Here is a 144,179-nt window from a genome sequence, read left to right as displayed (position 1 = left end):
TTCACGCTTTCCTTTAAAATACATCATTGCTCACGCTCTAAACACGTTTTGCTTCATCAGGCGTCTGGGTAACTTGTTTAGAGTACAAAGGGACGACGTGAAATTCGCGCGCCCCTTAAATTGATTTCGACACCATTTACTCCACCAGATACTGAATAGTTCTTCACGTCTTAAAATTGCGCCATTCTAAACTTAAGCAACCTCTCGAACAACTTGCCCTGATCTGTTCCAACTTTCTCGCGAGTCTGGCTTTCTCGTGTTTTATTAGCGTAGAGTGCGATCACTCGTCACTTATTCTCTTTGTCGGTGGTCCGTCTGAAAGCGGGAACTTTTTGGCCTCCGGCGTTGCACACGGACATTCGTGCCTCCCTTTCTGGAAAAATATGGCGCATTTCACAATACTCAATTATCATTACGCCCTCCCTCTTCCCAACGGTCCGCAACTCGCAATATCCATCTTCATTTTAGGCCCAACACTAATGATGGCACCGGGCACGCGGGCGGCGCACCCATAAGAAGGGTTCGAACGAAAGAGGAGAGAGAAAAAAAAAAGGGGGGGGGGGGGCGGGCTGCGCGAGAGAGGAATTAACGGTTAACTCGTTCCTCCGGGATAGGCGAGTTGACTTTGGCTTCGGGAGAGCGTGGTCCGTTTTCCGCTGTCAGCCTAACAAATGACCCGGTTAGACGCCGGTCTCCCGGAGAAGCCTGGTACTTCGGCCAGGTGAACGACTAGGCCACGGAGAGGGTTTGCATTGCTCTGAACGAACGCGTAGCTTTGAAACCCTTATTTTCATAGGTATTAGAAAACCTTTTTCTTATTTTTTAGTTCTATATACTAACATCTATAAGGTTAGTTACTATTGAAATTATTTACGTGACCAAAAAAAAGCTAGCTTGACACTAACGAAACTAAAATATATACACACTTAAAGAGAAATCAAACAAAGAAATGGCGCAATTGTGAGTCCAAAATGTGTTCCTTCGATGGGGACGTGACTTCTTAAATGTCAATACGGGGATATAAATAAATCCGAAGGACAAACGACCAATCGCCTATACCCAGGATTAGAACGTATCTTCAACTTATCTGGAATTTAAAAGGCCGAGTTATGGCTTTGAATTTGGATGTAATAAAATAAATTCAGATGAAATCACTCTCAACAAAATCTCACAGAAATAAGAGTAAAAAGTGCTCATGTGAGTTTTTTTTTTTTTTTTAGTTATTTGGAGGGACAGTCACCCAAGCAGCTCGCCGCCAAACCGTCGCCGTTTTTGTTTTTTCTGGTGTTAGGATGGTCAACGTTTTAGCCCCTTTGAATTCATAAAAATCTTTAGACTTCAGCAAATATCTATACAGGATTTGGGGTTCGCTGCGAGTGAGCTGAGGGACAAAATAAAATAAATAATGCGAATCGAGGTATAGTTTATTACAGACAGGTCATTCTGAGATCCGGCATTTAGAGGAGTATTTTTTTCAAAATCCGGAGCGTGTGAGCTCATCCAATATTTTATACAAATGTAGTTCTAGATCTTGTGCCGCGAATTAAAATTAATGATTTTCACTAGCAACGTTAACGTGCAGCAAACAGTGTTATCGGTTACCTAGTTGTACCTTCGGCGCTCTGCGCTCAAGTGTGCAGAAGGCCTGGTGAAAGCTTGCAATGCGGGGAATGACCCATAAATTAGATTAAATTTTACTAACTTTAATAGGGACGGCCGAGCATTGTTGCGCATTAACTAACCAGCACGAACACGCTAATCTGATAGTGATGAGCAAGTATGAAAAAAGTTCCAGGCCGGGCGTTCTTCGCTTCTTGGTGCAGTGTACGTTAAGACTGCGTGCTGTGTTGGTTGGTTTTGATTCATACTGAGGTTTTACTCAAAAAAAGAAGCTAAGTTGTTGTGTCACGGTTCTAATGGAGACGCTGCGAGTGCGCTTAGGCAAGGCCGAAAACGAATAATTTGGAACCCATTATATTTACAAAAGGAAGGTGAAGATGTAAGGGAAAGCAAGTAAGTATGTACACAGTAAAAAAGTAAGCAATACATAAACGCTAAAGAGCATTTACAGTTGAAAAAAAAGGCTGTTTGGAGCAGGCCTTACAGTTTGAGTTGGTTCCGTCCACGAACCAAAGTGACTTCCCCAAGGCAGCGAAGGCCCTTGACTCCTAGGCGTCTGAAAGGAAGTGTGGAACTCTCGCCGCGACAGGTTGGTCATAGCAAGGGTCCGGCGCATTTTGGAGCGTAGCCATGGACCGCATCCGTCACTTCCTGCCGCCCTCACTCTTCGACTATCCCTGCGTGACTGTCTTTTTTTTTTCTTTTTCTTCGATGTCTTACATCGTTCTTCCTTCTTGGCCCTACAGCTTTATTTTATCTCAATTTGTAGAATCATGACAGGGAGACATATCACAGTACGAGGCGTGCTTTGAACAGAAATTTTCATAAAAAAGATTGCACCGAGGAAAGCCACTCAGAGGAAGATACAAATTACGCGTCAGAGTCAAACATTACCAACGGATAACCGAGGCCTTGCTGCTATTGTCTTACTCCTTACCAGAGGGGGCTACAGAATGAACGCTTACATAAATGCCATCCCCGTGTTTCTCTATCATAAAAGCTTCACAAAGTTTGCGCTTTAATATATATATATATATATATATATATATATATTCCCACAAACTTAACATTATCATAGTTAGTAATTAGGGTTACAGTCAGACCTGCCGCAGTGTTCATCATGGTGGACAGATGGGTTTGCCTCATTGCAGCAAAGTGCTTTCCAAGTTTGTCATTGATGGATTTCCCAGTCTGGCCCGCCTACACCCTCCCGCACAACGTAGTGACTTCGTAAGTGACACCAGTTACGCACTCTCGGAACTTTGTTTCGTGACGATTTTGACAACATACGCTTGTGTTATGACCACATAATTCCGAATAATTAGATTTGAATAGCAAAAAACAATTCCAGAGAAAACATCGAGAATGCGAGACCAACCATCACATCTCGACGTTTGTGGGATACGTAAAGGCGATAGTTAAGGACCGCCGTGTATATTATACGCGCTTCAGGTTAGCCCGAAGGAATATCCCAAAATCGAGAAGTTCCCTTTCATATTTCTAGCAGCGAAGAACCCGAATATCAGGGAGAATTCGGCCCCTTCAGGAAAGGAAGAAATAAATATGGCATGGCCTGGCAAAGGCCGACACCACAGTTCCAACGTCACTTGGTGTTTTCGCAGTCATCTCAAAAAGGACGTTCGGGCGTTGTCACAGCGGATCAGAAACCGAACGTTGCGGAGTCAGCCCCCAATTCGCACGTCAAACTACAAACTTGAAGAAAACATTGCTGATTCTAACCATCCCTTTCTTCTTCTCGCGCTTTAGTTCTCTCTTTTTTTTTCTTTCTGGAGTATTTTGGTTTTTGACACTTCTGCTGAAGAAATGCTCCTTTGTTCAGAGGAGGTCTTTAAAATTCCCATCTCGAACCAGCTTGCACCTAGTGCTCTGTTGTTTCTTTGTATTTGAGTACATGGGCTTTGGGCTGCTTTTGCCCTCTCCTTGCGCCGCATTTTCTCTGATATGTCGCCCATCGAGAGTCGCGTTTTTTTTCTGTTCTCTGTTTTTGTTCCTGCGGAAACTTCAATCTGCCTGTTTCTTCGTGTAAGTTTGCAAGACTTACGCCTCCTCTCTGCTAGCAATTTCAAGCAGCATTTTCGGAGTACATTGAAAAATAACGAAATAGGAAGAACAAAAGACGACAAGCTGAAAAAACCCAGCCAAAAAATAAATAAAACGATAGGGGTAGAGAGACAGAGGGTGTGTGAAGGAAAGACGAGAATGGTATTGGAGGCTGCCGGCTTTACTCACTGAGAAAGGAGCGAGAGAAAACTCGATGAAGCGTGAGTTAAATAAAGCGAAAAGAAAGCTTCTCTTAAAAGCAAACAAAGCAAGTGTAATCTGATCTCAGCATGAAAGAAGTTTCCAAGGATCGCAGGAAAGGAAAGAACCAACAGGATCTTTCATTGCTTTTCCATTTGTGATGTGGTGAAAATTGTGGGTAAAAAATCAAACCGAGTTCTTTGCAGCCCGAAAATGAACCATATGCCACTGAATGCTAGCTTCTCTCGTACCTAACGCTGGTCGTCGAATAAGATAAAAATGTTAAGAACTTAATGACTGCCGAGTGGTTAAGTTCACAGCAATTGACCCCATGAGTAAGAGGGCACCCCTAGTGCAGCGCACAGAAACTATGACCGGCTGTCATGTTAAGGTCACATGAACAGACGACACATGTCGCAACGCTTTCGCTGCCCCGCATTTAGCGCTGGCCGATATGTAGTGTCGGCTTGCCACGACTGATGGCCAGAACAAGCTAAGTGTGCAGAGTCAGGGCACGAGAAAGCATGACGGCTCTCTCTAGACTCGAATGAAACAAGAAACCGCAATGCTTATGTACATCAGTGTGATGCCACAATATATGGCGTCAGAAGTAGAGGAGTTAGGAGTATTCCCCGCGTACGAGGAGCTAACGTATGCTGCCTACAACACAGCAAAGTGAGCACTGCAGAAACTGAAGGCGGCGCCGCTCATGACGGGGCAGGGGACTACGTGTGGTAAAATATCAGGACGTTTCGATGCAGCAACTCGAAATGGCGGCACCTTATCGGGGAGGAAGCTGACCGAAACATGTCAGTTTGCTATCACATAATTCTGTGCAAATGGAAACTGACAAGACCCAACCCTGGGAAGGCGCATTTGTGAAAGGGTTTAGTTTTAGAAACATTTAATGGGAAAATACCGCACAGAGGAAAATACCTCAATTCAAAAATGACAGTATTTTCATCATTAAACATTCGAAAAATTCTTCGGCATTGTGAATGAGATAACAAACGTAAATATTCTAAACTGCCATCTTATCAAAAAAGAGTTTTTTTAGTTTCACTATTCCCTGTCGCAATAATAAAAAAGTAAAACGCAAGAAAGCCGTGGATAACATTAGACCCATCGCAAAGAATTAAGGCACGAAACGAACTACATCATGCATTTACATTTAGCAAAGACTTATATATTTAGCAAGACTTCAAAAAAATTAGAAACAAATTAGGTGCTGATATTAAGAAATCTCGCATTCGCTACTATACTCATAAGTTCGCAGAAATTTGCTGATACTCAAAAAACTTAGCACATTGCGAAAGGCTTATTGCAGCGAATACAGAACAGTGTACCAACCAAAATAAAAATAGGTGAAGCTACTTTAAGTAGAAAGGCTCTTGCTAACTAGTTTAATCAATATTTTTTCACCGTTGGAGCCTCCGATCAAACGACCACTGAAACTTTTGAAAAGTACATAAAGTACAACCTCACGCATTCTATGTTTCTTCACCCTACTACCCCCGAGAAATCGTCAGTCTAATAAGTGGCCTTAAAATAGTTGTTCCATTGGTTATGATGAAATAAAAGCGTGCCAATTAAATATGTTTCAGATTTAATATCTGACGTAGTCTGCCACATAACAAACTTGGTCTTATCTACGGAAATCTTTCTCGAAAAAATTAAAATAGCTTGTATTTCCGTTTGGCACAAAGGTACGTGGTGCTGTTGATAGTATCACCAATTACAGGGCAATATAAATACTCGCACTTTTTTAAAGAAATAGTAGAAAAAGTAACAATCTCCAGAATAATTAATCGTCTTCATAAATAGCAACTAATCTCTGCAGACCAATATGGTTTTCATAGAGGTAAATCGACTGAGTCAGCTTTACTTAACATCCCAGAAAAACTTATCAGCAATATAGAAAATCAATCCTACACTACAGGCATCTGAGTACATTTTAACAAAGCTTTTGGGAGTCTATCAAACATAATATTATATTTGATAAACTGTTATACTACGGAATTAGAGGCCTTTCGGTTAATTTGTTGCGCAGTTATCAGTCAAATCGTATTCATTTTGTGGTAGCTAAGAGTACAGGATCAGACTCTGAATATATAAATTTTGATGTTTCACAAAGATCCATGATAAGACCTGTACCATTTCTTCTTTATATTAATGACATTGTTGCTAACCCCCGTACTCCAGACATAGTACTTTAGGCGCGATGACACTAGTACTTTTTTTTTATCCAGGGAGCTATCATATCTTAGTCCTGTCACAACGCATGGCTAAAAAACTTATCGAAGTGGCTTGATGCGATTCAACGGCTTCTAAATATTAACAATACAAAATATATTGTTTTCTTCAATTATTAGACCAGTAAACCTTAGTACCGAAATAGCATTTAAGACACGGTCACTAGAAACGGAAAACAAATACGAATTCTTTTGCATAAATTTTCATGAAAACATTCACTGGACATGTCATGTGAATTTTGTGAAGCGTAACATTGCGCAGTCTATTGGTATGCTGAATAGATTTTGTGCATTACTACAAATATGGCAAAAGCGTCAGCTCTACTTCAGTACTATTCATTCGCGACTGCACTATTGTTTACTTGTCTTTAAGTACAAATATCACTAATTTGTACTTAAAGCAGAAACAAAGTATACGGTTTATTCAAAACCTAGTAAGCCGCGGTCATACATCCCAATACTTGGAACAACATCGTATACGGAATATAGAGGCACTGTATAATCAACGATTGTCCGAGGTAATAATCTCCCAAGCTAAAACTGATCGTGAACTATTCCTTTCTACATATACGGATACTGATGCACACTACAATTTTCAAGCATAAACTTTATAAAAATCAGTTCTAGAACAAATTACGGTGCGCAATTACTATATTGGCAGATTCCTAACCTTCTTAACCTCTATCCTGATTTAATCGATGTCATCGATCATAATTTAAACCTCTTGACGTTCAGGAAACAATCAAAGATATATTTCCTACTTTCCGCAAAATACTGTTTTCCTGTAAATTATGTGTACAGATGTCATTGTGGCAATCTATGTAATTTATATTCTTTTATATTGCTGCTTGTTTATATTTTTATTGCAAGAGAATATGCAGTGTATTGATCTAGTTACTTTCTGTGTATTCTTGTCTTTGTTTATAGTTAACTGTAGTACTGTACCACACGTCTGCCTGCTGCACCCGCTGCAAATGTAGTCTGGTGCTAGGGCCTGGTCAGGCGACTTATTGTCACCTTTCGCCTCAGCACCGTAACAATCCTGTCTTGTCAAAAGTTCCAATAAACAAACAATAGAAGATACAAGTTTTTGGTGAAAAGAGAGAACCTTCCAGCTTTTTTATCAGAGCGAAACGATTGCTTCACACTTACCGAAATTTTTTTTTAAGATGTCGATTCCAGCGAAAAAATCTGTGTTATAAAACGGCCAAATATTCCGGGGGTTTCAAAGAAAGTCACTTTTAATATTTCTATTCTCAAGTGATGTATTGTGTCCGTTCTTCTATATTAGAATAAAATCCGGTCACCTGGGAGTTAGTCACCCAGATAATAAAGTTCCGCCTTGTTCAGTAAATGTTTTGTAAAGAGAATAACCTTTTTGAAATAACAGAGTTTTTAAATACAGTGACGTCCGAGAACTTGTCAGCCTTTTAACATCAGATTTTACAGCTGGCTCTGAAGAAAGTGCTGAATGATTTGAAGTTAAACAAATAGGCGTCTGTTTCGCTTAGAGCTACAGCACTCCCTTTTGTTGCCCAGCTTCGATTTTAATTTATTTAGTGCTCTATATTGCAGGGAATTTTTTCGCATATTGTTCAGAATATGCTAATCATTTTTGTCTTAAGCCATTGCACTCTTGACTTTTCTCCTCAAGAACCTTACATGGTCGAACTATGTCTTTAGCTCTGGGGTAATAAAAAATTGCTAGAACACTGAAAATTAAAAACAGTCGCCCAGTAATATTGTATTCTAGGATGAAATAATAATGTAAAGCTTCATGTTGTGCCTTCTCGTATCCGGATTTTCTCTTGTTATTTTTCTAATGATATCAGCTCTTCAACTCCTCTCACACTACCACCTCTACAAAAGGACCCCAAGCTCCGTTCAAGTTGAGCAGCCCTCGTACCGGGAAAGGCGGTTCCTATTAACCACACGCATGTGAGAACGAGAATTGCGTTTTGCACTGCACACTGTGATACAGATTGCTCAGGCCTGCGACAACAATGAATAGCCATTGCCTGTCACATTGTAGTTTACACGAAAGTTCCTATTCCTCCAGAGGGTTGCAAAGCAACTCTTTGTCGCCCTGTTCAAACAATACTCCTGTGGTGTGCTCGTTGTATTGTGATTTAATTCGCCAGAAAGCAAAGCACACGAGCTCTTAAATGAAGTCATAGGCCTGTTCTAGACGCGTCATAAAGTTGGCACGATTTGGCTATCTTGAGAAGGCTAGATCGCAAGGATCGTTCCCCGTTCAAAAATTATCATGGCGGATATATTCCCGTTGACTTCGCGAATTGATGTTTGATAGGAGCAAAGGAACACAGACACATTGTTGTTCCAGTCCTCCTGATCGCTGCTGACAATCACCGTGAAATGCTGAAGTACCGCGTTTACGAGAAGTTCGGACGTTGTATCCAGAGGAGTCTTTGTTGTTTTTGTAATGTTGAATTGCCAACAGATATCTAAGATATCGCTCAAATTCCTTTTCCGCCTCTGACTGGGGGGACAATGTCCACTGCACAGTGCTACCCAGTGGGTCCCAAGAGCGTTAGCTATAAAATATGGAGTATGGTCAGAAATGGCAATGCTTTGGGCGATATCTTAAAGCGAATGGAGATAGTGGTATGAGCTTCACTTTTTTCTTCTTTCATAAAACACGTTTTACGAAAATACCATGACAAGCGGAACCTTGTTGCCAGTTTGTGATATGGGTAGCAGGACTAGAACGTATATGGCGACCCGCTCTAATGAATCTCCATTCACATTTTCTTGCTATGTCACATGTGATTGTCTGTGTCGGCCCTCACGTGAACCGCACAGGTTAAAATAACGGCACCACAATTTAACATCCAGTTGTCACTGCATCCAGTAGATTCGCTCACGTACCTTCTGAATGGTACTACTGACAACAAAAGTGCCTCCTTAAGGGCCGCAATGAAGCTATTCCAATATTTTTGCACAGTATTTTGAAGGTTCCGCCCGTAGCCAAACAATTCGGTAACTATTAGGTGATTCGTGGTAGCAATAAAACACTGTCCCGTAGCTCTGATGTGTCCCACTTGGCCCAATAAATCAATGCTGCTATATATGGGTGCAGAATAAATCTTGGTGCGTGGTGGTCTACGTCGTTTTTGTTTCCACTGGATAGAAAAGTCCTGTGACCCAAAGTCTTCAGTCGCGCACGAGTCACATAGCTGTGTTTGGAGTTTTTTTTTTGTCCTTTATCCCGTTTATTTCCATTCCCTAAGGATTGTTATTGTTACTGTCGTCCAGCTCGCTTGCAACTTTACAATAATTGAATTATCTTGATGACAATAAAATGCAGGCCCTTCACCCTTGCTGGTATTAGACTGGTTTCGGTTCTTAAAATCCATTTGCTTTGTTCGCGTCTAACTGTTGGTTAGTTCAGTTGGTAGACCGCTTTATTGGAAATTGAGAGTTTCCTGGTTCGACACCAGGACGTGGGGAATTTTTTCAGTCACGAACCAATGACCTCCCTATTAAAAAAATCCCGCGAAAACTTCCAGTGACATTCGGTGGAAGCGGGTTAATTTCCACTCATTTTCACCAGAAACCAGCGTAGTTTACCAGTTTTTTGGGGGAAATATTACCGGCTGTCAATTCCAGTAACCAGATTTCGCTGGACCTTTTACCGGAGACACTTACGGTTAAAATCCGGCAAACACTTCCCGTGACATTCGGCGGAAACGGGTTAATTTCCACTCATTTTCACCAGAAACCAGCGTAGCAACTTCTGCTGGGAGTTATACCGGAACCACTTTCGATTACCCGCCACTGGAATCCTACCGGAAGCCACTATCGTTTGCCGGACACCGGACATCACTGGAAGCCGACGCAATGTGAACGACGCAAGGTGAACGAAGGAAGCCAAGACGAGCAGGGGGACTGTGTATGTAATGGCGGCCGACAATGCAGCGGCATTCTCGTGAGTGCGTGTTTTAGCTCGAAATGACGTTGCAATTCTGCAAGAAGTACGTTCAGCGAACTCTTTTGACGATCCAAAGAGGTGGGCAGCGATCACAGGCAACTTGGTATTTGCGACAGGCAAAAGTCTGGGCCAGCGCAGGTACGAGACCACTCGAGGGGCATTCTCGTGAGTGCGAGTTTTAGCTCGGGACGACATTGCAATCCTCAAGAAGTGAGTGCAGTGAACTGTTTTGACGATCCAAAAAGGAGGGCACTTTCACCTCTTTTCATCCGAAACCAGTTTACCAGTCCTTGGTAATTATTTGCCGGCGAACATATTTCAATGGAATGTCACGGGCAGCCCCTTTCGTATACCATGCAGACGAAGCGGTTTTCCTAGAATTCTTACCCGAAACGGGTGACTCGCTTCCCTCTTTACCGACCTTCACTCGAAGCTGACGGGAGGGGAGGGGGAAGCCGAGACGAGTCGGGGACTCGGCGTGTAATTATGGCGCCTCGCACCAAGGACGAGTCCCCACGCACCCTTTCTCCCTCGCATTGGGTTCGTGGGGAAAATGCAAGAGGGTCGTTTTTCTGACATATTTTTTTTTTTAAAGAAAACCGGTTTCCTTGTCCGTCAACGAGAAGCGGTCGGCCAGGAGCGAACGCTCAGTCTCGGCTTCTCGTTCATTGTATGTGAGCTGTATCTTCCAACGCAGCTGGGTGTGCAGATGAAAATAATATATTTTTCAGTGACCTTTTTAGAAACCACTTTTTAGTGGTTTCTAATTTGCAACGAATCGGAGCGCAATGAACATAGTAACTTAATGATTCTTCTCTTTTCTCGAAATTCGCTTTGTTTTAAAAGTTATAGGCAAATTAAAATTACAAAACAAGCAAAAAAATTTATTCCCTCATGACGTTCTTGGTTGCTTGACTGGCCGTGAACTAGAGGAGGGGTAGTGAGCTCATCGAGCGCTCACGGCTGCTTTAGTCCGTGTCGATGGCGCGAGAGGGCGCCACTAAATCATGTTCTGGATAGGCTGTATGCAGCCGGCGGCTAGAGGGGCTCTCATTTCATTTGCTGTGCGATTAAACACTAATTCGGCATGACATTTCATTCGCCACAAACGACAGCAAACACGGGGTAAAAATCACTTGAGAATGGGAGCCACTTCGCGCTGCCATACCGCGAAACGGCCAAACCGCAAGACAAACCTTCTCGCCGAAGGCCTTCGGAACGCTCGGAGCCGGTCGGATTCTCCTGTCCGTACGACTGCAGCGCCGCCGCGTACATCCGGGACCTTTCCGTGTCGGTGAATTACGCCATTACTCCTTTCTAGTAAGCGCCGCCTTTTCCACCGCTTGGTAGCAGATATGTCGACAGGTCATTTCCTGTTTCCGTACTTTATAAAGTGCATTCGTTTCTTTTCTGCTCTAAACAACGGAACAAAAACTAGTTTTATAAATAATTAAAACAGTTCGATTCAACTTATATTTTGTATTTCGACTCAAAAGAAGCTTCTAGCGGCTCTGACCAGTAGTAAGCCCAGGACCAAAGACGTCACATTTTGCGCGCTTTCGGTACCCCTGGTCTCCCTCGTCGGTGGAGGAGGTTTCCGCGTCGTCCGGTTAAAATAGGACGCACTGATATTTAGTTACTCTCTCTGTGACCGCTGGCTTGCCCAAACCACAAGAGTCCTGGAAACCGCAAAAAAAAGGTAGACGCTTAAATACGATTGCAGGACCCCTTCAAGACTGAACAACCCAAGTAAAATCTATAACGGGAAAACACATCATAAAAAAAGAAGAAAAAATAAGTTGATCGGTGAATAATAAATTACTGATCTTTAAATCAACCCAACGAGATCAAGAACTGCCACTAATAATCTTGTTAATATATACACTGGAAATAACGCTGAATTCTTTTTGTCTCAACAACCATATGTTTTCGATAACCACATTACAAGTATTCTAAACTCGGAACCGTTTTTTCGCTGCCCCAAAGACGCCAAATGCGTCATTATAGTTAGAGACAAATCTTGTTCAATTTTTCCGAAAATACTCGAAAAATATCATATAGTCTTACAATGTATATACTCAAACGAAACAGTATCAACAATAGAAGAAAACATATCTCCCTCAACCTCATTTAATACATTTCTCGCACGTCTTGAGTCAATAATAAAAATAGATAAAAACGACATAGTAATAGTCGGAGATTTCAATGCAAGACACACCGATTGGGGGGACAATAGATGATGACCGAGGGGATTAATTAAATAATTTTGTGGCAAGACATGATCTTATCATATTAAGCGACCAACGCTCTATTCCTACATTCTCTACAGTAAATAGAGAAGGTTTGACATACCTTTCAATCATAACCCCTTTTCTAGCCCATGACGTGACACATTGGAAAGTATTAGAAACTGGTAGCTTACGTGACCAAACTTATTGCCTTTGGATTTTTCAGTCAAAAACAAACCATACTAATAGACTAACATTAAAAAGCTACTCAAAAATAGAATTACTAATAAAACAAGATTATCGGTTAAAGACCTGGGTACCTAAACACTACCCACCAGAATGGATAGATCACATGTTAGATATACTATACAAAAGATTCTTAAATTGAATAAGAAGGTATGAACGCAATGTTCGTTCCGGAAATCGCACGGTTCCATGGTAGCCAGTTTGTCTACAAATCATGAGATCTAAATCTATTCCACTAAGAAGAAGGTACCAACCGAGGTAGCACCCCAGATAAATACCCAACTTGGGCAAAGGACTGGCAACCGTAATGGCCCAACCTTGGCCCAGTTACGTTTTGCGCCATGGCGTTCATCAGTGCCAAAGTACGCGGTCTAACTATAGCCCAAGTTGGGCGATACTAGGGCATACCAAAGTTTGGTTCTTTTCTGGTCTGCCACAGGAGTGCCGAAGTAGTGCTATACTTGATACTTGAGCCAAAACTGCTAGAGCAACTCCTAATTTGGATGCTTCGGACATGGCTTTTCTCTGGTCCACCACAAAAATTCCAAAGTGCCATACTGGAGCCGTAACTGTTAAAGTAACGCCTAATTTGGGTATCTTGGAACACGTCAAAGTTTGATTTTTCCCTGGTCCGCCACAAGAGCGCCGAAGTAAGTGCCATACTGAAGCCTTAACTCCCAAAGCAACGCCAAATCTGGATATTCCGGATAAGCCAAAGTTTGGCTTTTCTCTGGTCCGCCAAAGCTGGGTGTTTTCAGATAAGGACGGTCATGTTGGTGGCATGCCTATTTTTTGTTTTTAATTAAATTTTTATATGAGGTAGCGAAACCTGTCCACACAACGGGACAGAGCTTACTTTCGGAAGATACTTCCTTGCATTCGCGAGAAAAATCGAATTCGACAGAAGGCTGTAATTTTGAAATATGAAGTAATAAAGAATACAGCTTGCTACACAGTCAAACGTTCCCTGCAGGGAAGCCTGGACAGAGCCAGGCTTCCCTGCAGCCTGGCTCTGTCCAGGCTGCAGGGAAGCTAAATTTCAACGTAACCGGCTTCAGCACGGTGACCAGCAGCGCAACCGGCTCCGTCCCGGGACCAAGGCACCCGTACGCGAAATAACCAGCCCCCTCCCGACATCGCGGCCCGCTCTACTTCACCAACGATCAAGGGGGTGAACAATCAAGGCACCAGCGGCCCGGGCTACGACCCCAGGGGTGACTATACTGCCTGCCGAACGTGCTTGGACGGTCGAATGGTTTCTTTTCTTTTGCCTTTCTAACGTTGCCTCTTTTTTTTTTATTTTTACTTCCTGACTTGAATATATATATATTTGTTTTTCTTCATGCATTTGTCTCAATCTCCCGATCCTTCCTCTCACAACCCCGGACGAACCTGACAATTTGGCGAGCCTGCCAGGATAGCTGGCCCATTAAATCATAGTCACATCTTTTTCCGGAGGGTGAGAAGGGTGAGGGAGATTTGGGTGGTATTTCAACGATGGAAACTGACAAGTTAATCGCGGTAGCGAAAGAATTAGGCTATTCCGGGGCAGATTTGAGGAATTGGGTGGATGAGGAGAAAGTCCGGATAAGAGCAGAAAGGGTTGAGGAGCGCGAGCACTCGAGGTTAGAACGGGAGGCTGGTGACAGAACTTTAGCGGCGGAGTGCGCGAAACTGGACAAGGAGCGGGAGGTGCTTCAACTACGAATAGCAGCGCGCGATAATACACGCAACAGTTCAGAAGATGTGGAAGGCGCGCGTGAGGAACCACCAGGCTCCAGGAGCTTTGGGAGCCCACATAAGTTCATCCCGCAATTTAATGAGCGCCGAGACGACCTAGACGCATACTTGCAGCGCTTCGAGCGCACTGCAACAGGCTTAGGATGGCCTCAGCAAAGGTGGGCCACTAATTTGGGGCTTTGCTTAACCGGGGAGGCACTCACGGTTGTCGGTCGGATGACATCGGCAGATGCGTTGGACTATGCCAAGGTGAAGCTAGCACTCTTCCAGCGGTTTCGTTATACCAAAGAGGGATACCGCGACAGGTTCCGAGAATCCAAGCCGGAAGACGGCGAGACAAGAAGACAGTTTGCGGCCCGATTGACAGGGTACTTTGATAGGTGGATTGAGATAGCAGGGATTGATAAGACTTTTGAAGCATTGCGAGACAATGTCTTGGTGGAGCAGTTCTTGCTGACTTGCTCAAGCAAGCTGGCAATATTCCTAAGAGAGCGGGACTGTCAAGGTTTGGATGACGTGTCAGCTAAGGCTGACCTGTTTCTGGAGGCTCAGGGACAACCTAGCACAAGTAAACAAAGAGGAGATGAGATCGGAAATAAGCAAAGTGCCTTAAGCGAGGGGGATCGTAGAAAAGGTGAGGCTCAAAAAGGCATCCGCTGCTTTTTGTGTGGAAAGTCTGGGCACAGAGCAGAAAACTGCAAGAGTAGTGCACAAGGAAGGAGGGTTCTGCTGTGTTGGAACTGTGGTCGCAGTGGTCACAAGGCTGACGCGTGTAGAGAAAAGCCGAACGATAGACACCAAGCTTCATGCCTCTGGACGATGTCTCCAGGCAACTGCGACAAGTCAGATGACTGTTGCGTCACCTTGAGTAATGGCGATAAGATTCCAGTTGTTAACGCTGCCATGGGGAAGGCCCCGAAGTTCTTAGTAGAGAACATGCCCGTCGTGGAAGGTCGTCTCGGGGACCATAAGATATCGGTATTAAGAGACACCGGATGTAATACCGTTGTAGTTCGCGAGGAGCTGATTCCTCAAGAGAACCTAACTGGCAAGTCGAATCCAGTGTTTCTGTTGGATCGAACGGTCCGGTATTTACCTGAGGCGGAGATCTTTGTGCAAACGCCTTACTACACAGGGAAGGTGTTGGCAAAGTGCGTCAGCAATCCACTATATGACCTGGTGTTGGGAAATATACCGGGAATACAAGACGCTAATAACCCGAACCCAGCTTGGGTAAAAGTAGATGAGTTGGCGGGTCAGAGATTGAATGATGAGCTAGAGGTGAATCTGCGTACTGGTAAGGAGGCAGATGCCAGCAAAAATACCGATTTCAGTGACAACAAAAGGGACTTGTTACATCAGGTGGAACCAGCAAAGGTCACTGCAGCCCGGGAAACAGGCGCCGCACGAAATGAGGCGAAAAGTGAGACGCCTCTGACTGTACCTCAAGTGGCGATAATTAATACCACAGCGGAAGAACTCGCTAGAGAACAGAGAGCAGACGGAACTCTAACTCGGTGCTTCGACGATATTGGAACGGTCACAAGAAGGCACAAGTGCAGGACTAAGTTCCAGTTCTTCATGAAGAACAATCTTCTGTACAGGACGGCGGAATACTCTTCGGGACGAAAGACAGAACAGCTGGTGCTCCCGAAAAAGTTCAGGGCCGCCGTTGTCGCTCTCGCACATGACAGCATCATGTCAGGACATCAGGGCATGAAGAATACGCTCAACCTGGTGGCTGAAAAATTCTTTTGGCCAAGTATGCAGAGCGAGATTAAGAGGTATGTTCGATCATGTGATATATGCCAACGTACAATACCCAAAGGCAAGGTTGGTAGGGCACCTCTAGGAAGAATGCCGACTATTGAGACACGTTTCCAGAGAGTGGCGGTAGACTTAATTGGCCCCATCGCTCCGAGGGCAGGCTCAGGCAACAAATACATCCTGACAATGGTAGATATGGCGACGCGGTATCCGGATGCAGTAGCGATGAAGAGCATCGGGACGCGGGAAGTAGCCGAAGCTCTGGTGGAGATGTTCACAAGATATGGAGTGCCGACAGAAATTCTTAGCGATCGGGGATCGTGCTTTACATCAGAACTAATGAAAGAGGTCAGCCGACTTCTATCAATGAAACATCTCATGACCACTCCCTATCACCCTATGGGGAACGGGCTAGTAGAGACTCAACGGCACGATCAAGCAGATGTTAAAGCGGATGTGCCAGGAAAGGCCTCGTGACTGGGACAGATACCTACCATCCCTCCTGTTCGCGTTCAGAGAAGTACCACAGTCGAGTCTCAAGTTCTCACCGTTTGAACTACTCTACGGAAGAAGAGTGACAGGTCCTCTGGCCATTCTGAAAGAGGTCTGGTCGAACGAAACCCTCAAAGAAGTGAAGACATCCCACGGGTACATGTTGGAGTTGAGAGAGAAGCTAGAAGAGACGTGCAAGCTAGCTCACAGTTGCTTGAATTAAGCAAGAGCAAAGTACAAGGGGTACTACGACAGAAAGAGTTCCAACCGGAAGTTAAAGCAAGGTGACTTGGCGTTGATCCTTCTCCCTACAGATAAAAACAAGATGATAATGCAGTGGAAAGGACCATTCCTTGTGTTGACAAGAAGGAATGAAGTTGACTACGAGTTAGACATGGGAGGAAGGACGAAGACTTTTCACATCAACATGCTGAAGAAGTATGAAGAGAGGGAAGGAAGTCGACAGGAGCAGGCACTTTGCAATGCTGCAGCAAGCACTCACGAAATGAACGACTCCAAACACGACACTGAAGAAGACGGTCATATTCCAATGTTGAGTTTGACAAAGCAACTAGGGTGGCAGGATGTCGTCATAAACGGGAAGTTAGAAAGAGACAAGTCTTGCGAGGCACGCGAGTTAATAAAGGACTTCAGCGATATCTTTTCTGATCTTCCTGGTAGGACAAACCTCATGACATGTGACCTTCAGCTCACCGCTCCACAACCGATACATGTGAGACAGTATCCACTACCTTTGGCTGTTCAAGATGTAGTCGAGAACGAAATCACAGAGATGCTCAAGTTGGACGTAATAGAGAGGTGTACGTCATCGTACAATGCCCCAGTGGTCATTGTGAAGAAGAAAGACGAGTCGAACAGATTTTGTATCGATTACAGACGGCTGAATGACGTCATACATCCTTACGCAGAGCCAATACCAAGAATCGACATGACGTTGGTCAAGGCGGGACAAAAGCGTTTCTTCTCAAAACTTGACGTAGCCAAAGGCTACTGGCAGATTCCGATGGATGACCACGCCAAGGAAAAGACGGCTTTTTCGTCGACGAGCGGGCATTATCAGTTCAAGTTTATGCCGTTCGGTCTGAAGACCGCCTCCGCTACGTTTACGAAGCTGATGCGTAAGCTCCTAGATGGGGTGCGAGACGCGCATCACTACATTGATGATATCCTAGTTGCAACAAGTTCATGGAAGGACCATGTAGAGACGCTCAGGACGATTTTTGAACGTCTACGAGCAGCGAAAATCACAGTAAAACCTAAGAAATGTCAGATAGGGTTCGAAGAAATTAGTTTCCTTGGACATGAAATTGGAATGAGTAATATAGCTCCGCATGCACAAATCATCGAAAAAGTCCGAGATGCACCACGACCGTAAATGAAACGCCAAGTTCGTTCGTTTCTCGGACTAACAGGATTCTACAGGCAGTTTGTGCCGAACTACGCAGAAGTTGCAGCGCCGTTGGTAGACCTGACTAAAAAGGGAGCACCTAATGCTGTCAAGTGGGGCGCGAGGCAAGAGGAGGCTTTTACAGAGCTAAAAAGACGGTTGGACCAGCCACCGATTTTGCTGTCACCAAATCCTGAGAAGGAATTTGTGTTACGCACTGATGCGTCAGAAGCAAGTTTGGGGGCAGTGTTACTGCAGGAGAAGGAAGGGATGCTGCACCCGTAACATAAGCCAGTCGGAAACTGACTAACTCTGAAAAGAACTTCGCCACCGTGGAAAAGGAATGTCTAGCGCTGGTTTGGGCAGTTGGCCGGTTTAAGCTCCTTTTGTATGGGAGGACATTTCGCGTCCAGACTGACCATCAGCCGCTGGAATTTCTCAACAAGGCGAGACTCACGAATAGTCGGGTAATGAGATGGAGCATGGCGTTGCAAGATCACAGTTTCAACGTAGAGTATCTTAAAGGTAGGGATAACGTGGGCGCAGACGTTTTAAGACGGCTCTAGGGTGCCTTTCAAGAGGGAGATGGTTCACTGACCGGAGCTGATTGAGAGGTGCGTGCCACAAATCCGTGTATACGTCAGCGGTATCGAGGAACCAGAGTCAGTATCGACTTAGGTTCTAACAGGTACCAACCTTGGCAGCTGGTCGGTGTCGTAGGTTCTTATAAGGTCTTTGTTGTTTTTTTTGTGTTTTTTTTGTGTGTGTTTAATGGTTGTACGCTTATCGAATAAATTTTTCCTGAATAAGAATAAGTTCGACCTACGACGAGGTGCTTTAGTGTATGGTTGAAGAACGAATCAGAGATTCTTCGTTTGTAAACCTTTTTTTTGTTTGATAAAAGTGTGAAATGGTGTGACATTTCGGCAACGGTGGAGTGATGGCGTTATCGTTCGTGGCGGGTGTTGTGAAAGTGTCGTGACAAAAGCTTGTATCTCGCGGTTGCGATCAGCGATGTTGTGACGGCACCTGGAAGAGAAGAAACGGACACTATAGAAGTTTCTTACAAACTTCTCGTGTTTGTGGGGTGATGTCATGATTTTGAAAAAGAAAAGAAAGAAAGAGAAGGGAGAAAAAAATGAAAGCCGTTTACAACTCCCTGTAACGCCGAATTAGAGCGCAGCTCTTGAGGAAGAGGGAAGGGTACTGGGGGGGGTGGGTCAAGTGACCTCGGGGGGCGGGAAGTCACGTGACCTTGGGGGTCACGTGACCTTGTGGAAGTCACGTGACCTTGGGGCGTCACGTGACGTCGGGGAGTCACGTGCCCTGGGGCCACGTGACGATGCCGATGACGTCATCAGTGACGTCACTGATGACGCCATCAGTGATGATGACGATGCGGATGCCGGTGACGTCATCAGTGACGTCACTGATGACGTCATCAGTGATGATTACGATGACGATGCGGATGCCGGTGACGTCATCAGTGACGTCACTGATGACGTCATCAGTGGCTATGACGTCAACGGAGGGTCACGTGACCTCGGGGGGTATCCCCAGGTCACGTGACCCTCCCAGGGGTCACGTGACCTGGGTAACCATCGCGACCCTCGTGAGGGTAACCATCGTGACCCTCGTGAGGGTAACCCTAGTAACCCTTGTGAGGGCAACTCTCGTGACCCTCGTGAGGGTAACTCTCGTGACCCTGGTGAGGGTAACTCGTGACCCTCGTGAGGGTAACTCTCGTGACCCTCGTGAGGGTAACTCTCATAACCCTCGTGACCCTCGTGAGGGTAACCCTCGTGAAGGTAACCCTTTTGAAGGTAACTAACCCTCAAAAGAGTTACCTTTTGAGGGTTAGTTACCCTCGTAACCCTCGTGAGGGTTACGAGGGTAAGTAACCCTCGTGGAGGGTAACCCTCGTGAAGGTTACCCTTTTGAGGGTAACTAACCCTCGTAACCCTCGTGAGGGTTACGAGGGTAAGTAACCCTCGTGAGGGTAACCCTCGTGAAGGTAACCCTTTTGAGGGCAACTAACCCTCGTAACCCTCATGAGGGTTACGAGGGTAAGTAACCCTCGTGGCCCTCATGAGGGTAACCCTCATGAGATTAACCCTCGTAATCCTCGTAACCCTCACGAGGGTTACGAGAGTTGCGGTTACGCCGACGCCGACGGCGACGCCGACGCCGACGCCGACGCCGACGCCGACGCCGACGCCGCTCAAGCCGGGAACGGGCCCCTAAGAGCTGCGCTCTAAAAGAAGAGCGGTATCGCGGGTGCGAAGGGATTCGAAGCAGGACCAAGAGCCGCGACGGTTGGCTGCTCGAACGGTGCGCTGCCCGGCTCCGTCCCGGCGTCAGTGTGCTGCGCTACCCGGCTCCGTCCCGGCCCCAACGCGCTGAGAATCAACGAGCCTGGCTCTGTCCAGGCTGCAGGGAAGCTAAATTTCAACGTAACCAGCTTCAGCACGGTGACGAGCAGCGCAACCGGCTCCGTCCCGGGATCAAGGCACCCGCACCCGAGATAACCAGCCCCCTCCCGACATCGCGGCCCGCTCTACTTCACCAACGATCAAGGGGGTGAACCATCAAGGCACCAGCGGCCCGGGCTACGACCCCAGGGGTGACTATACTGCCTGCCGAACGTGCTTGGACGGTCGAATGGTTTCTTTTCTTTTGCCTTTCTAACGTTGCCTCTTTTTTTTATTTTTACTTCCTGACTTGAATATATATATATTTGTTTTTCTTCATGCATTTGTCTCAATCTCCCGATCCTTCCTCTCACCACCCCGGACGAACCTGACACCTGGAATACCGACGTGGCTTAAGGCCCAGCAGAAAATTATCCCAATCTGCCTGTACGAGGCAGCGATAACTTTATTTTGTAATTCTAGAACAAGTGGATTTCGAATGCGCTTCAGTGATGTAAGTGTTCTTAATGAGCTCAAGGAATCTGTGTAAACAATTGAGTGGCAGAGCCCTTTTTCGTTGCATAATCAACAGCTAATACCAGGCCATAGAGCTCAGCTGTCAGTATGGTGGCTGCGTTGTGGATTCTCTTGATCTGTTTCACAGATGGCCCTATCATAGCACAGCCAACCAGAGAGTCTGTTTTAGTCCCATCTGTATACAGATCTACGTACTGTTCATATTGATTTTGTAGCTGAAAGAATTTCTGCCTCATGACTTCATTTGGTGTATCTTTTTTGGATTGTTTAGTCAGCTTAAGATCACAATTAATGATAAGATAATCCCACGGGGCTATAGTGGTTAAGCATTGAACTACTGGAGGCCTGGGATCTAGTTCTACAGACGCAGCATAATTCCTAGTCCTAATTGAAAAAGGAGGAACAACGATTGGTTTATTTTCAAACGTTCTCTGGAACCTGATGTTTTCGAGGTAATCGCGGGTAGGGTGCAGAGGGACAGAGCGAACGCGAATAGAATACATAAACCCTATAGCAAACCTCCTAATTTCAAGGGATGGCTCATCAGCTTCTGCATACAGACTAAGTACCGCGGAGGTGCGAAATGCTCCAGTAGCCAATCGCAGTTACTGGGGTTGAATGGGGTCCAACGTTTTTGGGACTGATGCTCGGGCAGACCCATAGACAATGCTCCCATAATCAAGCCTGGAGCGAACAACCGCCCGGTATATGCGTAACAGACATAGTCTATAGGAGCCCCATGATACATATGATAAAACCTTAGGTATATTCAGCAATATTAAAACACACAAAAAATAACACCAGGATGGAGAGGAAAGCAGAACTTCTATCAGAAGCATGCTTGCAGTGTACTTAATTTAAAAAACGATATCATGTAATCTTTGATTGATGCATAATCCGACTTGGGCAGCCCGAAAGCGCAGTCGTGAAAGTAGATTGCCCACATTCAACTGACATTTTGTTGTCGGCGAGGAGCCGTTTTTGTCGAAGCGCGTCCAACAAACACAGAACAAGATTTCCATGGGCTGTGGCGTAAACATTGGCCATTACGGGAAAATTGGCGTGGACGCATTCCGACCTTTTATAACCAAAAAGCACGGCCTCGTCTGCAACGCACGAAAGCAACAGAACACTGAAGAGCGCATTTTGGAAACCGGACCTACGTGGCCCGCCTATTTCTATAACTTGGAAACGGCGCCAACAACAGCCCCAAAGATCCCATCAGCGCGAAGAGAGAGTCACGTGTCAAATGTTTGTCCAAGCGTTTTTGTACTACGCGTCCTACGGAGTTAGGTCACGCGTTTCGCTTTACCCTTCTGTTTTGCTTAATGCGGCCGTCGCCCTCGCTGACAGCCACACAAAGACACAACAGCAGGTGAGGCTTAGCAAAAGGCGAGCTCGAAGGGACACAAACAATCTAGCTTAACTCCTGCATTTTAGAGTAAAAGTGAAGACATTCCATATCTTGTACTCGAGGCTTGGAATATCACTTTTTGTAAGGGGGGGGGGGGGGAGGGGAAGGAAGGGGGGGGGGGGGGAGGAGTGAAAGACTGTGAGGGAAAGGAGTGTCTGAGACGATGCTGTCAAATGCTTCAAATTAGCTTTAAAAAAGCCCCGCCAGGATTTCAGCTTAGTTCCCCCAACGTGAAGCAAGCGCAATATCACACAGTCACTGTCGGTCTCGCTTTTTGTTATCGCTAGGATTTGACAGCGCTGAATCGCAACGCAAGACACGCAAAGAGCTAGGCTCGTTTTTACAATGCTCCGCCCGATAATGATATCTGTTGAGGAGACATGCGCACATCAGTCTCGCGCAGCGGTTGCTCGATGGTAGCAGTTTCTGCAACGTCCAAGCATTCTCACTGCGCGTCCCGATATTGGCGGGTGTACATATACGTGTCATCACAACAATCCCGCGAAGCCTGCGTTTGCAAAACCTGGTGTAGCCGTGGCAAAACACTCAGCCCACCTTCGGCCTGGATAAATCAAGAAACACCCAAATTCAAAACAAAACTTGCGAGAAGAATAAAGCTTGATTTCTATTTAAGTTGCAGACCACCCGCGTACATCCAATACCTCATCAGCCGAATTGCAAGGCAGTAAGCCTAGTTCTGGCACTTGTTTGGCGACTTCGGCCCATAGCTCTCAGATGACAGCCGAACTATCCTGAAGCGAAGCCTAACTTTGGCACTCGTTTCGCGAGTTGGACCCAAAGATGCCAATTGTTAGCCGAACTTCAAGGCAGTAAGCCTAACTCTGGCACATCTGAGGCGATTTTGGCCCGAAGGTGCCAAATGACAGCCGAACTATCAAAAAGTTAAGCCTAAGTTTGGTATTTGTTTGGCGATTTTGGGCCAAATATGCCAGATATCAGAAGCTTCGACGCGTGAAACATTTTAAACTCGAATTAGCCAACACGGTTCTTGAATTTACCAGAACATCACATTAGACAACAAAAATCCGTACCCGCGGCCAGGTATCGAGCCCTGACTTTCGGCGTGGAAGGATGAGCGCGATAACCGTTCGGCCACGAGCGCGCTGCCTGCTTGGTCAGCTGCGCTCGCGGCCTTATTCCGGACTTTAAAAAAGTGCATCGTCCCGATGCAGCACAAAGCGAAAACACAGATCCACAGCAAAAAGGTAACAGAGACGCCAGCCACAGTCCACAGTTCACTCTTTGACGAGAGTCCAAAGTTCTATCGTTCGTAACACGGCTTGAGCCGTACGACGTGCACCACCTCGGGTCGTGGCTGGCGTCTTGCAGATCGGCGCGTTCCGTCGGGTAAAACTTCGAAGTTCAGGTCGCCGAGGCGTCGGATGATTTTGTAGGGTTCGAAATAGCGTTTGAGAACTATCTCGCTGAGTCCGCGGCGCCGTATCGGTGTCCACACCCATACCCGGTCTCCGGGTTGAAAGTGGACGTCCCGGCGACGAAGGTTATACCGGCGAGCGTCGACTCGCTGTTGATTGTGGATTCGAAGGCGAGCTAGTTGGCGAGCCTCTTCTGCTCTCTGACTGACCGCATGGGCATCGTCGTGTCCGTCATCCACTGGCCCATGGGGCAGCATCGCATCCAGCCTGGTCGTCACTTTTTTGCCATGCACCAGCTCGAATGCTGTAAACCCGGTTGTTTCTTGAGCTGCGGTGTTGTAGGCGAACGTGACGTATGGTAACACCTCGTCCCACGTCTTGTGCTCTACGTCGACGTACATGGAGATCATGTCGGCGATCGTCTTGATGAGCCGCTCCGTTAGGCCGTTGGTCTGTGGATGGTACGCGGTGGTCCGACGATGTCTGGTGTGGTTGAGCCGAAGGATCTCTTACGTGAGCTGATCCAAGAACAATTACCCTCGATCTGTTATCATCAAGAATTCGGGGGCGCCATGTTGAAGGAGAATCGATTCGACGAAAAACTTGGCGACTTCCACCGCTGTTCCCGATGGAAGGGTTTTCGGCTCGGCGTCTCGTGTAAGATAATCGGTCGCGACGATAATCCAAAGGTTTCCTTGCGTCGATGTTGGGCGCGGCCCAAGTAAATCCATTCTGACGTGCTGGAAGGGAGTAGTCGGGGCAGATATCGGCTGCTGGAGTCTTGCTGGCTTCGTCGGAAGCATCTTACGTCGTTGGCACTCATGGCACGGCCGTGTATACTAATGGACGGTTTTCGGGAGTCTCGGCCAATAGTACTTGTCACGAATCCGGGTGAGCGTCCTGCTGTAGCGGAGGTGTCCAGCCGCCGGGTCGTCGTGGCATCCTTGAAAGAATTCTTCTCGCAGGCTGGCAGGAACAACCAGCAAGGAACAACCAGCAGCCAGGCAGGGTTGCTGCTTCCGAAGTTCTTTCTGAAGAGCACGCCTCGCCGCAGAACGAAGCTTTACAAGTCTCGGGCCAACAATCGCGGAACGGAACTTCCTTGACCTTTGAGGTGGTCGATCACGCTGCACAGTTGGGGGTCGCCTTGTTGAAGTGGTCCCATGTCGGTATCTGTAATTGCTCCGAGAAAACGGGCGCCATCGTCGTCGTCAGTGCTGTCGGGAAGGGCTTCGACTAGGGCCCTAGACAAACAATCGGCGTCAATATGCTTGTGGCCAGACTTGTACTCAATGGTCCCGTCCAATTCTTGCAGTAAAAGGCTCCAGCGAGCGAGGCGTCCTCAGAGGTAGATGAGTTTGGCGAGCCAAAAGAGAGCGTGGTCGTCCGTGGCTACGCAGAACGGGATCCCGTAGAGGTACGGACAGAACTTCGTTAACGCCCAGACGACAGAGAGACATTCCTTGTCGGCTGTTGAGTAATTTTTCTCTGCCTTGGACAGTGCCCGGCACGCGTAAGCAATCACACTCTCTGCTCCGTCTTGTCTTTGGACGAGCACCGCGCCTAGCCCGGTGTTGCTGGCGTCTGTGTGAACTGCCGTTTCCGCCGATGGATCAAAGTGTCTGAGAATAAGGGGCGACTGGTGTCTTTTCTTCAGTTCGTTGAACGCTTGTTCTTGCTCCTCCCCCCACTGGAAGTTCACGTCGTCCTTCGTCAGATGCGTGAGCGGTGCAGCAATCCTGGCAAAATCGCGAACAAATAAGCGCACAGCCCAAGAAATGTTCGTACGGCTTTCTTGTCTAACGGCTACGGAAAATCGGCGACAGCGGATGTCTTTGCAAGGTCAGGACTTGCATATTGAGCGCTCGAGACATGGCCCAGTAATTTGAGCTCGCATTAAGCGAACCGACATTTTGCCGGCTTTAGTGACAGTCCGGCATTATGGATAAACCGGTAGCACGGCTCGCAAACGTCTCAGGTGCTCGTAAAAGTCACTTGCGAATACCGCGACGTTGTCGGAATAGACGAGACAACTTTGCCATTTCAAGCCGGAAAGAGTGGTGCCCATTACGCACTGAAACGTCGCCGATGGTTGCACAGTCCGAACGGCATCACTTTAAATTCGTACAACCCGTCCTGCGTGACAAAGGCAGCCTTTTCACGATCTCGTTCGTCAACCTCTATCTGCCAGTACCCACTCTTCAGGTCCATCGACGAAAAGTATCGGTGTGGCAACGCTGGCCGAGAGCGGCGTTGATGCGTGGGGGCGGGTAGACGTCCTTTTTTTGTTATGGTGTTCTGTCGGCTACAGTGCATGCAGAACCGAAGAGTCCAGTCTTTCTTTTTCACCAGGACTACCGGTGAAGCTCATGGACTGCTTGAGGGCTGGACAATATCGTCGTTGAGCATTTCTTGGACCTGCTTCTGGATGACTTCTCCCTCTTTCACAGAGACACGGTACGGCGACCGATGAACAGGAAGGGCGTTGTCTTCGGTGACAATTCGGTGTTTCCCAACGGTCGTTGGGCGCACGTTTGACGACGTGAATGAGCACTCATTGAACTCGCCGAGAAGGTCACTGAGTTTTCGTCGTTGTGGGGTAGGCAAGATTGGGTCGATGTCAAACTGCGAAAGCGGCGTTGATAACGTCCCTCGAACAGTCTTGGAGAACGACGAAGTTCACAGGGCACGTCTCACCTTGAGTTTCGGCTGGAGCAGTGAACCCCCGACAGCCGTAATGAGGTGTCCTCCAGCAGTCCGTATCTGCGGCCCCTCCCACGGCGCGTCGTCGCTTTTCGAAGGCAGCGAGAGAGCCTCCCACTCAAGGCTGAGTAGTCTGCTCCGGTGTCCACGAGTGCCGATGCGTCGTGGCCGTTGATAATAACGTTTAGGTTATTGGACACCGATACAGGTGCGTCGTTGTGATGCGGGGCGTCGGGAGAGCAGGAGCGCTCCGTCGTTCTTGGAGGCCCTTTGCTTCGGTCTTCTTCGGCAACGCCACCTCCAGGCGTTGCCGCACTTAGTTTTCTCGACGAGATAGAGGCGACAGGCTTTCCCGACGAGAGCGGCGGAAGGGCGAAAGCGCACGTCGAGGCGAAGGCGAACGGGATCCTCGGGTTGGAGTCGGCACCGTGGACAGGGGTCGTCGAAGGTACTCCTCGATTTCCCTTGGTTTCTGCCCAAGGCGGGGTCGCGGGTCGCTCGGCGCAAAACCTCGCAGGCCCATTTGTCGGTACGGGCACCTCGGTAGACGTGATCCACCTCGCCGCAGTGATAACACAACGGTCGTTGATCGGCCGTGCGCCACACATCCGTCTTCCTTGGCGCCGGTTGTTCAGTACGGACCAACTGGGGTTGCCCTTCCCGACGTCGGAAAGTCTGTGGCTTTGGTAGGACACGTCGAGGTGGCGTCGAATACTGCTGGGCAGCTGGCGCCGGTCTCTGAGCTACCGCGGCGTAGGTCAAAGCATCGGGTGCTGCTACGCTGGCAGGAGCCTCAGCCTCGAACGCCCGCTACCGAAGCCAGCTGGCGGGTAGCAGGCGGGAGTTTCTTGATTTCCGCCTGGACAATGTTTCGGATCATCTTGCGTATGTCCGGGCTGTTTCTGCTGTGCGGCAAGAGGGTAGCGAAGCCAGGAAGTCTCTGATAGTGGGAGTCGCGTGCTTGAAGGGCACGTTTGTTGTTTGTTGCCTTGGTGATGAAGTCTTGGACGGTGATAGGCGGGTTCCGCACGAGGCCTCCGAAGATGGTTTCTTTCACTCCCCGGATCAGGAACAGCATCTTCTTCTCTTCAGGAGTGTTTCGGTTGACGCGGTTCATGAGGCGGAGAACGTCCTAGACGAAACTCGCGACGCTCTCGTTTGGCCGTTGGTTTCTTGCTTGAAAAAGTTCTTTGGCCCGCTGACGTCACTGCTGGCTCGCCAAAGTGCATCGAAGTTTCGCCTGGCAGTCTTGTCTCGACGAAATTGACGCTGCGTGGTTCTCGAACCAGGTGCGTGCAGTGCCTTCCAGAGCGAAGTAAACATTTCGCAGGCTCTGCTCAAGACTCCATCCGTTGAACCGTGCGAGGCGTTCCTAGTGGCCTAAACAGTCGTCCACGTCTTCATGAAGATTGCCACTGAAATTCGGTGGCGTCCTTGATGGGGCCTGTACTTAGACAATGGACATCGGTGGCGTCCCGTCTGGCTGCGACGTGGTGTTCATCGTCGGGTTCAATATCTTCTTTGTCCTGTCGGGCAGTGATCCAAGTTCCTGGGGTAGGCCGAGGTTGCGGTGACTTGATCGGGTCTCGGTCCTCTGTTTTTCGGGTCCTCGGGAGCTTGGGGTCGGACTTGCACTGCGGGCCCTCGTAGGGGTGCGCTGAACGGACATGCATATCCAGTACCTCCAGAAAAATTTCACCAATGACATTTGATGAGGCACTTATAAGTGAAGAAACTAAAAGTTTAATGGGGCGGACTTGTGCCCAAAACAGAGAGGGAACAGTGGAAAACAACAGAGCGTCGCGGGCGTCAATGTTGGCGAAACCGCACGATCGAGCGCTGGGGCGAGACTGACTATTTCGCCATGCGAAGCCCCTTATGTACACGCGTGGGCTTCTGGAATGGTCGGCGTAGAAGGTTCGACGCGTAGAACATTCGGACCTCGAATGAGTAACACGGTTCTCGAATTTATATGAACATCACATTAGGCACAACAAGAATGTGTACCCGCGGCCAGGAATTAAAGCCTGGCTTTCTGCGTGGAAGGGGAGCGCGATAGTCGTTAGGCCACGAGCGCGCTGCCTGGTTGGTCAGCTGCACTCGCGGCAGTATACTCAAAAATTGGGGTATTACATGAAGCCAACCACCGGAAATATACATACGCAGCATACAAAGTTATATAATGTATGGTTCATTAGCGTGGTAGAGACCATCAAGCAATTCACACATGTTAAGGCATCTGCAATTTATACAAAGTTTACCATCACTCAAAATAGCAAAAGCGTTCCGCACAGTTTCTAATATAAGTCTATCTATACTACGTAATAGCATACCAATCAATATCACTTTTGCCGTAGAATCATTTATGTTTAATGTTTTCCAACTTAAAATACTGCCCAATTCTATCGACTTAGTGTTTACCACACAGAAGTATCATAAGCCATATATTTTTGGAAAACTCATCCAACAAAAAGATTCAATACATAATTCCCGAAAATGAATTCCGTTACTCTAATTAAATAACCAACGTCATATCACTCTATACAGATGGTTCAGTGTACTTAGAAAAGGTGGTAGCAGCATTTATTAATCTGAAAAACAATGGAGGAATTAAAAAAGTGCGGAAATATTGCTTACCAAAACACACTACAATATTCGATGGTGTGGTTATTAACATATAGAAAGCCCTTTAATATATTCTTGCAACAAGATATGAAAACATTTGTAACATATAGACGGACAGCTTATCAGTCCTACAAGAATTGGCGAACCCAAATAATAAAATTACTTTAATCAACGAAATAAAACGTATAATCCAATTAGTCAATACACTTAATACAACGTATTTTTTCAAACCATTTTAATATATAAGGGAACGATCAAGCCGACCAATTTGCAAACTCGTCACGTTATCATGGCCGGTATATACACCTGCCAAAATCAAACCAAAATATAAAGCTTACAATAATGGTACCAGCACGTAGGAGACGGAATCACTCTTGGCAGAACGATGTCAAAGCAGAAAATTGTTTAAATGGATACCATCAACAAATCCTATACCCATTAGCTTCCCTCCTAGAAACTTGACACAAATGATTACTTCACGCGGCAATTTCCTTTTTATTTATATAGATTTAATATTCACAACCACACTAATTGTCCCTGTGGACCAACTTGTACTAATATAGATCATTACTTTATTACATGCCATCTAACAAAGCCACATATTCAAAAACTTTTAATTTCACACATAAACTTGAATATTCGTCAAAAGCTACTCAACTCTAAAACTGATATAAATACTCTGGAGGCATTAGCTATACATATTTCAGACAACGTTCCATAGTCTATATATATATATATATATATATATATATATATATATATATATATATATATATATATATATATATATATATATATATATATGCATATATATATATATATATGCATATATATATATGCATATAGGTCGGGCACGGTGGCGGGAGGCCGAAGGCGTGGGTATATAACAGCACGGGTCAAAACAGCATAGCCTCAAAACAGCACGGCGACAAAACAGCACCCGTCAAAATAGCACGCGACAAAGCAGCACAATGTAAAAAGAGCACAGCGACAAAACAGCACAGCGTCAAAACAGGACATTGACAATATAGGTGTAGTCTGGCGTTTTCGGTTTTTATTATTTTGGATTTCGGCGTACTTTTTTCGGTTTTTATTCCGAATAGAAGTTTTCGGTTTATTGCGGTTAATATTTGTAGACTCATAAAGTTCTTGGTTCTTTTCGGTTTATTTACCAAAAGCAGTATAGTGACGAAAATGCAATATTTAAAAGCGTTTGTTTAAAATGTATAGTGAGCAAACCAGGTACTTGTTTCCTGTTTTGTTGCTGTCTGTGGCAGCCGAAGCGACCAGTTCTGCAAGACGCACTGGGGCCTGTCGTCATCCGACATTATCGTCGTGTGCTCGTATTTGTACACAAGAAGAACATGAGCTTCACTACCACTTGGCTCGGAGAGGCAAATATCAAAATTCAGAAATTCGCAAGTATTGTACCGAGTGCGTTTTTCCCCCCTTTATATGACTGCGAGAGGTGGCTAATTCGCGCCGACCAAAGAAACGACAATAAAACCATCGTATAGATGCCCTCTTCTAGTAGACGGAAGCTATAGCGTGTTAAATATGTGCGGCACTTACGGACCTCCTTGATTTTCATTGTTCAGTTCACGATTAAACTCTTTTCTTTGAACAAAGAATTCGGCACACAAATCCCTGTCAGGTGGGAAACCCAGATTTCGTCCTGAATACCCGTGCGCCCAAGGAGATTTTCTCAACAGATTAACCGATCTCGGACACAAGCTGAAAACTGCGGAACGAAATGGTCATACGGTCAGTAATAAGTCACGCCCCCCACCCCTGCAAACGCACCCGAAAATACTGGCCTTCTTCAGTTAAAACCGAATTTGGACAATCATATACGGAGCACTTTTACCGGTTTTATTCGGTTTAAGCCGAAAACGATGAAACCTAAATATAGCGCACGCAGTTAAAAAATGCATGTCTCGTAGTAGGCACTCTAAAAGAATGGAGGGTCTAGGCCAATTCGTCGAAAGCCAACTCCTCGACAGCCAATTTATCGAATCCATTTTTGTTGGAGCAAGTTCAGAGTGGGGAGGGCACATGCAGGCTCCCTGGGCCGTTCCGAAACCCCCCCCCCCCTCCCTCCCCTCCCCCCCTGGTGCGCTATCAGGCTATTTTTCGAGCAATTTTGCTAATTTTGACGCATATGTTTGCTGGTGACGTCTTCAAAAATAAATGAACTAAATGCACGGCAATGTATTGTCGCAAGTTGCTAAAAAAAAAAAAAAAACAGAAAGCGTGTGCGGCAACGGTGTGCTCAGTGTATGCTGTACGGGAACAACATTGAGGCTGTGGCGCGTTTCTGCTTCACTGGTTTCCACTCGATCGAAGCCTTCGTCGGCAATAATCTGGGAATTTAATTCAAAACAACTTCTCGCCTGCAAGCTGCAGCCGCTTCTCTACGGGACATCTTATGCACCGCGGAGGAACCCCGCGGAATTGGTGCCCATGGTACACTCTCAAGAAAAAATGGTGTCAAAAGGTGTATTCTTACACCCTTTGTCCCATATAATGCACCCCCGAATTTCAATTCGACGTACAGTGCCCTACAGTCGAACAGATGGCCCGAAACTTTACAAGGGGCTTGATAGCCGTGTGGTACAACATTTTAAATTGCTAAAGTACGTATCAAAGACCACATAATGAAAACACCGAGTTTTTACAGTAGGGCCAAGAAAACCCCGATTATATTTTTTGTTGTCAGTAAAACGTACATTAGCTATTTTAATAAGTTGTACCACACGGCTATCAAGCCCCTCGTAAAAGTTCGGGCCGTCTGTTCGAATGTATGGCGCTGTATGTCGAATTGAAGTTTGGGGGTGTATTATATGGGACAAAGGGTGTAAGAATACACCTTTCGACACCCTTTTTTCTTGAGAGTGTACACCTAAATTGCGCCCGACAATAAAGTCACCTTAACCTATAGGTTTTATCAATGCATATGTTATCCACGCATCTCCCGCTTTCCTTTTTTTGTGAGGGGAGGGACGTTTTACGCTTAGGTGGTAATTACGAAACTACGAGTACTACGGAACCTCAACCGACCGCCACAAACCACATGGTTCGTACCTTGAACTTATGGATTTCTATTTCCTAATAACGTTTCCTCTCTCGCTGGTTTACGATAAAGACCAGACAACGAAGCCGGCATCGACACGAAGATATCACCTCTAACTACTGAATCTTGTTAGAGATCTTCGTAGTTACGTAGAAGCTTTCCGCGTGTAACCTTACGGGAATGCTTTACGCTGGATGCCAATCGGTAACCCCTGTTGTGTTAGAAATTGTGCTTCACTGCCAACTTCCGTGCCTTCGAATATATGGGAACGACACATCCAGCAGAAGGTCGCAAATCAATTGCTTCTATCAGTTTTTTTTTCTATGAATTTCAGTTTAGCTCTAGCTTCAGCACACATTTTATTATGTGGAGCGCTACTAGTATTCATCACTGAAACTGACTCTCGTAGCCTCGTGACGCAATATATACCTATATAATCTTTTTCTTTGGCTTGGGGGGGGGGGGGGGGGGGGGTCTTTGGGTTGCGGAGTTTGGTAAACACTGAAATAGGCAAAAAGCACCTTAATAGCCTAGCGAGAATAAATGAAAGGGTCAAGCAGGTTCGAAATTATTCACGCAGAGAGAAGTGACGAGCGCGTTCGAAGTTGCTACATGCATGCTGTTTTGTCGCTGTGCTGTTTTGACGCCATGCTGTTTTGGCACGTGCTCTTCTGTCGGTGTGTCGCTTTGACACTGTGCTATTTTTGCGCGTGCTATTTTGACGCGTGCTGTTTTGTCGCCGTGCTGTTTTGACGCTGTGCTCTTTTGAAGTGTGCTGTTTTGACCGTGCTGTTTTGTCGCGTGCTGCTTTGTCGTGTGCTGTTCTGTCACGTTCCCATATACATATATACGTAGTTATAACAGACTTGAGAATGAAAGATATCAATCTCAAGAGAAAAACAAAAACTACTGTAAAAAACATTTCTTACAAACTGACTTTTACCTCATGAAGGAACAGAATCCAAGAAAGAAGACAGCGAATAGTTATCTTTAAACACAAAACTGCAACTATTCACACTGTCGAAGGCCTTGGAAGACTCAATAGAAATACATGATACGAATACAGGACGCAAGCAGAACGTTTTAGTAGTGTGATCCTTCTCCTTTGGCAAAAAATGTGAATATGAAGATATGTAACTACCAGGGTATGTATAGCTATAAAAATAATAATATATCGCTGTAAGAATAATCATTAAAACAATTCAAAACGAATAAATAAATGATCTCTGCTCCCTCTCCCCCCCGCCAAATAAAAATAACACTACAGGAAACGAAACATAAACTTAAGGAAAAAGACCTATCATAAATAAAATGAAAACATAGATGAGAACACCAAGATACGCAGATATACATAATTAATATTAAAAAGAAAATCTTTAAAAGAGAATAAGATTTTTAAATTGTTTCCAATTCATTTTCTTATATATTCCAGTAAGACAATTTTAAGCAAGAACAAGACAACTTCATCGCCGTCAAGAACTCCGATGAAAAGAGGCAGTTCCAAGCGGAACAACAATTATTAAGTTAATACTAAAGGAATAAAAACAATCATAAAAGACCCGCAAGATTCTCCAAGTTCTTTCCAATGCCAAGGCTCAGCCGCCTCCCTGCTTTTCTTTTTAATTGGTTAGAAAAGCTAAATAAACTTTTGGCGAATTAGGGCCCTAATTTTTTATATTGTATTAGATTAAACCTGCTATACTGTCATGTGGTGCAGGTAAAGTGAAACAGTTTATTTCCTTTCTGTGCTCTCACATAGAAATTGAGGAATTGAGTCAATGAGCGTCTACCTGCTCCACAGTCAGGTGGTGCAGATCGAGACCAAACAGTTTATTTCCCTGATTTTTAAGTCTCACTTGAAAAATTGAATAATGTAGTTTATGAGCGCTGGCAACTTCTCTGGATCAGCGGAGGCGCTATTGGCTGCAAAAAGCTTCCTGAAATATCGAGCTTCAAGAGCAAAGAAGCTTCATTTTAAGGGGTCCACTTCAGGTTTGCGTTCTAAAGCCTTTAAATACCCAACTCAAAATTAGTCAGATGTTTTGTGAACTTGGTCCCAAGGATAATATTGCAGTCTAAATAAAAGGCAAGCGAACAAGGTCTGTCCATCAATTTCTTTTTTTCATTATACGTTGGAATCTTGCGGGTGCGTTGCATAACCCGATCGACATGACCGTGAAATGATGGAGTGCATTGCCGGTTGAGGGCTCTTTTTTCGCAGTCTGATGGATGTATGGGAACTTGCCATTAGCCCTATTGAAGTCAAAGGGTTAGAGTCAGGTAGAACGCGTGAGTATGTTCCGTACGCTATCTCTCCGGGGCTATGGACAGCAATATTTCTTTTGTGATGGCATTTATCTTCCTCTATTCAACGCAAAATCAATTCGATTAATCGTCTATTTCACAAGGTTGATCGACAAGGTTGATCGTCGAGCACCTGTGATCATAGGCTAGCTCAATGACACCTAGACTAAGAATTTTGGAGTCAGGTCAACCTCCTGTGAACTCTTCGCCTGCGGCACTCTGCAAAGGTTATGCCGAATAGACTCAAAATTACCGGTTAAAATGCCACGTGTAGAGAAATGTTTTTTTTTTTTTTTCAAATCAGTGTCACTTGTACTCAACACTGCCAAACAACGTGATGGTGAATTCCGTAATACCCCGTTCTTCAGGACGCGCAAGCTCAACCTCATGTAGTTGAGGAGGGTCCAGGCTTCCCCGAAGACGATGCACTGAGCGAAGCTCCAATTTTTACACCATTTGTCACACTTTATTTAAAACGTTCTCTGACCCTGGTGTTCAATTTTTGTCTTTACAATCACCCTTCGTTTTCTACTCCTATCACAATATGATCGCCACTGCAGTGAAACTATATGTTGATGGGACTCGCTTAACTATCAGTTTCGATTTCGCCAGTACATGCTTTATGGGTTGTATACGGCACTCATTGAGCGTTTTGTATATGGTTTGTTCGGCTGCTTACATTGACGAGTTTGCATGTTATTTGTATTATGGTATAAAAGCCCATTCAGATTATAAGGTATTAAACCAAGATGCTCAACGTAACAAATATTGTATGAACATACTGGAACGAAAAAGCTGGATCTCTGGTGACAATCGAGTTTTTAAATATCGCTAGCCTTTCCGTAGACGAGGATCAGATAAATTATGCGTCATTTATTGTGTAGAACGTATGCACTAGCTCATACTGGGGCAGAAACGGAAGCGGACACAGGATGGGGACGCTGCGACAAAAGCGACCATTGTATGTGATGGCGTTTTTTCAGCAGCACTTTTACAACCAACCGCCAGAATAACACTGTCCCACTGCACGACAGACCAGCTCCTTTGACAACATTTTTTACCACTGCTGGTGCAGGTTTGATGCATAAGTGACTAATATTGCCACGCCTGTCTATGGCTGCATATTCTTTGTGTTGTAAAACATCGGAAAACCGTAGCGTAATTTGCTCCCGTCAAGAAACAACTCCGTGTGCATTCCTGGTCAGGCGATGCCGTTTTTCGTGTTTTTTTTTCGCTATGACGCTTACTGCGGAAACCATTTTATTTTAGCTGAGTTCCTAGTTTTCCGATAACTGTAAAACTCTATTCGTAGTTGTCTCCAATATATTTAATTTAGGTAATAAATATAAAAAAACAACCGAACATATTCAAAGTTTCTCACTATAGGTCACAGCATGAGATCGAAAAGGAACACGAGAAAAATATCATTTGGGGACAATATGGCGTACACGAAAGACGCCTCCGCTCTAGAAGGTCTTTGATGTTTTATTCAATTTATTAATACGCCCTATGACACCTGCCTTACTGAAGCTTTCGATGCAGTAAAACTACTTAGATTCACTGTCGGCAATACTAAACCCTTAAAGTTGCAATGGCGAATTTCCTAAGAAGCCTGCACAGGCACATTGACTCAAGGAGATCTTGGAATAACTATTTTAACTCTATTTAAAGTTACGTTAATCGTACAAGACATGTAGAGACGCCAAATAAAGATCTCGCAAAATCAAAAACCAAAACAAATTATTCTACGTTTCTTTTTTTGTTATGAAGAAAACAAAATGAAAAAAAAAGTATGAACAGTACATGAGTACTGCATATAATTTTGTTAAATGCGTGCTTGAGAAATTACTAGCTTATGAATTCCCAGGTGTGGTTGATTTACTAAAACTGGCATAGAACTATTCTTATATTTCTAAATTTGAGGATTCTTTTTAAATTTTTTGTACTTCACGTTTTATGTTTATATTTGTGCCATTTACTAAAGTGAGCGGAAGTATGCGTCAGGGGTAATCCAGTCCCATTGGCAAACAATATGTCAGTCTCATTAGGAGTGAACTGATACGAATATTGCAGGGAAAGAAACGTGCCTTTTTTACTTGCAATAGGGACTACAAACCAGATATTTATTTTCACATTGCCCACCGGGGCAGATACTTGCGTGCGTTTTGCGGAGAGTACTTCTCTATACAAAGCAGAGATCTGTAATAAGGTACGTTACAACGCCACCTTATACAGCAAGCCAATCAATATGTTTTTTCAAAGGATATGCCAAGTGTGCAAAAATTGGTTGCAGGAATGATTCTACTTAGTATAAGATTTGTCCCAATGCCTTTTATTTTACACTGCAAGCCTAAATTTGTTCTACATATAATTGCATTATTTACTTTAATTGCGGTTCGCAGCCTGGCAATATATAATATTGCACAAGTTTTGTAAGCTGGAAAAGTTATATTGCTAGGCTAAAAAGATTGTAAAAAAGCAGGATGTAAAGTCTACAAGTTTCAATATTTTTTTAACTTTCTTCTACTTATATCCGCATAACAATCTGACACCAGATGAGATGAAGTGACACCGGAGTACGTGAAAGTGAAAGTGAGACTAAGGCAAAACATTGGTAGGACGTTTATCATGGGGGGGGGGGGGGGGGGGTGTCAGCATCGTTATTTATAGAAGAATTCAACCAATAACGAACACTTGAACAAACACTTTATCAACCCTTTCAGCTACGATAGGTGCATACAGAAAAAAAAAAAAAAAAACTGCCCAGACACGCATGGCTGTGGCAAAAAACGACAAAAAAAACGAAGGCGTTTGAGAGAAACATGGATACACTTACTGAGAAACGACAGAAAACAAAATAGATCCACCAGGGACCATACATCCCCCCTAAAAGGCCTTCTTTGAAACTACCGGGCTGCGCTGTGGTGGATTCCGCACGAACATTTGCAACCCCAGAAAAATAACTACTTTCTTGTGTTGCAGCATTTTTCGAGTCAAGCAGGTGCAAGCGAAATATTTTTAAACAACAACTACAAACCAACAAGTAGAACAAATCTGAAAGCAACTTGGCAGCTGACCAAAAAGAGAATCAAGAAAAAATGAATATTTCTAAGGCAATTCTCCGGGTGACCCTGTGGTCACCCGGGGAATCGCGAGGTAGAGCAGACACTAGAGCTGCGATTTCAGAGAAAGGCAAGGAACCACAGAAAAATGCGTTTCCTGCTTGATCTGCGAAGGTTTGTGTGCTGATTCCTTTCATTTCTTTTTTTTTTTTTTAAGTTGGCCAGGGGAAGTGTCGTTGAACACACGAAACCAACACAACAGATCCGGTAAACAGTTAAGAGACGCAATAAATAACACCCCTCTTTCCGAGGCAGATGGGAGGCTAGGAATTGCCTAAATCATGTGCCCATATAAAAGGAAGCCGACTTTGTAGATGCCTACGGACATATAATTTTAATAGATTCATTTTTCTTGTGCAGCGTTGTAGATCTTAGAGTCAGGGTGATATTTTACGGAAGCCTAACTGAGACCAGCAGTGATTTCATGGGCCTCGAACGAGTAGCAGTCATAAGAAAATAAAATTAAAGCCTAGCGAAGACAGAGTTGGAAAAAATACAATGGATAGATTGTGTAGTTCATAAGATAGCTCTGGTAAATCGTTGCTCCACTTAATCAAATACTGTGACGGAATAGGATAATTAAAGTACGCCTATTCCTAAACAAATCGCATTAAGAGTGGAATAATCAAGGTTATAAATAAATCCATACCAAAATTATACTCAGGCTTAAATGTTCCTTCGTTGTTCAACTGAATCAGTTTTTCATATTCTCAATATAAATGACAATGTAGTGGAATATGTTGAATTTACAAAAAAACATATGTATTTCGTTTATTTGCACGAGGGAACATTTTACACGAGCGAACGATTTTGGTGAGGGCCCGTTGGTTCTTCGTTTCGAAAGCGAAACTTTCACACTGTTTACACACACTTCCGTGCCCCCCGGTGGCATAAAAAGAAAAAACTGGTTGCGAACCGCCGGAAATAAAACCGAAACGGACCGCGTTTAGTGTCCACAAGCTCTCTGGGATGTATCTTTTCAAAACCGTAATACGTATTTACTTCTTCATGGTTCAGAAGTACTGAGAGTGCAAATATAAGTTAAGCCTGTTTGCCCTCATATAGAACAAGGTTCGTATACTTATTGAAATATTTCGCGAAGAATAACCTATCCATTAAGCTAACATGCTAAATCATATTTGGTTTTCGCGCCGCGGAGACGTGGGACTTCGAGATGAAAAGAAAGTCAACATAATCTTAGCTGTTCATTTGATTCGTTCTGTGCTCAAGATCTGGGACATAATATACCACTGGGAAATCGACCCGGTCAGGGATGGACAGAATTAATATAGGAAAAGAAACTCTTGACATATTCTTTACACACTACCAGAAATCTGATACATCGACTCTTAGTATATGTTTTAGCTATTGTTCTCCGAAAACAATTTTGGCCCAGAATTTAGGCATCGTTCGGTTTCAAAAAGAGCGGAGTTAGTTTGCCACAATTTTGTTTTGTCTGCCAGTTTATGGCCTTGGAATCCACCCCCCCCCCCCCCCCTAAAAAAAAAAAAAAAAAAAAAAAAAAACAAAGGTGAAATTAAACTTTTTATACTCTATAGCCAAAGTTTCGATATCTTGCCCCTAAATTAACAAGCAAGTGTCGGAGTTACGCTTTAGTGCCCGGAAGTTCGATTGCTACCTGGCCCGTTTTCTCCCTCGGTTCTTCAGGAAATACCGAGGAAATCCACTTCTCGTTGTTCGGTTGATACGCGGCATCTTTGCCTTATGTCCGGCCTTTTGGCAATCATTCAGTAAACCAAAGAAAGCTTTAGCAATGTGAAAGAAAATTAATTTGCAGGTAACTAACACCTTGGAGCCAAAACTTATTAAGTTAAAATTAAGCAGCTAGGATCGCCAAACTTGGGAAAAGTTAAGCGTTTCTCTGGCGTGCTGCCTGAAATTTTACAAATGCAAAGTTTCAAAACGTTTATTCTCTAACTAAAGTTGTAACATCTTGAAAGTAGGTTGACATAACGAATATAGAACGCAATTGTTTAACTATAATGGTGTTAAGCCAGTAGAAAAAAGACATATAAATCACCCTTGAAAAACGACAGGCTGGTATAAAAAGGGCCTACGTTGCTAACGGAATGCTCATCCCGCAGCTCTGCGCGGTGTGCTAATGAAGTTGCAACTAAGCAACTGGCAGCCGTTTAATCAACGTCTGCCCGCCCTGCAGCCGGCTCGACAGCGCACGTATTCAAGTGAACGTTCCACCTGGCTTTCGTAGCCCGGAAATTTCGCGAAGCATTTTTTTTCCTTGGGCAGCGAGCAATTTACGCGCGCGAGATCCCGAGATGTAAACACATCAAAGATGCTTCTGCGATGTGAAACTCAGAAATGAGCGGCTTGTGTAAGATCTGTTTTAGCCGAGCCTTTGTCGAAAGCGACCTTTCTAACATGCCGACGTTTTGAAAGTTATAACTAACTAGGAAACATTAAACAATTTAAAGCAATTGAACCTGCTCACTTTAATAGTTCCCTAACCAATAGCAAGCTAGGCCTGTGTCGTATTTTTGAAACCGAAAATGTCTATATATAGGCCCTGCTGAAGCAACTACTTACACAGGATAGATGTACTGACAACGCAAAAACCACAGCGCACGACTTCCTACGTTCACTCTTCTTGCTTCATGGTTCGTTCTTAGGTGTTTATATTGATGAGCACCGCTATCTAATTGGTTGTTGTGTGATATTAAGGTTATCGAAATACGCCACGCGCCACGTTTAATAATCTGTCAGCTAATATAAAGGCACATATCAGGTTTCAATGCAACTAAAAGAATATACAGCGTTTATATAGCAAATACGTATTCATTTAGTTCACTTTGAATATGTGGTATTTTTTTTTTTACTTTGGACAAGCCTAGCGAGGGAAGGGGAACATTAATTAGTACTTGTGAACAACGTTGACTGTGCTCAAAAATTAGCCCATGTTGTGATTTTTGGGAAGCACATAAGAGTGTTGGTTTCCTAATTATCAGGATCCTTCTAAAGGCAATGGCAGATTCTCTTTATATTCTGGGACTTCCTTTAGACTGTGTTTTTTCTTGAGGGATACGTGCTGATGCTTCATTGAACCATCAAATTTGCGATACAGTCTGGTCTTCAATACGAATTTTCTAACGAGCTATTTTTTTCATCTGTAAATGAGAAGTTGAATAACTTGACCTATCGGAGGAGACCAGAGGAAAATGCATTTAGAAAATATTTGCATTCAAATTAGTGAGCTGATCGAAATTACCGAGAAAGATATTTTCGAGCTCAGGCTTTTACCTGAGATTGCTGTTTTGTATTGAGTGTATGTCCTTAAGCATCATAGGAAACAGCGCGAAAAACAGACGTGGGCGAGGAAGAAACACACTTCACTTTTCATGCATGCCAAGGTGACCAATACCTGCTCTGGGGAGAAAATGCGCCAGTGCTTTATTATATCTAGGAGTTTCATGTATTGCAACGCGCGTCTGAAAGCAGGCGAGCCCGTGCGGAAATGATTATCGCTCTTTGCTCCCACGCTAAAGGCTACACGTTCGTGCCTAGCCGCGGTTTGGCCTTTTTTTTCTTGTTTCTGCAAATGTCGTGTTCCGGTAAATTCGCCAACTTTGTTGCCTGTTCACGGTCTTAATGTTCTGCGCGGCGAAAATTCTACGCCAATTGTTCCAGAAGCCCACGCGTGTTCGTAAGGGGTTTCGGCTGGGGAGCCGCAGTCAACCTCTTTCAGACTTGTACCGTACGCATTACATGTAATCAAATTACTTGTAATCGATTACTTTTTGAAGTAATTTTGTAATCAATTGATTACTTTTATTAGGCAGTAATCACAAGAGTAATCTGATTACTTTTTGAAGTAATAAAATTACTTGTAACCGTTACAATTTGTCTACAGGACCCCCCCCCCCCCCCCCCCCCCCCGGCACACGCCTTTTTTTTTTTCATAAAATGACAAAAATATCTTTTTTTTTTTTCTTTTTTCGAGCGCTAAAGAAGAAAGATTTTTGCGGAGCTGTAGGAAACGAGGTCCATCTTTTTCTATGTACAGTTTCCGTGGAATGTCCATTTTTTGTTGTTTTTTTTCGAGCTGGGACTGGGAGTGGCAAGCCCCATGGAAGCCACAGTGCGTGACAAAGGCCATTCAGGGTGAAGTTTGAGGAAGCAGAATGTAGCTTTGTGAGTCCTTCGCTCAAACTAGCCCCCTCACGCACACACACACAGAAATAAAAAAAAAAAATTAAAAAAATCCTGCTTAGGGTATCTACTCGCAGCCCGTAGGAGAACCAGAACCGAAGAATGCCTAAAGCGGATGCAAAATATAACAAAGGCAGTTGATATATTTCCCCATTTCCCCTACGTGGTCCTTGTGACAAGCAATGTTTCGAGTTGAGAAGTGGTCGGGGCGATCTCTTCCGCTAATAGATACTACACATGATCCGTTTCAAATCCTGTAGCTGCTGCTCTTTTGTATAATATGCGAGCTCATCCACATGTGAATAATAAAATGAACGACGCAAACTTTGAGCGACAACCCTTGGTCAAGCTTAACAAGATCTAGAACCCCCTCCGCTCCCCCCCCCCCTCACACACACACACACACTGGCGAACGCCCAAATCATTAAAAGTCTTCAAACGAATTCTATGCTTGTGTCCGCATTGTGAAGGTGCAACGACTACGAAGAGGGAGCCAGTTCTTCTTCTTCAATACTTGTGCAAATGTGAAATATAGGTTGGAAATAGTTCATTGTTATGAGCGCTAAAGATGTGTCTTCACACAATAAAGTAATCGGAAAAGTAACGATTACTTCTTTAAGTAATGTCCAATTACTTTTGCCGTCGAGTAATCAAGTAATCTAATCGAATACTTTTTTTGCCAAGAGTAATAGTAATTGTAATCGATTACTTTTTTTTAGTAACGTGTACAAGACTGGGCCCTCTTTACAGCGCTCGATTTTGCGGTTTCGCCGATGCACACGACTGCGACACTAGCCTTCTAGATTGTTTTGGGCAACTGTTCACCCTATTAAACGCTTTGTTTTTTTCGGTCCTTTGTCGTCTCATCAGTTATTATTCGTTACACTTTGTTTGAGGTGCGGGCTAACACCATATTCCCAAGTTCACTCATTCGCCCCCGCCGACCCGTCAACCAAGTCCGACTTCAAGCACGGTGAGAGAAAACCACTCTACAAAATTCTTAAACTCGGGCCAGACGCCGCACCCAGGTACAGGCTTCTGATTTTAATTTTCTGCTGTACACACCCAGGCCGAAGAAGAAGACAATGGCCAACCGCCACAGACCCCGGGGGCGTCTGCCGTCGTTTACCCGCCCGTCGCAAAACTGACGGCTGCTCCGTTTAACGGGGAACACTACGTAGACGTCGAAGATAGAATCGACCAGTACAAACGCGCCGCCCGCAACAATGGCTGGACCGACATAAAGTGCCTGCAAAACTGTGTGTTTCCCGCTGGAAAGGACTCTCAGGTACTGGCACAAAAATCCCGTTATCTTTTTGTTTTTGTTATGTTTTGGCATGTGACGTTTTTAAGAACGAGCTGAAGAAGAAGGTCGCCAACCAACACCGCCGAGAGAAAGCCGAAAATCTTCTTCGAACAAGAACCCAGGACCCCAACGAGACCGTCGCCGGCTTCGTGGAGGATGTTCTGAGTCTGAGCGTCGCGCCCACCCGCAGTCTAGAGAAGAGAACCACCTATAAATCCTCATGCAAGGTGTGGGGGAAAACATCTTCATCGGACTTGCCAGAAGACATCCGACAAGGGTCGAAGGTTTCGTCGCCTCGGACGCGAACAACGAGCGCGCCCTGAAAGCTTGAGCCAGTCCCTACCAGCGACTACCCGGCGTTGCTGCCCTCGGCCATGTAGCGGCGATCTTGTATTCAGCGTCCAAAGCATTCGCAAGATCTAACGTCCACCAAGAGATCGGGAAGCTTTAGCCTGCTCCTAATAAGCCGGCTTCGCTATCGATAGCCGATGTTGTCCGCCAGGAAGTTTAGCGGGGAATCCAACAGGAGTTTCCAGCCAGCGTAGCAGAACAAGAGGAGACCACCTTGACCTACGCCGCAGTAGCTCGGAGAACGACGCCTGCTGCCCGGCACCCTTTGACGCAGCTTCATCGTGACCTACCAGCGCTTTAGTCTTTCCGATGTCGGAAAGGGCGACCCCAACTCGTCCGCACCGATAGGGCGCATAGAAAAACGGATGTGTGGCGCGCGGCCGATCGACGACCGCTGTGTTATCATTGCGGCGAGGCCGACCATATATGCCGCCGTTGTCCTATCGGCAAATAGGGCTGCGTGACTCCCTTCCTAGCGACCCAGTTTGAGGCTATAGTGGACGGGAGCCGGAGATCGAAGAGTACCTCCGGCGACCACAGTCTTCCCCGCCTGCACCTCGCCTCTGGTTCCGGTCGCTGTCAACACGACGTCCTGCTTCGCCGATGCACCAACTCCGTTGTGAAAGCCCGTCGCCCTTGTAGTGCCGGTAAAATAAAAAGCGCGGTAACCCCTGCAGGCGAAGTTGCCGTAGAGCGACGGCATAAACAGCACCCAAACACACCGGGGGCCTCGCACTCGACCGACGAGGGCATCGGAGCGGTGCTTCTACAACGGTGCCCAACAGTCTCAACGTGATCATCGACGGCCGGTGGGCACCTCATTACACCAGTCGGGAGATGCATTGCTCGCTTCGACATCAGCGGTGAGACGCCTTTTGGAGTTCGTCATTCTGCAAGACAGTGCGAAGGACGTTATCATCGGAATGGGCTTTCTCTTCGACTATCGCGCCGTCATCTACATCGAAAAACTAACTGACGCAACGAAACCTGTTCCAGCACCGGAGAACTCAAAGCGACGTTATTCGAGGTCCGAGTACCAACGAACCACGTGAATTTACTGCCGCGGCCCAGTGATATCGTACCCGTCGGGATTTGTGGAGCTTCCTACAGCAAAGATCTGCTCGATTAAAGCCCCAATTGCTTCTAGAAAGTGGAATCGGCGACATGAGAGGAGCAACAAAACTTCGAGATGGGCGCGGCATGGTCGGTCTCCATTTTCCGAGAAGAGCCCCAACACCTTGCAAAGGAATCGCCGTGGGAAACATCGCCGAACTCTAGAGCTCAGCCAAAACGGCTACACTTTCGGTAGAGCCGACTTCATTGTAGCACGAGAAAACGCCGCCCTTGGTACCTGACATCCACCAGAAGCTTTCAAAAACTGAACGAGGACGGCTGCTTGACTTTCTCAGCCAACTTGGCTACTGTTTCGGCACAACATCAAGGTTGCGGAAAACAAAGGTAGCGAAGAACCGAATCATTACTGAAGAGAAGGCGCTCCCTGTCCACTAGACGTCGTTCCGCGTCTTCTTAACCCTTTAACTGGCAAGATAAGAAACAGTTAGACTAGATTTTTTTTTGTACCTTTATTTCTTCTCTGCAACACGCTAATACACTCCAGAATAAATATGAAACTGTTTCATCAAAAACTAAACTAGATACAAAAGGTCGACAATTTTGTTGATCTGCCGGTTAGCGGTAAAGTTACGGGCCGAAGTCAGCGGCAGTGCAATGATGTTAACCTGAAACCTGGGCCCCCCGGTGGCAGTCACAAACAATTTTACGGCTGAACGAAAACGACAAAGCAGTTGTACCCGCCCTTCAGACGCAAAAAAAGCATTGCATTTGGCACACTTGTAGCCAGACGAACATTGTGGCAGAGAGCACGCCGGCCTCTGGCCTAGTTTTTGGCCGGAGAACCAAGGGCATACTCTCCTGTGGGCCTTGTCTGGACTGTGGACATTTTCTAGACCTTTTCGGTTCGGACCTCGTGGACCTTTTTTGGAAATTGCTGGTTGGGGATGACAGCTCTTTTCCATTCCCTTCATTTGGAACGACCCTTACTCGGCCTCTGTGGTCCCTCATCTTCCTCGTCGTCAGGAACGGGAACGGGAACGAGCGCATGCCTAAGCCTCTTTTTCTTTTTTTGGAGGGCAGGTGCTGGCAGCTCTGAGTGAGCATTTTTGACGCGATGAACCGGTACCCGCTTTCGAAGCAAAAGTTGTGGTCGCGCATTCGTCTTTGCTTGCTGACCTTTCTGGTGCGTCCGCACCTTCTGTTTCACGAGGTACGTCGTCATCGCTTGAGTCAAGCTCCGAGTCACTCGGGTGCAGTGGAACAAGGGCTACACCTCGCTCCGCTCTGGGTTTCCCATAAAACGTAGTCTTGTCCATGGTCACAAAAAAAAAAGAAAAAAAAAGGAAGCTTGAACTGCATATAGATCAATAAACAGTCTTATTTCTAAACGGACATTACCTGCTCCACAAAATCATCTCTAAAAAACACTGCGGGAACTAGGACATACACCAACAGCGCACTCGAGAAACAGATACCCTAAAGTCGCAAACGCAGACACACACAAACACACAAAAGAATCACTTACACAGTGCTTTGTAAGTGTTTTTCTTTTTGTGCTTAGAACATGAAATGTAAGCCTAGATATTACACACCAATTTAATTTTAATACGAGAGCTATTGTCGATAAATAATTCCAATACCAAAGCTGTAGGGGCACGCGTGCAACACTTTCGCTATACCAGCATGAGGTGGGCGTCTTTGCCGTGAACTGGCAACTCAACAATTTTGTCGACTATGATCGCGGACCGCCTGGGAGCATTTCACGCACCTAAACGTGACAATATTTCTATACGGTGTTACTGGTGCATGCTTTTACGAAGTTGTAAAATATAAATTCGCTTATCTAAGATAAACGCTTTCCGCAGCTCCGAGAATGCAGCCACCAAGCAGAACGCCAGAGAATGACAAAACGCGCGCTTTTGACCACTGAAGCAGCAGCTTGCGGCGTCTATTAATAGTTTTATCAACTATAATGAAGAACATGTGTCTCAAGAAAGCTAAATTTAGCAACGTGTGTTTGTATTTAGATTCCGTCTCATTTTAGAGTCCTTTTTACTTAGGTCTACAATATTGTTGATCTGCGGGTTAAAGGGTTAAAGGAAAGGAAGTGGATTCAAGGTCAAGTCTAGGAAATGTTTGACGCCGACATCATTCAAACCTCAAGAAATCCGAGGGCGTCCCCGGTCGTCCATATAAAGAAGTGGGATGGAATACTGAAGTCCTGCTTCGACTATCCTCGACTGAACGCTGTGACTGAGAAGGATCTATCTTCTCTGCCCTGAATTGACATTACGCTAGACCGACTACGCCACTGCTGATATTTTTCGTCAGTGGATTTGAAGAGTGGCTACTGACAGATTGAAGTCGACGAACCCATCCGTGAGAAAACAACCTCCGTCACTCCCGACGGACTGTACAAGTTCACAGTGACGCCGTTCGGACTTTGAACAGCACCAGACGCCTTCCAGCGTGTCATGAACACTGTGCTGGCAGGTCTAATATGACAGTGGTGCATCGTTTACCTGAGTGATGGCGTGGTATTTTTACGGGATTTTGACGAACTTCGGAGACGACTACAAGCCGTGCTTCAAGCCTTCGAGACCGCCGGCCTGTCACTCAAGCCAACAAAGTGTCGGTTTGCTTATGGATAACTAAAGTTTTTAGGCCACGCCGTGAACAACGATGGTGTTACCCCTGACCCCAAGAAGACCCGAGACGTAGCTGCATTTACACCGCCATGCAACAATAAGGCCGCGAGAATATTTCTCGGACTATGTGAATACTACTGGCGGTTTGTTCGGGACGTGGCAAGGCTGTCCGCGCCACTGACGGAATTCACGAAGGAGTCCGTCACGTTGGAGTGGACAGAAGAACACCATCAGTCATTCGATAAGCTCAAATGAAGACTTCAGACGCCCCCTATCCTTGGCCATGTCGACAAGTTCATTGAAACAGATTCCCACGGACGCCAGTAACACCGGACTTGGCGCTTTACTAGCCCAAAGGCAAGAGAGGCAGAGCGAGTCATCGCCTACGTAAGTGGTCTGCTGTCTAATGTGGAGGAAACTTCTCAAAGACTGATGACGAATGCCTTGCTGTCGTCGCGGCAATAACAATGTTCCGCACATATTTGTATGGAAGGCCGTTTCAAGTGAGCACAGACAAGCACTCGCACTGCTCGCTCGCGAATCTGAAAGACCCCTCCGGACGCCTCGTCAGGATGGGACTACGAATGCAGGTGTTCGACATGAGCATGGTGTATAAGTCCGGCAGGAAGCACAATGACGCCAGCTGCCTGTCAGAGGCCCCCGTCGAGGCTAGTCCTACCTGCACCAAAGATGACAACGATAAGTGTTTCCTCGGTTCTCTGGATGCTAGCGACAGGGCAGCACTCCAACGAGGCGAGTCTGAACTGCGAGCACTCATCGTGCACTTTGAAAGACTAGCGAGTACGGTTCCGCGTGCGTTCTTACGAACCCTGCCTACTTTCTCTTTTCCGGGAGAGATGCCGTAGAAGCAGAACTTCTGCAACGACAGCGCAGCAAGGCTGTTGGCGATTCCCTCCAGCCTTCGAGAGGAAATCTTCAAAGAGTGCCATGACAACCCCACGGCGGGGCGCCTCGAGTACAGCAGGACACTTGCCGAAATTCATGGAAAATGCAGTGTACTCAAGCTGGCTATGACCGTTCATCTCTACACTCGATTGTGCCGTGAATGCCGAAAGCGCAAGAAACCTCCCACGAAGCCGTCGAGACTTCTTCAGCCAATTCCGCCGCCAAGTTCTCGGTTTCAACAACTCGGAATGGACTTATTTTGACCGTTTACACCATCGCCGCAAGAAAACCGATTATCATCATCAACACAGATCACCTTACAAGATACGCGGAAACCAAAGCCCTTTCGTTGGAAACGGTTTGAAGCCACCAGGTTTTTTATCGAGTTGATTGTCCGTTTGCACGACGCTCCCGAGGTTTTAATTACAGATCGCAGACCGCCATTTATGGCACAACTCACAAGAAATGGTTCGTCTTAGCCACACCAGCCATCGTCGCACCACGGCGTATCACCAACAGACCAACGGGCTTACGGAGAGGCCCTACAAGACCATCGCCGACATGATCTCCATGTACGACGACGTTGAGCACAAGACGTGGAACGAGGTGTTGCCGTGCGTCGCGGTTGCCTACAACACGGCCGTGCAAGAGACTACCTGAGCGACACCAGTTAAAGTGGTTTAGGGTCAGTAAGTAACGACAATTATGGACGTGATGTTAACCCGCAGACCAGCTATCAATGGAAGCGACGAGGCTTAGGTGGTTGCCAACAGGCAGAAGAAATCTGCCAACCCGCCCGACTCCGGATTCACGCAAAACAACGTGTCGGCGCTGGCCGATACAATCTGCGTCCTCGAGACGTCAACTTACAACCCGGAGACCGAGTCATCGCCGCGGTCTCAAAGAGAAACTTCTGAAACGGTACTCTGGACCCTACAAGATACTTCGTCGACTCGGAGATTTCAACTACGTGGTGATACCAAACGGAAGAAGAGAATCACCACGCCGCCCACCAGGACCTAAAGCTGTTTATGTCGTGCGCCTGAAGCCGCACAACGCTTGATGGGACTGTGTTTTACCAGCCTTCGTATTTGCCCATTATTTTGTTTGCTTTTCTCGGCTTTGATTTCTTGCACGTTGCATAAAAGCGACGCTGTTTTTAAAGGGTGAGTAATGCACACGGGTCAGCGAGCAAGCGCGCCAGGGGGTGAAGGATTCTTCTTCAGGCCGCCGAGTCGAGCGAATGCAGAAACATGGGCTCCTCAGGAGCGTTTTTAACGGGTAATATCCGTGGTTTCACTAGTGAACGAAGGGCCGAGGCAGCTCTCCGGGTCATGCTGCCTACGCTACCGACAGATGTACATGCACTGAACTTCGGTTTGCTTCATTTCGACATTGGTGGACGTCCGTTCCGCATCAAGGAATTCAAGGCAGAAATTTAACAAGCCGGGGACCTACAAGAAATCGCCGGATGTGGTTAGTACCAAATGAACCACGCTTGTCTGGTCGCCCTGAAGTCACTCTATGCCAAGCAAAGTTTAGTGGACGCTCAGGGTTTTGAGGTCAAGGGCAGGCGTTCCTTCGTTATTGACCCGAGCAAGGCGGAAATGCGACTCAAGTTTTATTGCATACCATATCATGTGCCGGACGACAGCATGTAATAGGCTCTGGAGCCCTCTAGCAAAGTCGAGGAGATAGCAAGAGAGACGTGGCGTCTCAAACGGTTTGAAGGGGTTTCAATCACACACGAGGATCGCGAGGCTAACGCAAAAGGAAGGCGTCATCATCGAGGAACATCCGCACCACCTCCGACTGTCCGGATGCACTGCACTGGTCATCGCCCCAGGGGGTTCACTGCTCTGTCTGCGGTGCCCAAAGAATGGTAATATCCGGAAAGAGTGTCGTGTGCATCGGTGTGAAAGCTGCTGACGCAATGGACACACTAGGCAGGAGTGTACGAAGATGTATTCCGACGTGGTGAATGCCGCAACAGGAAACGACATGGTCGACCTTCTGATGGACCAGGTTGCAAATCCCAGGGACAAACCAATTTCACCGCAGATGCTTCAGCCCCCTTTCTGGCTACGTCATCCCCGGTACAGCCTCCAAGGACACAGGTTGCTGCCGATGGTTCAACAGACGACGAGTCACCAGGTTGTCTGCTGCCCCATAAACCTAAGATAGAAGATGAGGACGTCCGCCCAACATATGAGGTCTTCGTAGATTGGGAGGATCACCATGACATGGCCGAAGACATGGAGCCAATAGCTGGCTTGGCAACAAACCTCTCGAGACACTATTGACCAAGGAGGACGGACTGCCAACGGCGCTTCAGGGGAGGATGCACGTACGGTGACAGTTGGTGATGGCCAAAAGGGGCCGTTACAAGGCACTATCAGGATCTTGGATGGAAATTCAATTTCTGAGTGAGTAACGATGAACCGTGGAATGCTGCAACTCCTGTGCCATGTGTTCAAAGGCAAGCAAGCAAGCTGGGCGAGAATTTTCAATATTGTAGACATAATTTCTATTGGGTTTGATATTGTGTTGGCCATTAATAATGGGGTGAGTATTGAAATGAAATCAAAATGACCATCCGTTTCGCCTCCTTAAACGTTCGAGAAGGGAGCTCGACAAGGGAGCGGTACCAGCTACAACACCTGATAGGTAATGAACAGCCGGATTTCCTTGCAATACAAGGGTCGAAAGTGGCGGACGATAGTGACATCAGTAAAGCACTGAGCCCATTTATTTTTCGCTACGAAGTGTCTGTAAGTAGTGCCGGGGGCTTCTTGGCTTGATATTTTAGTTTTCTTTATTAAGAAGGCTGTAAACCTTTGGATGCTGCAAGTACTCTCGAATGAGCAGAGTCGTTTAATTTCTTATGACTTTACGTTCTCTAGCGTACAGTAGCGTGTGATGTGCGTGTATGCTCCTGACAACGCATGACAAAGATAGCAGCTTTTATAATTATTGAAAAGTTACCTGGATTGTAATAAAGTTCTTGTTTTATTAGATGAACTGAACTACGTTTGCGATGAACGCGACTGATCCTCGCAGAATATATATATAGTCATAGTAGAGTAACCGTTCTGGAGGATATTATTTGCAGTTATGGGCTGGAAGACGCAGGGCCCCTTGCAAGCAGAAAAACTATTTTCGATATAAACACTTTCAAGCAGCATCATATTGTCACGAATGAAAACATAAACTTGATTAAGATAAGTTAAAACGAACGTTTAATGAGGCGAACTTAAGGCGAGATAAAATGAAGTACAAAGACCTTACATACATTAATGGCGACGGAGGGACGACTGACTCGAGAAGCCATGTGAAGCTCTTTTTGCATTCATCTGGATATCGAGAAGGATGGGGAGCTGGGCTACTTGATAACCCTACGATAAAGAGCGGTTTGAAATTAAACCGGAATGAATTCGTAGTGTCACAGTGTCATATAGGACCGGAGGCAAAGTGGATTTCGAGGATCAGGAAAATGAAGCGGAGACAAGAAATCCGGAAACTAAAGCGGAGGCAACCAATCCGGAAACGAAACTGGAGACAACTAATCCGCTGGCCTAACCGTACTTGGTCAAATCATAAGGTAAATCGGATTAGGCAATAGAGAGAATTTACCCGTAGTGGATCAAACCTAAGATTAAACCGTATCAGCCATTCTGTAAAAAAAAAAGGATTTAGGTTAATACAAAGCTATACTCTGCTTCAGCTTCTGGTGTACTCAAGCTGATGATAAGAGCCTTTCAAGTCGATCCAGTGCTCGAGAGTATGGGATTTGGCTCTCTGGCATGACCCAGCGGCACAGAATCTGTTGCGTCATTCATCACATTCACTGAGCTTGGTTGCAAGGAATGGCTCACACCATCTGCTGCACTACATCAGAGGCGAAACAGAACATTGTTAGTGTTGGACAGTCGTCAATATCACTCAAAATATTGAGGTATGACAATACACATATAATTGTGCAAAAACAAGAATATTCATTTATATCTATTTTGAAAACACATATTCACATAAAATGTGAGGAATCACGCATTTAAAAATTTTTTAAATGATTCAGAAAATACTTTCAATGTTCCTCAAAACTCGAACATTCCAAACACAAAGTCCTCAATAAAATATCAAAGAAAATATGCCAAAACTACAAATATATACAAAAGAACACACATACAAGGTTGTGAAAACTAATCCGTAAATGGTAGAACAAAATTAGATTTGCAAATAAAAATTGTGATTTGCACGCTTGCATACAGAATCCCACATATCTATAGAGAATGAGAATCCTCACACAGCATCCCGTATATATGCATGTGTATATATCAGGGATGGGCAAAATACATGGAAATATGTATCAAAATACAAATACAAAATACTTTGTCAAAAATGTATTTAAGTACAAATCTAATTTCATTTCCAAAAAAAAAGTATTTTCAGTGCAAGATACAAATACAACCAAATGTATTTGGTCTCATCCAAATACTTTTCCAAATACATTCCCCAAATTTGCGTCAGCGACTTCAGGGCACCTGGCAACGGGTTTCTAGGTATTTCATTTTAATTTTGCATCGCACACTCGGGAGTTAGTGTGCGAGGCTCTATTAACGGAATAGAAATATAACCACAAAAAAATGTAATCAGCTTGGACGTAATAGGTGAAAATAGTAAAGAGCTTCAAGCAGCTTTTTTTGTCGATTACATTTTGGTATAGACACACAAAGAACCGAGAATACCAAGACGCGCAGCACTAGGTAGAGATTTTTTTTTATTTTTGCAACTCGCACCAGTTACGAAAATCTGGATGGCCCGCGTATTTAGAATGTTCCAGGCAAGAATATGAATGGAAATCAGGCTGGAAAGCATCACAAGTTGTCACAGGCACTTATTTAGCCAGTCTGCCTGTGAACGTTGATTTCGTCACTATTCTTGCCCTGGACTCGCACCGTAATCACAAAGTCACTAAACGCGTGTGCTTGATTGAGAGACACTGCATTCGGTGCAGAACGTAGTTTTTTTTCCTGCTCTGGACGGTGACAAGAAATTTGAGGGATGTATTTTCGCCTACAAAATTGTATTTAATTACAATTCTATTTGGAATACCCACGTTTTAGTATTTAATTACAGACGTCAAATTTGTAATTAAATACATATACAAAATACACAAACTATTTGAAATACGTATTTGAAATACTTGTATTTGAAGTACTGCCCATCCCTGATATATATATATAGGATCCATAACCGCATACAGGACACTGTATAGCAGGGGTGGACAGGCTGACCCGGTCTAAGAGCCGCAAACAAACCCCCAAAACTTCCAAAAGCCGCGACGGGGAAGGGGGGGGGGGGGGGCAAACTTTTGTCTAGAGAGATAACGAAACTCAAACTACTTGCAATCTTTCCGAGTCAAAAGAAGTCCAACCGTACGTAAAGTAGCAGTAGCATACGACTACCAAACCGCAACCTCTCTCAATTTAAAACCCGTTCCATTTCTCTTTTTGGGGAAGTGCTCATGTGACAGGGAGGGAAACAGGTGTGTGTGTGTATGTGTATGTGTGTGTGGCGGGGGGGAGGTGCTAGGGGAGGGAGCCATCAGCCGCACTTTAACACGCGAAGAGCTGCAAGCGGCTCGCGAGCCGCAGCTTGGCCACCCCTGCTATAGACGAACACGCGTCCCTGACGTCACGCAGCTGCGGTGGCGCTGTCGACGGCACTGCGCATGCGCGGACGCCTCACTTCACGCAAATCCGGTTTCTGCGCACGCGCAGTGCCCACACCTGGTGTGGGCAAACGCGGGCTTGTTTGTAAACAGCGTGCCGGTCTATATAGGATCGTTATTAGCATACAGGATCCCGTCTATATATTGAGACCTTTCTTCGGTTTGCGTTGCTGCACACCTGACTCGGAGCAATAGCACGGAGCCAGCGGTTTGAAGAACAAGAAACTACATTTAATTGGACATGGAAGAGACGATCGACACACTAACGTTGTTTATGTGGCACTTGAGTCCGGGCAGCGACTGCCTGCGCGCCGCCTCTCATCTGTCTTATCAAGGTGACGCGTGCGATGTGCGCGTGACCAGCTTGACTCCGCCACCCCGCCGAAAAGTCTGCGCCTATGCACCGTAGTTTGGAAAATGAGCTGGGGATTTGCCAGGGTGCCCAGACTTCACCCTCCCCCCCCCCCCCCCCCCCAAAAAAAAAAAAGAAAGCTTTGACCGGCATGTCGTTGACAATCTCGTCGTTGGGGGCGTCAGGGTATTGATGGCGCTTTTGGAAGGACTGGCGTAGCAGGTCCGTACGGCGCCGCTAAATGAGCGCAATCGCCCGTTGAAGGTCGCGCTTGCCAGGACTTTATGCGCGCGATACGTTCGACGTCCGCCCTCTCTCCATGAAGGTGCTCGCGTTCGTGTGCCGCCCAACACAGGTGTGCTCCTCGAGCACGGTCTTGGTTAGTGACCATACGATGTGGCCGTCCGCTGCATCTTGAGCACAGGCCGGGTCCGTCGGGCCGTCCTGTAGGGGGTGGTTGCGGTCTATGATCCACGGTTCCCTGGGCCACCCCCGACGCGCCGTCGTCCTTGGTGGCCCGGTCCACCACGAGCCCGGCCACCATGTCGTTCCGATGGTGGAGTGTGGTGACGGTGTTTTCCTCGAGGCACCTTCGTGGAGAAAAAGCTAAGCAGACGACATGGGTGCTTAGTTGGGGGTTGAGCTTGACGTTATTTTTGCACCCCTTTCAGAAAGGTAGAAATAACGAATTGGAGTTGGGCACGCAAACTTCTCCTCCCTCTCTTGAAAAGGGAGAAGATCCGTGGAAGTAGAAGACTACCCGCGAAAATACAGGAGAACCAAAGCGGAGGGAAAAAAAAGGGTCCCTCTTTTTTGGTGTCACCGACGTCGCAGGCTCTATCGCCGACATAGAGACGAGGGACCTTCCGGAACTGGAATGCCGTCAGTGTCGTTCGGGTTCATCGAGAAATATTCGTCTTCTGCTTTGTAAAAGTCGTTTTAGGTCGATGACATGAACAGGTCCGGTTTTTCACTAGACTCACAGTGAACTAGTTTGTAAGTGAGCGGTAAGCACTTTGCATGCACGCGAAACGAACATTCCCGTCTCTTTGCGACGGAGGCTGCGAAGTCTCGAGCGGCGTCACTCAGTGTGTGAATACGCCGGTGAACAAAATGTCCCACCTCAACATGCAGGTCACGTCGCCCCGGTTGTACTCTTTTGACTATTGCACTCAGGTGACGTCGAAAATTTCTCGAGCCTCTCGAAGGTTGTCGGAGAAGCGCTTTCGCGGGTTCCCTGAGACTTCACGTAGGGGCGAAGCCTTCCCCCAGACTCTGTAGAAAAGAGGCGGTTAAAAAGCAGGGACGGGAGCTCCTTGTTGAAATTCAATGGGGTAGGATTGAGACCCGTTGGCCGATCACGATTTGTACGGGTTGCGAATGCCAGCTCCGGCAGTTTTGCGTCCCAGTCCTTGTGGAGCTCGGTGTAGGCCACTAACATAATCTGAAGGTTCCCATTTACCCTTTGCTTGATGTTTGCTTTCGGGTTGTATGGGGTAGGTCCCTTGTGCCAAATATCCAGCACCGTGCATGTATCCACATATACTTTACTCGTTAGGTAGAAGGAAGTATCGCTTATAATTTGCGCTAGAAAGCCGAACCTAGCAAATGTTTCCAGCAGGCAGTCGCGGACTTTTTGCAAACCTAGCCTTTGCAAAGGAAAAAACTCAACCTACTTCGTGAAGTGCTCGGTTACCACGAACAAGTACTGATTGTCATGGGGACAGCGTGAGCAGTGGCCCATGACGCCAGAGCAACAATTCTGGCTAGAGGTCGGGCTCACGATTGGTTGCATGACACCGGGCGGCAGACCATCAAGTGATTTTGCCTTCTGGCACACCGAGTATCCACGAGCATTTCGGAGCACGTCCTGCGTCATGCCTGGCCAGATAACAATTTGGGATAACTTTTCGTAGGTTTTGCTCCCACTGATGCGTCCTGCCAAGGCTGAGTCATGCATGTATCGAATAAAAAGTTTACGCAGCTAACGGACAATCACGGTCCGTAACACCGAGCTATCCGGATCGTCGTTGGCCTGGAGGATGCAGAGCAGCAGGAGGCCATCGTCGTTCATCAATTAGGAGTCGAACTTCGTGTCACTTGAGCGGTCAACCGGACCTCTTGCTGCCAGGCAATCGGACGCGCGTCAACAGGGTTCGTCATCCAGCTGCACCTGGCAAAACTCTCTGCGGCTCACCAATGCACCGCACCGTGAATCTGGGAATCCTCATGCCGTGGCCGCGACGGTCACCAAGCCATGGGTATTCTGATGGTGTTCCTCGCGAAGTGGAGCAGGAGAAAGCGCATCAGCAACTTTCTTCGTTTCTTCGTTCACGATGGAGTAGTCGTACTGTTGTGGCGTAAGCGCCCAAAGACAAAGACGTCCAGTTGGATTCCTAAGTCCCCTTGGCCATGAGAGCGCCAAGTGATAAGATTGAAGCTGGAACATTGCGCCATCTAGCTAGATGTAGAAGGGCTTCGAGACACAAATAATGGCGGGATATTAACGTACTGCGACACTGTATTTGCGCTCGGATAGAGTTAGTGTGTGACTGGTGAAATATCAACTGGCCTAAACATATTGTCATACTCCTGCAGCAAGAAGGCACCCAGGCCACAGTCGCTTGCATTTGTCTGCATAACGAAGATTTTGTTCAAGTCTGGGAGCTCTAGACAATTCCCTACCGAAAAAAAACAGTATATATTTTCGCTGTCTGGATTGTGGAACTAGAAATCTATAAGGAATCTATCTGGATTTCAGGTTTTCAAAAATTATTCCTTGGTTGGCAATCTGGATTTTGGTTTTCCTGAAACAAATTTCAATTTCTATAATCCGGATAGTGAAAAGTTATACTGGGATTTTCCGTAGGGAAGCGTTGTGAGGCCCGGCTTTTGAAAGTGATGCGAATGTTCATTGTTGTTGTTCTGCCCAACATTACCAGACGCCCTTTTTTAGAAGCTGATTGAGCCGTTAGACTAACTCAGAACAGTTGGGAATGAACTTCCTGTAGAACGCAGACATTCCGAGGTAATTTTGCAGGCTTTTTACGTTATGTGGGCTTGGGCATTCCGTTAGAGCGCGCAACTTATCTTCGTTGAGGTGGAGAGTGCCGTTATCCACAACGAATTCAAAGAGGTTAACTTTGGGAGTGGCCAACCTAACTTTTTCGCGGTAGATAGTGAGACCAGCATTACGCATTCATTCAAGTACGATGCGAAGGTGTTCGACATGATCCTTAATAGTTCGTCGAGAAAACAAGCCCGTAATTTATGTATGTCATGGCAAACTCGTACTTCGAGTTCCCAAGTGCAACTTACATCAGGCGTTGAAAACTGACTGAGGGTCAGACAAGCCAAATGGCACTCGGGTGAACTAAAAAAAACTCTCTGCGGCAGATGAAAGCATGTTTTAGGACGGCTGGTTCGTGAGTCTGGTTTTGAAGAAACCCGTGGCCGTAATCCAACGTTCTAAACATGGTCGCGTTACCGAGCGCATACATCACAGAGGAAATGCTGGGGAAAAGGTAGCTGTCATGAAGGGACACATTGCTAAGCCGCCTGTAATCCACACAGAGTCTGGCTGTTCCATCTTTTTTTCGGAGAGAGAACAACGAGGAACATGCAAAGGCTTTTCGACTTACGCTAAACAACTATTAATCATCTCAAGAGCGCCGCATCTAGGAGTGCCCTTTTATGGACGCTGATTGGTCGAGGGTTGCACTTCAGAGGTGGCGAGTCACTGGTTTCAATGCGGTACAGCAGGATGTTAGTCTTCGCGGGAGTTTCCATAAACATTGGTGAGGTAAACTGCAGGACTGCTTGCAGCTTTTGCTTTTGCTGGTTGCTTACGGGGCACTTTCGCAACGATTCGCGAACGCTGGTAGATAAGACGTGCTGCACCATGGTGAAGTGGGCTGCACTGGGCGGGTTACCCTATTAAAAGAAACAGCACAAGCTAGTCCAAGCATCCTAAATAGCTTCATGCTGGGTTATTGCTCAAGCATGCCCAGCTCGCCGTGATGGTCCCAACGCAAGCTGGTCCCAGCACAAGCTGGTCCCAACATCCCAGCCTCCTGCTGGGTTATTGCTCCAGCATGTCTAGCTTGCCGTGCTGGCCGAGCTGGTCAGTTGCTGGGTCGTGCTGGGTGAATGCTGGGCAAACGCCGGGTCATGCTGTGTGAACTGCCCCTGCTGCTTAGGTTTGTGTACTTCATTACCATTTGAACCAGTTTAAATGAATACACAGGATAAACAAGCCAAACTCTTCAGAAAAGCCATCTTGGCATCTTATTTATGATTTTCATATTGCTATCCATTCACATCAGCTCATGATGCTACACATCCACTGCGATTATATAGTGCTAACCGGCGCACAGATAGTGGTTCTCGGTGCAAAACAAACAATGCTACTAAAACTAGATTGGTTATCTTACAACACGAAAAATACTAGACACACGCCAAAAACAGGCAATAACAATAAAAAAAAATGCTACACGGATGAGAAAAGCGAACCTGGGTCCCGCACGTAAGGTGGGCAAAGCGTCCGCTTGCGTAGTCGGCAGAGGCGAGGAAATTCGTGTGGCTTGGATGGCATTGGCGATACTCCTCGGCACCACCGTCATTCACGAGCACACAGATGTTCGAAGACACGAAACGACATCTCACTCGGGGCATCCGACTTCTCCCCGTGCTGAAAGGAATGCCGCTCACTGGCTACGTTTACATGGATGCGACAGCAGCGCATCGGATCCAGTTGGCGAATCGGATCCACTTCAACCACTGCGTTTACATGGTTTCGGATCGACCAGTAGCGACACCTCGTGTCGAATGATCACAACGCAAACCTCGTGACCTTTCGATTGCTTCCGGATTTTCCGGTTTGCCTAGCGTGGCGGAAGTCGCAATTGAGCTCGCAGCGGCACCTCGGAGCCATCGGAGCAGCGAAAATGGCTGACAGCGCAGCGGTGCTGGCGCTCTGCTTGGTGTTTCAGCAGCTCTATTTTGTTTCGCTGGTTGCCGCATGGACAAACCTTCATCATGCCGTCTTCGTTGCCACCTTTCTTCAACATCAACACCGCTGCCGACGCATACGTAGCGGCATTACGCCGCTGCGTCCTTTCCTGACCAGCGGCTGGACCTCACTAGAGCTGGCTGTCATTCAAGGTACGTCATCTGGCGTAGTTGAGCTGTACGCCTGTGACGTCTTAGGCAGTGTTAAATAAAGAGCTGTTTCAAGGGAGCTGCCCGAGTGTGAGAATGACAATAGACCCTCGCGGCCTGGTTCAGGCACTTGCGTTTTAGCGCGTTTGACTGCGTTGCATCGAGAACAGAAAGCGAGTCACCGGAACATCTGTGCTTCGCATGAAGCGTGGAATCCAATTCAGGGAATTATCTTGGCATAAGATATAAGCAGCAGGGTTGTCCTGGTTTTTCGCAGCCACAACGCAGTTGAACGCAATCAAACGCAACTGTCTGAACTAGTCTGAACCAGGCTTTAGCCATACCAGCTCTGTTCTCTGCACGAGCCAGCAAGGGCTACAAGCAGGTGTAACAAACGCGGCAACAATATCAAAAAGTGTTTTCATGCCGAAAAAAAAAAATAAGGAAGTGGATATTCTGCCGGCAGCCGGCACAATAATCCGGGGTAAAAGGTGCCAGTAGTTGTCCCCTATTGGGTCTCGTATAAAACGGACTGTGAACACCGTTATCGGAAGCTCTGAATTAGCTCAGTGGGCAAGGTGTTAGCCTCATATGCAGAGGAACCTGGTCCGATCCCCCATGTGAATTTTTTTTTCTTTTTTTCTTTGGAATTTTGTTTTTTGTTGAGGCATTAGGCGATATTTACGACATATCTTTTCAAATTAACACTGAAAAAAAAAAAAAAAAAAACGAATGTTGCTGACGGAACACTTTCCTTTGGGGGGTGACTGGAGGACAGCGGGACTTGGGCCGCCGGCAGGCTCCCGCGAAGCGGTGGTACTGGTGGGCCAAATGGGTCAATATATTTCTAATGAGCAGCCGCAGACTGTCGCCGCGAAGCGGCGTGAACGCGGGCAGGGGCTGTGTTAACGAGCTCCCCACTGATACACGCGCCGTCCGATACTGCCGGCATTTTCTTCCCGGGCTACTGTGCCGGCTGCCGGCAAAATAGTCTCACCCCCCCCCCCCCCCCAAAAAAAAAAAAAAAAAAAAGAAAAGCAATGAATTGTCCTAAAAGAGGTGAAATAAGAGAAGAAAAAGAGATGACGAGCATCGAACCACGCAATCTCAGCAGCCTGGATATGCGAGGAATATTCCCCCTCAACAAAGTACGCAAAGAATCGAGATTGTAACCAATTCACGAATGCTGTATCGGACGTAAAGCAGCACTAATTTACATTTGTATTTACGTCATGTTTCGGACGTAAAGCGAAACACAGGTTGCGTAGGTTATACAGGGCGTGACTAACTTTTATTTCGAGTTCCGTAGGACGTTGCGCTAGACACTGCGGACATTTAAACAAGCCCAGACCTGTAAAGAGATTGCTACTGGGCAGAATCTTTCAGCATGCTTGCATGTGATATTTTCGAATGCTCACATAAAAACCTAGCTCTTACCGACGCCCAACGCGAGTGCGTTGCCGTGGCTGGGTGCTCATTCATTTTGCAAATATCTCAAAACTCTAACTAGCCTGGCACCTTGGGTGCTAAAGGGGTAGCCACGGTCGCCCGATATCCGGCATAGTGTTTCAGGCAGTTCACTCTTAAACGTAGAACCTGGAAATGGGCAGAAACAGTTTAATCAAAGGCTGTGTCTACAGTGCCGTCCGACGGCACTCCAATCGGGCCTACAAGTGCCGTCCGAAAAAGTCGGACGGTGCGTGTATCGCTGAAGAGCTCGTTAACACAGCCCCCCACCTGCGTTCGCACCGCTTCGCGGCGACCGTAGGCGGCTGCTAATTACAAAACTATTGACCGATTTCGGCCCGTCGTACACGCCGCTTCGCGGCGTCCAGCCGGCAAACCAGGCCCGCTGTACCCGATGCACCTCCGGAAACGAAGTCCCATACCACTTCGTTCAGCGAAACTTCGGCGGAAACATTCGTTTTCTGTCTCTGTGTTAATCGTGAAACAAAAAAGATAATAAATGTAAATATTGTTAAATGTGTCGCCAAAATAAAATATTCGAGAAAACAAAAACAAAAAATCAAGCCCACAGCGGGGATCGAACCGGGGATCGCCTACTTGTGAGACAGGCATCTTACCGCTAAGCTATAATCTGCCTCGAGAAACTAATTTGAGAGCTTGTTTTATACGCTCCGTGCGGGAACTATAGGGGGCGCTTTGAAAAACGCGCGTAGCGCCGCTAGCGGAGGAGCTGGCGTTCGACAGTGAGGCGCGCTCAGCAGCCTGCGGCGCCTTTTCGCGTGCGAAGCTGTGGCGGCGAAAGCGCGCACGGACGGAATTTTTGCTTTTTGAGCCGATAAGTTGAGGGTGACGTTGCATGATTGCTGGGAGAGATTTAAGGAGGGCATTTAGCTGTTCTCGGCTTCTTATGTATTGAGTTTGAGTCGTTATCAGGGGTAATTTCTTTAGTTGTGGTCGAAAAAGGTGTTTGAGCAATTTTTTGAAAAGCAAGACGGCCGCCACCATAATTGCTCTCAGTGGGAAATTTGTTTCGCTCGTCGCTGTAAACGTAGGACTGCTGGAACGACGATATTTGGAGGCAAATGAGATGTTCACTAAGTACTTGCACTAAGTGGGCCAAGTTTTATTAAGACAGCAGGTGTGAAAGTTATGGTTCTAACGAATAAAGGAATAAAGCTGTCAGGAATATCCAATATTGGATCCAAAATGTTGTTATAACCGGGCTGTGCGAAGTGCAGATTTGGACACACAGGTTCTTGGACATGGCCGTAACTTGAAACAACAGTTAAAATACCAAAAATATGTGGCATAGAGAAACCAGGTGGAAATTTGGTTTGGGCGGCGTAACTGAATGGGAAACGGTTTTGACCGTGAAAGGGCTGTGAAGAGAATATATACCACTCGTCGTGGGAGATGGAGACTTTACGGGTAGGAAGGGACTAGTGCACTGTACTTCCAATTGAAACAACCTTACGAAAGGCGGCTTCAAAGCCGAGAAAACGAAAATGCCGGTCGACACACGGTTTGGCCGTCAAAGGCTTTTGCGGTCAGCTGTTGTGTAGTAATCTGGTTGTGCGAGGTGCTGATTTTCGGCTCAGTGGTACTTGGACAACCGTAACTTGACAAAACACTTATGATAACTAAATGAGGCGGCATAGTTTAACCAGGTGGAAATATTTTTGGGCGGCGTAACTAAATGGGAACCGGTTTTGACGGTCAAAGGCTGTCAAAAGAATACCACTGATCATGGCCGGGAGGTGCACACTTTACAGGTAGAAGGGACCAGTGGTAGCTCTAAAGTCGAGAAAAAAAATGATTGACTACAAGACTCGGGGTGTCAGCGTTTCCACATAAAAAAGGAGGCTGATCAAAAAAGAAAGCACACCACATAAACTTCCATACTTAAACATTGATTGTTCATTGATTCCAAGTTTCATTGTAGTTTTCATTAGATTCATATTTGTCACTTTTTGTACCGTCCGAATCTTTCTTCATGAAGTACAAACTGTGTGCCATACTGGCACGGAAATATCATCGACACGTACGATGGGGACGAAACTTCCTTGAAGGGCATTCCTTCAACGAAATTCGCACTGCATACCCCCGAGTGTGGGATGGCATTTCAGTTCGAGCTGAGATAGGTAGGCGTTACTGGTACGAAAACTAACGCAGAGCGCAAAGCGGCAGTGTAGAAAATGACAGCCGTGCCGACACAGTGGCAGACATGATCCGGAGACCAAATTTCTCTCGTCGTACGGCACGGGTCCATCGTTGTCGCTGTCCCACAAAACATCGGCGAGGTGAAAAACTATAAAACTTCGTCCTCACGAGATACGACGCATAACTATTGGAGCACTTAGCGACGCAGCAGTTCATGCTGTCAACCCAGCGCAACCGCACCGCTCCGACTTCAATGCGTACCAAGGTACGCGGCGTGGTTTCGTTTCGCTGGGGCTCTCACTGCCTACCTTCGGTGACGGCCGCGCGGCGGCGCGCCGGTCGCGTCGCACGGAGTGTATAGACCGACACGCTGTTTACAAACAAGCCCTCGTTTGCCCACACCAGGTGTGGGCACTGCGCGTGCGCAGAAACCAAATTCGGATGAGGCGAAGCAACTGCGTATGCCCAATGCCGTCGACAGCGCCAACGCAGCTGTGTGACGTCACGGCCACTTTCGGACGGCACTTGAACGCGTGAGTGGAGTACCGTCGGACGGCACTTGAACGCTCTGCAAGAGTGCCGTCAGACGGTACTCTAGACACTACGTTAAATAAAATATTCTCCCTCAATTCCCACACACTCACATGGTTCATCAAGTGCGAATGACGAATGAGCATCTAGCAAGATGCTCATTCGACTTACTCTGCAGCCCCCTCCTTTGAACATGCCAATTGATTTGACAGAATTAAAGAACTTGTTAGTCTTTGCAGTGCACTTTGTTTAAGGCTCCTAGAATAATTACGGGTAAAATGTGATTCGAACCTAAATTTAATTGCACCCATACAAGTGAATCCGGTAGCAGCAAAAGGGAACTATGTAACAATGACAGATGACATACATGTAATACGAGGTAAGAGTACAAGCTCTTCTATTTAAGGAGTCATACATTTTGTTGTTCTGTATTGCATTCCACAGGTGTGCCATTTTTTTATGCTGCAGGATTGGGATGCGTGGAACTAGTGCAGAGGACGATTTGGATGAAGACGAGGTCTGGAGATTGGTGGGAGCGAATTGTTCAAACTAAGTTCCACGATGATGATTGGAAAGAAAACTTCCGCATGTCTAGGTCGTTATTTGTAGAGTTGGTTGCTCTCGTTGCACCACATATGTCCCCCCATCTTCAGTGTGTGAGGCCTTCTGTGGAAGTGGACAAGAGGGTGGCCATAGCTCTGTACAAGCTTGCCAGCTGCTGCGAATACAGAGTTGTGGCCAACCAGTTCGGCGTGCACAAGAGTACCGTAAAGAAGTACGTGTATCTGCTCTGCCAAACACTGACAACCAAGTTTATGATGGACTTTATTCGACTGCCAAATGTTGAGGAGGCACGACAGATAGCTGCCAATTTTGAAGGGAGCTGCCACATTCCTCAGATCTGGGGGGCCATCGACGGCACAAACATCCCAATTCTGGCTCCAAGGAAGGGCTACCGAGACTTCGTCAATAGGAAGCTTTGGCCGTCCTTCAACATGCAAGCTGTCGTGGATGACAGAGGAGTGTAAGTATTTTTGCTAAACGCGTTTCGAAGCAATTGAGGTAGTTGTTTAATCCTTCCATGGGCCATGGGAAATATATTTCCTATCCGGTCTTGATTTTAACAAAGGTCGACGGAAGCGAAATTTTTACCAGTGGAGTGTGTCATCATCTGAAAGAATACATCTCAAAGAAAGCAAAAATAAGTTATTGCCATCTGGTGCTGTAAACATCAAGGTGGCACTTTCACAAACAAGTCGGTGTGTAGTCGCAAATGAGATGATACTGGAGTGCGGCATTTTCTGTCGAGCAGGTGTTGGGAAATGCATGTAAAAGCTGGTTCACACATTTGCATCGACCGCGTTGCATTGCATTGCGTCGTGCAGCACAGCGCCCCCCTTTGGATTGTCGTAATGGTTGCCATAGCAACAGCTCGATGCAAGCACTCTTAACAAAGTCAAACACATGCGTCTGAACAGAGCTTATCTTTCAAAGTATGTGATTCAAAGCGATGACAAACATTATGAAGACGAGTATTCGGGAAAGCAAAAGTGTTACGAAAGGAGTTCCTTGGTTTTTACCCTACATCAAAATAAAGCGGCTGCCTTAAAGCGGCCCTGCAATCATATTTAAGCGTCTATCTTTTTTGCGGTTTCCAGGTCCCTCGGGGTTCAGGCAAGCCAGCGGGCATGGAGAGAGTAACTAAATATCAGTGCGCCATATTTTAACCGGACGACGCGGAAACCTCCTCCACCGACGAGGGCGACCCGTGGTACCGAAAGCGCGCAAAATGTGACGTTTTTGGTCCTGGGCTTACTACTGGTCAGAGCCGCTAAAAGCTTTTTTTTTAGTCGAAATACAAAATATAAGTGGCGCGAACCGTTTCAATTTTTTATAAAAGTAATTTTTGTTCAGTATTTTAGGTCAAAAAAGAAACAAATGCACTTCATAAAGTACGGAAACAAGAAATGACCCGTCGACATACCCGCCACCAAGCGGTGGAAATGGTGGCGCATACTAGAAAGGAGTGGTGGGATCAGGCGCCGACACGGAAAGGTCCCGGATGTACGCGGCGGCGCTGCTGTCGTATGTGCAGGAGGATCCGACCGGCTCTGAGCTTTCCGAAGGCCTTCGGCGAGAAGCTTTGTCTTGCGGTTTGGCCGTTTCGCGGTATGGCAGCGCAAAGTAGCTCCCATTCTGAACGGATCTTTACCCCTTGTTTGCTGTCGTTTGTGGCCAGTGAAGTGTCATTCCGAATTAGTATTTAATCGCGCAGCAAATGCAATGAGAGCCGCTCTGGCTGCCCGCTGCATACAGCCTATCCAGAACACGCTTTAATGGTGCCCTCTCGCGCCGTCGACACGGAGTGCGGCCGCCGTGAGCGCTCGATGAGCTCACTACTTCTCTTCTAGTTCACGGCCACTCTCGAGCAACCAAGGACGTCATGAGGGAGGTTATTTTTTGCGTGTTTTTGTAATTTTAATTTGCCTATAACTTTTAGAATAAAGGAAATTTTGAGAAAAGAAATGTTTCACTAAGTTACTACGTTCAGTGCGCTCAGGTTCGGTGCAAATTAAAAGTTAGTAAAAAAGTCATTGCAGGACCCCTTTAATGCGTCAGCAGAAAAATAAATATTACTGTACATATACATGTCCGCGCCGCTATCACCAAATTCTCTGGAGTATAATAAATTCTGTTATCCGACTGACTGTCACAAAAAAGGTGTTTCCTGATAACACTGAGGGGACAACCTATGTAACCGATTGGCTTAACACACACTTCTGCACTGTTGATGTCAGCCTGCGTTCTGCCATGCCGGATGCGGACAAACTCTTACCATCCCGGCACAGTTCCACTTTTGGATACATCGACGTACCGTGTCATGAGGTAATAGCAACTGCGAAAATACTTAGGTGCTGGTATTGGTATTCCTGTCGTTGCTCAAACATAATATTGAAATGCTTGCTCCAACTTTGGCATCATTATTCAACAAATAATTTTACTTTGCGACATATTCCGACGCGTTAAAGGTAGCTACAGTTCCTTTTCATACAAAAGTGGAGACCCCAGTGATCTAGGCAATTATAGACCAACCTCTATTTTCAGCTGTATTAATACTTGTTCTGAGAAAGTATTTGCTACAAAAGTTTTTTGCTTCTCCAAAATTGACTTTTGGCATCTCCAAGATGACTCAGACCAATTTCATCATTGTGAATGTTTTTTTATTTGCATCCTGTGCAAGAAATGTGAAGTTCGTGCACAGCATTTTAGAGCGTTTATATAATAGCAAAAAGTAGTCTGCAGTGCTTACAAAAAGGTCTTCCACGAAACGGTTAAAAAGCAGCTCTACTGTTGGCATATGTTTTTGTAGCTATATATAGTACATCAAGTGTCACCATCGTTGATTGCTTCAAGGAAATGTTTCATGTATTATATTTCTGCCCGTTCAGGTTCCGAAGCCTATCATGCAGTGTGCCGGGAAGTGCCCACGACGCGACTGTCCTCAAGCTGTATGGTCTGTACCGACACAGTGACAGGCTTCTACCAACAGAAGATTGTGTGGTTAATGGTAGACCAATTCCTTTGATGCTCGTGGGAGACCCAGCGTACCCGCTTCTGCCTTGGATCCTCAAAGGATATGTAGCCACAAAGAATGGGATATCACAAAGAGATGATTCATTTAACACATATCTGAGCAGTGCCCGCATTGTGGTGGAACAGGCGTTTGGCAGATTGAAGGGAAGGTGGCGCATTGTACTGAAGCGAGCGGATATTGACTACAAGTTTGTCCCCCACCATGGCAGCAGCAGTGTGTGTACTTCACAATTTTTGTGAACTTCACTCTGAGAGGTACAACATTGGCTGGAATGCTGACGTCGCAGAGTACGAGAAAATTTTCCCTCATCCGGTCTCTAGCCCTCGTGATGTGGACGCCGAGTACCCGATAAGAGACTTCCTTCGTGACTATCTCGGCGACAACTTCCCGCTAAGGTCAAGAAGCTATGTACGTCAAGCCTAGACATGTACAGAACTTCAGATTCCTCTAAACACTGTTGCATCTCAAGAATAGGGGAGTGGAGAGGAGAAAACCTCCGTTTCTTTTCAGGAATGGTGGTTTCCTCCTCTCCACTCCCCTCCTTTCCAGTGTTTGTCCCTAATGCGTAGAGAGAGGAGGGTTCTCCTGCTATTCTCAACTTGTGAACTACTGCCTAAGGGAATTCCAGGCTCACTGCTCCACACAGATATGCAATTAAAAAAAACTGCCAAGTCCTCTCTGACGGCATGTTTCATCTACTTTCTAGGCTTCGTAAAACTGCTTATGTTTTCAAATCATAGTGCCTATATCTTAGCCATTATGACATGGGGTATCTAATCACATAGCGTCAAAAGCATGTGGAAATGGTATATTCCCCATCATATCAACCCCCCCTCCCCAAATACCCCCTATCACATGACTTCCTAAAAAAGAGCAAACCTGCTTGCAGCTCTTGAGCATTGTCGGTTTGCAGAAATCACCCTAGACTGTTGTTTTAATGTACGAAGAGCTGTCTGTCAATCGAGTAGTAACAGTGCTGATCAGAAACATTTTATTGCACATAGTCCACTTTTCGAATAAACATTGCACAGGTAACCTTGCACAGTCCTTTGGAAAACAGCCTAAAAACTAGTGATTGCGAGGGTCTGGGAAAGGAGGGGCCGGTGATGTTGAAGGCATGAGGAAAGCAGGTTGCATTGTGGAGGTAGACGGCACTGGGAAGGCCGATGGCATTGGGAAGGCAGGTGGTCTTGGGGAAGGGGATAATGAGGGGGAGGGGGAGGGCACTGGGGTGGGGGACTGGTGGACAGAGGAATACAGTGGGTTAGGAAAGCATTGAGAGGGATTGCGGGACTGAGAAAACAGGGGGTTAATGTTAGAGAAGGTGGCAGATGGAAAAGGTTGGAAACTTGGTGTCGCAGATTGAAAATTTGAAAGAAAGTTGGACTGCTGCTGCATAAACTGTGTGAATAAAATTTGCGTCCCTTGCATCATTGATGCAGATACATTTGCCATCAGCTCCATTGAATTTCTATGCTCGATTTCTAGCATTTCTTTTTGGTGCTCCCGCTGCATGACGGCTTCCTCGCGCATGGTTTTGCATTGCGGTCATGCAGCTCTTTCAGTAGGTCTCTCATCTCGCCGGCCTTAGACCGAGGCTGCTTTGCTGATGGTGTCCTCTCGTTCCTTACGCCTGGAAAAGAGCAGTTTTTATACATGATTTAGATTCTTTAAACTTTGCCTACATCATTACATGATGCGCACTGGCACATGCAGTGCTGTTGGATGCTTCCCGCTTGTGTTAAAAAGGACAGTATTCTTACTGTTTTTGCTCCACTATTTGTATACACATCTTTTATTAAAGTGCAGTGTTCAAAAGACAGTAATCTCATTGTTTCTGCTGTGATATTTGCAGATAAATTTTTTAAGACAGTATTCTGAATGCTTCTGAAGTAATAGTTGTATATCCATCTTTTTTATTAAAGTGCAGTGTTCAAAAGACAGTTTTTTTATGTTTCTATATACTTCTTTTATGAAGAACAGTAACACTAAAACATAGTTCTCTACTATGCATAATTTTTAATAGGTAACCGGAAAAGTAATATAATGTTTTCTAAAACGTACCATGATACATAGTCCACTCTAACTTCAGAGGATTGAGCCCTCCCCTTTTTCAACATCAGCACAGCGAGCACTGGAGTCCACTTTCCCCCTCTCCAGTGTTAGCTCCGCTAACACATAACAACGGGAGGGTTCTGTCTTCCCCTGTTTCTTAGTTGAAAAGGTCTATCGTGCTTAGCAAGCACAGTGATTGATTCTGAAAATGCTTCAATCAACTTGCACAGTAAGCACTGACAAAACACAGCACAGTGCTGCAGTTGAGTAGTGCTTTGCAATTCACAAAAAAGGCATTCGTTGAATATCCTGTGAGATATAGGTACCATTTGCTTTACTACAGTAATAGCTGTTATTGGGAGCCCACCACAGGAATGCGTACGGCTTCTGTGCATGAAATGACAATTGTTTTCCTTGTTTCTGAAAGGTGCACGCGCTTCGATTTTTCCCAGTGCGACTGATGAGCTCTGGCCAGTGCTTTGATGCCTGAGTCAGCGTTTCACCTCGCTCGTGCATTATACTTCATCTCACTTTGGCATTACTCGAGTAATAGCCGCACTACTTATGAACAAGGCGCTTGCGTCTGCTTTCCCGCAGAGCACATATACAGCCAATCATCGCGTTGCACAAAAATAACATAGAGAATAGCTAGATCGAGAACACGATTCTCCATGCAAACGCAATGTTCACAGATGGTATCTTCGCGCGAATACATTATCCCTGTCCTGTAAACCGCTGGAATTGTGCTGCCATCGCGGTGATTGCCAAGCCGCACGCCTTGCGGAAAAGCGAACCTTCAGGTTTTTTTCATTAACAGTGCGGCTATTACTCGAGTAAATACGGTATTGTTGGCTGCACGTATGACGCCTCAGCAGCTGCACGACCACTGATGCAGCGCGAACGACAGTGAAGGCAATCGAGGTTATAGTCTCGCGCTAGCACAGCCTCTGTGTTTAGTCTATGCTAATGTGAGATAAAGTATAGCCTTCATTGTGCTTTCCTTTGCTAGACTCAGTCGAGACCCTCGTTAGAGCAAGCAGGCCCTGGAGTCCTGCAAATGCCAAGCGATGGGGAGGTGGACCTCACACGAATCTGATAACGAGTTTGGTTACTCTGTGGCTTTGTGCGCGCAAAGCCCAAAGGCAATGTCAGTGAAGGGCACATGTTACTGAGAATTTGCACCTGCCAACAAGGCATTTCATGTGCTCTTCACACACAATCCATTCAGTTCCTTGTATAGTGTCTGTGACTGCCTTTTGCTTGAGCATGACCTGAAACCAGTGCCTCTTTTAGTGACCACAAAGCGGCGCTGGTGTGCATTCAATAAAATGGTACATTGTGTGCTCATTCTAGATGTCTCATTTTATTGCAAGGCAGTCCTTTCGGTGATGTGCAATGCACATACAAGGTGCTTGCGTTTCATTCCTAAGCGTTCCCGGAGCTACCGCTGTGATTCACATTACGCCTCAACATGATAATGTTTTTTTTTTCTAAACAGACAACATAGATTGAACCTACACTGGTGGTGTGGAAAGAGTGCATGGCTGCTATAGGAAGTTTCATAATTCAGAGAACCCGAGAACTCGCTACAGTGAGCCAGCGCTTCCTATTCCATTGAATTTCCGAGCACTAAAATGAAAGCAATTACTCTTTACCCAAGGTGATAAACAACAAGATTGGAAAAAAAGGATTATTCCAACTTCGATTTTAGCTGCCACATTCTTTTCGCTTTCAACAAGCGAACAGAATGTGGCAGCTCAAACAGTAACGGCCAACCACTGACCTCTATGACTATTTGCTGGATCGCGCTTGCCCAGCTCCGCGCAGCCACTGGTCGGCATACCTTGGCAAACCTCATTCATGAGGGCCCTCACTCACCTTGATTTTCACAGGTGAGGTGAGGGCGAGCGAGTTTCTGAACCAAACAGGAACATTTATGATTGGGAGGGTGAGTGAGGCCCATGACGACCGTGAGGGCGGTGACTGCGTGAGGGGTGTGAGGGCCATGAGTGCGTGAGGCGTGGGAGGGCCATGAGGGCGGTGAGCGTGTGAGTGGCATGAGGGCCATGAGTGGTACGAGTGCGTAAGGGCTGAGGAAGGCGAGTGCGTGAGGGATGTGAGGGCCATGAGTGCATGAGGGCCGTGAGGGCAGTGAGGGCCATGAATGCGTGAGGGGTGTAAGGGCCGTGAGAGAGGTGAGTGCGTGAGGGCCATCAGTGCATGAGGGCTATGAGTGCGTGAGGGCGGAGAGGGGCGTGAGGGCCATGAGTGCATGAGGGGTACGAGGGCCGTGAGAGAGGTGAGTGCGTGAGGGCTGTGAAGGTGAGTGAAGGGCTGAAGGTAAGGATGAGTGAGGGGCCTACGTGAGTGTGGCTGTGAGGGTGAAGGTGAATGAGGGCGACCTAAAATGCCGACCTCCACTGGTCGGCCACACTTTTGGAGGCATATCATGGCCGACTTAGCGTTGCGGAGGCTGCGTGTTGTTCCCGCCTCCGGTGCTGCACTTCCGTAAAATTTTCGCCGGATCCTCAAACACTGAGCTAGCATTCCCGCTGCGTGTCAAGAAATTCATCAAACAACGGCGATCAAGAACGAGATGTCACTCATTCCTATTTTTTGTAGCAGCCTCCGGAACCTCTGGAACGCTAGTCGGCTATCTTATGCCTCCAAAAACGTGGCCGACTGGTGGCCGCATTTGCGGAGCGGGCAAGCACAATCCAACAAGCTGTAATAGAGATCAGAGCTGCCAACTACACCAAAGTGTCTTTGGGATGGCAGTTTCTCAAAGTAAAAGCGAATATGACTTGATGCAGGCATGTATCGACATAAACGCGTGTTTCCATAGACTGGCTGGCCGTCATGGTCAACAAGTCGAGTTGAAAGGGCAGGGAATATGGAAAAGGGAAGAGAATGTGGCAAGTGCAACACTGACGGCCAGCAAGACTCGAGTGTTAGGGGACGGCAGTTAACGATGTTGGCATGTATGATGGGGTGCTGAAAAGTTCTTGGCCTAACCAAGAAGAAAACAATCTTGAGTCATGAAAACTTCATCACTATTCGGCATATTCACCTCGAAGTTCAACACACTCGACACATAATTTCTGAAGTTTATTTAACCCTCCCCAAAATATTCGTATGTCTGGTGACTGAAATACTGCTTTGCAGATGATATCACCTCAAAGTCGTCCAAAAATGTTCTTCGTTTCAAACTTCTTTACAGGTTTGGAAATGATAAAAAAAAGAGACAAGCTGGAATGGCAGGCAAAGTGGAAAAGAGAACAATGTGGCAGCTGCAACTCTGACAGTAAGCCACACTCAAGTGTTTGGCGATGGCAACTGAAGACGTCGGCATGTAAAGCTGAGGAAACGACAGACACAGAAACTCGAAGCACATGTGACTTGATGCAGGCATGTGTCGTAATAAACCAGTGTTTTCATGGATCGGCTGGTGGTCTTGGTCAACAAGTCGAGCTGAGAGTGCAGGGAACATGCAAAAGAGTACAGAATGTGGCAGTTTATGCCTGGGCTTACATGAAGCTCTTTCCAAGGGAGTGTCTCCAGAGAGAGAGTCATCGGGGAGATCCGCATCTCCATTTTCCTGGTCGCTTCCCCCTGAAAATTGAATTAGACTATAATATTCATATGTCGCAGCCCTTAAAAAGAGGGAAGCAATGGATAGAGCCACAAAAGAGCAGCCGGTAGCATACCAAAATGTTAATTGCTGCACGATCTTCCTGGCATGTTTATACATGCCTGCAATACTTTAATCTCATTTGGCCGAAATGACCTCAAACGTTTTCTTTTTCTACCAAGACCGTCTTGAGAAGCGAAGTAATATGATCCTCCAAAACCAGCACCTTAGGAAGACAGTATAAGCTTTTCCTTTCGGAGAAGCTTATGCTGAGTGCACATAATGAGAGCATAAAACGCAAAAGTTAGAGCTGTAGAACCCAGGGATGCTGGGTTCAACCCTCACCCCCGCCCGTTTCGATCTGGATGAATATCGTGCCAGCACACGCTCGAGTATCACTACTGCGTGATGCGAGTTAAAGACCCAGGCTAGCGGTCGTGCTGCACTGGCCGTATTTCTCGTCTACAGAGTGAACCAGCGTCACCACACTACAAAGGTAGATGGACCTTACGGTGTTTAAAGTCTCACAACCAATTTGACCTTTCACGAAGAGCATCCGCTGCATGCCTCATCAATACGCATGCACTAGTCTATGGTTTATTTATTTTATTTAAAGGATTGTATGTTCCATGTACTCATACTACCCTGTACTTCATAATCTGGAATGGTCTATAGACACCGAATGAGGGAGAAAGATATAAACTTTAGAAAAACACTAGAATTTGAAGACAAATAAACACTGAAAACAAGGAACCCTAGTTATTAGTAGTGATTCCTTCCTCTAATTTCTCTTATTTTTTTATTTTTGTCATCCCCAGTACTGAGCAGCCAGCAGAGACAAACCTAGTTAGTAACCTCTATTTCTTTTGCATTTATACTTCCTCGTACGAGATTAAGGAGACTCATAAGCAATGTATAAGTAAACGGATGACTGCATTATAAATAGTCGCACACAAGTACCATTGTCATCTTGTTGCTCGTCCTCCAGGGAGCTGTCATGGGTGTCGACCCCGTAGTTTTGGGCCTGAGCCATGGGCCGATGGCAGAGCACAGCGAGCATGTGCTGGAACCATCGCCACTGTGATGGTGCTGCTCCGCTCCGACGTTGTCCGACTAGCTCCTGAGGTTAGAAAAGAGCATAATCAGAAACAAGTATCACACTTTAAAACATTAGTGTTGAAAGTGCCATCTGATAGCGCTCGAACTACACCTTCAAGTACAGTCTGACCTGGTCGCCCGTCCAACACGGTTCCAAAAAGGGTACTTGGCAAGTTCCACATAATGAATTCTTTGTTCAAGCTCGTATGAACATTGTCCATCCAGTTTGTGAAATGACTTGTAAGCACACCAAGGTTGCACTTTCGAGGCTGCCACTATGCCCTCATCTATCTAATATTAAGATTCTTCTAGCTTGCCTGCATTATTTCCTTGATTTAGAGCCTTTTGTTGCCCCCAGTATGAATAGCAACAGTGCTGAGTACAAGGTTAAGCAATGTGGGAGACTCCAAACCCTTCTCCAGTACTAGATTGCAGAGAAGACACACAGGAAAGGTTGTTTTAGTCTGCATGCCACATTACACTTTACACTGAGGGTAAACTAAAGATGCCAACTACCTCCCTCATGATATACCTTTAATAAAGTTTTTCAGATAGACTAGGGCACACAGCCAGCAGGGAGGCCCAGAGGGCCCGGGCCCACACCTCAACTGAACTTCCCCAGTTTTGCTGGTGCCTCCCCTCCCCCTCCCCACCAAGGGAATAAATGAACGAATGAATGGACAAGCTTTTATGCAGTTCGGACCGAACGTAGACTACCAAATTGCAGTAGCAAAACAGGCCACATTGTGGCCTGTTTTGCTACTGCAATTTGGTAGTCTACGTTCGGGGGAGGGTAGTGTCTGTCATGGTTGGCGTTTTTGTTGCCACTGCTGGTGCAAAGCCTAGGGCATGCTCAATGTGGTTGTGTAGTTGTTACCATAAGGTAAGTGATAGATCTGGTGGTGGGGCGGCCCAGCTTGCCTCTGTGGAGTTGCCACTCCCCATCCCCCCACACGGTGTTTTTTGAAGATGTGTGTTTTTTTGAGAATGAGTGGCGAGTTTTGTTCTCTCGGGCATTCCGAGTATAGTCTGTTGCAGGTTAAGAATAGCAGGAAAAGTCTTTCCTTCTCCCTCCAGATTAGCAGAGCCATTGCTGCCGAGGAGGAGAGGAGAAAGCCACCAATCTTGGTGAGGAATAGTGGTTTCTTATTTGCATCGCTCCTGCTATTCTTAACCTGCAACGGACTATAGGTGTACCTGCTGTCCAGAGGTTGTGCCCCGTGCACTTGACATCAGGGCATGGTTTGTGAAGGTGGCGTCTGTTTGGTGGACGTTGTGGACAGGTTCTTTTAAGTGTGTTGCTCTGCACTCTTCGATTTGAACTGGGACGCCGACGCCTTCCCCTCGAAATAAGGCTGGAGGATGCCCGTGTTGAACAGATCGAACCTGCTAGCTTTGCGTAAACATGTAATGATACAGTATCCGCGTTTCACTGTAACCGAGAAAGCGGCGTAGACTCTCAGAGGCGGGCTCATAACAATAGTGTGCTTCGGCTGCCTAAGTGCATGCGTGACTTAGAGCTTGCGCTGGTAGGTTGTTGACATCATTTGCCAAGCTGGGGTAAAAACAGAGTCCACCCTGGACACTTATTTTGCAAACACGTCTGCAGTCGTTATAGCCCGTAAATAATCCATGTGTGTGTCGTGGGTCCACCGCGCCAAAAAAAGTATGAACGATGCTGCTCAACACACTCGCCCTCGCACATTGCAAATGCCGTTTATCCTGGGTGCAATTAATATTGGACAGAGATATTTTACCGGCAGCTGGTACAACTGCGGGAAAGAAATTGCCGGCAGTTTCGGACAGTGCGTTTATCACTAAGGAGCGTGTAAACCCACCCTCTTGCCTGCGTTCACGCCGCTTACAGTCGGCGCAACCAAGTTTCGCAACAAAAAACAGTTTTACTGCAATCGCGCAACAATGTTGTAGCAACAGTCATAACACCGCAGAAGTGTCCGCTGCTAAAGCACTGCGGCAACTATGTCGGTCAACCGTTGATTGTTTCATGCTCGCAACAGTAACCGAAGCATTGCTTTTACCCAGCAAAATGTGTGCTGTCCTGATGTTGCTAAACTGTTCCCGTGGCGGGTTCAAAAACAGTTTGCGTTTACACTACCAGAATGCAGTTGCCAAACATTGCTTTCCAAAAGTGTTCCAACCGTACGACACAACAGTTTCGCGCTAGGTTGGACTAGATTGTCGAGGAATTGTTGCGAAAACACTGGACACCATTGTTGGTTGTCTGTTGCTCAAACCTATTCGGCAGACGTTGCGTGCCACAACTGGACTGTAGCTGAACATCATTTTTTGCCAACTGTTGCCGCATGCATTTTCTCAACATTTGCACTGCATGACCAGGCAGCGCTCCTCGCGACAGTGCTTTTCCACTATTGGTGCAACAATGTCTTGCTTTTGTTGCTAGAGTCTGTCATGCCACAGCTGCGTGGCATAGTTTTGCGGGTGTTCCTCACTTGTCTCGCAACATTAAGAAACAGTCGGGCAGCCTTTTGGTAACTATTGCGGGCACCTTACAGCGGAACAGCTGTAGAGCCAACGGTAATAGAACCCAGTATACTGCCATGGAACATTTCCCATAGAAGTTGCACGATCTGAACGTTGAAACCTAAATATCGGCGATCCCAACTCTGCCATTTCTCCCACCGTAACCACTTAGAAAACAGCACAAGTGTTTGAACTGGCTCAGAGTATCGCATCCGATAGCGTCTACTGCTACTCTTTCATTTTGGCTTTCATCGGCAACATCGTAGCCGACACAGACTAGGTAACAGGGACCTGAAGGTTGCCAACCCTCGTCTCCCCTCCAGACGTACCGTGGACGCGCACAGAAGTCAGCACGCACCCTACTCTGGACGCGCTACCTCATATCTCCGGTGAGTCGAGGTTGTATAAAAACAATAGTAATTATGCCGCAAAAGCTTGTAAACAAAATTTTTAAAAGCCATCCCGTGCCTGCCATTTTGTACCCATCTCCAATAAAGGTTCCTACAAAAAGTGTTTATTTCCGTTTGTTTTTATGCAAAGAACTAGCTTTCTTAAAACATGCCCGCCAAAGATGTTGCTCTTTCTGTGGATGCCAGTAGAGGGCGCCACCGCCGCGTTTTTTTTTGTGTTCTCCGGCACCGAGCACCGCGGGGGGAAGGGCGTAACCACACATGTTCGCCCTGCTGCGAGCGTTGGCGGGGCCTAAGCCGAGGCCGCCGTACAGTTCGCGCTTTCCACTTTTTCCACGCTTCCTCCTCGCCTGCCCTCCTTTCCTTCCTTCGCCGCGCGCCGCCATCTGTTTACCGCCCTCCCCCAAGGAGCCAACACGGAGAATGGATTAGGAGACGCCTCCGTTAATCCGGCTTAACCCGCCGAAAAGGGAGCCTGCTGCTTGACTAAAAATTATTTCCCTGCTCGAAAAATGAGAAAAAGAAAAATTAAAAAAAACGCCGCGGGCAGCGACCGAATGCGCTTTGCCGGATGCGCAACGCTCCGTCCGCCTTGAACAAGCTTTCATGCATTGGACTAGCATTTTTCGAAGCGCGACAGGTTTAGTGTAGGTCCTATCTTATGGTCCTTCAAGACCTCCCTGTCCGCCACAAGCTAGCCAATAATTGAAGGACATAACGACGGCAGGGTATTCAAACAGTGTAAAATAAAATGTTTATAATATTTATAAGAACACCATTGTCTTCACTGCTTGACTTTCAAATTTTTAGTACTGCAAATAATCGTAATCAAAATATTTTTATGATTAAAGACCCCTCGTCGGGCATCGAACCCAAGATTACGCTTACGTGAAACGTGATTCGGCGCGGGTGCGAATCGAGTCACCGTAAACTTTTTTTTTTCAACGTGGATTTTGATATTTAATCTTGCTGAGGTACCACCGGCAGAATACGAATCACGCACTTGGAAGGTATATACCGTTCTGGCGCCACTCATTTTCTAAGATGGCGGTTATAGTGAGGGTCGGAGATGCGTGCCGCTGTTGAGCCTGTCCAGTGTGTTGGCTTCACTGACCGACACAAATTATTTATGGCAATACGAGGAAGCTAGGCTGTTATGAGCGCAGGTCACCTTTTTACCCTGAAAAACAAGAACGGTGTTTAGTGCAATATTTACGCAAGGATGCGCATTTTAATTCTGGAGCTATACGGAAACTAACCTCTATTTTGGATTTAATTTCTCGATATAGGTCTTAATTTTGGATTCTTTCATAACTCCAGATGTGTCTGACATCGTAATTACTTGGTTAGAGACGTTGTTCGCGAAAACTTTATTTTGTGACATACATGTTCGATACAGGCTGATATTTGTAGTTGTTGGAAGCATCAGTGCATATATTTGCGCGTTCTCGCTGCCTTTTCTCGCTCAGATAATTGTCATGGGAAATTATGAACTGCGGACAATTTAATTGTTTTTTTGGGTATCTGGATGATTAATTAGTTTAACATTATTCTCAGCACAAGAATAACAGAATAATTCCAATTTTTACAATATGTCCACAAAACGTATAAAGTAACAAACGCTGTCCTCACTGCAACCACCCAAAGATCTAATCAATGTCAGATAGCTGAAATGTGTGTGTGCGTTTTTATAGCAACGCGTTACGTATATGACTTTATATTCCATCCAGTGTTTGACTGTTTGTCTATCTTGATAACGATGTCAGAGTTTTTTCACATGCTAAAAGAAATATACCTTTCTGCAAAGACTATTGTGGTTAAATGGCGTTTTTTTTGTGATCTTGGCATATATTGCCGTCATTTGTATTAATAATATTATTAAACTGAAGATATTTTATTACGTAATTTTTCAAGCTTTAATGTAATTGTTGCTTATGATCTAATTTCAAACGCGCGAACACATGTGACAATCAAAAGTGTGCTAATAATCGTCCCTGGTGCGAATTGTAGCATTTTTAATTATTAAGTAATAAAATAAAGGTAGTCTGAAATCAATGAAAACATTCTATCTAATGTAGAAAATCCATGTAAAATTACATTAATTGTGGGTAAAGTATATTTTGCTATCAAAGTCGCGACTTTTGACAATGGGCAAAAGTCCAAAATCGGCGCCAATATTCATCTAGACAAAATTCCCCCTAAAAAATAAATGAACTTTTTTTAATTACAAATTTTTTCATAACGTTTAGGTACTTTCATTTCTACGCTCCGTCGTCTTGACAATCTCAGCCTTTCCAGTTCGAACGAACGCCTACCTGCTTGCACCTCTGTTCACTGCACCACCACGTCTTTCGTTGGCGTTGGAAGCCGGTCAAACAGTAGTAAGTTTTCGTGCTGCGTATACGAACGAACGCAAGCGCTGTGTGTTTACGTTAGCTTTGCGTGTTCCTCACTGTGCGTGCGCGGAGTCCAAAACTGCGGTCTTAGATGGCGCATGGTGATGAGGCGCACACACAACGTGGGGCACGCAACTCTAACGCAACCACACACCGATTGCGTTTGCTTCTACGCGCAGTACTAAAACTGTCCAGTAAGGTACAATCCCACACCGGCTTCAGCACTACGTTGGGACAGTGAAGAGTGTTGTTTGCATTCAGAAATGACAATTCGAAAGCCATGATCGCGAGCAGTTCCACCATGCCCGCTGAGCAGGAGAATCGGGGGACCCTCACTAAAGCGATTACCGTTTCCGCCGCGGAAGGGCGAGCGTCGAGCTGGAGACGCGAATACTCCATCTTAAAACTCATATACCTGGTTGGATGAATGCAATGCTATCGCATTAGTTGAAGCTCGATTTGTTGATTCGAACTTCAACAAATCACACGCATCCATTCTCCCTATTCCGGTTTACCCAGTCATAGTCGTTCCCTCACGATGCAATACGAGTACAAGTAATGGCAGCTAATACAATCTTAACGTTGCACAGCCGTGATCGCACGGTTTTTAGAAGCGCTATAGAACGAGCACAAGCGTTGAATTTCGGTACACTGATTTCTGTCTCCCCGACGTGACACCACACTAGAAAAGCGATTTCGTTCTTTCTGTGAAATTAGGAACACAGAAATCAAGATATAATCCCGGTAATAAAACAAAGCGAAACAGGTCTCTGCAGCCAATACCCAACCGTTCGGGAGGTGAATAGGCAAAAGCGTATATAACTTCCGTGCCTTTACCCTCTGCATACCCGCCAGAGAGAGTCAAACAAACTCCTTTGCGCTATTATCAACAGGATTACGTTTGCAAGCCGGTAGTTTGACTCGGCTGGAATTCGTCCATTCTGGATTTCATAGCTCTCTATGAAACCAGAAAGGTAGATTCTTTGCTACATAGGGTGGCTTGCCCGAGGCCTCCAGTTATTTACGGCCAAAATCACACTGGAGGCGCTTCAGCAATGTTCACTCTCGTCGACACACGTGCTTTCTAAAAATGCCCGTCGTCTACCTTCCCATAAGTTACTTGAAAAGCCAATCATAGAGACCGACGGATAACGAGGCCGAAATTATGCTTATACCTAAAAAAAAAAATATATATATATATATATATAACTCAAATTTGGCCTCGTCATTCTCAAACTGGTTGCCGGACGAAATTCTCTATGCGAATTGCAAGCCAGGGTTTGTTATAGTAACATAAGATACGTACGGCAGAAATCCCTGGCATAAATAAAATAATTTGGCTAACGCCAAAGTAGCGCGAAATAGGTGCAAAGAGTTTTGCGAAAGGGAGCGTAAACCGAAAAAAAAAGGAAAAAAAAAAGGCAGAAGAAAAGGAGAAGTAATAAAAAATCTCTGGGTGACGTGCCAAAACAATGTCTGTTTATATGATTTTTCTTGTCACGTGACCGAACAAAACAAAAATAAACGAAATAAAAAGAGAACAGGATAAAAAAAACCATCCCCTGCCCGGTAGCGCGCTATCCGTTGCGCCAACATAACTTTTTTTTTCTTTCTTTATTGTAAGTTGCGCCAACATAATTCTGCCTGTAATGCTCACGCATTCTCACATCATAGGCGAAAGCTTAGGTGCCTTCGAAGTTTTTCATGCATGTGTTGTTTTTATTTGTGGCAAGAGTTCACGTTCCAGAATGCTTTTAGAGTTTTGGAGCAAAAACGAGTTTTCTTCCTCCGAGTCACCTTCTAGAGCCAGTAGTCCGCACTGGGTCGTCCAGCTAATCAAGCAGCTATTTTCAAATTCTCTGACGTGCCCGTCCTCGCATCCGAGGTCGCCGTTGGACAAGCTTATCTTTCTTCCACCTGGTAGCCGGAACCCCCACGGCCAGCTTTGTTCCGTCCCCACTCTTTCTCGGGAGGATGGCTCGCCCCGAGACTAATCCCATTCTCTAGACGCTCTTTCCATCGGGTGGTTATCATTTGAGCCCGTTCTCGTTTCGACCTTCTCACTTGGCCCTTCTCAAAACAACCATTCTTAGAAACATCTTCTCTCTTGGACCTGTCGGATTTGGTCCTTTCTCGTTTCGTCTTTCGCATTCCAACCCTCCTCATTTGGGCCCGCTCTAGTTTCGCCCTTTTCACCTGGCCCTTTTCAAAACAGCGATTCTCAAGAATGTCTCGCTTTGACCCGTCGCACTTGACTCTTTCTACACCAAAACCGTTTTTTGGGGGTAATATCAATACATTGATATAATTTGTGTGTGTGTGTGTGTGTGTGTGTGTATGTGTGTTCCAGCCACACTACAGGCACACTTTCTCTGCTAAGGATTTTAGCAGTGCGTAGAGGTCGTCGTGAAAAGCTACTAGCTGACAATAAAACAGACCAACTATTTATCGCAGTCGGATCATACTCCGAAATGTCACGTTGTTTGAGATCTCTCGACTTGGGACAATGCCAGCACTTCTATGCCGTGGTTCTCAAAAGGGGGTCTGCGAAGACATCCTAGAGGTCCGCGAAGCCCTGTCTCATTACTCATGCACGGCGATATTAGTTGTCTTTCTTCACGTTGAGAAGAAACGTTCCAATTTTCGGGAGAGTATTCTCGTGTGTATGTCAATGAGATAAGTCTACTTTACATTAGCACTTAGTTATATCCATTTTTAAATCATCATAATAACCTATACCTTTCTATTCTCCTCACCTCGAACGGGGTCCTCCATCATCCCCGCCTTTCTACAAGGCGTCCGCGAAACATCAATGATTGAGAACCACTGCTATTATGTGTGCTATTTCTGTTCAAACAAAATTTCCAAATGAAATGTTCATCGCTTTTTTTGCTCGTTTGCTTAGAGGAAGGGAAGCAGGCGTCAATATACGATTCTCCAGTGCGTACCTCTACACATAACATATATCTGATGGTATGTTGGGGGTCCAAGCAAGGTAAGGCTCATCAACAAAGCCGCGAAGCCATAACGACATTAGAAGCATGCCGAACTAGCGCCATCCAGTCGTAGCGCGAACGGGCGAAATGAGAATGGGTCCAGTTGCGAGAAACACGATTCGGATCTTATGAGAAGGTTCAAGCGAGAAGGACCAAATGAGAATGGGTTGAAATGTGCAAGGTTCAAATGCGAATGGGACGTTTTGAGATACACCCCTTTCCATCCAACGCTGGCCCTTTCCCTCCCCGTGCCCCAGCTTCGGGAGAAAAGGTTTTTCCCTGCAAAACGTCCCGTTTGTACAGCGCCTTTAAGGCCGCGGGCGTGCAAATTTTGTAAACCCCGCGCGTGCGCGCGCGTATGTGTGTGTGAGTGTGTATGCGCGCGCCCTCGCGCGCTTTGCTCTGCTTTGTTTTGGAATGGCGCAGGTTTGTTACCCGCTTTTACACGTGTATCTTTCTGTTTTGAGTTTGTATTTATTTTCCTCTCCCGTATCCCTTTCCCTACTTGGCGGTGGGCTAGCAGCGTCTCATCAAGGGTCTCATCAACCTTTCTGCCTAGCCTTGCACTCTGCGAAGTGGGTATCGCAATCTGTGCAAATAAAAGTGTTATTATTATTATTATTATTATTCTTATTATTATTATTATTATTCTTATTATTATTATTATTATTATTATTATTATTATTATTATTATTATTATTATTATCCCCATTGTCGCAAGGTCTGTGCCGAAAACTACAGTCCTACAGTGGCGGAAACTCAAACGCTCCTTGCAACTAGTGAACAGGGCCGTTTATTGGTTGTTGCCTTCTGGACGCAGCGGGAGACGCGACGCCTAGACCCAAAATATCTGGCTCCTTCAGATACGCCGGAATGCGCCTAAAAGCGCTGCGTTTCTACCCGGCGCCGGAAGTGACGTCAAAACGCAGGCGCAGACGCGACGCAGACGCGGAGAAAAACGCGCCATGTGGGCCAGCCTTTAGGCGAAGCTCTGTGCGACGACCGCCGTTTTGGTGGCATTTATTTTTAAAAGAATTGTTCCCGAAACCATATGTTTTAGGAGTATCATGAAACTGCCTATTATTCACGTGCTTTACGGCTGCTTGTAGTTCTCTAGTTGGGTAAGTGGTGCGATATCACCGACCGCGCCGTTATGAGCACTATCAGGCTACCACGCCGCTGAGACAAAAAATAACCACCCAATGACTCAGCTGAAAGTGACATCCTCAAAGATTAGCAGAGCATCCCACTCACGTAATACACCCCCCCCCCCCCCCTTTTCATTTATATCCATATTGTAATACGCTTAAAGGAGTCGTGAAATTAGTTTTTATTCCTCCTTAGATTTAATCCTCGACTCAAAAGCGGATTGAGAAATCACGTGGTCGTGACACGCTTTTGCACCGGTGCGATGACTCGAAGCTTTCACCGTGCTTTTTGAAACACAACATATAACTTGTCACGACAAGTTATATGTTGTGTTCAAAAATCCGCCTGGTCCGGTTATCGAACCCGGCGGGACCTCTCCACCTGTAATGGAGAGGTCCCGGGTTCGATACCCGGACCAGGCGCGTTTTTTCGCTCGCTCAACAGTCACCTAGCTGTGTTTGGAGAATTGTGTTTGTCCTCTGTCCCTCTTGTTCCCATTCTCCAGGGTTTATTTTCGTGATTACAAGTAATTTGATTACTTGTAATCCGTACGGTACAAGTCTGCAGGTCACGCGCACCCAGTGGCGTAGCCAGGATTTTATTTCGGGAGGGGGGGGGGGGGGGGTCGACACCCCACCCCCTTTCCACTGTCTTTGTCAAGACGAGTGCTAAAAGCAAACAGTTTCATTCGCCTAGAGCATTCCGTTTGTTTTCTTCCAGCTTACTTTGAGATAGCTGGGACACCCTGTAAATGCATTCAAATGCGATTGCTTCAAAGACGTAGATTTATTTGACGACGCTGCAAGCGGGAACCACTCTTCCCGTGTTGACTGTAGAGTGACGCCAGGGCTTGCGAGTTTTGAAATATAAAATGAAGGGTGGAGAGGGAGACTTTTTGATTTTTCTATTTAGGACAAGGGGGCAACAATCTGCGAAAAAATGAACAAGGAGTTTACAACCACTGCTGGTCCAGACAGCGCCTTAGCCGCTGAGGCGTTGCACCGGACAGGCAGAGCTTGTGAGTTCAATTACCGCTCCTGGGCATTCCCCCATCTCCCGACCCAGTGACCTTGCCCGCAAGGGCTCTTCTGAGTTTTCTCACCCCGCTCGGGGGACGGCGACTTGCTCTGCGCTATGCCATGCTCTGCGGTTAGCGGGGTTCGTGACACAGAGCACAAAGACCGATGCCGCCTTCCGAAAAGTCGTCTAAGCTAGATGAGACATCCGGGGAGCCCCTAATTGGAAAGCACCAAGGCTGGCGGGGTCTAAAAGCTATTACCTCTCGAAGGGGATCTTTCCCGCCGTCCTTACACAGGGGAAGAAAGGAGATCTCCATGATAGTGTATGCAGGCCACAGACCCCGGCTTTTACATTTTCTCCCCATGGTCTTGGAGTTGCCGTGTCGTCCGCGGTTTCCTGACGCTTTGCTTTACTTCGCAATTTTTTTCTGGAAATTCACGGACGAAGGTTGTGCCGCAATCCGGTGGGTAACCCGCACTTTGGCGCAGTCCGGCACGACGAGGCTCGCAGAGGCGTGGGAGCACCTGAGGTCGGTTGCTTGCGATGGATTCTGTCTCGACGCGGCCGCGGTGCGCCAGAGGCGGTGGTTGTTAGCTTCAGAAGCTGTCGCGTCACGGACGGTCGACGCACGGGTATTCCGGCAGAGGAAGACCGCACAGAGTAGCATCACAGGAGCAGGTGACGTTCCGTGTCCAGACGGGTTTTCCCCTTTACCGCGGTGCCCGAGGTTACGCCCGGGGCCGATGGCAAGAGCGGGTTGCGCTCTCGAACCTCCCAAGTCGACTGCCGCGCCGTTTCCCAGTTTCAACCGAACGGCGCTCTTTGCTAATAAAGTAAACAAAACACACCAGCTCCCCAACAATCGCGAAACACTCACACACACACAAAAAAAAATGATCGTCACTGCGGCGAAGACACTCGTTGCCCCCAGCTCCAAACAAAGTCAACACCAAAAACGCTCAACTGGGGCATCTGGCAAACTCATTTCCGGATTCTAAGAAGTGGTAGCGCCCAAGCATCGAGCAAAAGCGTCCCCCGAATGGGAGTCGCAGAGGTCATAAACAAGTCAAGTTAGGGTCCCAGTCGGGACCGGCGAGGTGCTAACTAGTGCCAACCAGGGAGTGTCACACCAGCCGCGGCGAGTCGCGACCATATGGCCCCGCAGGCAGCCGACGCGGCGCCCTTTACAATACGCGTGGCCCGGCGGGACCTGGCCGGTTTTTGTGACAGAAAAACACGCCGGAAAAAGAAGATTCAATCGCCACACGTCGACGATACAATACGCGGAATCCCACATGTGAAATAAGAAAACAATGCGAAAGATCCTCGATTTTTTCAGTATGTCAAAACGGTGAAAAAGGAGGCAGGAGAACCGACTGATGCGGGCTGGAAGCGGTCTCCGGCTTTCGAGTGCCCCCCCCTCGGAATATCGAGGGGGGGGGGGGGGGGGGTTTCTGACCCCCCAAACTCCCTCCCCCCCCCCTTACGCCACTGAGATCGACGGTCACGTTGGCCACAAAATCGTTTAAACTTTTGATGACTAGGCTTCACAACTATTGCAAGGCACCCCCTCCTACTATTTAGACTCCTTGACGTTAGCCATAAATCGCTACCTGTTGCAGTCGTGGAACGTATTTGTCGCGGCTAGTTCTCGCAGCAGCAAGATGAAACCCACCCCTCAGAACCACGATAGCGAAGCACACAGACCGGACTGGCGCGGCGTGGCGGTCATCTTCAATTGCGTCCCTCGCTGGCTTTCCCAGCCCTTATCCCGCCAAGACTCGTCTCACGAGACACACGCTAGCACGCCGCGCTACGCACCTCGCTATTTTGCTCCGATAGCGCGTCTCTCCTAGCCTCCGCAGCTCCGCAGTGTTTCCGCCAGCAGCGCGCATTTGCAGTAGCGTCGTCGCTCTAGCGCGTAGCGTAGCGGGAGAGCCAAAACTATTTACTAAAACGCAATATCTTCGTCGCCGAAGATTTTCTTTTCCCGTCGGGACAACAAAAACGGTCTTCTTTCGCAATGCTTTTTGTGCAATCCTTAGCTCTGCATAATGGCATCGCGTTGTCGTCGAGGTCCTGGAAAAAAAGAAAGGAAAAAAAAGAAAACGGCCGGACCGTAAGCAAAGGAGCCACCGCTACGCCTCGCCCAGCGATGGCGTTGGTGTCTAGCAGACCAGCGAATCGCGCGGGGTCATAAGAACGCAACGGCTACGTGTCGCGCCCAATCCAATTAAAGCGAGGGAAAAGAGAAATTTTGAGAGGGAAAGGGCACGGAGTAGGAGAAAGTTCTCTTCCCCATTTCAGACAATGGTTTGCGTTACCTTTCAGTCTCGGTGGACTCTAGCTTCCCAGGTTTCAAGAGTGAGTTTCCCAACCCAGAAGGCAACGCGCTGCCTTTCCTCGCCTCCATCTTTTCTTCGGCTACATCATGACATAGGAGAGCAAGGAATCTCCATCTGTCCGTTGTTTCCGACAGCGTGTCCCATAATGCCTCTCCGCGCCTGTCTGCTCCCGCAGGCGGTCGTTGATACACCTCCCAGTCCGGCCTATGCTTTCTCCACCGCAGGGGAACGGGATAGAGTAGATCCTCTCTTGTTTACAGGGGACGAACTGATGCCCGCGCATCTTAGAGCAGGTCTTACTTAGGGGAGTGCAATTAGCCATTTTGTTAACTGAGTTTGAATTTGCAGCGGAACGCCACCCCTACTTCAAATCTAGACGCGAGCACATTTAGCCGATGCGCTGTGTTGAGTATTTAAGCAATGACGGCCACTTTTCCCTTCCCTTGCCTGGGTGCCAGTGTTGAAGTAGGAGGGGCGAAACTTATGCTCTTGAGCGAGTTATCCAGCAAGTCGTCGGGAAAGCCAGCCTTCCTCAAACTCCACGTCTGCAGCCGGACAATATTCTCCGCATAACGGGGGCAAAATCTAGAACGCGCTGACGTCATAAGGGACCTTACAAGCCCTTTTTTAATTAACGGTCTTGGAGTGAGCGTTAGCGAAATGCAGAACTGGCTTCTTCCGTCCCTTGCCTAAACTCCCAGCAGATTCCCCCGGGATGGATCGCCAAACGCAGGTCTAAGTACCGGTCTAAGAATTGGAGAGGTCCGTCGGATGTGTCCTCCTTTTTGAAGACGAGGTCTGCGGGACCCGACGAGAAGGCCTGCAGGATAGTCTCAGGGTCTGTCTGCTCTTCATGCATGATTAGGTAGTCATCTACATAATGGTACGGCCAGCAGCCCGGCGCGGAATCATTCAGTCGCTCCCTGATTCCCCGATTTACGTACGTGAGAAATAAATTGAGCATAGTTGCAAACTAGAGAGGGGGGGGGGGGGGGGGGGGTAACGAACAAAAGACAAAACACTGAACAAAACAGACGAAGTCTCAAACGAAAAAAAAAATTGGCTTGCTTTGTACTGTTTATGAAGCCTTCAGCTGAGACGGGTTAGCCCTGCGGTGCCTGCAAAGCTTTTGCTCCGCTTTAGAGTGGCCCTAGCTTCTTGTTACCCTTTCAGAGATGCTCTCCCACCGCCAATTTTTTTCCACTTCTTATTTCGCTAAACGTAAACGACGTTGAATGCCTGTAGGTTGAAAACACCGGCAACACTGTGAGACCACTTCCGTTTCCCTTCACGAGAGGAGTCGGAGACTCAGCAGGATGGCGGTCGTGGTGGCTGTCGCTCTCTTTATTCGGGGGTTTCATATTTGGAAGTTGCGAGCAGGAAATGTGCGTTGCTTTTAACGAAACGTGAATTCCCGCGGCAAAATAAAACCCATCAGACCGGCATCGGACGCCGGGGCCTCGCCGTTAGAACTAGAGCGGTGGGCGCTCCCTAGCGCTGACGACAATTAGCGGCGTAGTCCGAGCACAGGACCGGCGAGTGTAACAAAATGGTCGACGAAAACAGCGCAGGTTGCCATGGTAACGAGGTAGGCAACACCGGTTTGTCGGCCACAGGTATCACAAACGTTGTCGCCACCCTAAACAGCGGAGCGGCGGAAACATGTAGGCACCTTAGTTAGTCACTCAGCCACTTCCTCAGCTAAAAACTTTATTTCACAGGACAAACTTATACGTCACTCGCTGCCCTTTGTCCCCCTCTTTTCTTGGGTTTACTACAGTTGATCGAATGCCAATTCATCGAAGCACGTTTTAGAGAACGGGCTCGTTTTATCGAAACGCGGTTTAGAGAAAGAAGAGATTCAGTTTAGAGAAACGCCGTTTATCAAAAAGGGAACAATATTTAAAAAAGGCTTTCCTACTTCTCGCGTGTATCACTGGTGCGCGTGCTAACCCAAGCCCCCTGCAGCGCTTCCGCCGCAAAGAAGTCTACGGCGGGGCATTACAAAAATGTTAACTCAAATGATTTACCCACACACGCCGCTTCGTGGCGGCCTAATTCGCTATAAGGAAGCTCATTGCCATTTTCTTTAAACTGGGTTCTCTATAAAGGGATTCGATAAACTGGGGTTGGTAAAACGCCGTTCGCTAAAGCGAGCTTCTCTAAACCGCATGCCTCCGCTTTTCTTCTTCATTTTCCCAAAAGCCCTACCCCCTTCCCTCTTCCTTTCTTCAGGCCCCCCTACATTCCAGCCAACGATAAGCTCAGACGGCGTCAGCTCAAAGTTGCCGAACGGTCTCCTGTCAACACACATACACCGCGACATCGCGAGGACTCCCCGGTTCTCCCAAATCAATCACAAAGCCGCCGACAGATCCTGTGTCGTGATGGAAGCATGGCGGAAAGCAGATTGCTGGAAATAGAAGACTATATTCCATTGCCCCGGTGCGAATAAATATTGCGTATTTTTGCCTTATTTCCGTGCCAAAATAGAAACAGCGTTTAGAAACCGAACACTGTGCGTTTAGAGGAGCGCCGAAAGGACATAAAAAAACCCGGACTCAAACTTGACCTGGTTCTTGTTTTTCAGGGCTTTATTACGGTTGATAGAATGCCATTTCGTCGAAGCACGTTTTAGAGAACGGGCACGGTTCATCGAAGCATAGTTTAGAGAATGCAGAGCCTCAGTTTAGAGAAGTGTCGTTGATCGAAAAGAGGACGCTAATGAAAAAAGGGTTTTCTACATCGCGCGTGTATCACTGGTGCGCGTGTTAACCCAAGCCCCCCGCTGCGCTCCCGCCGCTTCGCGGCCGGCAGTCCGCGGCGGCTCATTACCAAAATGTTAACTCACCAGAGTTATCCGCACACGCCGATCGCGGCGACCGAATTCGCTAAAAGAAGGCTCATCGCCATTTTCTCTAAACTTGGTTTCTCTATAAAGGCATTCGATGAACTGGGGTCGGTAAAACGGTGTTCGCTAAAACGAGCTTCTCTAAACCGCATGACTCCTGCTTTTCAGGAGCCTTTCAAAAGTAGAAAAAAAATTATGAACTGGCTGACCCTACTTACCACATTAGAGAAATTCATTTTCACTATGATAGGCTCTCTTGAAGTGTGTTGCATGATTCAGCTTGTATTGGTCCGTTTTTATTTTCGGTTCCATTCAAAAATTGAGCACTAAGCCACTGGACCAATCTATAACATTCATAATTTGCGGAAGCAGCCGAATGGAATTGCGACAAAAGGAAAGATTCGTCCGCGTTATTTGAGGCCTTTAGAAAAGCGGACCGGATGGGAGGGGCCGAAATCTTTTATCAAGAAACACACAATCTTCCCTACAGTTCTAACAATTTGATATGAAGGTATTCATGGACGCCGGCATTATTCGTTTAGGAATCAAGCGGAACTTTTTATCGGACAATTATACGTCTACGTACACTCCCATTTGATGATTATCGTGTTTTAGACTCCGTACACAGGGTGGTTTTCAGCGGTGAGCTTTTTATCTGACTGCAAGCTAGAACGCGAGCCAGAACGCACTACGGCCGCAAGCTGTCGCGCTCTTCCCCTTCTTCTCCGTATCAATAAACATTCAAATACCTGGGCGAAGCCGTCAATCGTGCTGGTGTCGGGAACCAGTAACCGCTCATTCACACTGGAAGCGGACCCGCGTTCGCAAAGCGGTTGCGAACGCGGTTGTATAAAGATGCAGTACAATTGCACGCGCGCATGATGTCATCGAGTGCGCGTGCAATTTACTGGATTTTTTTAGAACCGCGTTCGCAACCGCCTTGCGAACGCGGATCCGCTTCCAGTTTGAATGAGCGGCAAGTCTGACCCTTGAAATGCAGGCGTGACGCAAAACCCGGAGGCATCTCGCTCGCCCACTTACGTTCTTCCCAGGCGGTGGGGACTGTTGTTTAAAGGGGAATATCTTCTTAACAGTAAAGCAATGTCCTTATTATTTTACGGTATCTGCTATAAAACTACGTTAGCCATTACTCGCTACTTCTCATTATAAATGGCAGCATGGTGGTTCGAAAGCAAACTAATTTTTATTCTGCGCACTACAAAAAATGGCAAAGAAACCCCAACAAAGCTATGAATAAACGACTCCATTTCAAACTCCCTCGGAAGACACTTTCAACGTCCCCACAACCGGGACCAAAAGGCGCGTGATTATCGCTTTCTCGAATTCTTGAGCGTCATTGGTGCAGTCTTTGTATCGAAACTATTAAGTCCACCGCCGCCATGCCTTCAAGGAGAAGCCCTCTCGCTGGAAAGAGACATCCGCTCAGAAGGCAACAGGCTGCCGCCGCTCGAACGATTCTGCCGAATCGTTCCTAGTTACTCCAGCTGGTCAAGACTTTCTCTTGAAAATAAATATATTCCCTTTCTGTCAAAAACAGAAAGGATAAACGCTAAATCTGGAAGCATTGACGTTCCCACGCTTTGAACCAAAATAAGTGGCAAACTTATCGCAGGATTGAAAAGCGTCCGTCACCAGAAAGACGTCCCCATCTTTTAGAATCCCTGCCGCCGTGGTACAAAGGCGGGGTCGTTCGCTGGGTAACGACGACTCCCGTTCAGAAGGTTACCTCCCGCTGAATCCTCTGGTCATCCTTTCTCCCATAGCGCCTTAAAACTAGACAAAAGACTGCGTAACCACCACGGACGGCAACTTCTTTGTATAGGGGTTAGCCCCCAACTTCCTGGTATTCAAAGACCGAATTATGCTGGACGCTGCGCCCGCGTAATCCTTCTCGCAGTTCCTGGTTGCGTGTCAAGGCTACTATACCATTTCTCTAAATAAAGAGACAAATTTCGTAGCAGTAATAGTGATGGCTTTCGTCTGCTTCGCCCTTTTTTTGCCGCTACCGGCGTGAAAAAAAAAAAAAAAAAAAGGTTTTGGACATGAAAGGCAAACTTAGGATAAAGGGCAGTCTTGGAAGTAATCCTTTATAAGTAACGAGATTACTTTTAATTCATTACATTTCTTGTAATTTAGTGATTAATCCGTCACTTTTTTGAAAATGTAATTTGTAATGTAATCTCGTTAATTTTTCACTAACGAATTACTGAAATTACTCGTTACAATTCTTCCGTCCCGTCAGGGAGAGAAACAGAGTGGAAGAAGGGCCATGCAACGGCATTCGCGCTTTTGGCATGGTAACGAGACTCTCGTGAGGTGCTGGTGAGGGAAACGAATTCGCGGAAAGCACGACAGCCCAGCCAAAGACTGTTTCTCGACTCGTTCGTACGGTCAGCCAGGCTGGGAGGTTTCGACAGTCTACAGAAAGGCAACAGGCTTCGACTTCTTGGAAAACGAACGGACTGCTCGGAGCTTACAAAAGAGCAGAAAGCGTGAGGTTCGTGTCGAGTGGGGCCGTGGACAGGGTGACCGTAGCGCATACGTCCGCTCCCTTCCCTCCTTCCCCCGCCTCTACCCTCCTTCTTCCCTCCCCACTCCTCCGCGCCTTGTTCCCCCAAAACAATTTTTTTTTTAAACCAAACCGTGCTTTGCCTTTGGGTTTTTCCGCCTATAGACCGTTTTACTGAAAGAGGGCGAGAGAGAAAAGGGGAAAGGGCTACCGGCGCTTTCCTCCTTTCTGATTGTGTAGAAAGAGTGAAAGTCCCGGATGAGGGGCTTCGCCGGTGTCGGATGTCTGCTGTGCCCGAACTTCGTTCACGCTTTCTTTCCTGTTTTAAACTCGCAAACTTAATTAGAGCCAGAGGCTTGGATGGCAACAGTCCCCCGGTCATCGGGACACCATTGCTGGGTCATAGGGTGCAGGAATAAAAACAGAAAGCATAGAATACTGTCCGAGGACATATGTAGCTTGCAAGGAACCCGGCAAGGCGAGAGCGGCTGCAATGTCTTTGAGCTCCATCGCTTTCCACATGACCCCTGTCTCCGGGGGCAGTGGATTGCGTCGGTAAACCGAAAAGGCGCTTACTCAACGCCATCCTCTCGACTTCGCTCGGAACATTTTGTGAATGGAGCGCGCACCGAACGCTGTACCGCCGATGAACATGGGGTACGCTCGCAATGTGCGTGCGAGTTTTCTCATGATAACTGCTGTTTCAGCTTGTAAAATTTCGTAACTGAATTTATCTTAATGGTGATAATTTGCAGTGCTGACTGACTTGATTTATCATCTACAGCACTTAGCTGAAGGCTCATTTCCGCCGCCGGGTGAGGCTGGAAATTGTTGAAAACGTAGTTCTATTGTTTGTTTGTTTGTTTTTTAATCGCGATCTCCTGCGCGATACCAGAGAGCCGGCAAAAGCGCTCCTTGAAGTGCCGCTGGTGGATTGTTTCCCTTGACTAAGGCGCTTTGAGGCGCTTGATTGTCGCTGCAGGAACGTCTCGTGTGTTGGGATCTGCGTTTTTGAGCCCAGTGTGCACGTTTCTTTGTTTGAGTCATGGCATCCGCCAGTGTGGCGACGGGGGGAACAGCGGCATCGAACGTTCCAGCGATAGAAATTGGAGGTGAGTACTCAAAATAATGCATCAAATAGTCATATAATTCGTGGCTATTTCGAGGCTTTCTCCGGTTCGATAAAGGTACATCTAGAGCGTCTTGGTCGTTCATTCACAAGGAAATATAAGAACAGGGACACGAAGATAAAAACAGCACAGCGGTAGCAGCTCCGGGCGTTTACAAAGTTAATTGAGGTTCCCGTTTCGTGTATCGCTTGTTGATCACAACTAAAAGCGGCTACGTTGAAATAGGCCCATTGCAAGCAAAAATGTATAGATGGTTCATCATTTACAGTCATGCGGAAAGCAATGGAGCTTAAAAACCTTCCAGCCGTACTTGCCTTGCCGGATTCCATGCAAGCTACATAGGTCCTCGGACAGTGTTCGACGCTTTCTGTCGTTATTCGTGCACCCTATCACCCAGCAATGGTGTCCCGATGACCGGAACTGTCGCCATCGAAGACCATGGCTCTAATTAAGTTTGGGAGTTTGAAACGTAGAAGAAAGCGCGAACGAAGTTGAGGCACTGCAGACGCCCAACACCGGCCAATACTCTCATCCGGGACTTTTACTCTTTCTACACAATCAGAAAGGGGGAAAGCGCCGGTACCCTTTCCCCTTTTCTCTCTCGCTCTCAAAATGGCGCTACCCACGATAAAACGGTCTATACCACGCTCACCCCGCGAACAGAGGCTATTGAGACCTCGACCCTGCACATCTTTGACAGCGCTGTGCAAGCTGAATACTAACTGGGCCAACCAGCTATGCGGCTTTTTTCACTTGACTTTGCACTAGCGGATGCCTAGGGCAAAAACACGAGACGTGATGGCGGCAGTTCATTGGAACAAAGAAAAATTTAGCGCCAACCCAGCTGTCAGTTTAAACAGTAACTTTCGACAGCAGGCAATATGCTAGTCGGGGAGCACAACAAAACGGCTTGGGTTCTCGACAGCTGGTCGAGCCTGCGGGAACTTAGACCGACATTTTAGGGAAAGGACACATAGCCCGAGTTTTTTGAGAATAAACGGTGACTCATTTGGACACTGGAGTTGTGAAGCCGCCTGTAGTGTAAACGCGTGAAAGACATGGAAGTGTGCTGTTCACTGAAAGTTTGGCTCTTTTAAATAATTTCTAGGCGGGAAAGTCAGTTCAGCTGAGAGATTGTGCATTAATACTTCGTGCGACGTCTTGGTTCTGAAAAGTTTGGTGATCAAGAAAGAAGATCAAGTGGGTCATTCGGCCGGATAACAACCTTCACCAAGGAGGAGTCTTTGAGATGTACCGAGAGCGAAGTACCGCATCTTGGTCTCACAGCCAGTCCGTTTTAGTAGGTAAACCAGCCCATATTTAGGCAGCATGCAGCAAACATAGAAAACACATCTGGAAGCTCGTCGATTCTAAACTCGGATTAATTCGAATGGTGTGCGTGCCTCCACCGCCCAAGTGCATTCGTCGCATCTTGAGCACCTGTTCAAGCTTTTTAAAACTTTATATATGCGTTCTCCTAAAATTATTAACCTAAGATATTGGGTAGAAAGTAATGAATATATTTATTTTTGTTTTCTTTTTGATGGTGCCCAAATTTTTCACCTTCAAACACGCAGTATATAGTGTGTATTTTTCGTGTTCCTTCGGAGTAACGCAAAAGTAATCGAGTAATGTAACGAAGTAATTAATCGATTACTTTTCGCGGGGAGTAATTTTTAACGGTTATCCATTACTTTTTAGCAGTCTTGGGTAAGTTACTTTTAAAAAGTAATTCGTTACAGTTACAGTTACTTTCAGAAAAAAAAAGTAGCGAAGTTACCGTTAAAATTACCGCAGCAAAAAAGTAACTCGTTACAGTTACAGTTACTTTTAAAAAGTAACGACGTTACTTCTCTATGACACAAACTAATTAGGAAAACCAGACCACACTTTTCACCAAGTTTATTTCCATAAAATTAAAAGCAAAAGTGTGCTTTTTACTTTATGTTGTAACTTAGCAGCAGGTGCTTCTCAAAATTAGTGTCTGAAAGTTTCCCTTGTTTGATAACGAACACGTCCCTGCCCTTGCTGAACAGGCGCTCGTCTAACGCGCTGGATGGGATTGCTGTGTTGTTTCGCCGGAACAGGTTTTTGATTGCCGGGTAGGCGTTGAGGCAATATAGTGCCGTTTTCTGTGGTCTTGTTGTTAGTAACCACCTCCACCACAGAAAAATACACTCTGTACGCCGGCCATTTTAGTTCTTTGTTCTTATCAGCATTCACATCCTTGGTAGCACTAGCACATTGATGGCTCGTTGATGGTTGCGCTGGGTTCATAGAGTCCCTGGACAAATTTCAGTTCGTACCCGGCAAGCTAAAAACAAACCCCGCGCAAACAGCAGTAAAATTTTCCTCGACTGTTAACACTACACCGGTGACCGGAGTAATGGCGCAAATCGAAATACGAAGCATGCGCAGTGCCCTCCGCGCGTATTGTTTCACGTTTGATTCACTCGATTAAAAAGCGTTTGCGAAGAAAAAAGAACAACCGCAGAAGAGATAGTTCTTTAGGATACTAAGATGCAAGTGTTTAGTCACAAAGTACAAGCGCGTGCTACAAATAACTACTTTTTTTTTTTACCAAACCTACAAATGGCTATATTCGGGTTGTGACTGGAGAGAAAGAACGTATTCAGAAGTTAATTTGTGCAAAAGATAACTTGACACTCGAAATGTCAGAACAATTTGGAAAGCGCAAAGAGTGGCTAAATTGTACTCGTTCAGTGATATATTATACATAAAAAACTGGGAAGTAACGAAAAAAGGAACGTCGTTACTTTCATCGTTACCTCAGAAAAAGTAATAGAAGTACAGTTACAAGTTACATTTTTAAAAAAACTCGTTACAGTTACAAGTTACCAAAAAAGTAACGAAGTTAAAGTAACGCGTTACTAGTAACGCGGTACGACCCAAAACTGCTTTTTAGGCCAAGTAATTGTAACTGTAATTAATTACTTTTTTGAGGTAACGGGCACAAGTCTGGCTAAAGGGCTTATAAACGCTCGTCACCTTTTGCAATCATATATACACGTAAAGATACTACGAGTACGCATGTAATAAGAACCAAAGTATGGCCCGCGCTCGACTTCGTTTATAATCACCAATAATCTTCTTTGGTCACTATTATGGGTTATCTTAAGACGTAAGCGATCGGTGTCCTATTTTCGTTGCTTGTGTAGCCTAAACCGGACTGTGACTAAAACCGGTGTGGCTATAAGGTATGTTGTTTGTGAGCACTCCGTGTACTGTACACTTGCCTTTGTCGTGCAATTTCTGCCTCTAACCAACAAGGCCGCTTTGGAACGCTTGTTATAAAAGCCCTTTTTACTGACATCTCGCACTCACTTTTCGTGCACGATGGCAACGACCACCGAAACTTTGTTATTATGGCCCGGGCTAAAGGCTATACTCCGTGGAGCGAATTATGCGACAAATAACTGACGAACGCCGCCCGACGGCGCGCTCGCTTGGCGCTTGACGTAGCACCAACTGTGCTGATGCCACGCGCAGAGCAAAAGCCGCCGGGCTAAATTCGTCGATTTTTCGCTGTGTATTCGTCCCATGGAGTTGAGCCTTAAGTGCTATGTTTGAACTGACCGAAACGAAGTCAGACAATTTGCTGTTTAAATGTCTGCTCTGAATGCTGAAACTCAAACTGTTGAGCACATCCAGGACGTCGAACTCTAATTTGAAAAAGCACATTAAGAGTTATTCTTCAATGTCACTTACCTTTTTTCGTTAAAATGTCGTCGTTAAGCCTTCTTAGCCAAAAGAACGAACCTTCCTTTCGAGATAGTTTTGTTAGTCGCAGTTTTTCAGCTACATCTCACGATGCTCATTAATGTAACCTAGCGAAAAAAAGCCTTCGAAACCGGCTTAGTTTAGTTACTTGTATAAATCAGAAGAAAAATAAATTAATCAAAGAAGTTATATATAAACACGCCTATGTGAGATATGTTTGCGGTTTATTTAGACAGTTTTTTCAATACTAATTCGTGATGCAGTTTAGTTGATCTTTCGTTGTTCCACACGACTGATAACTAGAAATTAACAGCGGTGCTTCGCACCAGTCCTAATTGTTTTCTTTTCCGCCAGTCCCTATATTCGCAGAAGCTGACAGGGTTCGCGGTAATTTCAGAGAAACGAAAGACCGAAGCTACAACCCACTTTCACAACACACCCTTGAGGAAGCAGAGGAAGATCGACCGTATGCATCAAACTCACGTTTTTCAAGAAGTGTTCGACAATCTTATAGGCACGTTTGTGGTTGAGACTCCATAGTCATATACTAACATCTGTCACATACTAACAGTGAAACACAAAGTAACGACAAACTAACGTAAAAGTAACGTCCGTTAGTCATATGACAAGTAACGACACAGGTATTTCGTTACATTTACAAAACTGAAAAGGAGCTCTGTAACGCGTTAGCTTTTTTCCAAGCTAACGAGTAACGCTATTTCGTTGATTGCTCTCTACGTCCGTACATTTCAACGAATGCCGTTTCATCGAATTCCGTTTCATCGAAGCCGTTTCATCGATCACCGTTTCCTCGAACACCGTTTCATAAAAGCCGTTTCATCGAACACCTTTTCATCGAACAACATTACAGTGTGTAATCTTTTAAAATTTACTTTAATTTTTGTACACTTCATCGAATTCTCTCTGATTTTTATTTTTTTCTTCTTTTGTTTCTGTGTTTATATCACTGGGCCCAGTGACGAGATAAGTTCCATCGTGAACATATCCTGCTTCGAGAAGAAAGGCTCTATGAAACAATGACCACTCTCCATGTCACATGAAACAATTAAAAATGAGACAAAAAGAGAGAGCACAGATATTTAAAATTTTTCAAGTGTCTGTCCTTTATTTGCAGTGTCGTGGTTTGAGTCATGTATGTACATGAGTAAAGCCTTTCAGTAAGTCGCATACCCAATTGTTTTTATTTATTTTTATGGAAATTGTTTTTATTTTTAGTAATTTGACACCACCTTCAAAACAATTTTACAAGTGACTACCTTGGTCTAAACAAATGCCAAGTGAAACATCTATAAAGCACTGATATGACCCAAAACTCGGTACAGAGCCATAACAGAGAAATTCGATAAAACGGCCCTTAGCGATTCGATGAAACGGCCCTTAGCGATTCGTTGAAACGGGGTTCGATGAAATTTCCGTTCATTCGATGAAACGGCTTTCGATGAAATGAGGTTCGGCGAAATGTCCGCTACCCATTTTCGGTAACGGGCACAACACCGCTGGGAGACATTTCTGGTGTCAAAAGGATCGGAGATACGGAGTCGAAAACATGATAATCATCGAATGGTAGTGGACATACACGTAGAATGATCCGGTGCAAAGTTTCGCTTTATTTAAACGAATCATGCAGGCATTCAAGTATACCTTCATACCAAATTGTTAGACAAAACTGTAGAGAATATCGTGTGTTTCGTGTAAAAGATTTTGGCCCCCTTGTCTTTCCTTTTGTCGCATTTCCACTTCTTCGCTTTCGCAAATTATGAATGTGGTAGATTTGTCCACTGGCTTAGAGCTCACTTTTTGAAAGGAACCGAAAATAAAAACGGACCGGTACAAGCTGAACTATGCAGGAAGTTTGAACAGAGCCTGTCGTAATGAAAATGAACTGCTCTAATGTGCTAAGTCGGGCCAGCCAGTTCATAATTTTTCATCCACTTTTGAAAGGCTCCGGAAAAACAAGAAACCAGGACAAGCTGAGTGCCGCAAGGCGCCTCGTTTTGTTGTGGTTGTCCCGGTTTTTTATGTCCTTTCGGCGCTCCTCAAATCTCACAATGTTCGATTTCTAAACGCGGTTTTTATTTTCGCCCAGAAATAAGACAAAAATACGTAATAATTTTTCACACCAGTCCAATTCGATAGATATTTCCAGCAAGCTGCTTTCCGCCATGCTTCCATGTGATCCTCCAGGCCGAGAATGTTTGTGTACAGTGATTAAACTGTCTACATGTAAATTGACATGCACTATAAATCTGGCACTCTCTCTTAGAAGCAGCATGTTAGTACGCACAAATTCCCCCACCGTCTTGCCTTCTAATCACGTGGAAGGAAAATGGAAATATCCCGGGCATGATTTGTGCAAAAGGCTAGATTCAACAGTCGCCTATTATTTCTACAAACCCCCTGACAGATTCACTACCATATATTGAGTCCTTTCTCCGAGAAGCGAGGCTTTGGTAGAAACTCGTTGGCTGGGCCGCTGTTCTTTGTGGTGGCGCGGCGAAAAAGTTGAAGAGAGAGCGGCGGGGGGGGGGGGGGGGGGGAAGGGAAGGGAGGGAAGGAGGCAACAATTTTTGCAAGCTAATATGTATTTTGTTTTTGTTTTTTGCGACACTTGCGACATTTTTTTGCGGGTAGGTATGCCTTTGTTTAGAGTGCTACAATGGTGTAAACAGTTTTACGCATTTCCCACAAATGTTGTATCGTCAACGACAGTTTGTAAAGTATTACGCACTGCCTCGGGTGCTTTGACCTTACGCACTGGAGCGTCACAGGAGCGACTATTTCCACAAAATAAATACGAGGACCTTTTTCTCCCTTTAAAATTTGAATCGACCACATCTGTGGCATCCCGACGAACATACTTTCACCATGAAATCATAACAAATAATGATAGATGATGAAATTGGTTGAGTCCTAACAGAAGAGCCACATTATTTATAGTTAAACGTGAGCGCGTTGGTTTTGATGACTTGTTACAGAAAGAAAAACAGAAAGGACGGACAAGGACGGACATCTTTCGACTTTCAACAACATGTAGCGTTCTTTATTAGAAGTTGGCATCGAGATCGGTGAACCTAGAGAAAAAAGGGGGAAGGAAAGGACAAGTGACAGAAGGGAGGGAGAGGGAAGAGGGAAAGGAGTAAAAGGGGGGAAGGAAAGACAAAGCGAAACAAGGGAGGGAGAGGGAGAGAGAATCGGGGCAGCGGAGGAGCGAGGAATTGTTAGCCCAGTGGGACAAGAAGGGGGTCGGCATGAGAAAGTCGGGAAGTTGTTAGCCCGTTAAGATTAGGAGGAGGGGAAGGAGAAGAGGGGTCATCTCGAGACACAGAGCGGCGCCGCATCACCGCACTGTAAGGGAGCAAGGGCCCCCCGGGCCCGCGTCAAGGCCGCAAGTTGGGGGCGCAAATAAGCCGCCTCCCTCTCGGAAAGGACAAGCGAGGGAGACGAAATGTTTTGAGATGCCTGCTGCATGGCGTATGCTTCAATTATCTCGCGTCCGTAGCGGTCTCTATGTGAGCCCAGGATCCGCGCGTTGTGAAACCGGGGCTCACACGAAGAACATGCGCCTCTATGGCGGAGAAAGGGATGCTGGGACTCAGTGTCCCCTTTTTTTATTTCCCTGTCGTGCTCGCCCAGCCTGTCATTCACGCAGCGGCCCGTTTGACCGATATACTCGGCGCCGCACGACAGGGGAATGGAGTACACGCGTCCAGTTGCGCAGGAAATGAAGGGTGTTTTGTGTTTCTTTGCACATCACCCACCCTGCGATACATCAGGTATTTGGCTTCTCCTCGTCGCGTTGGGCGGCGAACTACAGAGTGATGCAGATTGCAAGACAGGAGGTGTCGCAGGAGATCCTGGTGATGCAGAGGTCCCTCCCATGTCTCATGACGGCTATTTTCGGTACTAACTTCGCCACTCATCCCTCCTATGTCTTCCTCAGCAAGTCTGCCCACCTCCTCCTGGAGTCTTCTTGGAAGCTTATCATCTCCTCCGCAACCGCAGAAAAGCGAGTTAATCAGAGCCCTGCGCTGGAACCTCCTCTCAACCTCTACGACACCACCCTTTTGGCACATGCTGAGTCGGTTCTCTCAAGAGGCCCGAAGTTTGCCCCCGCGTATGAACCGCCGCGAATCGACCAGCTGGCTGCTGTTCACCAAGTCGCCTCAAAAATTCCTGAACCTGAACGACAGGATTTCCTCGCGACGGGTTCGCGGGTGGTGTGCAGATACGGGAGGGCTCCACCTTCAAAACTGGACTTTTTGGAGGTGGTTGACGAGCTCAGGCGCTCAGAGCTGAAACTCCTGGAGGCTGACAAGACGGGTGTGTTCGTTGTTATGACCGCCGGGGACTTCAACAACAGACTGGGTGCAGTTCTCGACAAAAACTTCACGAAAATGAAGTCCAGACCATCGGGGTCTCTCCGCACAGAGGCTAAAACTATCTGCAATGCCAACGAGCTCACCTTTCTTCTCAACAAACTGTCAAAACCATCGGATCAGTACCTGCGGGTTTTCTTCACGGCAAAAACACACAAACAGAACACCCCTTTCAGAGGCATTGTATCCGAGAGCGGCTGCTGGCAGAGGCACCTGGCTCTCTTCCTTCAGAAACATTTGACAGCTGTCCCTCTAGATCAGCCTTTCCGGGTCGGATGTTCCCTCGAGGTTCTGCCATATCTCCGGGAACTGCACTCAGCTGGGCCGGACGTCGCCATGTTTTCCCTCGATGTCACCGACATGTTTTACAGCCTCGACGTGGTGGTTCTGATGGATTGCATTGAACGGGCTGTCACGCAATCCGGAGTGGCCAAGTTCCAAAACTCAACTGGCATCACACTCGAGGCGTTCCTACAGCTCGTCGACGTATACCTAAGATCCACCCTTGTGGAACACCAAGGGAACATCTACAGGCAGAAGTCAGGCGTTTGCATCGGTTCCTGCTTGGCCCCTGTTCTAAGCGAATTCTACATGTCATCGGTGGACTTGGCTGTGGAGAGGGAGCTCGGCGTCGAGGCGCCGGGAACCAAGGTATTTCGGTTCGTTGACGACTACCTCGTACTCCACACAGCCGGCACCACTTCCGCCTCCATCGAGCAGGTTTTCTCAACCCACTCTCAAGGCCTCAAGTTCACCAGTGAGGACCCTTCGGACGGGGAATTGCAGTTCCTCGATCTGCGCCTGCACACCAATCCCAATGGACTCTGCTGGGGTTTCCAGCAGCGGACCAAGAAGCCCGTTCTACCGTTCGGAAGCAACCACTCAAAAACTGTGAAGTCCAGAATTGTAAGATCCCTCCTTTCCTCATCCCGTACCAAATCTTGCTCCCACTTTTCTCAAACCAGCTTAACCGCCCAAATCTGTCGCCTCCGAAAGGCGGGCTATCCACGCGACCTCCTTGTGACATCCCTAAAGTCTCTAATCTCCCAGCCTCACCCCGACCGCGCCAGACCGCCTCGACCAAAAAAGTTCGCGGTAATACCTTACCACCACAGCACATCACATCGCCTGAGGGCAGCGGCCCGCCGGTATGATGTCGATGTGGCCTTATCATGCCGGTTCCGATTAGGCTCCATGTGCCGCCTCGTGAACGACCCCCAGCGCCGTTCACGAGCAGGGTGTGCAAAGAAACACAAAACACCCTTCATTTCCTGCGCAACTGGACGCGTGTACTCCATTCCCCTGTCGTGCGGCGCCGAGTATATCGGTCAAACGGGCCGCTGCGTGAATGACAGGCTGGGCGAGCACGACAGGGAAATAAAAAAAGGGGACACTGAGTCCCAGCATCCCTTTCTCCGCCATAGAGGCGCATGTTCTTCGTGTGAGCCCCGGTTTCACAACGCGCGGATCCTGGGCTCACATAGAGACCGCTACGTACGCGAGATAATTGAAGCATACGCCATGCAGCAGGCATCTCAAAACATTTCGTCTCCATCGCTTGTCCTTTCCGAGAGGAAGGCGGCTTATTTGCGCCCCCAACTTGCGGCCTTGACGCGGGCCCGGGGGGCCCTTGCTCCCTGACAGTGCGGTGATGCGGCGCCGCTCTGTGTCTCGAGATGACCCCTCTTCTCCTTCCCCTCCTCCTAATCTTAACGGGCTAACAACTTCCCGACTTTCTCATGCCGACCCCCTTCTTGTCCCACTGGGCTAACAATTCCTCGCTCCTCCGCTGCCCCGATTCTCTCTCCCTCTCCCTCCCTTGTTTCGCTTTCTCTTTCCTTCCCCCCTTTTACTCCTTTCCCTCTTCCCTCTCCCTCCCTTCTGTCACTTGTCCTTTCCTTCCCCCCTTTTTTCTCTAGGTTCACCGATCTCGATGCCAACTTCTAATAAAGAACGCTACATGTTGTTGAAAGTCGAAAGATGTCCGTCCTTGTCCGTCCTTTCTGTTTTTCTTTCTGTAACAAGCCACATTATTTAGGTTGCAAATAATTGGGCGACGTTCATGCGATGTTTTTACTGCCAAGTTCGAATGTGTTGAGAACGAGTAGCCAAAAACCCTGTGTGCAGACTGCTTCCTCAAGTGGCCTGATATCTGCCCGATTCGAGAAAGGGGGGGAAGGGGGGAGAGAGCAAGGTGTGGTTGTTGTGGGAAGATGATAATATTTATTCTCACACAGGAGAGCCACCGGTCATTCAAAAGTCGACTCGCTCATAACGGGTAAGCTTGTCGGGCCACATCTATAGTAACTATGAGTAAAATGTGGTATACACCCATGTTACTAAGAAATTATGATCGTGAAAATGATGAGGCGTTGTGGATACAGGTGAAGCAAAGACTTATTTCACGACTGCACCGTCTTTGTTAGAAGCCGAAATTGCAGCTTGCTTCTTCCACCTTCCTGACGCCAGTCTTGTCGAATATTTGATAAATTCGGTAAAGCGTTGATCGCGGAAGCCCGCGCTAATATTTAAAGGTCTTTATCAAGTTATAAAACAAACATCGAGCAGAGGTAAGGACGAATAAATTCGCAAAATAATTCAAAATGGGATGAACAACCTATGAGGGAGATCTATGTTTCGGACAGTAATGACGAGATTAGAGAAAGCAACTTGATTTATATGTCTCGGAAAGAAATGTATTATCGACGACCTGAACCCTTTATTGCGCAAGCCAATCCTTGTGCAGACGCTGGAATAGTTCCAGCAGCCGCGCGATGCCAGAGGACGGCCGCTGCAACGCCCCCGGCACACCGGGGCCCCTCGATCTCCACCGACCGAGCGGTATCGGGTCTGCGTTGGGCCGCACTGGCGTCCTGAGTCTCGCGGATTGAGCGTCCCGCGACAATGAGGGGAAGACGCCTGGAAGTCTGAAGGTCGTTGTCGCGCTCGCAGCTAGCCGCTCATTCTGCGCTTTTTGAGGATTATCCGTACAAGAAAAGCCGATACAAAAGAAGCCTTTGACGTCACGTGACTCTTGGGATAGGGTGAGAAGAGGAAGGGCGCGAGAGGCATTTTCCGAAAGGGCAACTCCGCTTCATTTTTGGTTTTGAAGAAAACAATCCAGTCCTCTTCAGTAACGCCTAGGAAGACCACAGTCAAATATTACGACGCAGATTTGTCTAAATGTTTCCGAACCGGCAAACTTTGCAACTCGGCAAGTTGCCGAAACCGGCTGAAGCGCAGCCCGGATGCGCTTTTTGCTCTGGATTCAGGCGCGTTGGCGTCAAACTGACGTCATTTCTTGCGCGCAGGCGCGCGTTTTCGCAGGAGCGTTTGGTTTCTAGCCAAAAATTCTAGCCGACCCAGAACAAGACGCGCGCGCCGAGGCGTCGAAGAGGCTCTCGCTCAATGAGGGTCGGTCAAACTATCACGTGATCCTGCGCCGTACGCTGTTTCGTATTCAGCACATTTCAAAGTGTTCAAAAGCATTTTTATTTTCCATGGAAAAATTAAAAAAAGTGTTTCTGCTTACAATCAAACCCGTTTTATTTACTTACTCTTTCATTTAATTTTTATTTTGTAGTATTTGCGTCAACATCTACATCGCGTGTTGAGAATTCTGATATCTGGCAACGCTGATAACGCGCGGCCCGTTGTGCTTGGCTTTGTCTGCATGCGGGTGCCCCCGAGCTTTGCGAATTTCGCTCCCTCTCGTCCCACTTTCCACCTTTGCTGGCACACCAGAACCGGAGCCGGCTAGCTGTGTTAATCATTATCAACCAGTTATTAAAGACGGAAGCTGACTACGTCTCTGCTGTGAGGCGTCAAAATTAATTTCTCCGAAAGATAACTCCTTGTGGAACAACCTTCAAAACATGATGGCGCTTCCAACTGGCGACTAAAAATTTACGCAGAAACACGTTCTCAACATATATTTTTTACGGATTTCATATCTGGTTTGATATGAATCAACGTCGTGCAAGCTTGAGTCCGTGTGACCCTTATAAAATTTCCATTTGTGCTGCAATGACCAAATTGTCCATCTAGCGTATCTTATAGTCTCGAGCGAAGAGAGAAGCTGCGTCATACTATGGCAGACGGAACTCACGTTTGAAAGTGAAATAAACGCTATCATCATCATCTCTTCAGCTTAGCCTTGAACAGTACATTGTGGCAATGCTGCAGTGCCCTTTCTCTCAAATGCTTTCACACCCGGGTGCCGCGCGCACTGCAAACCGGTTGCGACATTGCAACTCGCTGGCAACTATGGCGTCGGAGATGGACGACAGCGTATTCGACATGGTGAAAGTTTGTTGGACAGTGAAATAATTGATTGAAAATTGAATACAACGGCCAATCTCCTGTTGTCATCTGCGGCCGTGGGTTGATAGAGATCGGGATATTTTTGGCTGTGGCGTTCTCCCCCATGTCGCAATGGTAAACCTGCACGAATTAGCAGAAAAGATCCATAACCCGTGGGGTGGTAATATATCCAAACTCTGCAAGTGTAAGTAGTTATAGCGCGCCATCAACTAGTTAAATTTGAAACCGCAAATATGTACAGCCCGGCGACTCGCCGGATTTGGCAATTAGGTCTCTGCAGGCGCGACCGGGGGATGCACCAGCTTTGGTAGCGAATGGACTAGCGAGCGTTGTACCTTCAGCCAATTTCCAAATTTTACTACAAGGCAACGTTGCAAAAAAAATCAGATGGGAAACTCACCGCTGAAACCTTGGCCCCTTGGCGTCCACCGAGACCGAGATAAATTCGACAATTTCGTCACTCTTAATCTTCTTTTTTTCTTCTTTTTTTATGTCGTCACCTTCAGCTTGCATAAAGCATGTTAATGAGTAAGAACAAACAGAAAAAGCTTTTTGTCTTGTAAATTTTATTAGAGTTTAGTACCAAATGACGTGCGCGTGATCTTTTCTAATATCTTTAGCTTCAAGGTTTTACAGCACAATTAATATTGTTTTTATACAACCTTGCCTCAGCGGTGATTTCTTTCAGGTAGAGCGTCCCGACCTTGGTGCATCGCATCCTAAGAGAGTGGTTTTATAGTAACGTTGGTACACGGTTTCCTAGGCAACATGGAGCTCGAAGCCGTGCAGGCCCATTCACACCGGCGGTTGAGTCGCGTTTGTGGAAGAGTTTGCTTAAAGGGGTACGGAAACCAAATTCTAGAGCCCACCTCTTTGCTTGAACATAAAGAGGGTTAAAATAGGACTTCACCAATACCAATATTCCGCAGGATAACGCGAGGAAACGAATTTTAAACTGAATAAAACTATAACCAAAAACCACCTCGTGGATGTCTGTGAAGCTTCGATGGAATGTCGTGACGACAACATGCCATAAGAGCAGCGCCACAGCGGGAAATACGGTCACTCATAGGCATTACTTAGGCCTGGACGTAGCACCGAGGCGCTTTGGTGAAGAAAGCAACAATAGAGTTGGCCACCGTTCGTTTTAGTATCGGGTGGCCTTTCCGGCAAGGCTTCTTTGGGGTGGTTTGGAGATTGTGTTCGTGCGATGTAATATTCACGCTACGAAATGTCTGCTTCAAGGACCCATGAAACAAATTTTAGGCTGGAGTAAATCAATTTATATTGGGATTTTTCTAATAACACATCGTTCAGTGGGCCAAAAGAACAAAGGTAGAAAGTCAGAAGCCTGACTTTCGCTACGAAAATTTGCAAAACATAGCGGACTATTTCGTACCCCCTTCCCTTCGTAAACTCTCCGCCTTTTTACTGTGATATATCCGCGGACCCCGCAGCGCGTCACCGGGCTACTATAGTCAGTTACAAGTCAAGAAGGTAGGAGAAGCTCCTCCCACAAGTATGATGCGCCCGTTTCAAATCTCTCCGCAGTCGAAAGAAGAGTTCACTGGAAACGCTCCTTGTTCCGCTTCAATGGATTCCCACTTGTCTCCGATCCCACTTTTTAAGAAAGCGACCTATGTATTCATCGGAGAGGGAGCCGAGCCCCTGAAAGCAGCCTTTGTATTCATCGGGGGGGAAGCTAATCCCCGAAGGTCGTATTTGTTTCCGTCGGTGGGGGGAACTCTAATCTCCCTCTCGTGGCTTCCACAATGCTAATTCAAAGTCGAAAGATAAAGCAAATATGTACAGAAAGGCAAGACCCTCCTCGCGCGTTGGCCGCGACGTCACGGAAACGGTGGGACGCTATTGGAGGCGGAGGTGGCGGAGGGATATCCGATTCCCTTTGAGGTGCATTTGCCGCTACCTTCTTAAAGGGGCCCTCCGGAGCGTTCTGCGATGGTCTATATATGGCGGTAACTCAATCTATGGGTCCTAAGGATCCTAAAAATCGTAAAATTACAGTCATGCGCGGCGGATTTCCCTATTAAAATTGCTATCAAAGTCCCCGGCACGCCCCCCTTTCTGAGATGACCCCGGAAAACGGGAGGGGCATCTCTTTACGCATCAGCCAATGGCAATCGAAGGATTCCAGTGTCACTGCGCGTCACCGACCGCCGACCCGCGGAGGAATCTCTCCAACGCGCGGACCGTCGTCAAGGGGCCCGGACCAAAGTTGCCCGGACTTTGTGCTCAGCATTCGTCGTTCGTCGCATCCCACGGTCGCGCTATGGACCTTTCGGACCTAACGTCTCTAGAGCTCGAAATCCTGGAACGGACAGCTGACATGGGTGCCATATCCTACGATTCGACCCCGATGCGCGACGTCGACGAACGCAGCGCCGCGGGCACCGACTGTGGCAACGACGAACGGCCGCGCCGCGGTGAAGCGAGTCCGCAAGAGCTGGAAGACGCACCCGACGATGGAACCGGGCGGCTTGGGAACACGGACTGGTACGTGGTGCGCTCCATTATACCCCGCTTTAATGGGTAATTGATGCGTGTTTTCTGCGAAGGTGTCTATGTGGTTCCTGCGCGCCGATGGAGACCGTCGTCGAGTGCGTCTGCTGCCGCGAATACCCGGCCGTCGCACGGAAGCAGCAGGGCCGGCAGGGCTGCGTAACGGGCCACCCGGACTTCGAGGCCCTGTGCCTCAACCCTGAGGTGTTGAGGTTGGCCTACCTCAACATGCGGCACTACGGGCAGCAAGGGATGGGCGCAAGTGCCAGCGAGTGAGTACGATGTCATGCTTTGCGCGTGAGCAAACTCACCATGTCTCGGTGAGGACCGTGCCCTCGGCAACTACGTTCACTGTCCGATTCACAGCGTACATACGTACTTGTAATAACTTGTTGTTAGGCTAGATGAACGTTTAGCACCATCCTGGGAAGCGGTCGATGAATTGTTTGTGTTGCCGATAGTGAAATTAATCATAACCCCCACTGTCCAGGCGCAATATAGCGCTCCAGGGAGGCTTTCAAGAGACTAAATGAGAAGCAGCCTGCCTAGTTACCACCCAGTCATTTGTTCAATACAGAAACACGGACACTTCCAACTGCTGTCCCACTATAAACTACACATATTCTTATATGTTCTAAACGAACTGTTCTGACGAGACCGCCCTTTTCGAGCGTTACACTTCTTCCCGTTAGGCCAGATCATGGAGAGCTATTTTTCCTTGCATTTACGGTTATCAGTTTAGATATGTCATTTTCTTGCTCTGTTTAGATGCAATGTTATGCAACAATAGCACTATGAAATATATGACAGTCACATGGCCTCGTCTCTAGTCGAGACGGCCTCGTCTCGTCGAGAGCAATAGAAGGCGACACCTTGGATGTACATATGCTTTGGCGTTGTCCCCATGCCCAATGCTCCCTTACCTCCCTCTTTTTCACCCTTCTCGACCCCCTGACTAGGCAGGCTGGCTCACCCCCCCCCCCCCAGCTTCAACTCGTTGATACACTACTGCTCCTACTGGTACAGCATGTCCATGCTGTACCGGGTGAGCACTGGTGGCCCCAATCAAGCACCGGACTATGGTGTAACTAATAAAGGTTCCCTCTCTCTCTCTTTCTCTGTCTCTCAAGAGAGCAGTGGATATCCCACACGTTTGGCTTTGGCGCAAACGACAAAGATAACGCAGTCCGTGTCAGAAACCCAAGTCTGGCTTGCAGCTTGCTCAAATGGTGTCTCTGAACAGAGCCGAATTAGCGCCTGAAGCCCCTCTACAAGCTCGCAGAGAGCAGGTGGCCGCAAAGGCTTGAAAGTCCTACTTTGTCAACGAGAGGCGAAGATTAACTCACTCCCGAGATTGTATTCGTCTCATGCAGTTTCCTTGCTTTTCTGTCTTAGCATAACTCAACAAAGGGTGAAAGCTACTGCCCTTGTGGGCCAGTCTGAGCGACGGAGCTAAGCACGTGCCAAAATTCCACAGGAGGAGTACTTGAAGACATTACGTTGTCACATGCATTGTTCTTACACGCCCCGATTGGCTTGCTGATGCCGTAGCTTTTGCATTTTCCCAAGTTCGGAAAAACGAAGAATTACTGTTTCCAGATTCTTTCCTGCTAGCTTCATGGACTGGACCAGCACTATGCTACAGAACAACACTTTTGAAGCAACAAATAAATAAGCACGAAGTTATCATATTGACGCAGTAATTCGCAACCGTGTTGGGGAAGGATGCTCCAGTCACTTTGTTTCTCAGAGCTAAGAGTTCAGAAAACTGCATACACCTACTTTATCTTGCATGCACCAATGCCTTGTTGCTATCTTAAAAATGAGCTTAGCTATGCCAGCTAAGTTGATGCTGGGCAATCTTTTTGAGAAGAAACAAACACCAACTGCTTCAAGTGCACTGTCAACGTCGACAGTACAGTTGGCACCTTCAGCTCAGACATCCTCGTTTTTTTACCTGGTCTAGTCTCTGCGTGTGACCTTCAAGCCCATCAAAACAGGGGCCGATATCAAAATGACGAAAATCAAAATGTAAAGGCCAAACATTGAAACGTCGAAAAATAAAATGCCGAACAGCAAAACGCCGAAAGGTGAGAATGCGTACATATCTGATCGCCATATTTGGTACGGTATTGGCAGATGCTAGCTGCACAAGTGTGTTGGAATCATGGAAGTGTCTTCTGCAAAATTAGGAGCATGAAAAATGTGCAAGCTGCGCTCGAAGACGATATCGAGGCAGAAATCAGATTAGAACCTCGCCATCTACCACACAAGAAGCAAAGCATGCGAGAAGAGAGCCTGACAGCCGCTTTGGGCAACTGGGACAAGCTCAACATCCTGAGCTTTCTTTGGGAAATACACACAAACTATTAGATCATATTCAACAAACAAAGAATTCCTCTGGCAGAACAAATGTTTCTTCCACTTTCTCAATCTAGAACCCTGTAGGTTCGTGTTGAACATAATATTTTGGAATTGTTTGGTCTCTGGTACCGGGTGATTCGGCTAATAGAGATTTCGGCGGTTTGTTCTTTCAGCATTTCGATAATGCATCCTTTCAATTTTTGGGTGTCCCAAGCGAGTGCAATGTTCTCTGGTCAAAACAATCAAAAACTTGAGAACGATGACATAGGTACAGATTGCTGTTGAGTCCATGGATGCCACTACGTCTTTCCTCTAGAAGGCAAGTGGAGACTTATATTCCAACCCTATCGGCAAAAGTCATATTCTTTACTCCAGTATCCAAATTGTCAGAAGGGGCTTTAGACGGTGTTTGCATGCTTTTTGGTCAAGAAACTACACAAAAAGGCAGTCATTGAAGGCTCATTGCTCTGGTTCGTGCACCGTTTACAATGCAATGGCAATGCGAACTAGAAACCTTCCATTCGCCCAGCGATGCAAAGTATCCCCCCTCCCCCCCCCCACACACACACACCAGCAATGTAAAACACCCCCCTGAAACAAATTTCTGGCTATGCCACTGCAGGCCATGCACTCAAAAAAAAAAAAAATTCCCTCCTTCCCATACTATAATTGTCAAGGCAGTGCAGCCATATGGGGGGCGTACCATACTGATTTACGATTTATTTTTCCGCAGATATTGTCCACTTAGGGGTCGGTAGGTGTGTCGACCTCCTCAACGTAGTCCCCCTGGAGACGAACGCACTGGTTCTAGTAGTGTGGCAGCCTTTCCGTTCCGAGACCACTCTTTGGGAGTGCTTCGCACCCACGCCTGGACAGCCGCTTCGAGTTCACCAGTGTCCATGAAATAGGGTCCTCATAGGTGGTTTTTTTCATGGTGCTGAATGGCTGATGGTCACTGCGGGCTAGGTTGAGGAAGTACGGTGAATGTAGGGATGGGCATTGTCATGCTGCAAGAGCGTACCTGCCGCCCCTTTCCCTGGCAGCTTCTCGTGAATCGCGCAATCACCTGAGGGTAGCCACATACGGGGCGATGTTGATGGTGGTGGCCGGTTACATGCAGTCAATGAGCATAATGCCCTCCGTATTCAGAAAGCCACGCGAGGATGTCTTTGCGGACATTGATGACTCGGAGGCATCTGTCCAGGCGTGGCTGAGACACACTTATAAACAGTGCAGGAATGTGATTGCTGCGCCAATTGCGCCAAACTGCACCAAGGGGCTAACTTTGCTACATCCTGCTACATTTCACCGAAATATGGCTAATCCGTGCCAAGCCTGCGCCAAAGAAGCAATTTTGGTCGCCTTTCATAAACGAAACGAAACTGAGAACCGTAATTGAGCATGCGTAAGCTAGGTCGCACAAGACGCCACCCGACACAAAGTACCCTGTATTAATCGTCTATTTGGTCTTGCATGATTTTTCCCCACGTCTCGCGTTTCGTGCACTCGTCGTCTCAGGAATCTCGTCTCGCGTCTTTTTTTTTTTTTAGCGGTAGACACGGGCGTGTGCGGACTCTCAGACGTTAGTGTATCGGGTGCCAAACATGCCGTCATGCTGTGAGACAAAACCACGTTTTTGCGCGGCGGGAGTTACTTTTTGAGCTGAAGCGCTCGCGCGACGTCGTGTGTTGCCGTCCCCACGTCGCTGCAGATATGGCGCTTACTAAACTGAAACGCATCGACATTCCTGCTCTTGTTTAAATCATACGCTGCTATAAAAATCCCTCTCTAACTCAATGACTGCTTGGCAAAGTTTTGATTACTTAGGTTTTTCCTGGTGGGCTTTCTTTCGAGAGGGACCCCGGTACGTGAAAAATCTGCCGCAAAAGAAAGTTGGTGAAGAGAAGTGAGCTAAAGCAAAGAAGGCAATGTCTGCACGCTGAACCCGCACAGCGTGCTTGTTTGTCTCGAGTTCAGTCGTTGCACGAAGCGCTCCAAGAACTTTTTTGACCTTGATTCGCAGTGTCTTGCATCGATACGCTCAGGTTCTTTTTTTCTGTGTGTTTAGCCTGTACCTCGCCTGCCGGCCTGGCAAGCACAAGTCGCTGGACTGTTTATTGTCGTATGCTGGACAGTTACATTTTGCATACTATTTTGGGAACCATGCAGTTGGCGACGGAGCGCGGAGTGGCATGGTTTCGGTTTCGGTCGAACAGCCGTTGTCTCCGCCCGCGCGACGAAGCACGTGTAACTGCAAGCCTGCCGAAGTTGCCCTTACGTGCATGTGAACATCATTGCAACAAAGGCACCAGCCGGGACGCTTGCAATGCGTTGTTTTACGTTTGCTTACTTTTTTTATAAAAATCTGCCACGTCAAGAATTTTGGCGGTGCCAGAAGAGTCCATGTGCGTATGGCAGCTGCCTAATTTGCTGTGCCAAGAGCTGCACAATAGTTTGTGCTCACTTGATTGTCACAAGGGGGGACGCCACAACAGCCACACTTGCATCTGCTCGTTTTCTCTGTCGTAACTTTGCCGGCATCTGACAGCATGACACTTTGGCTCCCGTAACATATTTTGTTGCCACTTTGGGACGGCTTTTGGTCCATGGGAGGTATATAGGGCAGTAAACACCCCAGTCAGAGACATGTCAAGGCGTCCTGCCCTCCAATCCTTCCTAGCTTCGATCCCTTAATCCCCTGATCTAGTTGAAAAGCCAAAATCTCAAGGTGGGGTGATAATTATTGGGTGTCTGGGTCTTGATTTACACTATTTTTGGATGCAGATACCAGACACCCTGAAGCCGGTGGATGATCATCTCGACATCTTCCTTGTGGTGCCAGCAACACTTGCACCGCTGGTGTGGCATTCCTTGCACGCTATGCTGGGATAGTTTTTTAGGAGTGCCATGTCTGGACAGCTTATTCAGAAGCAGGCTGTCGTCGTCGAGATCCATGCTTTTTTTTTAACGGATGATGTTGCAGTGCCCACATGGGTGAGTATGACAGAAAGGATTCGAGATTGGAATAGGTCACCAAACAGTATCGCATCATTTTTCGTTAAAATATTTTTCTAACAACACTATTCATTGAAATAAACACTGAAATTCAAAGTTTCTTGTGCAAGAATGGGGAGGCCTGGGGGTGCTCATATGTATCCCCACTACTCTGATGATAGTAGTGTCACCTCTAAATCAACACAGCATAATGGAAGACATATCGCAGTCTAAAACGGGAAAAAATGTTGATATATGTGTCTTGCAGATGCGTATATGACCAAATAGCAAATGATTGCGGTGCCCTGAGCCCTAAGGTATTCAGGACCAATAAACACATGGGGGTGGTAGCAGGTGTCATGGCAAATGGAAGCTGTCAGAATGACATGTTCGGATATTGACACGGATTGTGTCGGAGAGACATGAAATCACAACTGCTGGAGCCACTCCAGTATTGCATGAGCACTTCAGCTCGTATGTTTACACCAAAACTGTTCTGTGCGAGCTTCATAGAACACTCATGGCCAGGCTGCTATTCTCAAATCCCTAATCACCAGTACCAATGCCAAGCTTCGGCAGTGCCAGCAGCACTTTAGACAATGTTAAATTGGGACGTTCTCTGATGAGTTCACATTCCCTGGCACTTGTGTGCAGGAAACCTTTGCAGTAGGTGTGTGCGAATATTGGTTCAAATTGAATAGTATGTTTGCCATAACCTTTGCGCTGCAAAGGGAAGCCGATGCAACCGGCTCTTTTTGCGCTGTTGATGCTAGAAACGACAGTGCACTATTTGATTCAAACCAATATTTGCACACCACTGCTTTACAGGCTTACGAACTGCACTGTTTTGTCCCAAATTAAACAACATCATATGGGGAGCTTTCCACTGTTCTGGATGAATGGCTCCCATTCCCTCTGGCCAGTGCACATAATTTTCATGTGTCCTTCCCAAAACACAGCGATGCAATATTCGTCACCAACACCAATGACAGATATTATCTACAATTGTGAACTGGGACCCTGTGAACTTATTTTATGTATAATGACCACGCAACAGATATTCCTTCCTTGTTAATTCCGGTGTATAACTGGTTGTTGTGTCGATTGGAGTTGGAGGTGCGTTAGGAGAACCAAGGCCTATAGTTTTTTTTTTTTTTTAAACTCTGGAGCATTTAGAATGAATCTACAGCAGTTCACTTCAATTTGGCTTCCATGTCTAGCCCATCCGACATGGACTGCCAAATAGGGATTCTGCTATGTGATAGCTGGAGTGGACGTAACAGAAAAGCAGAGTATGATTACATGCCTAGAGAAATGAAAACAAGTGTAGAATTTGCCAACAGAGTGATAGGCTTTGCTTCTTACATCCAATCTCTGTCATTGTTCCAGGCACTACAGATTTGCAGCCTACAGGCAGTGTGCCCTGTGGCTGTGGAGCCGCTTGGGAAAGAAGAATAGGCGGCCCCTGCCATCCTGTGTGGTCAAGACAATTAGGGGCAGGTACCCTGCTGACGTGTATGCGGGCTACAGGGATGCAGAATAAATTGCGTTGACCTAGAGACCACGCAACCCCCTTCCCTTGTCTCTTCACCCTCCCTGCATGTGTGTGAAGTCGCTCGTAGCCATGAACGGAATCCTCTAAATCACGTGACCTATTATCTACGATATCACGTGACCATAACTATGATCACATGATCGTAGTCAAACCAAAGCCAGTGCACCTACGTCACATTCAGTCACACGACAAAGCCGCCTCGGTGGCTCCGAGGCGAGAGTGCCGGCCTACGGATCCCCATGTGGCGGGTTCGAATCCCGGCCGAGGTGCCTGCAATCTGATGGAGGTATATTGCGGAGAAGGCAGCTTGGTAATCGAGCTTTCGATTGCACGTCAAAAGATCCCCAGGTGGTCGAAATTAATCCTCGGTCCTCCGCTGGGGCGTGCCAGATGCCCGTCGTTGGTTTGGCACGTAAAACCCCCAAATTTGATTTGAGTCGCACGACCGGATTGCTTCATTTTCCTCCTAGAATCCAAAGGCTGTCATCAAAACTACTAGGGCGTGAGAAGTGCTCATTTGGAACACTAACCAAAGCAGTAAAATTTGGCACCCACTAATACCATTTTAAAGTAAAGATAGAAAAAGCACCGATGTCATGTTCGCACTAACAGTGTTGTGCAGTGTACTTCTACTTTCTTCTGGATCTGTTCTTTCAAATGGAAAAACTGCATATAACATGGAAAAATCTGACTGCATGAAGCTACAAGATGCTTCCCTACATCAGCCGTCTGAGCGTGCCGGTGCGATGAGGCGAAGAAAGGCGAATTGCGATTGCTGCAGTTTTCAGAGGGACGTGGTCGATTGTTCCGAGGGTCTGGATGACGACTTGGCTAACATGACAAACAAATGACGTTCTGCTTGGGTGACTATAGTCCACTTCAATGCAGCGAACGACGGAGAGGAGGTCGCCTCCTCTCCAGCATTCGCTCTACTAAAGTGGAAAGAGGTGGGAGGAGCTTCCACTTCGTTCTTGACCTGTCTCCGACTATAGGCATGCTGTAAATTGTATTCCTTTTTTTATTTAGAATTCATTGCCAACCTACATTTCATTACTGTACTCTCAACATGTGCTCTAGTATAGACTTTTCCAGTCCAAGCCTTCTGCGAAATCCTTTTTTTACTTGGCTGTGGAATGCTTTTTGAGCATGCACAATAGATCCCCTGCATGGAATATTCTATGCCTCCACAGCCCAGTTACCCTGGATTTTTCCTCCCGGTGGTAAATAGGATCTGCTTATATATTTCAGTGAATACTACGATTGTTAGTTTATATTGTCGTTATAATTGGCAAGTATACCCTCACATCATGCAAATACTTTGAGGAAATGGCACAATTTCGGTCGGGTTTTTAGTTAGGCATAGTGCAGTATTCTAGTTACATCGACCCATGTATTGACCTCACAATGCAGAAATCATCCAGGGGATCACAAAATTAGTACTACCATCGGCATCACTTGTTTTCAATTATGAAATTATTTCCTTTTGGTCATGCAAATTTCTACACCTTCCAGGTTCTGGTACCGAGAAGTCAAGTTGTTGGAAAATTAATGCAGTTTATTTCAATCGTAAGGTTAGCGAATGTGCCTCACTTATTTGCAAGCAGGTCAATAATGACAGAAGACAAATGTTGCAGACGGGGGGAAAACCGTGGTGGAGACTGGAAAATGCAGCACTGTTTTTAAATTGCCATAAAAAACTTCTGTTAATATTTCCAGTGTTATATGCAACCACCCCACTTATGTTATTGCTGCATTACCAGCCTACCTCCTGGATGAAAACCCCATTTATTGGAAACACGGGCGGGCTGCCCCGCCTCGGTGCAGTCTCCACAGCATGTCCGCTCATCAGCACATGAAAAGAAAGATGGATAAGGCATTGTGTTACAGTCTTCAGAAAAGTGTCGGTTGGGTTCCGAAAATACTTCAATTTTCTAAAACTGCTGCGATGGGCTAAGCTTGTGAACTGGGGATGGGATCTCTGGTGCAGAACTACATGCTATTCAAAATAGCACTTGATCCGCCTTCATTGTGGTGTGCCCACAATGAATATGACAATACGGTCACCGATTTCCTCGATCTTGAAAGCTTGCACAAATTATAGCTAGGATCCTGCGTTCTTGAATTTAATTTTTTTTTAGCAAAATTAGAGGGTGTTTTTTTTTGTTTTGTTTTTTTGAACCATCAATTTGGAGCTTCCATTTATGTACGCAAAGTTCGGAGTCTTTCGGCATTTTCGATGAGGCAAATGAAAGGTAGAAAACAGCACTTTGTGAATTTAGTAAAGCAGTATTTTCATATGAGAGCGCCGTATTCATCTACTGTCGTAGAGGGCCTACCTCATTTTTATTATAAGGGGCTACATGGCAACGGAAGTTGACACTGCAATAAGAGGAGAATTGCAAAAATTGTTCGAAGATTCCGGGAAATATAAAGACTGGTGGGGGACCGAAAAATTGAGTTTTTCAAATGAATCTGAATCAGCAAAATTTTAACGGCTAGTGTTTTTTGGAGTTTATCAGGTTTATCTGAGAACGCAGAACCCTAATTACAGCTAATGGACTGGGAAGAATTATAGCACTGGCCTGTCCTCATCTCCTAATGCCTCTACTGTTGGCACTGACGTGCCAACAATAGAGGTGCACCATGCTGGGCTTGAAAAATCCGGCTTGAGAGGGCAGGTGCCAATGCTTGCATCTCTCCATTACGCTTGATCGTGGCCCTAAAATCAAGCATTATCAATAGAGGAGATCTGCATTTCTGTGAAAAATGATTGCAGACAGATCTAATGTCCTCCTTACTGTCGGTCAGGGTGTCCTAACGGAAAACAATGATCTATTTTGCAGCTCGGCTGTTTTCTCTTGGGTCTGTCTGCTTGCATTCGCCGTACGTTCTGCAAAACAAAGCGGTTATTGCCTACCATGGTAGTTTTCATTAGGACGAGGCTCCTGTGTGCTTACCACTGGCAGCATGAAAGATAGAACCAGGTCCTTGCTTCCTGCTGCTGTCCACCTCGTTGACAGACTTTCCAGCCAACAGTGAAAATTCAGACTTGCATAATTACATTCCTAGACATTCCAAGTTGGGCTAGATGGGCGTTCACACTGAAGTTAGTGTCGTCCTCACCGCAAGTTGAGCTGTAGCCTTGAGTCTCGCTGTTCGGTGACTTTTCTGTGAGTCCGACATTGCCACCGGCTAAAGTTCCTTGCCCTCTTTTGAGATAGGCATGCCATGACCAGCTTGATTAGGCCCTAAAATGGAACATTCTCATGAGGAGAGATCTGTATTTCTGTGAAAAATGATTGCAGACATATCTAATGTCCTCCTTACTGTCGGTCAGGGTGTCCTAACGGAAAACGATGATCCATTTTGCAGCTCGGCTGTTTTCTCTTGGGTCTGTCTGCTTGCATTCGCCGTACGTTCTGCAAAACAAAGCGGTTATTGCCTACCATGGTAGTTTTCATTAGGACGAGGCTCCTGTGTGCTTACCACTGGCAGCATGAAAGATCCAACCAGGTCTTTGCTCCCTGCTGCTGTCCGCCACGTTGACAGACTTTCCAACCTACAGTGAAAATTCAGACTGTTGCATAATTACATTCCTAGACATTCCAAGTTGGGCTAGATGGGCGTTCACACTGAAGTTAGTGTCGTCCTCACCGCAAGTTGAGCTGTAGCCTTGAATCTCGCTGTTTTGTGACTTTTCTGTACTTCGACATTGCCACCGGCTAAAGTTACTTGCCCTCTTTTGAGATAGGCATGCCACGACCAGCTTGATTAGGCCCTAAAATGGAACATTCTCATGAGGAGAGATCTGTATTTCTGTGAAAAATGATTGCGGACAGATCTAATGTCCTCCTTACTGTCGGTCAGGGTGTCCTAACGGAAAACGATGATCCATTTTGCAGCTCGGCTGTTTTCTCTTGGGTCTGTCTGCTTGCATTCGCCGTACGTTCTGCAAAACAAAGCGGTTATTGCCTACCATGGTAGTTTTCATTAGGACGAGGCTCCTGTGTGCTTACCACTGGCAGCATGAAAGATCCAACCAGGTCTTTGCTGCCTGCTGCTGTCCGCCTCGTTGACAGACTTTCCAACCTACAGTGAAAATTCAGACTGTTGCATAATTACATTCCTAGACATTCCAAGTTGGGCTAGATGGGCGTTCACACTGAAGTTAGTGTCGTCCTCACCGCAAGTTGAGCTGTAGCCTTGAATCTCGCTGTTTTGTGACTTTTCTGTGACTTCGACATTGCCACCGGCTAAAGTTACTTGCCCTCTTTTGAGATAGGCATGCCATGACCAGCTTGATTAGGCCCTAAAATGGAACATTCTCATGAGGAGAGATCTGTATTTCTGTGAAAAATGATTGCGGACAGATCTAATGTCCTCCTTACTGTCGGTCAGGGTGTCCTAACGGAAAACGATGATCCATTTTGCAGCTCGGCTGTTTTCTCCTGGGTCTGTCTGCTTGCATTCGCCGTATGTTCTGCAAAACAAAGCGGTTATTGCCTACCATGGTAGTTTTCATTAGGACGAGGCTCCTGTGTGCTTACCACTGGCAGCATGAAAGATCCAACCAGGTCTTTGCTGCCTGCTGCTGTCCGCCTCGTTGACAGACTTTCCAACCTACAGTGACAATTCAGACGGTTGCATAATTACATTCCTAGACATTCCAAGTTGGGCTAGATGGGCGTTCACACTGAAGTTAGTGTCGTCCTCACCGCAAGTTGAGCTGTAGCCTTGAGTCTCGCTGTTTGGTGACTTTTCTGTGACTCCGACATTGCCACCGGCTAAAGTTCCTTGCCCTGTTTCGAGATAGGCATGCCATGACCAGCTTGATTAGGCCCTAAAATGGAACATTCTCATGAGGAGAGATCTGCATTTCTGTGAAAAATGATTGCAGACAGATCTAACTTCCTCCTTACTGTCGGTCAGGGTGTCCTAATGGAAAATGGTGAACCATTTTGCAGCTCGGCTGTTTTCTCTTGGGTCTGTCTGCTTGCATTCGCCGTACGTCCTGCAAAACAAAGCGGTTGCTTACCATGCAAGGCTGTATTAGGACCAGGGTGTAAGATAGACAGGTGGGGAAACGAGAGCCAAATGAGCGACCGGATTGTGTACCCCTCGGTTTTCTTTTTTTCTGTGGCGCCATCGATGTGGAGCACCGCAAACTCTCACTCCAGGTGGGCGACTGGCTAAACTGACGGAGATGGTTTCTCGTGGATTTTCAATAAAGACTGTCGTGCTCTCTGTTTATTTTGCGCACTCTCCCATAAAGTTCCATGCAAATCCGATTCCGATTTTTTTCCTCTCGCCGCAGCGCCATCTGTTGCAAATCGGGGGTACCCGCAAGCAGACGAGTACAGAATCCGGTCACGGCGCTGCGGTAGGCTTCTATGGGCCGTTTCCCCACCTGCTTATCCTGCACCCTGATTAGGACCAAGGTCCTGTGTGCTTACCTGCGGCAGCATGGAAGTCCCTACCAGGGATTTGATGCCGTTACTGGGGACTGTGGCCAAACCTGGACATTCGTGCTGCCACGAGTTCCTCTTTTGGAGGCCTTGTGTAGGCTGCAGTCATCGGTGCCGGGAAGACGACGGTGTTGGCCCTCGATGCAGCAGCCAGGGACCGCCACTGTTTGCTGCTCTCCATTGCCTCCTTGATGAGCTTTCCAACATACTCTAGAATTCAAACCTTTGCATGATAACATTCCTAGGCTCTCTGGACAAGGCATTCACACTGCAGTTAGTGTTATACTCACTGTAAGTGGGATCCGTAATCTCTGGTCGTGCTGTGTGGTGGCCCTTTCGTGCTTTTGATGTTACGACCGACCAACGTGGCTTGCCCTCTCGTGTGACGGCTTGGCAGCGGTTTGAGTTTTCGTTGAAATGGAGGATTGCAAGTCGAGTCCTGCAAGATGGTTACATTTCAGTGATGGTAAAGTGTGCCACTTACAAAGAGTGGTTATTCTGGCATCAATCCAATTCCATTATCTGATCATTAGGAAGAGACTGTCAGGTTTGTCGCATTGTAACCAATGGACTGGATGAAAGTGTCCAAACAAAGGAAATGTGATTGTAAATTGGTTGACTTACTTTGCAAGCATGCCTTCTGGGCTGAAAGCCTGGGACTTCGGGGCGAAGTCTATCAGGACGCTGTGGAACGCCTCCAAAGCATATGTCTGGCCATGTGGAGACATCTGTGCAAGGTCCTTCAGGAGCAGTTTGTTGCCAGTGATGCTCTTGAATTGGTTGTAGGCCTGCGAGTCTGAGGATGATACAAGTTTTAGAAAAACCACCTTCATTTGGAAGAACAAAAACATACTGGGATCCATCCATGGTCGTGTTGGCTCTGGCATGTCACCATGGAGGCACCTTCCATAGGTTCCTTCGTGCCCCGAGTGTTTGTTGATGACATGGTTGTGCATGCTGAGCCAGATGTCGATGAGCAGCTTCTCGTCGCCTCCTGCAGCCCTTGCTGACCAGTACATATGGTTTGTAGCTGTCTGGATGCAGATTTGCAGGTCTTGGCATCCAGCCCGTTTGCTTGCTGCTGTCAGCTTCTTTCTCACACCTAAAATTCAGAGTCGTGTCAGGGAAACTTGCAGCGTGATCGCTGGAAAATAAAGGCTACACGAATGGCCTGTTAGGATTGCTTACTTTTGGAGATGTGCCATATGTCAAAGAAGTGGTCAATCCCGGGTTCGTGCGTCTTCATGTGCTTTCGTGTGGCAGGGTGACGGTCAGTCACCAACGATCGGATCTTGATACCTGCACCATTAGGTTTCCGAAGATAGCAAAAGAATAAGTGATTATGCCAATTTGAACAGAGTGCCTGAAAGGCCGCCGAGTAGTGATATACATGAACTAAGCATGAACATACCTTTCTCCTTGAAGAATTGCAGCTGCTTGAGGAGGCCCTCCTTCTCCATGTTGACACTGGCCATGGCCTGTTCAGACTAAAAAAAGGTGTGAAATGAATATTTTACCAAAATAGTGCATGGCAGTGAAGTAACTGATGACATAACACAAGAGAAAGATTATGAGATTGTTGCAACTGGTTCACGTAAATTCGACTACTTGCCTCTTTTAGCTGGACCTGGACAGAGTGTAGAATCTTGTTGATTTGCTCGACGTAGACTGTGTACGTCAGGTACTTGGCACAGAACCCAGGGGAGTCAAATCTCCCGTCAGCAGAGATGTCCACCTCTTTGTTCTGCAACTCGTTGAGAAGTTCTTGTTGCTCTTGCAGCCAGACCTGTTCATGCAGATAAATATTGCTTTAGAAAGGCATGGAGCATACTACAATAGTCCCATCTGTTTATGTATGCATAGTGTAGTGTTGTAGAATGAATGACTGAGTGAAAGAAAAAGGAAAGCACAATGCAGCGAGTTTGAATGTGACTTAGATTGTGCTAGGTTGTGATTTGTGTTTTTATGTTTGTGTATTTCATAAAAGAGGCAGCAGGCCGCCCGTTACCTCGAAGCTGCCCTACCCTTTTCCATTCTGACAACCACCCTCTGTCTCTTGACTCTCACGGGGAACCTGACTCACTCAACCCAATGCCAGACAGGGAACTGCCCCAGGATACTACACATAGCAGAAATAAATTAAAGTATCGTGGATTTAGTAGCCCATGGCACATATGTAACATGATGTATAAAATTTTATCTCTTAGCACTATACCATTGAAGTGGCATACTACAAGAAGATATTTATTCATTTAACCGAAGTGTGACTGGGGCTCCAGTTTTGTACCTCATTGGAAAATTGGGTATATGGGAAAAAAATGCAGTTGCAGTGTCCCGGAATATTGCTCACCTTGTGGATTGCAGGTAGAGCGAAGGCCTTCCGATGCTCGTAGAAGCTCGAGTCGGAGATGACCTGCACGTTCATATGGCGTAGCATCCGCAGCGTAGGGGCAATCTTCACTCCAGAGAAGACCAGGTGGCTGGTCAGCAGTATGTTCCCTGCTGGTCTGCCGTTGACGATGGGCTGGCTTTTCCATGTGCGCACGTGCTCCACAGGGCAGATGCTGTAGACTGTGATCAGTGTGCCGGTAGTTTCGATCGTTGTTTGGCACAGTCTTGAGCACTCTTGGCACGTCTTGAAAAGCTCCCTTAGGCAGCTCTCGAACACCAGAAACTGGCGCTCTTCTTCTGGTGGTGGTGGTGGAGCTGATGCACCATGCTCGATTCTGAAATGGGATCATGTGAAGCATTCTTTACAGATTCTATGTGTTTATATGCACAACTTACCTCTCGTAATCCTCGCTGTGAGACGGAGAGTAGGTTGCGTCAGAGTCTGGCATGTTGCTGGGAACAGGAGATGTGCATTCATATGGCACCCCACTGCTACAAGTGGAGAAGGCAGACTCGGGTGGATGCGACTGTGCAGGCACGTCTGCGACAGGGACAGGTGGCACCACTGCAGGGATGTTTGTTTCAGCAGTACAGTCCCTGAGGGTCATTTCTGCCTCGCAGGGTGCAGGCAGTCCAGTTGCCGAGGCCTGAGTCTGCAAAGGGCACTGTTTATTACACATTTCATATTTTTAAAATTAAAGGGTGCAACTCGAGCACTCCACACAATGCCGTCACCGCGGCAAACATCCTTGATGCCTAGTTTTTTAGCTGATGGCAAACATCCATGAATTGTTTTGTAGCCTTTCCATAGCTTAGAATTTCATGCACTCAACCAAAGCTCTCACTGTAATACAAATCTAAGGGATGCCTCACTCTTTATATTTGTTTTTATAACTTACATTACCATCTATATTTTCAGTCTCTAGCTCAGCAACAATAAATGTTCATGTCGCGATATGATGTCACATTACATACATACGTAAAGCTGCAGCTTGACATGTATTTACCAACCACTGAAGGAAATGCAACCAACGAGCACTTATAGCCGCAAGTGGGAAACATACAGCAACTGCCATGAGTTCTCAGTGTCCAGAAGTGCCACCAAGCAACAAAATCATGGCGTGCATTTGCTATGTGCATACAAATTTGCAAACGCGGGTTTGCACGCAATCGTGGGTGCAGGATTGTGAGAAGAAAAAAAAAAACTGAGTTTGCTCACAAGAGTAGATATAAAAGAAAACCTGCTTGTTAGTAGTCACGGACACTTGGAACTTTGCTAAGCTGATACGAAAGGGTTCCTGTCTGTAAACAAGCTGGGAAAACATGTATTGACTTTGGGTGGGTCAATAGCAGAGGGGGGTGGTGATGGTGGTACCATTAGAGGCGATTTATGACTCTGTCCTTTTATCTTATTTGTTCGTGTTTTCTTTTTACAAATGAGTTCGATCCTGCAGATGGTGCATGCTGATAGGGTTCTTCGTTTTCGGGTAAAACCCGATAATACCTAATTTTTCTCCCCCGAATAGTTCTGATGAAAATCGGGTTAAACCCCATTTCTCCCCGAAAAGCAGTGTTGAAATCACCTGACTTGATAGAAAATATGAATCATTCTGGATCTGTTTAATTCCTTGGTCATCAGTTGATGGTTACAATTTTCTTCGATTTGCGTGACCTCCGCAAAGATTCACTTCAGAGCCGATCAGAAGGTAGAAACATATCCTATGCCTATATAATATATTTTGTTTACTTTTGTTCATGTAAATAACACATTGCACGTATTTGTAATTGATAAAGAAATCCCGAAAAAAAATCCGAATTTCGGAATGGTTTCTGGAAAAACCCGATTTCTTCCCGATTATCGCCCGGAAAAATAGCGCCCGATTTTTTCCCCCCCGATTTTTGAAAAATATAAAACCCGAAAATGAAAACCCCATGCACCGCACCATTCGCGCGATAAGCTCTCGAACCGCTAGTCCGGAACATTAGGCACCACTGATCGACTTGACGAATGCCATGTGGATTCCCATGTTACACAAATGCCTCCTCAGTTCTTAGTTCAGAATATAGATACCAGAAGCAGCCGCACTGCGCAACGCAGAATGCCATGTTCGTGACACTCCCAAAAATATTTGAGCCATCGAAAAACTCACCACGACTTTTTGGCGCTTTGGGGGAGGATCGTCGGTCTCATCGGCGACGGGAAGCAGAAGCGTCGGCACAGCATCTGATCGAAGACGGGAACGACGCAGGTCGTCCTTTCGGAAAGCAGTCGGCTCGAAATGTTCGGCACAAAAACGGGGAATGAGAGGCAGGTTCTCAATGTCGTGCCCTCGCCCGGCGCAGCGTAACGACGCAGTCCTTCGTGGTCCTTTCTCCGGCAAAGAGAAGAATCGCAAGCCCTTGCGAACGTTCTTCCCAGTTTGATGGCGGCACGTCTTGACGAAACAAACGTTCGGCATTTCAGGGAAATCGCTCACTCAAAGGATAAAAGAAACTACTGCAATACGCAGTCGCATTCCACAGATGACAAGGAAAAGTTTGACTCATTCACGTGGAAGGACCACAAAGCTGGCGTCGGAGTCGGGATCCACGGGAAGAAGGAACACGTGTGTCGCAAACGCACGCTTGCACACGCCCCGGGAAGCAGACGACCCGACGCGCCGACGCATCACCCCCTAGCAACAAGCTTGCGGGGAGAAAACATAGTTCGCTGGCTTTGGAACCATAATTGCAAACTATGTTTCCCGCACCACAATCAGTTTACGTTTTTCTCAAACTCTAATTTACAACAAGCTTAAAAAGTATTGCAATAATAACGTTCGCATTCACCGCGAGATGCAGCATTTCCATTGGTCAAGTTTTAGCGATGGCCAGGGAATGGGCGATTGTCTTTCAAGAGAAAATAGTAACGATATATTTCTACTGCCATTTACTTAATAAACGGTTTTGTACTCTAAAACTTTGTATACATATTAACTTGCACCTACTACGCAATATAACAACATAAACAGACGATCGCAGAAAGCTCCGGAGGGCACCTTTAACCTGTAACTGACTATAGCCACCATAACCGGGCCCCCGCAGCGCGTCACCAGGGCCCAAGCGCACGTCACACGACACCGGACCTCACTTAATCCCTTTACCCCTAAGCTGACATTGCGGTGGAAGCTACGCGCTTGCCGGACCAATCAGCCGTCTCCCTTTCATCCCCTGACCTCATTCTCTGCGGGTCGGTATGCGCGAGAGGGCATGATCACGTCGAAAATGTGTGGCTGGCTCAACGAGCACGTAGCTTCCACAGCACTGTCAGCTTCGGGGTGAACGGGGTGGCGAAAGCAACTAGTCGGAATTTTGAGCGACGGGCTAATCTTTTAGGGGGACAATGGCTGTGTCCGGCTAGTCAAGCGATATTCCGAGCAAGAGGGGACTCCCCCCTTTCCGACTTCTTGAACTGTTTGGTACAATGCGCGAATTATGAGTTGAGAAGGAAAGCTAAACAGAAAAAGTTGAAAAAGCGTTTCATGACTCCTTTAAACGGGCCCGCATGCCCATCTTTCCTGATCACGAGATAACCTACTTCGCCGACCGCAACTGATAACGAACTCGACCGCTAAGAATTCAACACAACTACCATCGTTGCTAAAACTAGACGACCCGTACGGCTGTGCAAAGCGGCGCGCATGTATACAAATCCCTGCGGCGCTTTTCGGGGATGCGGGAGAGAGCCAACATCCAGGAAGATGCGTTTGAAGTAAAAGAGTGTCAGCTACACTGTTAAAAATGAGTCGTGAAATTTACGAGGAAAGTTCTGGCAGCTCTATTTCCAAACATTTCCCGTCAAAATAACGTACAATCATTTTTTTTTAAATTATGTGGGAAAAGTTGTGAAAAAAACGAGGCACCGCATTCTTAGTTTACGAGCATAGACGTGAAAATGACGACGTTTTCAAATCTTCCCTCGTGAAAATAACGTACTGTCGTTTTTTCTAAATTGACTAGGAAAGTCGTCATTTTTATTTGCGGCTTTGTACGTGAAAATTACGAGGAAATCTCTGGCAGCTCTATTTCCAAACATTCCTCGTGAAAATGACGCACCAGCGTGTTCTGAAACTGTGTGAGAAAAACATAAAGAAAAGGTGGATTGCATTTTTCAGCTGAAAGTATGTATGTGTAGCATACAGTCATTGTGATCAGTGTTCTTCACGTAACTATAAAGACAAAAATTGAAAGATTACTTATCACTTTATTCAAGTTTCCGAGCTTCCTCACTGTACACTCTCCTTGGTGATGATGGTGTGCCATTACATCCTGCGGAAAAGAGAAGAGAAAATTACCCTATGCCACCCTATGATATAACGTCACATAACTCGCTCAAAGGACTATGAGAGGAAAGCAAGAAAGATAGTAACAGCTTCATCCTGACAAAAGGGTGAGGAAAATTGGACAATAGCATTTCTGAAAGTCTGATATGTCAGACATTGCTGGTGTGCCTTCTTTGCATGCCCAGGGCTATGCTACAGGTAATAGTCTTCACTGCAGGGCACAACATTTATTACATCAAACCTTAGGCACCATAAAGAAAATGTGTGACAAACAATAGCCTTTTCCAGATTCAAGGTTGCAGCTGCTACACTTGAAGCCCATATAAATTGATGAAGGCCACAGCGAAAACATCCGCAAATGGCCATTTTTCAGGGCTGTGCTAATATTAAAATTTTCTTATAGCAGTTTAGTATTATACGGTATTTGATATTGGTTTCAACATTAGTCGTACTACTGTAAACGGCTTAATTTTTGCAAAGGCTTACTGTTTGCGAGTTTATCGAAATTGCTTCAAATTGGTCATGCAAATAAGTAACCCCATGGCTATGAATACATTGAACATTACTCCTCATTGTGAAATTTTGTTCCCACAAAGTATTTACAAAACTGACACTTCACAAAATGTATGAAATATCAAGCTCGCGAAAATAAAGTCGTTTACGCCAGTCGAACAATTCAAAGCGCTCGTAAAGTCACCATTGCAATGAATTGGCTTTGTTCAGTGCGCTTCTCCGCATGTGCACTGCGCTGCGGAGAAGCGAAACCCATGGAGCAGACTCCGCAATCGCATTAATCGCGTTAACACCCAACACCACCTACAGAATAATAAAAGCCTGGGCATCGCCTCCTCTCCGTTCATGAAACGTCATCACAGTCGGATGGCGCTAACTCGGCTACTGGGCCCGAGTCCGACCTTCGACGCGCTGATGGAACACGAGCCCCGGCCGAACACTGACGCAGCACTCGTGCCCAATCTCAGGCCTCAATCGATCTGGCTGTGATGACAGTGCGGAGGCCTTCTGCTTATCTAGGTGGTGGTGTAACACCCCGGTCGCAAGAATCTCGCTTTGCCGCAGTTCAGACTCATACTTTGGTGGGAAATGCACACCTCTATAGCGGAGAAGTTTTGACATGTACACAGGAGGAATTAAGAAAAAAAATTAAAAATCGTTACGTGAATGTTTATGCATCTGATGGATGTCGGTACTCCCCTCAAGGTCAAATTTAGAAGACAAATAACACTGTAGCTATTCTGTTATCAAGAATATGTATTAGGCTGCAATGTCCTAACATGCTATGTCACGACATTGCAGCAACACTTCTAATTTGAAATTGAAGGATGAGCATGGCGAGAAGGCCATCAAATCGTATATTTATACTCACAACCTCTATGTGCGCCTTGACCTGATGATAGCCAGAGCCACTAAATAATTTGGATCAGAACTAACAGAGCTTTGGCAGTGGGGCGATGATAACGAGATCAATTAGAATTTCATTTAAAAAGTATATGTATTGCCCTCATGCTGATTATGTACACTTATAAATCTATATGCCCATGCAGCATGCTGATGACAAGCATAAATAAATGACAAGCTTTGCTTGCTGCCTCGATTACAACTGTGCAGCTTAAGCAGGTCCTTGAGAATTTTAAGAGAGCATTCAGTTTGGTAATCAAAATTATTCACTTTTAACTTTATTGCAGTGGATGACTACCTGCTCCAGTGGATGACAGTGGATGACTACTAAACAAGTGATACCAACACTGTCTGGATGGCTGAGGCTAGCGTGACGGCACTAAGTAACAGGCTTGGAGAGAGGTGCAGACACTGTGATATTCAACTGAAAAGTTAATAAGCTCAAGTCATTATACACTTTAAGCCCAAAATTCTTGATTCACACATGCCTATTATTCTCAGTATGAAGCCAAAGGCGAACCAAGTAAAAGTCCGTTGATTTATTACCGAAATAGAATACAACTTGAATACCAAACTGGATGCTTTGCTTATTTTTGGAAGGTTGCGATAAAAAATGCACTACTTAATTCGGTGAAAACAAAGCCTTGTAACACAATCATGTGCATGATTACATTCTACAAGTCGTTTTACATGTATACACATCATTCTATATCAAAGCTAACAGAATTTTCAAAAAAGGCCGCGAAAGTTATCAGAATGTCTTCTTCATTGCGCATTCGTAGGACTCTGTGGACATCAGTAAAGGGGATAACCGTCACAGTATGTTGACTAATTGACGAAAATTTGTTAGCTTTGTAACTAATGGCTTTATCGGCCATGCTGCAACAGCAGTGTTAAAAGCCAGCCAATATTAAAGGCTATCCCGACTTAAACAATTCACGAAATGCCAAGCGGCTTCAACATATTCATTGTCCAACTTTTGTGTTTTAATGTCGGATGCAAAAACCGCGCTCAGGAGCTCAAGAATTTGTGCCGTTAATGGTGGGTGGGAGAGTGAGATAGTCGTACTAGGCACATCGTCACTATCTCGACAGTGTGTCCCTGGTAGATGCATCCGGGTCATACTTCCAAGATAAAAAAGGTGCGTCCGAAGCAACCACGTCCGCACAACATCCCGAGGTCTTCCCCGAGTACGCAATTTTCAAATCGGGTGACAAAAAAAGCAAATTTTTAGCATTCCATATCTTGAACCTTGTTGCTATACAGAAATTCTGTTAGTCTAATATTTACTGCCTTTGAAACTAGAATTGAAACGTATCCCATAAAACAATTAATTAAAAACATTAATAAAAAATTTTGTTCATTAGTTTTGATTAACATTCTGCAACGGTTATCCCCTTATCTAATGTCCTCCGAGCCCCATAAACACACAGTGAGGGAATCATTTAAGTAACTCGTGACTTTATTTTAAATTTCGTTCGAATCAAAATAGACAGCTTTGTATACATGTATATAAAAATATTGAATGCATGTCCATCCCACTATAGAGGTCCACCTTTTCCTTAGGTAAAACTGCATCAAACTGGAGAAGGCCAGTTTTACATAAACCCCCAGCATGGTATGTACCAAGGGCCGCCAGAAATGATTGCTCACCTCAGAACACTCTGTGCGGCTTGAAGAAAGCGGCTTGCGGTCTTTGACGGTGGGTCTACCCGCTTGGTGCAGCTGGGACCTGCAAGAAAGTTAACGCAGCTTGCCATATACCAGAAAGTAACAAAGACAAGGCCAGTATTACATAAACCCCCAGCAGGCATGCACCAAAGACCGCCAGAAATGATTGCTCACCTCACTGAACACTTTGTGCGGCTTGCGGTCTGACGGTGGGTCAACCCGCTTGGTGTAGATAGGAACTGCGAAAAAGTTAATGCAGCTTGCCATATACCAGAAAATAACAAAGACAAGGTCAGTATTACATAAACCCCCAGCATGGCATGCACCAAAGACTGCCAGAAATTACTGCTCACCTCATAGAACACTTTGTGCGGCTTGAAGACAGCAGCTTGCGGTCTGAAGGTGGGTCAACCCGTTTGGTGTAGATGGGAGCTGCGAGAAAGTTAATGCAGCTTGCCATGTACCAGAAAGTAACAAAGACAAGGCTAGTATTACATAAACCCCCAGCATGGCATGCACCAAAGACAGCCAGAAATGATTGCTCACCTCATAGAACACTTTGTGCGGCTTGAAGACAGCGGCTTGCGGTCTGACGGTGGGTCAACCCGCTTGGTGCAGATGGGAACTGCGAGAAAGTTAATGCAGCTTGCCATATACCAGAAAATAACAAAGACAAGGTCAGTATTACATAAACCCCCAGAAGGGCATGTACCAAGGACCACTAGAAATCATTGCTCACCTCAGAGAGCACTCCACGCGGCTTGAAGAGAGCGGCTTGCAATTTTTGTTGCTGGGACCTGCAATATATTTAATACAGCCTTGCGTATACCACAAAGACAAAGCCAGTAATACATAAGCCTACAGCACATGTCCCAAGGACCACTACAAATGCACGCTCACCTCATGGAACATTCCATGTGGCTTAAAGAGAATGGCTTGCAATCTGTAATGGTGCGTGCACCTGTTTGGTGCAGCTGGGACCTGTAATAAATTTAGTACAGCTTGCCATATACCACAATGTAACAAAGACAAGGCCAGTAATACATAAGCCTAAAGCACGACATGTCCCAAGGATTGCTAGAAATGCTTGCCCACCTCATAAAGCACCCCATGCGACTTGAAGAGAGCGGCTTGCAACCTGAGGGTGAGTGCACCTGCTTGGTGCAACTGGAACCTGCAATAAATTTAATACAGCTTGCCTTATACCCACAAAGTTACAAAGACAAGACCAATACTACATAAGCCTCCAGCATGAAATATCCCAAGGACCACTAGGAACACTTGCTGAACTCTTAGAGCTCTCCATGCGGCTTGAAGAGAGCGGCTGGCAATCTTTGGATAGTACCTACGGGTTCATTTCCCTTCCTTGATGAGCCTGAGCACTTCCGGATAAATGCCGCTCTTTGCGATATGGCATGGTGCACACCTGGTACCTCTTTTGAGGTTTATCTGGCCAAAGTACCTATAACAAACATATAACAATTGGGTCACACACTGCAGTAGCCAGCAATACCACAACAATGACAAACGTTAGAGAAGAGAATAAACATAAAATTATGTTTACTAACCAAAATATGTTAATTACCTTCTTAAGTATTGGTATAATGGACTATGCTGCGATTGCAATTTTAAACGGAGACATTATTAAAGCCCAACCTAAATGAAACAATTTTGTGAAAAAGCAGCAAGTTTTGGGTAATCCATGTTTGTCGGAAATCGCCGGTTAGAGTTTTGGGGCTACATTATTCTCTTTAAAATTGCAATTGCGAAGAGGCCCATTAAACTGCTAAATAATAATAATATTAATATTCATAATAATAATATAATACATTTATTGTATCTAGCGCACATCAGTTAGCATGACGGGCACATCACAGCCAACATGAGGCTTGTGGGATATGCCACCCTGAAATTAACAGTCCAACATAGCTATACTTTGAGCCCCAGTGCAGAGTGAAACAACTATATGCAGACGTCATTAGGATGTCACAGGTGACATGTGACACAGTTAGATGCAGACACACACCATGCACATGCATACCAACATATGCAAATGCAACGTTAGGTTTGAAAATAGCCACTGTAAAAAAGAGGAAGCAATTATAACCTCGTTACAAAAAATCATGCACTAATGATAATAAACGTAACTATACTAAACAAATAACGCAACTATACTAAACACAAATTCATTAAACCAAGTCCAAAAGGGAAGTGTCACGACCGGGGTGTCTGAAGCTGCACAAGTGTAATCTACAGTGAAATAAGAAAAGTAAAAAGCTATGTAATTAAACAGTGACTTTACAATTTTCGGTTAATTAGTCAACATATTTTGACGTTTATCCGCCTGTCTAATGTCCGCCGAGCCCTACTATTATACAGTGAGGATGGCATCCACATATATATCACCTTCATTTTCCTTTACAGTCTGTTAAAGATTACAAAAAAAAAGATATATCACAACAATCTTTTGACGTCATTTCAGCTGTCTAATGACTCAGGTGTGCAAATGAATGTACAGTACTCATCAATGAGAAATAAAACAAGAAAGCGCAGAAAAATAAATAAAATATAAACTTCTGCGAAGCCGATAAGCCGTTGGGTATGCTGAGCGAATTATTACGATTTTGCGAAATGTTCACCCCTAAACAGACAGTGCGGTGGAAGCTGCATGTTCGTTTGACCAGTCAACTGTCGATTCTGCACAACGTGGTCACCGCCTCTCGCATACTCACGCGGGGAGAGCGAGGTCAAGCGATAAGAGGCTTTAATTATAGTTGGCGAACAAGTAGCTTGCACCGCACTGTCAGCGTAGCCGTGAACGGAATATAGGACATGCATAAACCTAAAATATATGTACCGTATTTTCCGGGCTATAGTCCGTACCCGGTGTATAGTCCGCAGGGGCAAATTGGGGGTCCAAAGTAAAAGTTCTTGCTTAGATACTTAGATAGTCCGCACCCGGTGCATAGTCCGCGTGCCGTGCATAGTCGGCACCTGGTGCTTAGTCGACACGAAAATCTTCCTATAGACGGCACACCTTGACACATGTCTGCTTTCTTAGCACACAAAGAAGCCTACAATCAGGCACGTAGCCAAAATTTTGTTTCGGGGGGGGGGGGGGGGGGGGGGGGAAGGCCTCCCCCGGCTACGTGCCTGCCTATAATATACATAAATCATCATTAACATACTCTTTCACTCACAAAATCCGTCACATCTCCTCATAATGAACGATCTTGAAAAACAAAGTTCGCGTATAGTCCGCACGCGTAGAGAGTCCGCACAGCCTAAAATTTCAGCTTTTAAACATGTATAGACCTTGTACTATAGCCCGGAAAATACGATATAAAAAATAAGCACACTGTTAAATATAAAGTCAGAGCCAGCAGCGAGCTGCAGAGTGGATGTTTACAACAATTAACCCTCCAAACTGCTTGAGAAATTTCCCGCCAAATTACGAGGGCGGTCAATAATTTTGTGTACGTATTAGAGGCTCGTGAATCGAGTGCACTGGAAACTTCCGTTTTCGAAGCCGCTAAAACGTCGTTCAATGACATTGCATCGTTAAAAAGACGTTAGCCGCTCGCTTATGTTGTCTGGCTGCATGAATGTTGTTGCAAAAACAAACACAGAAACTAAGCTTCCATAAAAGCTCGTACTCGCGAGTTCTCCTAAGAGATAAGGCGCAGGGCTCTGAGTAAAGGCGCCGCCGCTGCAGCACGGATAAATAAACGCGTGCATATTATAACGAAAACATAACGTGCTGAAAAAGAAACACCAAAAGCACGATGTGTCGGTGGACGCCCGTGTTCTCAGACCGCAGATTTCGAACACGCTCGAGCGCTTTCCGTCTTCAACCGAAAGCACTCGAACCGCGAACATGGAGAAATATTCGATTACAATACGTAAGCAAGACATTGCAAAAATAAAGTCACATTGCATACCTTGAAGTGGGCGATTTAGTCATCGATGAGCTGATGAGGCCCTGATGCATCACAGAACACTACACTGACCACGATGTCAACAGCCACCGAGGCGAGTTCGACGAACGCCCGAAGAGCGATAGCATGGCGATAGCTGCTGCAACCTCTGTTTGCGCCTGCGCGGCACGGGCGCACGACTCGGAGTAAAACCGCAAAACAGCAGAGATGGGTGTTGCAACAACCGCAACAACGCACCAACACCGCCATTCTGCGAGAGAGGAGGTCCGCGAAAGAGCTGCGGGGCTGCGCGCTGCGCGGCGGGGCATTCAACTCCTCGCCATCTGCGCATGCTTGCACTCCTGGGATTTCGGCTTTTCTGGAAGGCTCGGCTCTCGCGCCAAATAAATAATGAGGGCATCCTCGTATTTTGAAATGATGAGCGTGCCCGTCTTTTTTGACGAGGGAAAGACACGTCAAATTGACGTAAATTTCTTACAGTGTAGCAAGATCCACGTAAATACCTGTTCGCGCTGAGTAGAACCGCACTGGCATTGCGTTCTTGGTAACCGCTTCGAAAACGGTCTTTTACAACCGATTTTATGAACCGTTGGGCCTTTAGACAATCGCAACTCGATGCTGACGAGACGCTCGGCAGAGAAAGATTGGACCAGCATTGAGTCGCTCCCAAAAACTGCTCTCACTCGACACGTTTTGGCGTATCTTGTCGAAATAAAATGGACATCTAAAAAACGTGTACGTACCCAAGTTGCGAAGGCAATCCATATGGCTTTTATTTGAGCTCTATAACACACACACACACACAAAAAGGAGATTGAATTGAGGAAAGTGTCCCTTCTCGACGAGATCGCTCGTCACCGCTGCACCTGAAAACAAGCTAGGTACGACGAGGGGAAAGAGTGGCCTTCTTACCCCAAATTATAGGTCAGGGTTCAAACTAATCATACGAGGAGGGTCCACAGAGGTCGCGTGAACATATTCCATTCATAAAGCCAGCCGATCGTCTGGTCTTGCCACGGATCGTCGAAGAATTTTGCTAAGCCTACTAGCGTAGCGTCTTCGGTGGTCGCTTAGTCGGTGGGTTCTTGTCGTTGTAGCTTTTTCAGGTATCCGTGGTTCTAGCGTTTGTCTCCGCCGCGGCGTTCAGTTTCAATTACTTTTTTTTCTTTCCTCTCGCTGGGAAGCGCTCAGAGAGCACATAGAAATGCACGTTGGTCGTAGCGACGACGTAAGCGAGCGATGTTGCCGGCGATGTCAATTTGATCATAAAAAGTGCGTAAAGCTTTGTAGCTGTCGTACGCGCAGTCTTAAAAAAAAGGAGTCGACAAGTGTCGACTCGACTCTTTTTGGAGAGTATCTGGGTTGTCGCAAACCACACTCTCTATTGAGAGTAACGGTTACTCTTCAACGACGAGAGTCAGTTTAACTCTGCCATGCGAGTGTTCACTTAACTCTTCTATAAAGAGTCATGCCAATACTTTTGCCAGAGTCAGCACTACCCTTTCGATGTGTAAGTGTGAGAGTTAATTTCACTCCTTTGTGTAGAGTAACTATAACTCCATAAAAAGTGTAGTCTAAACTCTTTGACGAGAATTAATATCACTCCTTTTTGTAGAATGACTATAACTCTATCAAAAGTATTGCCTAAACTCCTTGTTAACGAGTTAAGGAGGCCCTCCAAGCAGAGTTACCTAGAGTAACTACAGCTCCATTAGAAGTGTGGCCTAAACTCTGTACTTAAGAGTTAAACATACTCTCCCTGAAGAGTTGATTTCACTTTTTTGTGTAGAGTAATGAGAACTCCATTAAAAGTGTTGTCTAAACTCTGTGTAAAGAGTTAAAAAAACTCTTCAGGAGGAGTTGATTTCACTTGTTTGTGCAGAGTAACTACAACTCCATTAGAAGTGTTGCTTAAACTCTGTATTAAAGAATTAAGCATGCTCTCTAGGAAGAGTTGTGATGACCATTTTGAGGAGATTAAATAAAACTCCATTAGAAGTGTTGCCTACACTTCATACTAAAGAGTTAAGTATGCTCTCTAGCGAGAGTTAATATCAAATAACAGCACACTTGAGCAGTTTGTGTGACCCCTTTTCGAAGAGTGCTTAGCTCTTTAATAGAGTCAATTACTCTCCACAAAGAATTGTGTAAAGTACACCCCCGTGTGCCTAAACTCCGTATAAAAGAATTAAACACACTTTTCAGGAAGGGGTCACACAAACTGCACTCAATTATACTCTTACATGTGGTTTTTGTTGTGTTGTTGAGTGCAAGTTAACCCAGTAAAAAGTAACAGAAACGCCTGAAAAGAAAATTAGAAGAACAGGAGTGTAAATTTGGCTGTTTGTTAATAAAAAGTTTGCTGAAAAAAAAGTAAAAAAAAAGAAAAAAAAACTCTACTGGCAATCAGCATTTTTAGCCAGTTAAAGTGCGACCACTGTACTTTTCTTTTTGCAATTATTTTATGAATGTCAATACCTCTCTTGATTTCACTGTAATGTGGAATGCTTTTGGCCTTATTGCAGGAGTTGTTGCATACAACTAGGGACAACTCAAGTATTTTGCAATGAACAGTAGCCCTAAAATCTAAAATCGGCTATGTACATGTTTACAAGATGGTTGCATAGGAAATGTGGAACGGCACATAGATAATGAGCCTGTACAGAGTAGAAAAGTCAGCATGGAAAGAATAAAAACAGTAGAAAAAAGCTTAATAATCCAAGACTTTAATTTCAGCACATGGCAAAAAAACCAAAACTGGCACCTAAATTCCCTCTGGCTAAAAGTTTCTAACTTTGATATCAGATCCAAAGCCAGGACGGACTTTATCTTGTACTTCAAACCAATGAAGTGCCCAATCACTGCGAGTGACCGGCTTGCTTTTTGACGGTAAGATATGTCGTGGACCCAGTGCAGTGCAAGAACGAGCACAGCACGAGCCACAATATCCGTCACCTCAAAGAAGTGGTCCTCCGACACCAGAGTTATGGCACTTGAGTTCTCTTCATCACTGCGCATCACCGGGCAGGTCGATCCGTCGTGCCACTCCTCCTGTGAAGAATGAATGCATAAATGTAAAGTCAGAAATATTAAAAAAGAGTAAGCTTGCTAAGTGCCCTTAGATAATACCAGTGCACTCATTTGCAAGACAATAGACCATTTTCGAAAATCCCAGGAGCCATTCATAGAATATACTTGAATAGTTGGCTGGGACTTGCATTTTTGCCGATTGAACAAGAGTCCGAACCAAACACTAAGGCAGCACTCATGGCTAGCTCACTCAGCCGCAACCATCCAAAACCATTAGAACCCCTTCTGACATGAACACCTAAAAGAAAAATAATCCACATCTCTCTCCCTCACTCTCTATTTTTTCCTTTGTATGCAATGGCAGCCGTAAGTGGTTGCATTTATTTATGGCATCCCCAAGCTAGCACCCCCTGCCAGTGGCATCGGGACAAGGGTGCAAGGGGAGGGGGCAGTTGCCCCCCCCCCCTTTTTCCTGACATTTGAAACAATTATAGCAAAAATATGGGAGAGGGGGACAGGGTTTAGCTTCCCTGCACATCACCCCTCCACCTTCCAAACGGTAGCAATTCAGCTGGCCTCTGCCCACAGTGGTAAAAGACATAGCTCTATATTTATACAGACTTTCCCGAAGGGTAGGATGAATGCAATTTCTTAACATCTGGATTTTTCCAAGTAGACTCGTCCAAGTTTTCATAGATTAGTTAGTGTGAACAATCTATTGTGGTGGTTCAGTGCTGACTGCCGTATATTATAGTTTATTTTACAACTTTACAAAAAAAAAAAGCTAGCGAATGGATGTAACATTTCAGTTTGGGGAGACCATTAATTAAAAGTAATTTCAACTCTACAAGGAGCTAATTTGCCATAAAGTACATTTTAACCTTAAAAAAGAAAAAAAATTATACATACCAAAATGCACAAATTCTAAATATATATATATAAAAGTACCCCAACCCAAGAACACACAGGTTTTGATTCGCAAGAGTTAAAATAATTGATAAATGTGCCACATGTCAAAACAAAGAATGCATCGTGGCATGCCTAAGCTCCGCCAAAACCGACACTACAAGATAGTCAGCAAGCTGTTCATGTGTGCCACCTCATCCTGCAGCTAGCTGCACAAAAGATGTGGGCTCTAAATTTCTCGTTGCATGTGAATGAACTGGTTGCACCACTCTGAATGCATTGCATTGCAAGGTCGAATTTAGAGCTCTTTTTTTCTTTTTTTCAAATAGTAGGAAGGTGAACCTATAAATTGCTTAGGCCTAACCTTGCAACATCATAGTGACCCTTAACCCTTCATCTAACCTTGAAGAGGCTATGAAAAAAATATATATATATATTTTAAGCAGTTTGGTTGGGACACGCGTGTCAAAAAATAAATTTTATGCGAAAAAAAATAAAAATTTTTAGAGCAATATTGACGGCAAAAGATTGATTTGAAATTATGCGGGCAAAGTCCATGACATCACAGAATGGTCATTTGCTCTTTCCACCTTAACGTAAAGGCGAAGCCGATCCACCTATCCTCCGCACGCCCGAATGCCAAGAGAAAAGCAGTTGAAAGGAGGTGACTATTGACTTAGTTGCAAGGCACCTCACGCCATCAATATTTCTCTAAAATAAAAAATTTTTTTCACTTCAATTTTCTTTGACACGCGTTCCCCAACCAGATTTAAAAAAAAAAACATTTTTTTCCTTTCACCGGTTTTTAAGAACTGATAATTACAACCTCGCCATTTAAGTTCACACCTATATTTTTATGTTGATTTGAAAACAAACAAAAAATGTTTTAAGGCTTACGGTATTTGCGGCACAGAAATATGTAGTCATAAATGTACCCATATTGCCTCCATATCATTTACAAGTTAAAAATTGAACCGCTGGCCTTCCTCTTCAGCTCACTAGCGTCAAATGTACTACTAAATTAAGTCGAATAAATACCCTGTTATAGGAAAGAACATGACATTTGAATGAATCAAGAATTTAAAATAAATCAGTCATATAAAAAGAAATCGTTGACTGAAGACAATTACTGGCAAATACATTCACATATCGCAGTGACATAACTGACACTCCACTCGCACCCAACAAGCCGAATCTTGGCAAATAAGGACTAACTCAACGCTCTGTGGCATTCGGCTTTGGACCTACTGGGAGGACTTTACTACAGCACACATCTACCGCCAAGAAGACAGCCATATTTTAACAGCAAAAATGAAATAAACATGACTTCGAACACAAAAGTAACCAATCATAACGTCTTTCATGAACTATTAGAATAAAAAGCACTTACAAATAGCGCTGTAAAGGGCCTTTCGCCGTGGATTACACGCTGGACTTGTCAGAGATTCCCAATCCAGAGTTAGACACAATCCAAGCTCATCGGATCCTGACAAAAAGTACATTCACTGTAAAAACAAATTCTGTCAAATTAATAGAAATTGCCAGCTAATTTTTGATGCCGGTACAATTACCGTTGTCTTCCATCATGGTCACAGCATTAACTATGTCTTACGTGCATGAGAGTAATGAGGCCCTTCGGTTTTCCCCGTAACTTGACCCGTAGAAGCATGGCAGAAAACTGTAACTCTCAGTCACTGTACCGCACGCGATGCACGGATACGGGAATTGTTCCGGCATCAAAAATTAGCTGCCATGTTTTCCGCAACTTGCGACGGCGGGAATCGTTTAAATTAGCTGGAGTGTTGTTCACACCTTGAAGCAACGGCCAGAGCCTGTTGAACTGCGAGCTGCAGTGACTTAACAAAATGGACGCCTCAATGAACAATAAATATGGCATTTTACTAATATAATTATTGTTCACTGAGACGTCCGTTTTATTAGATCATTGCAGCTAGCAGTTCAACAGGTTCTAGCCGTTGCTGCAAGGTGTGGACAACACGGCAGCTAATTTTTAATGTGTGAATGATTCCCGTTGTCACGCCTGACATGCAGCTCAGTGATTGAGAGTTGCAGTTTTCTGGTGCCGCAAGTTACGGAGAACACGCCAACTAATTTTTGATGCCGGAACAATTCAAATTAAATATCTAGCGCCCATAAAATGTGATTAGGTTGTGGGCCCAAGTTACTTTCAAGAGTTCACGCCAACTGCGCATCCCAGCGGTTAGCAGGTGCTTAAACAGTTAGAAATTTGAAGCAAGTGCACACAAGATACAGTACTAGGTAAAACATGTTCATACCTTTTTTTTCTCAAGAAATAATTAGTGGGCCATTTCCAGCTTTCATGTAGAAGGCAATCTCTGATTTTCAGAGCAATAAAGTCCATATGAAGAACTACAGATCCTGGAAAAGCAAAACAGAAAATATGGAATGTGATTAGATTATTAACAGAGTGCGATGACAGAATAAATTTCCCAATTTCTGCAAACTATGAGTTACACGTAAGCGCATTGCAAGAGCCTCAGCTGAACTCCTCGCGAGAACTAGACAGCAAAACCAACTTGAGACTTATGCTACGAACTAACAAGGGAAGTCCGAAAATGCCTTCGAAGACAAAATTGCTACAATCAATGAGTTTCTTCAAGCATGCTGTCACGAGTTACTTTCAAAAGTTACTGCCAACTGTGTCTCTCAGAGATAATTACACACTATGTTAGTAAGAAATTTCAAGCAAGTGCACATAAGATGCAATACGGAGTAAAACCTGTTCATACCTTTATTCTTGGGAAAAAATTAGTGGGCCATGTCCAGCTTTTATGTGGAAGGTAATCTCTAACTTCCAGAGCAATCAAGTCCAAACGGAAAACTACAGGACCTGGAAAAAAAAAAGTGGAATGTGATTAGGTTCTGAACAGAATGCAATGACAAACTAAACCTCCCGATTTCAGCAAACTACGAGTTATACATAAGCGCAGTGCAGGTAACTCAGATTCATTCTGGCAGGCACTAAGCAGTGAAACCAACTTGTGACTTATGCTATGAAACCACTTTAACAAGGCAAGTTCGAAAAATACCTTTCAAAATGAAATTTCCACATTCAATGAGTTTCATCAAGCCTGCTGTCACAAGTTAATTTCAGAGGTTACTGCCAAGTGCACCTCTCAGAGATAGGTGTTTGAACACCGTGTTAGTAAGAAATTTCAAGCAAGTGCACACAAGATGCAGCACTGAGTAAAACATGTTCGTATCTTTTTTCTTGAAAAATAATTAGTGGGTTACGTCCAGCTTTCAAGTGGAAGGCAATGTTCGTAACTTGCACAGATATCAAGTCTATATGAACAACTATAGAACCTCGAAAACAAAGAAAAACAAAAAAATGTGGAATGTGGTTAGGTTCTGAACAGAATGCAATGACGAACTAAACCACCCGATACCTGCAAACTATGAGTTACACGTAAGTGCACTGCAGGTGCCAGTGTTATTCAAGAAAGCTGTAAACCCAAATGAAATTACTTGAAAGGGGCCAGGACACAGAAATTAGGCAAGTAAGAGTATTCATTACATGACAGCCCCATAGGTTACTGAACATACAGAAAACATTTCAGAATATTTAAAGTTCCAATAATTACAAAAATATATCTTTTAATGTTTCTGATTTCTATCTGGTGACCAGGATACCTGGGTGACCGGGCGATGCCTGAACATCGAACTCTGAGAACACCAAAGCTCATTGCAAGGGACCTAATACTAGTATTTAGCGGTGCACTGTCGCGATTGCGGGCGCAAACCGCAGTTCTCCAACACCATTGTATTGTTTAAACACCAAGACCAAATGTGTTAGGAAATGAAGGAAACCTATTACATAATAAAAAACAGACCATCTTGAGTGAGCCAACCTTCACTGACTCCAACGAACAGTGAGATTCATTTTCTGGATCTTGGTTAGCATGTGGAGTGTGCAATGAAGAAGAAAGAAGTGCAGAATCCACGGTGCGCCCTATGCCCGTGCGAACATAGTGCCATCTACACATTCCAATGAAAAATCAATTATTATTCAGCACTTATCCTATGTAGTCCTTCCTTTTTGTCCTTTTCCCTTTTGAGCTGTTTTTCACAAAGAAAATTTTTAATCCATGATAAAGTGGGAGAATCAAGATTCAGTGAGGAAAGATTTGATATTAAATGACAGAGAGATACAAGATCGAAAGCCTTAGAGTAATCAAAAAATATGGCATCATATTTGGGAGTTAGTGTTCATATTAACATGACTATCATGGGTGAACTCCGGCAACTGCCTCTAGCATGAATATCTTTTACGAAACCTGTACTGATCTTGGTAGAAAAAGTTAGTAGATTCCAAAAGCGATACTACATGAAAAAATATTGGGTTCTAACAACTTGAATACAACGCTGGTTAATGATATAAGACGGTAGTTTCCCGCAGAGTGACGGTCGCCACTTTTGTAGATTGGAACGACCTTCCCAACCTTCCGCTCGTGTGGGATGCAACCAGTGGACGAATGCTGAAAAAGTAGACTGCATATTACGGCGTGCTTAGGGGTAGCCCAGTGGGCACCGCGCCCGACTGTCATGCAGAGGTCCCGGGTTTGAATTTTGGGACCGGCAGATGTTTTTATTTACTCCTAAGACGATGCTTCTGGAAAATTTGAGAAGGCCGTGGTTAATTCTATATTTTAGTACGGAATGTTTGAGTACAGAATGTTCGAGTACAGAATGTTCTAGAAAGGAAAGTGCTATAAAAGAAGCCCCGCGTGGCCTTATGCAACCAGTTATCGCTTGTGCTCGACCCTGTTGCATTGAAGACACTCGACGCCTCCGACGTGCTGTTATTTCCCTCTAATTTGGGCAAAGTTCGCCCCATTAAACGTTCATTTTGTTCAGTTTTACTTTGCCTCATCACCTATTTTTGGTGACAATATTTCACTGGTTACACCCTTGGTATTTTTTAGAATTTTTGTATTAATTGAGTCGACACCAGCCAAGCTGAAAATTTTGAGGTTATCATCAATATCGCAATTTCAGACGGTGTTATAGAAATAGTGTTCCTATACCTAAAATCGACATCTGGTACAAAAGGTAAGAAGGAACTATCTCCATCAGTAAAAGTAGACTAAAAGCAATTGTTCAAAACCGTAGGACATACAGCGTCCGAAATAACACTGCCATCATTGTTCATCAAGAGTATTGAACAGGATGACTGATATGAGAAAATAAGTTTCGAAAACGTTTTTTGGTTCTTCTATAATATTAAAGGCAGGTCACAGTTATAAAATTTGTCTTCGAAGAAATGCATACGTTCGATACAGAGTTTGGCCCAAGAGTTATATTTGGTCCAGGCTGCCTCGACATTCGAGTTTTTGGCTATCTTTAATAGTCTTTTCTTTCTGTTGCCCTAGTTTTCAAAATCTTCCTTGTACCGGGGTTTAGTGCTGTCTAACCAAATACGAAAGCATAGAACAAAGGCAAGAATAAATTCTACCAACTTCTGTTTGGAAAGTAACTAGTTGTCATTAACTGTACAATTTAAAAAAAAAAAATTTACAACATAATTGTCAGAAAATTTCGAGAGAGCTACGTTAAATTTGGCAATCACTGGGCCACAATACCACTAGCAGACATTAGTTGCTAGAATGACAGCAAGCTGAAGTTTTCAAATAACCAACCTGCAGCAAAAAGATGTTTGAGTGCTCCATCACGGCTGTGGTAGCGTGCCCCGAATGACCGGCATGGGATAACGGCTTTTGTAGAGGCATCGCAGCCGAGGACCAATGTTGGCAGGCTCCTAATGCTCCTAACTTGAAATCGACCAGGACGGGTTTTGGGAGCCGCTGTTTCCCGTGGTTGGCTCGAAAATGATCGGTTCAGTGGCGTCCCATGGTCCGTCCAGCACATGGGCCCCGTCATTGCTGGCGATGCTCAGAAGTATAGTCTGCAACAAAAATATGTGTGAGTGCTCCATCATGGCTGTAGTAGTGTGACCCCCCCCCCCCGCCTCT

General features: G+C 46.0%; 2 protein-coding genes and 1 long non-coding RNA gene across 4 annotated transcripts; 1 reads left to right on the top strand and 2 right to left on the bottom strand.

Annotated features, from left to right (window-relative positions):
* Positions 1-63,775: 63,775 nt before the first annotated feature.
* On the top strand, positions 63,776-102,854 carry LOC120838741 (the record flags this gene model as incomplete). Its single annotated transcript, XM_042294059.1, has 3 exons — positions 63,776-63,803; positions 63,893-64,448; positions 100,622-102,854. Coding segments are annotated over exons 1-3 (2,817 nt in total), but the record flags the coding sequence as incomplete, so codon positions are not given.
* A 14,335-nt stretch (positions 102,855-117,189) lies between these two features.
* On the bottom strand, positions 117,190-120,125 carry LOC121836103. Of its 2 annotated transcripts, none has more exons than XR_006077781.1 (5): positions 119,946-120,125; positions 118,150-118,274; positions 117,984-117,985; positions 117,825-117,916; positions 117,190-117,745 (listed from the first exon to the last, which is right to left on the bottom strand). It is a non-coding gene; the product is annotated as an uncharacterized LOC121836103 (long non-coding RNA). The 2 variants fall into 2 exon arrangements; XR_006077782.1 differs by lacking the exon at positions 119,946-120,125 and adding an exon at positions 119,415-119,474.
* A 394-nt stretch (positions 120,126-120,519) lies between these two features.
* On the bottom strand, positions 120,520-125,434 carry LOC115312457. The gene is made up of 10 exons (XM_040208801.3): positions 125,033-125,434; positions 123,279-123,535; positions 122,842-123,217; positions 122,104-122,277; positions 121,903-121,978; positions 121,680-121,790; positions 121,345-121,593; positions 121,116-121,287; positions 120,782-120,930; positions 120,520-120,701 (listed from the first exon to the last, which is right to left on the bottom strand). The coding sequence occupies exons 1-10, from the start codon at positions 125,339-125,341 to the stop codon at positions 120,520-120,522; spliced, it is 2,055 nt and encodes a 684-aa protein (XP_040064735.3). The 5' UTR covers positions 125,342-125,434.
* Between the last annotated feature and the right edge of the window lie 18,745 nt (positions 125,435-144,179).

This window comes from Ixodes scapularis, unplaced genomic scaffold (assembly GCF_016920785.2).
Source record: "Ixodes scapularis isolate PalLabHiFi unplaced genomic scaffold, ASM1692078v2 PGA_scaffold0__279_contigs__length_252992795, whole genome shotgun sequence".
Taxonomy (NCBI): Eukaryota; Metazoa; Arthropoda; class Arachnida; order Ixodida; family Ixodidae; genus Ixodes; species Ixodes scapularis.
Note: the sequence above shows the minus strand (reverse complement) of the source record. Positions and strands in the feature narration are given on the sequence as shown.

Bases quoted from the DNA above. Each gene is read 5' to 3' on its own strand.
- LOC115312457 (XM_040208801.3), bottom strand. From the start codon at position 125,341: ATGCCGAACGTTTGTTTCGTCAAGACGTGCCGCCATCAAACTGGGAAG. The intron at 123,536-125,032 runs GTGAGTTTTTCG...TGCCCTTTGCAG, and splicing joins CAAAGCGCCAAAAAGTCGTG to ACTCAGGCCTCGGCAACTGG. The intron at 120,931-121,115 runs GTAAGTCAACCA...ACCATCTTGCAG, and splicing joins CCAGAAGGCATGCTTGCAAA to GACTCGACTTGCAATCCTCC.